The 144179-nt window shown below is 41.0% G+C and overlaps 2 protein-coding genes and 1 non-coding gene across 6 annotated transcripts; 1 reads left to right on the forward strand and 2 right to left on the reverse strand.

Annotated features, from left to right (window-relative positions):
• The first annotated feature begins 28395 nt into the window (after positions 1-28395).
• Positions 28396-73475, forward strand: TXLNG (taxilin gamma). Its single transcript, XM_043457884.1, has 10 exons — positions 28396-28544; positions 48652-48955; positions 51545-51636; positions 56001-56171; positions 57400-57594; positions 59825-59944; positions 61577-61651; positions 67720-67812; positions 69330-69425; positions 70269-73475. Exons 1-10 carry the CDS (start codon positions 28443-28445, stop codon positions 70557-70559), a joined length of 1539 nt encoding a protein of 512 aa, XP_043313819.1. The 5' UTR covers positions 28396-28442; the 3' UTR covers positions 70560-73475.
• Positions 73476-74519: 1044 nt separating this feature from the next.
• RBBP7 (RB binding protein 7, chromatin remodeling factor) lies at positions 74520-96224 on the reverse strand. 4 transcript variants are annotated; one of them, XM_043457888.1, is made up of 12 exons: positions 95904-96224; positions 94943-95087; positions 90133-90278; positions 86400-86546; positions 85245-85360; positions 81048-81208; positions 80186-80312; positions 79989-80066; positions 79086-79162; positions 77513-77570; positions 75646-75756; positions 74520-74955 (listed from the first exon to the last, which is right to left on the reverse strand). In XM_043457888.1, exons 1-12 carry the CDS (start codon positions 95917-95919, stop codon positions 74887-74889), a joined length of 1251 nt encoding a protein of 416 aa, XP_043313823.1. In that variant the 5' UTR covers positions 95920-96224; the 3' UTR covers positions 74520-74886. The 4 variants fall into 4 exon arrangements, with proteins under 4 accessions (XP_043313823.1, XP_043313822.1, XP_043313821.1 ...); XM_043457887.1 differs by having other exon boundaries at positions 86400-86573; XM_043457886.1 differs by lacking the exon at positions 95904-96224 and adding an exon at positions 95362-95763.
• Positions 96225-114534: 18310 nt separating this feature from the next.
• On the reverse strand, positions 114535-114641 carry LOC122436056. Its single transcript, XR_006267829.1, has one exon. It is a non-coding gene; the product is annotated as a U6 spliceosomal RNA (small nuclear RNA).
• Between the last annotated feature and the right edge of the window lie 29538 nt (positions 114642-144179).

Genomic DNA, 144179 nt, shown 5'->3' on the forward strand with positions numbered 1-144179 from the left:
TCATTTTCATAACCAGAATGCACTGCACGCAATGTAGTTTTCATTTATTATTTAAATTTATCATTTTTTAAAAAACATAGTATTTCGAAGAATGTGCCTTCATGCCCTTCTGGGAAAACATCTGCTGCAAACTCTTGACCCGGACTTACCCTTGACGTTCCTCAGCCTCACTGTGTTAGGCGTGAGCGTTCCCTCATCAGGGCATCCCCTGTATGTTCACAGGCTCTGTGGGGTGTTTTTACTCTTGTCCTTGCTTCTACCCGAGCTGAGTCTTTGGTCTTGTACTGAGGATTCGGTAGGTACGCCCAAGTAAGGATTAGACAAGCTTCCGATTATTTATGAAGTCCTTGTTAGGTTGAACAAGGCCACTATTGTTGTGTGGAACAGAATTTGAAAAATTGCGGGCTTTGGGCAGTTTTTCTATGCCTCCAGCAGTTAAGAGATTTATGTGTGTTTATCATGGGAAAGCGTGTTCTTGATGTTTAGTCAGTATGATTTTCATAATCCTGAGTGGGTTTTCCCTGAGATTGTTTTTGTTTTTTGATTCCGGGAAAGACTGAAGACAGGAGGAGAAAGAGAAAACATTGACTCATTATAGAGCACCCACCTTCTCGGTGGACATGCGTTTGAACAAGCCCCGGGAGAGCTGTTCAGAGACGACTGAGCAAAGGAACTGGACAATTTTTCCGACCCAGGGATGAAACCAGCTCCTCATATATTGGTAGACACCTTTTTTTTTTTTTTTAATTACCTATTAGAGTCACTCTGGTGGCTTAGATAGTGAAGACTCCGCCTACAATATGGGAGACCGAGGTGCACTCCTGCCTAAGAATCTCCTGGAGAAGGGAATGGCTACCCACTGCATTATTCTTGCCTGGAGAATTCCATGGACACAGGAGCCTGGAGGGCTACAGTCCAAGGGGTCGCAAATAGTTTGGCAAGACTGTGCACTCAGGACACTCTGTTTCATTTGACATTATAGTGAAGCTTCTCTGTGTCAAATGCAGCACTCCTATATCATTTTCTTCAGCCGTCAAGAAAATCCTTTATTCGAAAGAAATCAGACCCAGGGCGTCAAGGAGAAGACATGGAGTCAGGGGCCTGGGAACAAGGGACTGGAAGCAGGCTTCGCGAGAGCTGGGGCGGGAAAGGCGCGAATCTCGGGGGCGGGGACTCAGCCTTAATTTGCATAACCAGAATGCACTGCGCGCGATATGTTCAATTTATTGTTTGAATTTATCGTAGATTTCCTTTAAACATAGTATTTTGAGGAATGAGCCTTCGTCCGCTAATGTGAAAAGATGTGCTACAACCTCTTCGCCGGGACTTACCGTTTTTATTTTTTTCTCATCCTCAGTGTTTTAGGAGTCAACTTCCCCCTGTCAGTACCGTGCCCAGGCTGAATGAGGTATCCATGCTCCCTTTCTTGCTTCTGCTTGAGTTTAGTCTCCAGACTAAGTCAAGCAGAACCAAGAAAGTAAATTTTACTTTACCCACCAATTTTTGGAGGTCTTGTGAAGTCAAACAAGACCAATAATTTTGTGTTGAAAAGTAGAACTTGGAAAATAACTGATTTCAGTCGATTCTTTTAGACTTTTGAAGCTTTCTCTGTTTATCATTACAGGTCTGGTTGTTGGTTAGTGGGAGATGAAAGTCGGTTAATTGTGTCCGACGTTTTGCGGCCCCATGTTCTATGCAGTCTGTGGAATTTGCCAGGCCAGAATACTGGAGTGGTTAGCCTTCCCTTTTTCTGGCATCTGTCCAACCCTGAGTCCCTCTGTATTATGCAGTCCGTGGAATTTTCCTGGCCAGAATGTTAGAGTTCTAGGTTCAGTTCAGTTCAGTCGCTCAGTCGTGTCCGACTCTTTGCGACCGCGTGAATCGCAGCACGCCAGGCCTCCCTATCGATCACCAACTCACGGAGCTTACTCAAACCCATGTCCATCGAGTCGGTGGTGCCATCCAGCCATCTCATCGTCTGTCGTCCCCTTCTCCTCCTGCCCCCGATCCCTCCCAGCATCAGGGTCTTTTCTAATGAGTCAACTCTTCGCATGAGGTGGCCAAAGTATTGAAGTTTCAGCTTCAGCATCAGTCGTTCCAATGAACACCCAGGACTGATCTCCTTTAGGATGGACTGGCTGGATCTCCTTGCAGTCCAAGGGACTCTCAAGAGTCTTCTCCAGCACCACAGTTCAAAAGCATCAATTCTTCGGCGCTCAGCGTTCTTCACAGTCCAACTCTCACATCCATACATGACCACTGGCAAAACCATAGCCTTGACTAGACGGACCTTTGTTGGCAAAGTAATGTCTCTGCTTTTTAATATGCTATCTAGGTTGGTCATAACTTTCCTTCCAAGGAGTAAGCGTCTTTTAATTTCATGGCTGCAATCACCATGTGCAGTGATTTTGGAGCCCCCCCAAAATAAAGTCTGACACTGCTTCCACTGTTTCCCCATCTATTTCCCATGAAGTGATGGGACCAGATGCCATGATTGGAGTGGTTAGCCTTCCCCTTTTCTGGCATCTGCCCAACCCAGATATCGAACCCAGGTCTCCTGCATTGCCCGCGAATTGTTTATCATGTGAGCCACGGTTTTTTTTGTTGTTGTTCCTAGTCCACAGTTATTACTACTGGAGTTAGAGGTAGTCAACTTTCATAGTTGCATTATTCATATAGGTTTGTTTTCTTTGTTCATAAAGTTATGGAGGTAGTTCGTAAACCTATGTAGGTAGGTGTGTTTTTCTGTTCTCCTCCTTCCCTCCCCAGGATGTAATGTTTGTAACAATCCATAGAAGGTCTCAGGCTTCCCTGGTAGCTCAGCTGGTAAAAAAAGCCACCTTCCATGCCGGAGACCTGGGTTCGATTCCTGGGTCGCGAAGATCCCCTGGAGAAGAGAACAGCTACACACTCCAGTATTCTGGCCTGGAGAATTCCATGCACTCTACAGTTCATGGGAGTCATTTTAGACTCCCTATGAGAATTGCTGATCAAAGTGTATAGTTAACTTTTCATTTATGTTTTGCCAATTTTTGCTTTTTCTCCAAAGACAGTGTACCAGTACACACTCAATGGCACTATATCAACATTTCGCCGTTTCACATGCCCAGCAACTCGTTGTTTTCAGGCTTTTAGAATCTTTGACCGTCTGGGATGTGTGCAATCCATCATTTAAAGTATTTGCATATAATTTCACTGCATGGAGGAGCCATCACTTGTTCAAATCAAAATTCTGGTGTAGGGCGTGTAGACAGTTTCCAATTTTTCTATTTTATACTCAAAGCAGTGGTTGTCCAATTACTTCCTCAAGACAAATTCCAAGAGTGAAAACGCTGGACTAAATGTTCCACACACTGAAATTTTTGATCCATATTGCCCACCTGTCACCTGGAAAGATTTTACAATTTTACATTCTTATCTACAGTATTTGCATACCTTACTCCCAAACGCGTTTCAACAGCAGCTTTTAAAAAAATCTAAGTTTTGTATATACTTAGTATTATCTTTTTTGTTGTTTTTTAAATTTATTTTTTAATTGAAGGATGATTGCTTTCAGAATTTAATTTTAAAGGCCAAATGACACAAGGCTCTCAGAAGAGCAAAACCCAGGATTTCTTTTTCCCATCCCAGTTCCCACTTGCCAGAATCAACCATTTTAAATCCTTAGCGGTTTCATCTGTTTGCTTCTATAACTCATAATGTGCTTATACTGCTCTTTCTTTGTTTTGTTTTAAACTGTATCAGGCAGGCTAGATGCCCACTCTGATATCAATTTGTCCTCAACCTTCAGAGGTAGCTTAGAATCCCTGAGCTTTCCAAGGTTCTGAAGCATTAAAATGTCCTTGTCCCCACTTGGCTGCTGTTACCTGATCCCCTGTTTTGTCAAGAAGAACATGTCTCTTCTTTTTGTTCCTTTACTGTCATTTCATGGGGTTTTGTGGACAGAGTAGAGATAAATGGATATATTTAATCTGCCGTATTCAACCTGAAATCCGAAGATACTGTAGATTTTATTATCATTATAATTATTATTTAGTCGCACCATAGGGTTTGGGAGACCTTATTTCCCCATTCAGGGATTGAGCCTCTGCCCCTGCAGTGGAGTCCCAACGACTGGACCATCAAGAATTCCCATTACTTTTATTTATTTATTTATTTATTTTTTTATTAGTTGGAGGCTAATTACTTCACAACATTTCAGTGGGTTTTGTCTTACATTGATATGAATCAGCCATAGAGTTACACTCCCATTACTTTTAGAAAATTTTTAAAAACTTTGAAAACAATTAGAGTAGTATCTATGTTAGAAAGACCTCTCCCAAAATCGGTTAACACTTGGGACACGGATTGACGTTAAGAAACATGGAATCAGCTGAGCGCCCTCTACTGGAATACCTTGCCCAAAGCAGTCTGACTTTTCCTGGGGCCCACTTTGTTCAGGGCCCAGTGCTTCACAATGGTGGCGGTCCACCAAAGGAGTCGGGGAGTTTCTAAAAATCCTATGCCCAGGACTCCACCCTGGGCCAATTAAATTTTTCTGTGTGTGGTGATTGGACATCAGCATTTTTAAAGGTCTTACGTGGTTCTGGAGTGCAGAGTCACTGTTCTCAGCTAAGCAGCTCACTGGTTTAGCCCGTTTATAACAGCATGGCAATATTTGGACCATAATCTATCCCGTGTTCTTGTTATGCAGTTACTTTTGTGTGTTGTCTAGATTCTGAATAGTGCCTGTTTTCATGCTTTAATTTCATGAGCATGTCTTCTGTTAATCTGAGTAAGGAAGCACACAGAGGCATTAACATAGTATTGTCTTGCCACACTCATTTGGCAGAGGCATAGGATTTAGCTCAGTCCTAACAGCACATTTATACTCTGCGGGAAGTCACCATGACAAAGTGAAAAGTGATGCTCGCTTCGGCAGCACATATACTAAAATTGAAAGTGAAAAGTGTCCAGTGATGTGGCCATTCTGCTGTATCTGGATTTTTGCATTGCTGGAGTGCAGTAATGGTGGAGAATATTACAGTCTTAATGACTATGATTGTGATTATAATGTGGATACTTGAGTCGTAGTCACCAAAACCCTCCATTATTATGAATTGATCCAATGTCTATATGGGGTCGCAAGGAGTGGGACACGACTGAGCACACACGGATGCACTATATTAGCCTTCCCCCCTGCCAGTCGCCACCCCCACCCCACCCCCCACGCCCCATCCCCCTGCAAAGCGTTATTGAGAACAGGCATAATTCTTAGAGGGACTGGTTAGTCTTGTTGAATTTTAGCTTTAGCGTGGAGAAAGTATAGTCATTGCTCATCATGGTTATCAGAAAACAACAAGATGGGTCAATATATATCATCACGACTGGAGGAGGGAAAATCCTACAACAGATTTAGAGTAAAGGACTGTGTGCAGGGAATTCTCTGGTGGTCACCCTGCCTATTTAACTTATATGCAGAGTACATCATGCAAAATGCCATGCTAGATGAAGCACAAGCTGTAATCAACATTGCCGGGAGAAACATCAGTAACCTCCGAAATGCAGATGACACCACCCTTATGGCAGAAAGCGAAAAAGAGCTAAAGAGCCCCTTGATGAATGCCAAAGACAAGAGTGAAAAAGTTGGCTCAAAACTAAAAATTCAGAAAACGAAGATCATGGCATCCGGTCCCATCACTTCATGGCAAATAGATGGGGAGACAATGGAAACAGTGACAGACTTTACTTTCTTGTGTTCCAAAATCACAGAGGACGGTGACTTCAGCCATGAAATGAAAAGACACTTGCTACTTGGAAGAAAAACTATGACCAACCAAGATAGCATATTAAAAAGCAGAGATAATACTTTGCCAACAAAGGTCTGTCCAGTCAAAGCTATGGTTTTTCCAGTAGTCGTGTACGATGTGAGAGTTGGACTGTAAAGAAAGGTGAAGGCCAAAGCATTGATGCTTTTGGACTGTGGTGTAGGAGACGACTCTTGAGAGTCCCTTGGATGGCAAAGTGATCCGACCAGTCGATCCTAAAGGAAATCAGTCCTGAATATTCATTGGAAGAACTGGTGCTGATACTGAAACTCCAATACTTTGGCCACCTGATGCGAAGAACTGAATAACTGGAAAAGACCCTGATGCTGGGAAGGACTCAAGGTGGGAGGAGGAAGGAGATGACAGAAAATGAGATGGTTAGATAGCACCATTGATTCGAAGGGCATTAGTATGAGTAAGCTCCGAGAATGGATGATAGACAGGGAAACCTGAAATGAGGCAGTCCACGGGGTTACAAAATAGTCGGACGTGAGTGACAGAGTCATCTCAGCAGACGAAAACCTAACCTCATGATTTCACACGATAAACACACAGAAAGCTGTTAAGTATAGGAACCCCAGAAATAAACCCTGCCTCAAAACTTTCACTCTTCAAGGTCTGTTTTTGCATACAAAAATGCTGGCCTTGTGTATCTCACAAGACCTCCAAAAATTGTGTGTAACTGGCTTATAATCCTCCTCTAGGCCTAACTAACCGAATCTTAACTGTACAATGAAAGACTCAGTTTGAGTATGAGCAAGAATGAGCACAAGAATACTGCATGGTGCCTGTGCACATACGGATGAGGGAACGCTCACTCCTCACACAGGGAGGCTAAGGCACGACAACGGTAAATCTGGGTCAAGAGTTTGCAGAAGATCTTTGCACAAAAGTGGGGGGGTTCAGGATGGGGAACACATATAAATCCATGGCTGATTCATGTCAGTGTATGGCAAATACCACTACAATATTGTAAAATAATTAGCCTCCAACTAATAAAAATAAATGGAAAAAAAATAATAAAATTAAAAAAAAAAACAAAATAGTAAATTGACAGTATATTGTGGGCAGTGCATTCTGGTTATGTAAATAAATGCTGAGTCCTCAGCCCCAAGATTCACGCCTTTCCCTGCCCCAGCTCCTGTGAAGCCAGCTTCCCGTCCCTTGTTCCCAGGCCCCTGACTCCATGTTTTCTCCTTCTCGACACTCTGGGTCTGATTTCTTTTGAATAAGGATTTTCTTGACAGCTTAAGATGATATATGGGCGCTGTATTTGACACAGAGAAGGTTCACTATAATGTCGAATGAAATAGAGTGTCGAACTCACTCAGTCGTGCTAGGACTATGTGCAACCCCATGGACTGTAACCCTCCAGGCACCTCTGTCCATGGAATTCTCCAGGCAAGAATACTGCAGTGGGTAGCCATTCTGTTCTCCAGGAGATGCTTCCTCAGGAGCAAATCTGGGTCCGCTTTGTAAACGGACTCTTTACCGTCTAGGCCATTAGGGTGACTCTAATAGCTGTTTAAAAAAAAAAAAAGTGACTTCCAAAATAGGAGGGCCCGGTCCCATCTCTGGGTCATGAAAATTGTCCAGTTCATTTGCTCAGTTCTGGCCGACCGGCTTTCCTATCCGTCACTAACTCCGGGGGCATGCTCAAGCTCACATCCATCCAGTCGGTGATGCCATCCAATCGTTGTATTCAATATTGTTCCTTTCTCCTCCTGCCTTCTATCTTTCCGAACAGCAGAAAAACCTCAGGGCAAACCCCATGCGGGGTTATGGGAATCTTACTGACCAAAGGTACAGCAGAAAAACCTCTTGGAAAACCCCATTCAGAGTTATGGGAATCTTACTGACCAAAGGTCAAACCTGTGATCTCAAATGATCAACCACACAAAAAAAACTCTTAACTGCAGAAGTCCTAGAAAAACTGCCGGAAGTCGCCCACATTTCAAGATCTACTTTTTCACACAAGAATGTTGCCTTGTTTATCTCACAAGACCTCAAAAAATTGTGGGTAACTCACCATTTTTAACACTTGGGCCTACCTAACCAAATCTTAAGTGCAACACAAAAGACTCAGTTCCAGCAGGAGCAAGAACAAAGGTAAGAATCCCATCTATACCTGTGTACATACTGATGAGGAGAGATACACTCCTAACACAGTAAGGCTGAGGAGTATCAAGGGTCAGTCCTGGTGAAGACTTTGCAGTTCTTTTCAGGTAAGTGGATGAAGGCTCATTCTTCAAAATACTACAGTTAAAAGAAATCTATGATAAATTAAAGTATTAAATTGAAACTATATTGTGTATAGTTCATTCTGGTTATGCAAATGAACACTGAGTCCCCACCTCTGAGATTCACACCTTTCCTGCCCCAGTTCCCATAAAGCCATCTTCCAGTTCCTTGTTCTCTGGCCCCTGACTCCGTGTCTTCTCCTCCTTGAGGCTCTGAGTCTGATTTCTTTTCAATAAAGGATTCATCACCAGGCCAAATCTCAGAATGGTTTTATGGAGCAGTCCTTTTTACCACCTGCTTGGCCTTCTCAGTCCAGGTGGGAAAACCTTCAATCAGTCCTGTGAATGTATCTATCATGACTAGTAGGTATTTATACCCTTTAGAAACTGGCATCTGGGTGAAGTCTATCTTCCAGTCCTCTCCTGGGTAGGTCCCATGCTGTTAGACGGGCTGGGCCAGCTGGGGTCTTCAGGCTCCTTGGGGGTTGTTTAATTGGAAAGTGGGACAAGAGGAGACCACTTGCCTTATAGTCATTTGGAGGCCTGTTCCTCTGAAGGACCTTTCTAGTAATCTTTGGAGGGCCTTCTCCCCTAAATGAGTGGTAACATGTAAGGAGTTAACCGACTTCCACTAGAAGTTCCCAGACAGAAAAAGGAGTCCCTCCTATGGGAACCACCCCATATGGTCTTGAAAGCCCTCACTCTTAGCTTTAAGAGTCTTACCTTCAGTATATGAAGCAGTTTCTAGCAAATTAGCCTGTGGAACTAGGGTGGCAGCCCCTACTAGGTCACTGTTCTGTAATGCTGCTCTCTTAGCTGCCTGATCAGCTGCTTGGTTCCCTCATGCCACTTCTGTGCTCCGTTTTTGGTGTCCTTTACAGTGGGAGACTGAAAACTCAGTGGGCAGATGGACTGCCTCCAAGAAACTAAGGATTTGATCACCATACTTGATTGGGGACCGTCGGGTGGTCAGGTGGCCTCTTTCTTTCCAAATAGCAGCATGTGCATGTAGCACCAGAAAGGCATACTTGGAGTCAGTGTAAATGGCTGTTGTTTTTACTTTTCCCAGCTCTAAAGCTCAAGTCAGAGCTATGAGCTCAGCCAATTGGGCTGAAGCATCTGGTGGCAAAGGTTTAGCATCTGTAGTCTCAAAATTGGAGACTACTGCATATCCAGCTCTTCTTTTTCCATCTAAGATAACACTGCTTCCATCAGTGTACCAGATTTCTTCAGGATTCGTCAGAAGATCTTCTGACAATCTGTCTCGGGGTTTCATCCAATGGTCCAAAGTTTCTAGGCAAGAGTGAATGGGGAGAGAGCCCTTGGGGTAGGCAGAAGAGTAGCTGGGTTAGGAACCTCACAAGGGAATATAATCAGACCTGGGTTTTCCACCAGCACTACTTGATATCTGACGATCTTTTGATCAGACATCCATTAAGTGGCCTCTCTCATTCAGGAGTTGTTTCGCTTGGTGGCTAATAAAATTAGTTTGCACCCAAGAGAGTTTTAAATCGTCTTCTATCAGGACTGCAATAGCTGCAGGATTTCGAAGGTAGGGAGGCCAAACTTGGGTGGTTGGGTCTAGCCTCTTGGATAAGTAAGCTACTGGCTGGGACTTGGGTCCCAACCTTTGAGTTAAGACTCCCAAGGCTATTCCTTCCTTTTTGTGGACATATAGTTGGAATGCTTTTTCCAGGTCTGGCAATCTCAAGGTGGGTGCTTGAGTTAAGGCTTCTTTTCCTGTAGCCTTTGCCTCCTTTGGAGGAGTTCCCCTTGTCAATGGGATTGAATCATCCTGTCCCTTGAAGCTTTCATATAAGGGCTCGGAGATTAGACCATAGCTGGGTATCCAGATTCTACAATACCCGGTTAGCCCCAGGAAAGCTCACAATTGTTTTCAAGCCGTGGGGGAAGGCAACTGCAGGATTCCTTGTACTCATTTGGAGGACAGCCTCCTAGACCCATGTGTCATCTGAACTCCAGTGTAAGTGACCTTTGTCTTAACCATCTGTGCCTTAGCGTGGGAGGCTTTATATCTCCTCTCTGCCAAAAAGTTTAGAACCTTAATCACATGTTGTTGGATGTTTTCCTCATCTGGGGAGCAGACTAGTAGGTCATATACATATTGCAATATTTTCCCATTTGGTCCCAGGTCCAGATCTAGGAGATCCCGGCAAAGAGCCTGTCAAAACAGGTGGGGGCTATCTCTGAACCCCTGAGGTAATATTGTCCAAGTCACTTCAGCTGTAGGGGCTGAGAAGTTTCCCACAAGTTTATCACAAGGGTGGCTCCCAGCTTAGTGAGTATATCTCTTCCCAACAAGGGAGTAGGACACTCAGGGACCACCAGAAACTGGTGGGAAAATATCTGTCCACCCCAGAAACAAAGAATTGCTCAAGTAAATCTAGAGATTGAATCCCGGGGCAGGTCGAGGCATGTCAACCTCCTGGGACCCCTGGACTGGCAGATCTCCGAGCAGGCTGAGGCATGACAGCCTCCAGGGGACCAGATCCCTAGGCAGGTCGAGGCAGGTCAACCTTCTGGGATCCCCAGGTTGGAGCTGGGCATCCCCAAGGTCTCCAGTGTGACTAGTGCTGGGTAGGATTAAGGGGCTGTAATCTTTTTTTTTTTTTTTTTTAGGGGCTGTAATCTTAACTCATTGCTGGTTTGTCCATCCCGGATGGGAAGATACCATGAGGTAAAGCACTCCAAGCCTGTGCCTTGAGACTGGAAACCTGGTAAAATAGCTCCAAGCCTAATTCTCTTAAGGTGATAAAAGTCACTGATTTCTTCCTCTAGTCCTCCATAAGAACAATTTAATGTGTCTCCAATGGTAAACATTTCATTGTCATAGACCTATTCTAGGTAATAACAGAAGTTATGACAAAGGAGTGGGTTAACTGGTCCTGTTAGGGGCATTAAGAGTGCTTTAATAATAGGCTGGGTGGAGCAGGATGTTGCCTGAAGAGGGGACAGGGTCCTGGTTGTCGGAGTTAGTTAGTGGCTTAAGGACAAAATGATAAGAGGCAAGAGACCAGATGTTCATAAAAGTGGAGTGGAGATTTGATCTGGGGGTATGTTCGCAACTTTAGGAGAAGGGTGGTAAGAGTTTGGGCACAAGTGGCCTGCAGGGCTAATCTCCAAAGTGGCAAACGTTGTCCCTGGAAGCCCAATTACCCTTGAAGGGATGCCACCAACAGATGGACTTCTAGCAGGCATTTGTGTGCCTGTCACCTGCCCTAGCGGGTTCACTGTGAGGTGTTGTTATCACATATGTTGTAGGCAACATGGAAGATGAAGGCCTGAATCTCTAGAGAGATTGGATATTATACAGTATTTTCTTCCCAAGGGCCAGCTATTTTCTGGTTTGTCCCACCAGAAGACTGTAGACACAACATTGTGGACCCAGATGGTGCTCATGAAAAGAGCATAAAACAGGAGGGATGGGGGCAGGGCACAACTTTTCAAAGAATGACATAGCCCAAGGACATAACATAAACCAATTAAAATCAAAAGGGTCCAAAGTGGCAGTCAAGTTTACTCCAACTAAACCTTGATCCTCAATCTGTAAGCTATGACACACCCAGAGGCGCCATGACAGTTCCAAGGCACTAGCAAAAGATCAAGGACTGGGTGGTTTCCCAATTGTTGGAATGACCCTCCCACTCATTAGCATATGAAATTACCCAGTCCATAAAAACTAACCACACCACATTTCATGGCTGCCTCACTCGCCCTCTGTGATGGCCCACACTCTGTGCAGCGTGCTTCTCTCTGAATCTGAACAAATCCATTTCTTACCTATCACTTTGTCTCTCACTGAATTCTTTCTGCAATGAGATATCAAGAACCTGAGCTTCATTAGGTCCTGAAACCCAGGCACCTTGGGTTTTGGTTGGGTTTGAGTCCTTTCTGCAGCGTCCCAATCTTAGGTAAATGGTTTCAAGCACAATTTTGGAACTGTGGAAGTGGAAAGATGATGACCTGCTCAAAACAGTGGCATAGATGAGGAGAGGAGCTGAAGGATGGGAGGAAAAAGCAATGGGAAGAACGTGCCAAGGAACCCCCTTAATAACCTGCCAGAAAAACTGCTAAGTGCCCGACCTGTGCCCACAGTTTTCATTGGCCTGATCCTTGGCACAAAGGAGATTAAGGACAGAAGAGCCCTCACCCGCTTAGGCAACAGCTACCAGGGCACAGCAGTTAGTGGAGCCTTCAGGACACGCTGACGGGTAGCTCCTGCCAGAGTCCCTCAGTTGCGCCCACTGCCGCTTGCCTGTTCACAGGGGGCTCCAGGAAACAAGAAACGAGAGATTGTAAAGGAAATAAGATTTTGTGAGTCATATGTCCTCCTAGCCACAGGGGCGAGGACTTCCTACCTTAACCGGAGGTCTTCTGGAATCTGAGATTGAGCCGCGTGAGCTTTCTGCCGAGCTGATTTTTGCTGTACTGGTTTCCAGCACGCTAGGCTTCTTGTTCCTTCCACTGTGCTGTGTTTCCTTCGAGTTCAGCTTCCAGAGCGTGAGCTGTCTCTCGGTTGGGCTTCTGCTGTGCCTGGTCTCCACCTCACTGGAGCCTAGCTGAGAGTCTTTCAGCCGGGTTACTTCCGGGTCATGGCAACCAGTTATGTCCGGAGGCTGTGTAATTTCCTCTGTTCTGTCTTGCCGAAGCAAAGATTTGAAAAGGCGGAGCAGTGGTGGGTTGGTTTTTTTTTTTTTAATGGTGATGGGATTAATTTCCAGGTTGTCTTTGGTCAATCGTTCTGACTCAGGGTCCTTCCTAGTGGCGCACGTATTGCTCAGCCAAGATGGATGCCAGCGAGGAGGATTCTGAGAGGTGGAAGGACTTGTGACGTCTCCTTTTGACCTTTCCTGAATTCTCCCAGTTGGTGGCGGTTGGTAGTTCCCTGTTCCTTACCAGGACCTTCCGTCTAAAGTAACTCACGCAAATGGTTACTATGGTGCCTGGCCAGAGTGGGCGGTTTCAGTGTGCTTCCCCTAACAAAAAGATTTCATAATAAGCAAAGATAAAGAGTTCCCTGGTGGTCTAGTGGTTAGGATTTGCTGTTGTCACTGCCGTGGTCCAGGGTTCAATCCCTGGTCGAGGTCTGGCCAACAACAACAAAAAAGGAAAGAATAAATAAGCATAGCAGAAATACAAGACAAAGAATCCGGGAAGCCAAAATGAGTTTTTAAAAGAGTTGATCAAAGAAAAGAAGAAGGCACAAATAACAGCAGGAATGAGATATGGGATATAATCAAAGATATAAAAGTGTGGCTGGCCAGGCTGCTTCCCTCTCCAGTATCATTTCTCTCCATCCTCCCTACTAACAGTGTCTACATTAGAAGGGGCAGCAATGTGATGTTCTAGGGCAAAACGTCATTAGAAGTAGTATTAGAAGATACAGTTGAGACTGTCTTCTAGAAAACAGAGCAAAACAAGAGGTAGAAAAATGGGAGAGAAAAGACAAAAATTAGGGGCTCATTCCAGAATGTACCATATCTAGCTACAAGAAGTCCAGAAAGAGAAAACAAAATGAAAAGGAGAACATTAAGAAAGAACTAAGGAAACTTTTCCAGCACACATACACACACGCACATGCGCACGCACACAGGCCTTTCCCCATCACCATCTTCCAGATATAGTTGTTTTTGTTAATCTAATTGTGTTAATCTAATCTCATTTTTTACATTATTTCATGTGAATATTATTCACAAGCTAGCCATCAAGTGACCTATGAATACATTACTTATTTTTTTAAAAAAATATTTATTTGGCTGCATCTGGCCTTAGTTGTGGCACATGGGATCCTTTGCTGAGGTGGCTCTTGGGCTTAGTTGCTCCACGACATGCGGGATCCTAGTTCTCTGACAAGGAATCGAACCTAAGTCATCTACATTGCAAGGCCGATTCCAGGGGGACCAGGAAAGTCCCCCTACATTATTTTTCTTCTTCAACTTTTCTTTTGGTTTCTGACTTAACAATTGTCTTAGTTTTTATTTGCTTGATTTTCTATATACTTGTTACTCACTCTTTTCCAGAGCCTCTGCTAGAAATGTTAGTCTACTTTCAATATATTCCAACACCACAGGTAATTTGGTCATTTCAATTACTTCAGGAAACATCCCTCCAGAAATCTTATGCCTTTCTCTACTCCAATCTGGACCATTTATTCTCTTGAGCAGGGATCTTCCTTCCTTTACCTCTGTCGGGTTCCTGTTGTTATATAACTTAACACTGTCAATCAGCCTTGGGCAGAGCGTACTTCCGTTTGCATTCCCTTTCCTGATCCGTGGCGGTGTGTGCGTGCTAAGTTGCTTCAGTCCTGTCTGACTCCTTATGACCGTATGGACTGTAGCCCGCCAGGCTCCTCTGGCCATGGGATTCTCCAGGCGTGAATACTGCAGTGGGTTGCCAAGCCCTCCTCCAGGGGATCTTCCCAACCCAGGGATCGAACCCTCACCTCCTGTGTTTCATGCATTCTTTACCGCTGAGCCACCGGGGAAACCCGTCAATGAACATAGGGGTGCATATCTCTTTTCAAATTAGTGTTTTTGTATTCTTCAGATTAATAGCCAGAAGTGGAATAGCTGGATCGTATTGTAGTTCTGTTCTTAATTTTGGAAAGAGTCTCCATGCTGTTTTCTATAGTGGCTGCACAAATTTACGGTCCCACGATCAGTGTATGGGAGTTCCCATTTCTCCACATTCTCAACAACACTTGGTTTTTTTTTTTTTTTGCCTTTTGATAATAATCATTCTAACAAGCCTGAGATAATATCTCATTGTAGTTTTGATTTGTATTTCCTTAATAAAAATTAGTGATGCTGAGCATATTTTCATGTGTGTGTTGGCCTAGAGCGGAATCTCTGGTGGCTCAAATGGTAAAGAATCTACCTGTAATACGGGAGACCCAGGTTCGATCCCTGGGTCGGGAAGATCCCCTGGAGGAGGAAGTGGCAAACCACTCCAGTATTCTTGCCTGGAGAATCCCATGGACAGAGGAGCCTAGTGGGCCACAGTCCATGGAGTCACAGAGTCAGACTGGACTGATACTGGCCTAGAAGGGTTATTTACTTGCCTTCCCAGCGTCTGGATGGAGGAAAGGGACAAGAGACAAATGGCGCCATCTGCTGTCCTGTAAGAAGAAACCAGCCGCGCTACGTTTCCACTTGCAGACACTTTGCCACCTCAGCTCCGACGGAAGCTGGGAAATACGGTCTTATTCGTGATGTTCATGTGTCCAACTAGTACTTTGGGGTTATTCCTATTACTAAGGAAGAATTGATCTCAAAATGGGCAGGTAGAAGTCTCTACCATGATCTAAAACTGAAAATCCTAAAACAGCTTAAAAAAAAATCCCAAGCCTATTAGTCCAAACTATCATTGCAAGTAAACAGACTGTTTAGCGATGAGAATAGTGGCTTTCACATAGTGGGAGTTGAGAGATGGGGATGTGTGGAGGGGAACGTGGGATCATAGTTCCCTGACTAGGGATTGAACCTGGGTCCTGTCAGTGAACGCTCAAAGTTCTAACCACTGGACTGCCAGGGAATTCCTGGAAACCGTTGATTATTTTTAACCTTTTTTTTTTTCTTGGAAAGAAAAGTAGAACACACAAACAAATGTGTAGCTTAATAAAGTATTTTCAAGCAAACACCCTGGTAACCATAGTGCAGATCAAGAAATAGAGCTTTGCCAGCCCCCTCATCCCCATCCCCTCTGAGGATCCTGGCTGAGTCACTACCCGGTCCGTCCCCAGGATACCTCTATGGTCATCAGGTTTCTTTGTGGTTCACCCATATGTGCACGCCGAGACAGTATCGTATCGTTCAGTCTTGTCCATTTTTTTAAATGTGTCCTTTAAGTCGGTTTTATCTGCAGTTTCCCCTCCGTCTCTTTTGTTTACAATTTATCTGTAGAGGAACCCTAGCCCTTTAACTCCGCTGCTCTCTGATTGCAAACTCACAGTGCAGCTCCAGTAGTAACTACCCAGCCCCTTGGTATTCCGGCCACCTGGCAGTTGGATGCCCAGGCTTGATCCCACTCACTTTTGATCACATTGACACAAGCTTATGCGGTGGGTGTTTTGCGTCAGGAGGCATATAAATGACGGCTGGTTTCTCCCAGTGGACCTTGAGACCTGTTGATACTCAGTTCCCTGTTCACCCATTCACGAGGGATGCAAAATCACCATATTCTGTTACTAAATGGTTAAAATGGTCAATTTTGTGTTGTGTATATTTTGCTATTAAAAAAAAAGTTGAAAAAAATGCATGCTTGTCCTACCACTGGTGTATCTAGACAAAATGGAAGGCTGTCCAATACAGTGGTAATAATGGCTCTGTCTTGGTAGTAAGATGGTAGGTGATCATTCCTTACTCTGTGTTAATCCGAAAGCTTTTCACTTGCATTATCCTAGTTTTTACTGGAATAGAGTTGATTTGCAATGTTGCGTCAGTTTCAGGTGCACAGCAAAATGGGCCAGTTTCACGTACACATATACACACATCCAGGCAGCCGCTCTTTGTTAGAGTCTCTCCCATACAGGCCATTACAGACTGTTGAATAGAATTCCCTGTGCTATACAGTAGCACCTTATTAGTTATCTATCTTAGGTATAGTAGTGTGGGACTTCCTCTGTGGTCCAGTGGTTAAGACACTGCACGTCCACTGCAGGGGGTATGGGTTCAATCCCTAGTTGAGGGAAGTTCCACATGCTGTGTGGTGTGGGCAAAAAAAGATATATATATAATAGTATGTATATATCAATCCCATTCTCTCAGTTGACTCCCCCCCATCCCCTGGTAACCATACTTTCTTTTCTATATCTATGACTCGACCTCTGTTTTATAAATAAGTGCATTTGTACCCTGTTTTTTGAGTCCACATATCAGCGATATCACATGATACTTGTCTTTCTGTGTCTGACTTCCTTCACTCAGTATGACAATCTCTAGGTCCATCCATATTGCTGCAAATGGCATTATTTTCCTTTTTTTTTAATGGCTAAGTAATATTTAATTGTGTATATGTACCACATCTGCTTTATCCATTCCTCTGTTAATGGACATTTAGGTTGCTTCCATGTCCTGGCTATTGTAAATAGTGCTGCAATGAACATTGGGTGCATGTATGCTTTTGAATTATGGTTTTTTTCTGGATATATTCTGAGGACTAGGATTGCTGGGTCATATGGTAGCTGTATTTTTAGTTTTGTTTTTTTTGTTTTTAGTTTTTTAAGGAACCTCCATACTATTCTCCATAATGACTGTACCAATTTGCATTTTCACCAACAGTGTAGAAGGGTTCCCTTTTCTGAACGCCCTCTCCAGCATTTACTGTTGTAGATTTTTTGATGATGGCCATTCTCACCAGGGTGAGGTAGAACCTTACTGTAGTTTTGAATTGTATTCCTCTAATAATTAGTGTTGTGAATCATCTTTGCATGTGCATTTTGGCCATCTGTAGTATATATATTGCTTTCAGAATATGAAACATCAATAAGGCAATTTCATTACAGATCAACCAAACTAGAAAGAATAAAAAAGATAGTAGAAATGAATGCATGAATATAAACCAAAATTAGACTCAGTGAAACACTGACTGATCAAAAAATAAAAGAGCTCCATTCATGTCAATGTATGACAAAACCCACTGCAATGTTGTGAAGTAATTAGCCTCCAACTAATAAAAATAAATGAAAAAAAAATAAATAAAAGAGAAATCTTATTAATATTAGAATGATAAAGGGTTACAGTCACTGCCAGCTGCCTTTCCAACATGAATGGTACTTTAAAAATTATATATATATATATATATACACATATATAAAAATTTGTATACAGTGTGCTGAGTGAAACAAGCCTGAGAAAAGGTCACATATTGCATGATTGCATTTATATCAAATATTCAGACAGAAGGAAGATTGGTAGTTGGGAGAGCAGAGGAATGGGGAGAAATTGCTTACTGGGTAAAGGGTTTTATTTTGGAGGGATGGAAATGTTTTCAAACTAGATAGAGGTGGTGGTTGCACAATATTGTGAACGTACCCAATGCTACTGAATTGCTCACTTTAAAGTAGCTAACTTTATGTGATGTGACTTTCACATCAACAAATTAAAAAATATAGTATGTGATATTAGATATATACTTACGCTCTATACACCCTTGAGACAATAGGGTAAATTTGAAAATGAACTGGATAGCCAATGATACTAAGAAATTATTTTTAGAAATTTAGCATGGATAATGACACTGTAAATAGGTCCCTCTGTCATTCGGGCCACTGACACCACAGAAGCCCCCCTGGAGCTGAAGTTGGGCAACTGCACTGGTCGTGAAGCTTTTCTCTGGAGCTGCCATGCCCTGCCCTTCTCCTTGGCCCGCTTTTTCCTGTTAGGTCCTGCCACTGGGAAGTGCTAGAGGGCAGGCTGAAGCAGAAAAGAGACTTGTTTCTCAGTTTTGTAAGCATAAACTCAGCAGCCGTCTTTTGGTTGTAACGCCTTCAGTGGTTGCCACTGATTCCCTCTTACAGCTTTTCTCCTGAACCAACCTCACCACGGTGTCCTCAAAGACCCTGGCATCGACAGCACCCCCTCTTTAGAGATCTGGGTTCCTCCTCTAAGTTTTGTCAGCTTTTTTGTCTGTTTGTTTCTTTTTATTTTCTTTTGTTGAAGTAGAGTTGATTTACAATATTGTGTTAGATTCAGGTGTAGAGCAAAGTGATTCAGTTATGCATGTTGGTGTTTAGTCACTAAGTCGTGTCCGACTCTGCAACCCCATTGACTGCAGCACGCCAGGTTTCCCTGTCCTTCGCTATCTTCCAAGAGTTTGCTCAAACGCACATCCATTGTGTCAGTGATGCCATCCAACCATCTCATCCTCTGTCATCCCTTTCTCCTCCTGCCTTCAATCTTTCCCAGCACCAGGGTCTTTTCCAATGAGTTGTCTCTTTGCATCAGGTGGCCAAAGTATTGGAGCTTCAGCTTCAACATCAGTCCTTCCAATGAATATTCAGGACTGATTTCCTTTAGGATTGTCTGGTTGGATTTCCTTGCAGTCCAAGGGACTCTCAAGAGTCTTCTCCAACACCACAGTTCAAAAGCATCAATTCTTCAGTGCTCAGCTTTCTTTACAGTCCAACTCTCACACCATACATGACTACTGGAAAAACAATAGGTTTGACTAGATGGACCTTTGTTGGCAAAGTAATCTCTCTGCTTTTTAGAATGCTGTCTAGGTTGGTCATAGCTTTTCTTCCAAGGAGCAAGTGTCTTTTAATTTCATGGCTGCAGTCACCATCCGCAGTGATTTTGTAGCCCAAGAAAGTAAAGTCTGTCATTGTTTCCATTCTTTCCCCATCTATTTGCCATGAAGTGATGGGACCAGATGCCATGATCTTAGTTTTTTGAATGTTGAGTTTTAAAGCCAGCGTTTTCACTCTCTTTCACTTTCATTAAGAGGCTCTTTAGTTCCTCTTTACTTTCTGTCATTAGAGTGGTGTCACCTGCATATCATATCTAAGGTTGTTGATATTTCTCCCAGCAATCTTGATTCCAGCTTGTGCTTCATCCAGCCCGGCATTTTGCATGGTGTGTTCTGGATATAAGTTCAATAAGCAGGGTGACAACATACAGCCTTGTTGTATTCCTTTCCCAATTTGGAACCAGTCCATTGTTCCATGTCCAGTTCTAACTGTTGCTTCTTGACCTGCATACAGGTTTCTAAGGAGACAGGTAAGGTGGTCTGATATTCCCATCTCTTTAAGAATTTTCCACAGTTTATTATGATCCACACAGTCAAAGGCTTTAGCATAGTCAATGAAGCAGAAGTAGATGTTTTTCTGCAATTCCCTTTCTTTCTCTATGATCCAATGGATGCTGCAATTTGGTCTCTGGTTTCTCTGCCTTTTCTAATTCCAGCTTGTACATCTGGAAGTTCTCAGCTTACATACTGCTGAAGCCTAGCTTGGTTATGCGCATATATGTACATATATAAATTCTCTTTTTTTGTGATTCTGTTCCACTATAGTTTCTGACAAGATACTGAATATAGTTTCCTGTGCTATACAGCAAATCTTTGTTGTTTTTGTCATTCTTAATAACACCAACCTCTCTCTCTTTTTTTAATCCGGTTCTAGAGGCCATAGCTGTTTTTTTTAGCAATTGCTATCTTAGGGTTTTCATTTTGCCTTTTCAGCTCTCCAATACATGGGTTAGCCATTCTTTATATTAAACTTTGCTTATGAAAATAATTTTTACTTCTGCCTTTTGACAGGACATGATTGATACATCAACTACAGTTAGTTATTCATTGTATTCGCTTTATAGCTTATTGAAATCTTAGCTTAATGAAATCTTTCATTCTAATATTTTTATTTTAATAAAGGAGTCCGGTGGGCTACAGTTCATAGGGCCACAAAGAGTTGGACATGACTGAAGCAACTTAGCATGCAAAAAATATAAGGTAGCTAGGAATAAACCTGACAAAAGCTGTATATGCCATAGAAGGAAATATTAAAGCGCACCTAAATAAAAGAAATATATACTATACTAATACATTCATGGATGGGAAGACAAATATCCCTAAATATGCCAATCTTCTCCAAATTAGACCTTAGAAGGAGGCCTGGAATCTGCATCTTATCATCCTAGGAGAGTTTGAAACCGTGGTTTTGGACCAACTTTAGAAAACACTGATGAAGAAGGATAGTATTTCAAGTCATACATATTTTCTCCAGGACATTTTATATTGAGACCTTCAATAGCGCCTAACCTCACAAGTATTTTGTATTTGTCTTTACCATTGTCTTTATACATATAGTTTTCATTTCCTTGAAAGTCTGTAATTCTGGCCGAGACTTGTGGAAATAAATCAGAGCAAAATTCATGAAGCCTGTATATGCAACATGTGTATTTGAGTTTTTCAAATGCATGTACTCTCTCCCAATATTCCAGACAGGACAAGAGTTTTTATTTGAAGTATCCTGTCCCGTCCGGAGTTGGCACCCCAGCATGTGCCAATCTAATCGTACCCTCCACAGCCAGCCATCAGTATGCCTGAGCAAGCTGGCTATAATAACGTTTCTAAAATCTTACAGTGTCTGCCAGAAATGTTGAAGTGTATAGCAAATGCTGAAATTGGCCAAATTCCTATAAACACTAAAATCAGGCTGAGCACCCAAGGACAGTATTGGGTAATCGAATCAAACAATAACCTCTTTGTTCTACAGAAAGGCAGATACTGCTTTGCACTACCTGCAACCCCAATAGTGTGCAAGAAACATGAAATTCAACTCTTTCATTGAAATAATACCCTTGGCTATTTTAAAGGTTGGTAGGAGCTTTCCTTTCTCTGAAAATACTCTGAGGTAGACAAGTCAAACTAGCATGGTTACTTTAACACCTGTTGATCCTTCAAGATATGGCTCAGATGTCACTTTAAATCTTCCTTAAACTTCCCCTCCACCAGTAGAAAATAATGCTCAAGATGTTACTTTGCAATAATACCTCTGCCTTCTGAGTTATGTTAGTTTTTCTTTTAAATTTTCTTTATTGGAATATAGTTGATTTACAATGTGTTAGTTTGTGCTGTACACTGAGTCAGTTTACATACACATATACCCACTTTTTTAAAGATTCTATTCCATATAGATTACTACAGATGAATTATTTTACTGTTTGTTATCACTCTCCATTGTTGGCCTGAGAGTGCTTGCTCTAAATTGTGATATGCCTGGTGTCTAATTAAGGACTCAGAATGTAGTAGGTGGGCTTCCCAGGTGACTCAGTGGTAAAGAACCCACCTGCCAATGCAGGAGACACAAGTTCCACCCCTGAGTCGGGCAGATCCCCTGGAGAAGAAAACGGCAACCCACTCCAGTATTCCTGCCCAGGACATCCCATGGACAGAAGAAGCTGGCAGGCTACAGTGCATGGGGCCGCAAAGAGTCGGACAAGACTTAGCGACTGAGCATTTACGCAATGCAGTAGAATGTAGTGGGCGCTCGGTAAATGCTTAACTATTGAATGAAAACTTTCCGTTGCCACCATTTACCCTGGGATGATCTTGGTCCCGTGGCTGCCTGAGCTGTTCTCAGTACAGGAAACTCTCTGAGAGGTCGCAAGAAAGGATATCACCTGGGCAGTTGGAGGTTTGGCCCTCATCTCTATAGGTTCAGAGAACCGAGTGGTCAGTGCATTTTTACCATTCAGAGGCTCTTTTTCTCAAAAAGTATGTATTGAGGGCTTTCTCTGAGCCGGGCATTCTGCTGGGTGCTGGGAATATAGGCATTTCATGAGCACAGCCCCTGCCTTCACTTCATTTACCACTTGGCTGGGGGGAGTCCATTCAACAAGCCCTAAAAAGAAACAACTCAAGGGAGTTCCCTGGTGGTCTAGTGGTTAGTTATGATTCTAGGCTTTCACTGCTGGGGCCAGGTTCAATTTCTGGCAGGGGAACAGAGATCCCGCAAGCCAAAAAACAAAACAAAAACCAAGTCCCTTGTACTGCAGAGTAGGACTGGCCTGGTGTGGGAAGTACAGTGTGCTCAAGTTGCAAAACAGGAGCACCCAAAATATTCTGAGTGCTCAGGGGGCTTACAAACACACTCCCAGAAGGCACTGTCTCCAGAATATGGCTCTCAGGCCTTATTTACAAAGTCAAAATGTCCCTTTATTAATAATGAGCAATGGAAGCATCTCACTGAATGCAAACGTATGCTGTGGACAGAGAATGCTGCCTGCCATTTCAGTAAACAAAGGATGTTGAGACCATAAAGCTACCAGCCACCGCCGTCGCCCCGAGGGTGGGCCCTGAGTGGATTCAGGATGGAGAAAAATAGGATACTGTCCCCAGATAGTTAAAGTGTATATCATAGGAATGATTTCAATGGGCCCAGACTCTTGCATCTTCCCATACTAAAATCATTAACTTGAGATGTGTGTTTTTGTGATTAGCAGTAATCTTTGGATGTTCTGATGGTTGACTACGTATTTTTTTCTCAGCAAAGAACTTCCTGTATATTCTGGCTCCTCCCTGACCTCTTTTTTGCCCCACTGGGTGGCTTACAGGATCTTAGTTCCCTTAGATCCCTTAGTTCTCCAACCAGGGATTGAACCTGTGCCCCCTGCAGTGGAAGCATGGAGTCCCAACCACTGGTCCACCAGGTAACTCCCCTGCCCCCTTACCTTTCTGGAGCAGTCTCTGAGAACTAAGAGCCTGCTTCCCGGGCTCGAGTCCTTAGTGAGTTTGCCAAATAAAACATAATTTGGGGGAGTTCTCTGGCCACCTAATGGTTAGGATTCTGCATTTTCACTGACAGGGCTGGGGTTTGGTCCGTGGTTGGGGACTGAGATGCCACAGTTAGGTTTGCATTTCTTTCCTCAGTCGACTACACACGTCTCCATTCTGTCTCTCTCTGGAGTCAGAGTCGCACACAGAGACACATGCTAATGGGAAGGTTGTTTGGTGAGCAAGAAATCAAAACAATTCTCCCTGTTAAGAGGCATTAGATTTCAATGTTGGGGCTTCTCTCCTCACACGAGGGATAGCCTTGGAAATGGAGCCTTTATTTTTGTACTTCTCTTTTCTGACCAAGATTCTCTCTTTCCCATTGCTTGAATGGGCTTTGCCAACCTGGCCTCACTGACTCCCCCTTTTCTAGGTTTCCACTCTTCTGATGAGATACAGTGCTTCTTGAGATTTGTCAGTACCTTTGATCATATTATAGGGTATGACAAGGTCTGTTAATTTACTGCCAGCAAAGACAGTGTAGTAGTGGTAGCTTGTGTGTGTGTAAAACTAAGAGCTAGCAATGACCCCACTCAGGATGTCACACACCAGGGGTAGTTGGCTATGTTAATCAGGGAGTCTAGCTACTGCAAATGTTTCTGTTAGCCATAGCTCAATCAACAGCAGAGACTTTGCTAAGTAGTGAAATGAAGGTTAGAAACGGATTTTCATTGGTGAAATTAGTAACGTGTTAGCCAGTATGATGGGTGTCAGTAATGGGCTAACAGTGGTGAAATTAATAATACTCAAGACATGTGCATTGCTTAAAATTTGTGTCTCTTTAACCTTGCATTTACAGGGTATGAGAACCTAGCCATCTGAAGTCTGTTCCCTAAGGAGTAATACTACAGGCCAAACCTCTAAATAGCCCTGTGTCCAGCTATGAACTCTGAGGGTTCCAGTTCCCTGATCCTGGCTGTAAGGCCAACAGAATCGTGCAAGTTGACCTCTTAACAAGACATTACTGGGAGCATCATTGAGTTTACTACTCTTGAGAACTCCCTGCCTCAGGCTCTTGGTTGTTGTTAGCATCTGAATAGTGTTTTTCGCTCAGCCCTGTTAGACTCTTTGCAATCCCATGGACTGTAGCCCGCCAGGATCCTCTCTGTCCATGGAATTCGCCATGCAAGAATACTGGAGTGGGTTGCCATGCCCTCCTCCAGGAGATCTTCCTTACTCAGGGATTGCAGGCAGATTCTTTACTGCTGAGCCACTGGGGAAGCCCCACTGGAGTGGGTAGCCATTCCCTTCTCCAGGGGATCTTCCCCACCCAGGGATCAAACCCAGGTCTCCTGCATTGCAGGCAGATTCTTTTTTATCTGAGACAAGGGAAGCATCTGAATAAGTGAGCCCCTATTCAGGTAAATGCATAGCCTTTAGGGAGGAGGAGGGGAGAATACCCCCTACTGCTGAGGAACTGTTTTTCTTGTACCTTCACCTTTCTGGCAGGAACACTTCTTAATCGAAACAATAAGTCCTTGAGCAGAAACATAAGAATAATTAATGCAGACAGAACGTGGGATGCCTCTTAAAGACTTGGAAATAAAGAAATGATAGCTCTTTTGTTTTTTTAATTGAAATGATAGCTCTTGAAAACTGAAAACATAACCTCAAAAATGATTTCAGCAGAGGATCGTGCTTTACAGAGCTTGGGTTAAGGCTTGGCAGTAATATCTTTGAAAGCATTTAAGATAAAATTGTAAACAAAGAAGGGGTCTATAAAAAATCAGGTTAGTCTGCCCCAAGGAAGAAGAGAGTGATCTGAGACCCAGAGAGCCAGGCAGAAGCTATTCTTTCTCTCTTCCTTCTGCTAAGTTGTTCTCCTTAGAAATGGATCACTAAGCATGGCCCGCTTGCTAGAATAGAGGAATCAGGCTCCACCTTTTTTCTTTTCTTTTTTTTTGGTAGACTCCACCTTTTGAAGAGAGGAGCATTTAGGAATTTGCGGACAGATTTTAAAAACGCTATCACCTCCATTAAAGACGCTATAAGAAGCAGACCTCTGAAATTCATATTTCTCACTGGAGCCATAATAGCTATGTTTCTCTTGAGCACCCAGTTTGCTTTTATTTTTTTATATGTTGTGAATCACTCTGTAAATTGTGTTTCCCTCTTTTCTCAGCTGTCAAGAAGCTCAAAATAAAAATTTGGCTTACCTCTAGCTTGTGGACAAGGCATGTATTTCATGTAATCAACTCACCCATGACTTCATCTTATTTTTCCCAATCCTTTTATCATTTTCACTTTCTTCTCATTTCTTTCTCTCCCTTTCTATTTGCATATAAATGAATGATATGACATATATCTGTATCTCCACACACATATGTATGTCATGGCATATCATGTGTACGTTTACAAGCCTTCCAAATCCCTTTGAAATAAGAATGTATATAACTAAGACAAAGGGCTTCCCTTGTAGCTCAATCAGTAAAGAATCCGCCTGCAATTCAGGAGACCTGGGTTCAATTCCTGGGTCGGAAAGATCCTCTGGAGAAGGAAATGGTAACCCACTCCAGTATTCTTGCCTGGAGAATTCCATGGATTCTGGCATGGAGCCTGGCAGGCTACAGTCCACGGGATCGCAAAAGTCAGACACAACTTAGCGACTAAACCACCACCACCAACTAAAACAAATACAATAAGCTATTTTTCATTCCTCTTAGGACTTGAGGTCACTTGCATAGTCCTTTTTTTTTTTTTTTTTGCATAGTCCTTTTGTTTTCTTAATAAAGATAACTATTGGTTTTTTTTTTTTGTTCCATATATCAGTTCAGTTTAGTCATTCAGTTGCGTCCGATTCTTTGTGACCCCTTGGGCTGCAGAAACCAGGTTTCCCTGTCCATCACCAACTCCTGGAGCTTGTTCAAACTCATGTCCATCGAGTTGGTGATGCCATCCAGCCATCTCATCCTCTGTCGTCCCCTTCTCCTCCCACCTTCAATCTTTCCCAGCATCAGGGTTTTTTCCAATGAGTCAGTTCTCCATATCAGGTGGCCAAAGTATTGGAGTTTCAGCTTCAGCATCAGTCCTTCCAATGAATATTCAGGACTGATTTCTTTTAGGATAGACTGGTCGGATCTCCTTGCTGTCCAAGGGACTCTCAAGAGTCTTCTCCAACACCAAAAGCATCAATTTTTCAACAATCAGCTTTCTTTACAGTCCAACTCTCACATCCATACATGACTATTGGAAAAACCATAGCTTTGATTGACAAAGTAATGTCTCTGCTTTTTAGTATGCTGTCTAGGTTTGTCATAGCTTTTCTTCCAAGGAGCAAGCGTCTTTTAATTTCATGGCTGCAGTCACCATCTGCAGTAATTTTGGAGCCCAAGAAAATAAAGTCTGACACTGTTTTCATTGTTTCCCCATCTATTTACCATGAAGGGATGGGATCAGATGCCATGATCTTAGTTTTTTGAATGTTGAGTTTTAAGCCAGCTTTTTCAATATTGTATTTTCAAACAATACAGAAAATCATGAAGTAAAAATACTCCCAAGTTTCACCTCCCAGGGAAAAACATTATTAACATTTTGATTAATGTCCTTCTAAACATCTCTTTATAAACCTACAGGCAATTCTATTTAAAATGGATTTTTTAAAAGCTTACTGTGCTATGTAGATTTTCTAGGTCAATTTAAAAAATGCTTATAAAAAATAAAAATAAGAAGTGTTTATCTTTTTAGTAGCTGCATGGTGTTCTCCTGTACCATAAATTAACTGCAGTCTGTTTTAACACTCAATTCCCCATGTGAGTTAGAAGCAGCATTACCGATAGATTTATTCTGCATCTCGCTGGGACTTTTGCTTTTCAGAAAGTGATGCATAGTGGCTGAAGCCATCAGCTTTATATACTCTAGGCATTTTTATATAGAGTCTAGGTTAATTATCTGTTGTTCTAGTTTTGAAATCTCAAAGCTGGACTGAGGTGTTCTGCCTATGAAGTAAAATAATGGTACTTTCCCCAAAATTCACAGAAATAATTAAAATTAATAGAAGGAATTCCCCCAATATTGAAATTTATTCTCACGCAAGTTATTAAATCTCTGGGGCCTGCAACCACTGCTTTGTATTCTCTCATAAAAAATAGCATACGATTTACACAAATTTTCATAATGCATTATTTAAGGCAACATGTCAGGATTTCATGACAGTCTGTGACTATCAAGAAGCTTGGTCATTGGACATCTGGTTCCATCAGATATAAATAGGGAGTACTTCTGAGAAAAACTCCATCCCCGCCCCAATTTCATCAAGAAAAAAAAAAATGGACTCAGCAAACCGAGCCTGCTAAAAAATATTCAGTAACGAAACGACTGGGGGAAAAAGCGGAGTACGTTCAATGTGTATTGAGCGCCAACTAAGGGTTGATGGAGAACTGTGCTAGAAGCCAGGGAGGTTCAGCCAAGGCGAATATGACGCAGCTCCCATCGAGCAGGAGCTCGGGATCGGTAGGCGGTGCTGAAAGCTCTGGAGGAGGGGCAGAACTCGGGACAGGTGTCCGAGCCAGAAACGGCAAATTCTGAAAGCCATTACAACTCTTCTGCCTTGAAAGTCACGAAGTATTTTCTCTCATCCTCCAATCACTCGGGCTCAGTTCCGAAAAAGAGCAACCAAAACAAAAGCACAACAATGTGTCCCCGATCCCGCTCCTTCCCAAACACTGAAATATTTCTGAACTTTTCCCGTAGGATAATACAGGTACCGGTACATATCTCCTAGCAAACTACAAATCCCAGGAGGCTGCACACACAGCACAGTGGCTCCCCCATTTCGGAACGCCGCATTACGCTTCAATACTGATCCGGGTCTGCGAGCCGTGGCCGCGCTGCCTGCTGGGACTTGTAGTCCGCTCCAGAGTCCCTTTCCCCCTCCGCGCAGACTCGCGCGGCCTCTGTTCGCCCTTCGGCCCTGCAGAAGCCCAGCCCCTGCTTCAGTGTTCCCTACCCCCATCCCGTCCTGTCCCCTCGGGGGCCAACCTCCTCCGGTCACGTGGGAGCCCTGTATGCGGCGATTGGCGGAGGGGTTCAGGGGCGGGGCTCGAGGCCCTGAGAGGTTCCGTGCCCCTTGTCGGGCCGCTTGTTTGGCTGCTGCCGTCACCTCATGGCGACGCGGGTAGAGGAGGCTGCGCGGGGAAGAGGCGGCGGCGCCGAGGAGGCAATTGAGGCCGGACGGGGCGGACGGCGACGCAGCCCGCGGCAGAAGGTCAGTGTGGGGGCTGCCCGCCTTATTGCCGGGCCGGGGAAATGCTGGGGCTAGCTGTTTCGGGGTCCACCTCTTCACTCTCTCGGGTTACCTTTTAGCCATGGGGCGAACATCCGGCCCTCTCCGGTCCCGGGGGTGACGACAGTGGGAGCAGGTGGGCAGAGTGAAACCAGGATGGGTGGGGTGGGAGGGCTGATGGTTGGGGACTGGAGGCGCGCGGCGGAGGCGGGAGACAGGGCAGGGGGCGTACCCTGGTGAGAGGGGGAAGGGGTGCTTGGCGGGGGCGCGCCAGGTGTGACAGCCACGTGCGGCCGGCGTCGCGGGGCCCCGGGCACCAGGTGTTCCCTCTCCCAGCCCCCGCCCTCCGCGTGCTTCCCGTGCTCCTAGCGCTGGGCACCACCGTCGAGGGGCTGCCGGGGGTCACGGACTCGCCCTCCTCGCGCCCGGCAGGTGCGCGGGGCGCGCTGCGGGGTGCGTCCCAGCGGCGCGGGCAAGGCTGTTGCGCAGTAAGATAACGGCGCGGGATCCGGGGCTGCGCTGCGCCCCCCTTCTCCCGCGCCAGTGCGCGGGCTGGCGAGCGCGGCCGCTCGGCCCCCAGGACCCAGGCCCCGGGGCCAGTGTCCCGGTGCCAAGGGCTTGGCTGCACGTGGGGCGGGCGGTGGGAAGAAGATGCTGGAGGACCTGGGTCCCGCAGACTTGGGAGGAACATCGCGGATAGCCGGTCTTCCCAATGCAGCCCTCCTTCCCCCTATATTTCTCCCCCTTTTCTTACTTTATTTACCCCCCACCCCACCCGGTGAGCGGACAGTGGAGCGCTTCCCCTACATTGGCCTTTGGTCTCTCTTAATCTGGGAGTTGCGCTGGACGGTTCCCCCTGCCTTACTTGACTCACGTCAAGGAGTTTTCAATGTCTCCCTGGATACAGGAAAATCAAGAGCTTCAGAATGGGAGAATTCTACTTGTTCTGGAGTCAGTGGGTGGAGTTGGAAAAAGATTGCACAACGAACGGGGTACAGGGTTTTCAGGGCCCAGGAAGAGAGAAGTGCAGGGAAACGGACTGGAAAGGTGGAATCTCGTCTTGTTGTTTGCCGGTGAACAGATTGAAACGTTCAACTTGTTGGACGTCCTGCTTGATCACTCGGGCCTGTTTAATGTTACTTAATTATGCATTTGAATACTCATAAAGATAACTCCTTTAGGAAATTACGAAATAATATTTCTAATGCGACTCGTGAACTTGAAAAAGAACAAAGGTTGGTTTTCCCTCTGTGCAGAATGTCATAAGAATTAGCTTTGGGGGACCTGTTTCTAAGGTCAGGTGTTTTCACGTCTCTGCATGACAGTGTCACTACTTCTCAATTACCTTTCTTTCTCTCCCTCTCTTTGTACTCAAAAAGAAAGATCCAGTGCTTTCGGGACTGAAAAAGAAGCTGTGGACTGAAGTAACTCTAGGGATTCAACACTGTCACTTTGGACACCTCACTTACTCTCTGAGGGTGGGGAGCCAATCTCAGTGTTTGTTTTCGTAGGTCCCCCAGAGGAGGACTCCAATGAAAAGCCACTGTAATTGAGGACATGAGTTCCCTTTTATGCCCTTAGCAAAAGGATAAAAAGTCTGAATTAGGAACTGAGATTTAACCAACTAGCATTTTAAAAGACCAAGAAGTAATGACCCTTTGAGGCAGTACTCTGTTTAACAGCTGGATGAGAAGAGACCTGTGTGTCTGTATTGTCTCATTTTTGTTGACTTACATCAGGCACCTTTCTTCTTTGCTCAGGCTATTCTGGGCATCTTTTTTCCTTTTGATTTCCAATTGACTATGACATGGAATTGAAATGCATGGTTAAACATTAGTTTTTGAATTTTCATTAAAAAAAAAAGGATGAATATCTTATGTTTGCAGAAGTTACTTTTTAAGTTATTTCCTTAGGACCCTTCATTTTTTTATTTCCTCTGGGCCAGTAGCTTGAAAACATATTCCTAATTCTAACTTGACCTCTGCCCTATTTTTTCAGGAAGCAGAAATGGTGTTTTAACTGATTGGGTTGTTTTGAAAATATTGAAGGAATTAAAGAGGACAGTGAACATTTTGTCACTTTTGGGTTACATTATGGGACTTAAAGTGAGAGACAATTGGAGATGGTCTTTGTTGCTTCCTGTTTGTCTTAACCATCTTGTCATTCTTGACCTCAGGTAATTTTGCATTGTTTCATAACTATGGCTGATTGAATGGTCTCTTGAGGTATCTTTTTTCTTTAACATTACAGTACCTTTCTAAGAGTCTCTTGAATTGTCTAAAACTGTGCTGAGGTGATAGCCACTTGCTATTGTGCCTGTTGCTATTTAAGTGTTAATTAAAATTAAGTAAAATTAAAAATCGCTTTCCTCAGTATACAAACCACATTCCATGTGTTCAATAGCCAGCGTGCCTGGTGGCTACTGTATTAGGGTAGATGTAGAATATTTCCATCATTGCACATTTCACAGTTCTCTTGGACGACACTGGTCTAAAAAGATGGGATATTACTTTGTTAAATATTCCAGGCATTTTTTAGAACCCCAGGTTCATTCATAGTACTTCTTAAATCCCTATGTAGACTTTGTGGGGGGGTTTTGGTTTGTTTCTATTTTTACTAGAATTTGTTTTATAAGTTTGAGTTTTCAAAAAATTAATAGATTTTTTTTTGAGCAGTTTTAGGTTTACCAAAAATTGAATGTAAATTGTGGAGTTCACAGGGCACCCCTTTGCCCTATTATGTATATCTTGCAACTTTGTGGTACATTTGTTACAGTTGATGAGTCAATATTGATATATTCCTACTAACTAAAGTTCATAGTTTACATTAGGGTTCATTGTTGGTGCTGTACCTTCTAAGAGTTTTGACACATGTATAATGAGATATATACACCATTACAGATATCATACTGAAGAGTTTTACTACCCTAAAACCTCCATAATCATATTAGAACCAAACAAAAAGTAACTGGAAAGAAAGCTGTGGGGAGGGAGAGGCACAGGGATTTCTTTGGGATATTAGGTTAAAACTCCCTGGGTAAGCAGAATCAGTCCATGCAGTCAAGTACGTCGGTTGCATTATCAATTACACAATTATATACCAGCTCTACACCAACTTCACCAATTCTGAGCTCTGTTATTTAATAAGATCTAACAAATTTGTTCTTCCTCTCTTCCCCCAAACCACTGGCCACCACTGATCTTTCTACTGTCTCTATTCTTTTGCCATTTCTAGAATGTCTTAAGGTTGATTTTTTTTCCCTCTAGATTTTTGTTTGGAGTGTTAAAAATTATTTAACTACTGTTAAACTTATTTTTAGGTCAGATAGGAAGGATAAAGGTATATGGGATCTGTGCTCAAATTAATGAAATCTTACATTTGTGTGGTGACCTATAGTGTTTATGGCATATTTGCACATACATTAACTCTGTCAGCATCACTCATGCTGTGGAGAAGGCCGAGCAGCTGTCATTGTCCTCATTTATAGATGACAAATTGCTCAGCAAGGTCACGGAATTAGCCCAAGGGGTGAAGCTGAGTCTGGAACCCAGAACCCTTTCATCATGTTGTTTCTTTCTTTCTTTTTTTTTTTTTAGGCACTGAAGTCCAGTCATCTGTTTATTTATTATTATTATTATTCATCATGTTGTTTCTTAGTCTCTAAGTCTTGTCCGACTCTTTGCAACCCCATGAATCTACACTACAGTAATAAGTAGGTGGTAGTGGGCAAATGGGCTTCCCAGGTGGCTCAGTGGTAAAGAATCCACCTGCTGTGCAGGAGACACAAATTAGATCCCTGGGTTGGGAAGATCCTCCGGAGAAGGAAATGGCAAGCCACTCTAGTATTCTTTCCTGGAAAACCCCATAGACAGAGGAGCCTGATGGGCTACAGTCCATGGGGTCACAGAGAGTTGGACACGACTTAGCAACTAAATAACAAACAACACTGGGCAAATAGTATGGATTTGAAGTCAAGACTCCTGGCTCTTGCCACTTATTAGCTTTGTAGCTTTATAGCCTTGAGCAGGTTTTGCAATCGTTCCAAGTCTCAATTGCATCATCTGTAAAGTGGGGCTGATGCTAATCCCTAACGCAGAGGACTGTTGTGAAGCATAAGCGTTGATGTGACTTGTTCAGCACAGTGCCAGGCATGTTAAAATTTTACTTGGTCTGGAGGGGAGCATATATGAAAGATCAATTTCTCTTGCTTTCAGGGTGTTATTCTGTAAATGTGTCTTGCATGCGTTCTCAGCGTACTCGGTCACTTCAGTCCTCTTGGATTCTTTGCCCCCCATGCACGGTAACCTGTCAGGCTCCTCTGTCCATGGGATTTCCCAGGCAAGAATATTGGAGTGGGTTGCCATGCCCTCCTCCAGGGGATCTTCTCGACCCAGGGATTGAACCTGGATCTCCTGCATTGCAGGCGGATTCTTTACCCACTGGGAATCCCAAATCTATCTTTCAACCTTTGTATTCTTCCCTCTTCCCAGAATCTCTCTGTGATCGACTTAATGAGGAAAAATCAGGTCAGGGTGGGGTGAGAGTATGGGAAAGGAAGAAACCATTTGATTATCTTGTTTTTTTCCCCATTTGCAAACTTGATGATGAATTTCCACTCTCTTAGCACAGAGATTAAGTAGTAAGAATCAAAGTGATCTTCTGTTTACGACATTGTCATGTATCAGCAAGCTTTGGTAAATTTTATTTTCATGGAGAAGCAAACAAGCAAAGCAGTAAAAAAGGAGACCAAACACAGCACATGCCACCTTCATAGATCATAATATGTGTGTCACAGTCATTTATGATGTTACTGGAAGGTGTTGTCTATGTTATTTTGTGTCATTTATATTGGTCTTGACTAGAGAAGTTTTGTTTAGGAATGTACATGCCAAATCCAGATTTTGTAAAACAGGGCACATGTGATTTGCCTTTGTGTGGAATACTTCACAGAAGGAGTCACTGTAATAGTTTTCTTTTCAATAGATGTGCTGTTCACTTTTACACTTTTCAGAGTTGTGTTTCAAAGGAAAGGAACTCACTGTTTCCTGCATTGCGCTAAGCACTTGGAATGTATTTGCATTCTAATATCTCCTTACCTCTGCAGAATAGATGATATCCCTGGGTGTATAGATAAGGCATCTGAAGCTCAGTCAAAACAACAACCACCAAAAAACCTTACTCTTATTAAATAACAGAGCTCAGAATTGGTGAAGTTGGTGTAGAGCTGGTATATAATTGTATAATTGATAATGCACCCGACGTACTTGACTGCATGGACTGACTCTGCTTACCCAGGGAGTTTTAACGTAATATCCCAAAGAAATCCCTGTGCCTCTCCCTCCCCACAGCTTTCTTCCCAGTTACTTTTTGTTTGTTTCTAACATGATTATCAGTAACTTTTAGTTATTATAATAGATGTGACAGTATTTAAAGTGTGCAAAGTGGTATACAGATTTAATGTAATATTCACCACCATTGAGAATTAGCTATGTTTAGAATTTTCCCAAGCAGGGCATTTCTAGAGGAGGATAAAATAAGTCAAGTGACCCTTTAAGAGTTTGAACTTTGATTTTTTTTTTTTAGTATGTTTTTATGATTCAGTCTATTTCCTAGTTGAAATTCTCTTAAATTTTCTTACTTGAAGGAAACACATATAAAATCACCAGTGTTGTCCTGTTGACATAATTTTATTAACATTTATTGCTCAGGGTACTGATTTGCATTCTGTATTACGTTTCCAAAATGTCCCCAGGACAACCCTCATTACCCACCACTTCCTACTCTGTAGCCTGCCGTGAATAATATTGCTAAGCTACCACTTTTTCATTTTTCTTCTTTCCCTACTCAGAACAAAGTAGAATGGTTTGATGAGGAAGATGTGCCAGTAGCTTGGAAGCACGTTTCATTAAGGATGTTATAGATTGACATGTGGGGCATAGTAAAAGTGAGACTGGGGACTTCCCTGGTGGTCCAGTGGCTGAAACTCCACGCTCCCAATGCAGGGGGCCAGGGTTCAGGTTCGATCCCTGATCAGGGAGCTGAGCTCCCACATGCCGCAGGGAAGGTACTGCATGCCACAGCCAAAACCCAGTGCAGCCAAATAAATGAATAAATAGTTTTTAAAAAGAACGTAGGCATTTTGTATAATTTGCAAGTGCACCTTTATTCAGATATTGTTATAAACAGTTCTGTTGCATGGTAGCAATATATATTCACTGTATCTAATCTTCTCACAACTCTAGAAGGTAGGTCCTGTACATCTCTAGTTTATAGATCAGGAAACAGAGGTTGATCTTCCAGGGCCACACAGCAGGTAGTAAGTGGTATACTCAAAGGCCAGGCTCTTTGGGCTCCGAAGCCATTAGCCATATTCCATGTGTCCTGTGGGCTTTCTAAACACATTTCTTGAGGATAGTAAATAAAAATGTGCTCTTCATTGAATGTGAATAAAACTTGGTCGTAGGCAAAATGAGTAATCAGTTCAGTCACTCAATCGTGTCCGAGTCTTTGCGACCCCATGAACCGCAGCACGCCAGGCCTCCCTGTCCATCACCAACTCCCGGAGTTTACCCAAACTCATGTCCATTGAGTCGGTGATGCCATCCAACCATCTCATCCTCTGTCGTCCCCTTCTCTTTCCGCCCTCAATGTTTCGCAACATCAGGGTATTTTCCAATGAGTCAGCTCTTCACATCAGGTGGCCAAAGTATTGGAGTTTCAGCTTCAACATCAGTCCTTCCAATGAACACCCAGGACTGATTTCCTTTAGGATGGACTGGTTGGATCTCCTTGTAGTCCAAGGGACTCTCAGGAGTCTTCTTCAACACCACAGTTCAAAAGCATCAATTCTTCGGCGCTCAGCTTTCTTTATAGTCCAACTCTCACATCCACACGTGACTACTGGAAAAACCATAGCCTTGACTAGACGGACCTTTGCTGGCAAAGTAATGTCTCTGGTTTTTAATATGCTGTCTAGGTTGGTCATAACTTTCCTTCCAAGGAGCAAGTGTCTTTTAATTTCATGGCTGCACTCACCATCTGCAGTGATTTTGGAGCCCCCCAAAATAAAGTCAGCCACTGTTTCCACTGTTTCCCCATCTATTTGCCATGAAGTAATGGGACCGGATGCCATGATCTTAGTTTTCTGAATGTTGAGCTTTAAGCCAACTTTTTCACTCTCCCCTTTCACTTTCATTAAGAGGCTCTTTAGTTCTTCACTTTTTGCCATTAGGGTGGTGTCATCTGCATGTCTGAGGTTATTGATATTTCTCCCGGCAATGTAGATTCCAGCTTGTGCTTCTTCCAGCCCAGCGTTTCTCATGATGTAAAAATGAGTAATATATTTTGCTAAATGAAAACAAATTATGAAGGGTGGGGTTGGGTCCTTGAGGGTATAGGGAAGCTATAGCAATCCAGGAACTGGGGGAGTTGTGAGCCTTACAGCTTTTGTTTCATCCTCTTATGCCCTAAGTTGACCTTAAGATGTTTGATTTAGGAGATGTGTTGCAGTGTGTCTCCCTGTAAAGGCACCTCCAAGTTTAATTTGGATGAATTGAAAAGGAGAGGGTTTAGAGAGAGACCCTGCCAAAGTCTACACAAAGTAGTGTTAACAAAGAGCTGAAGGGGTCGGGTTAAGTGGGATAAGACAAGGAGAAGGCCAAAGGAAAAAAGAGAAAGTTTGATGTTTCAAAGGTGCATCATGATTGGTCCACATGGAGCTGGTGATGTCATAAAGTCAGGACAGGGATGCTGCATTGAGGTAACTCATAAAAAGAGAGGACCACTCTACCTCTCAGGAGTCTGTGGCTTGAAGATGCTAAATGTGTGGCCCAGCCCCTGTCCCTTTGCAAAATAGATTAGGCCCAAGCACATTTCAGCAGCTTTATGCATTAAAATGTCATTTCCTGATCTTTCTGTTGCCTAGATAGGTGTTTAGGCTGACATAGGTATCTCTCAGATTGTTGTTAATCCCTGAATTACACTTCTGGAGCTAGAAGTGATTTTGCAAGTCATAGAGTCCAGCACCCTTCCTTTTAATAAAAGAAATGGCTATAGAAGTTAAATGTGAAATCAAATGACATCGTTCTTGGATTAAAAGGCAGATGACCTGCACTGTTTAAGATAGATGTTAGCACCGACCACTATAGATAGTAACACTGACTTCTTGGCTTTTTTACCAGTAGGAGAAATCAGTTGCCCTTGCCCTAACTTCAGCACTGGTTTGCCCCTCTCTTCTCATTTGTCTCATTAATGCCCCTGTTCTTTACATGCTGTGACAATCATTCTGGAGCCTTTTGCTGCTAAAGTTACAAGTTGGGACAACTCCTTGAAATTTCCCTGATGGTCCAGTGGTTAGGACTTGGCACCCTCACTTCCAGGGCCCCAGGTTCAATTCCTGGTCCAGGAGCTAAGATATCACCCTTTAGGATAATTTTGAGGATTCAGTGAAGAAGTATATCAAGTACTATTGGAGAGGCTTCGAATGAACCAGAGCAACAAAGAAAGGCCAAGGGCAAATGGCTTATACCAAGTCTCCGTCACCCCCCGCCCCCCGCCCCGCCCCGCTCCCTCATGTGGATTATAGTGATTGGTACTGTAGTGCCATAAGCAAAGGGAAAGAGGCTGATTTGTTAGGTGTGGTCCTCCCACCTGCTCCCAGGGCATGTCCCCTGGAGATGGATCTGCTCGGTTCAGGAGCTGTCCCCGACTCTGCTTTCACTGAGCTGGCCTCTCGTCTCTGTCCCTGCTCCCCCACGGCCAGGGTGGCAGTTCTCAAGCTTTTTGGTTTCAGGGCCTTATTGCATACTCAAAAATTATTGAGAACCCCAAGAAGCTTTTGTTTATGTGGGTTATATATCATGATGATTCCCATTTTTACAGATTAAAACAATCTTAAATTATTATTCATTTAAAAAGTCACCTGGCCTTGTACCAGTTATCTATTGCTGTATAACGTATTGTCCCCAAACTTAGCACCTGACACAACATTTACGATCTCAGGAGTCTGAAAGTGACTTCGCTGGGTCCTCTGCTTCAAGGGCCTCATGGGCTGCAGTCATCCGAAGGCTTGAGTGGGCAGGATCCACTTCCAAGCTCACACTCATTGGTTGTGGGCAGGATCCAGTGCTTTGCAGGTTGTTGGACCAGGGCCTCAGTTCCTCATGAGCTGTTGGTTGGAGGCCTCCCTTGGTTCCTTGCCATTGGGGCCTTTCCATAGTATCTCACAGCATGGCTGTTGACTTCATCGAATGAAGCAAGATAGAGCACCAGCACAAAATAGAAGGAAGCTGCAGTCTTTTGTCACATAATCAAAGAAGTGACAGCCTCACTTTTGCCTGATTCTCTGCATTAGAAGCCAGGCACTAGGTCCAGCTCACACTCAAGGGGAGGGAGGAGAATTCTACAAGGTCATGAATAGTAGGAGGAAGAAACTGCATATCGCACATTAACATTATAAATAATGTTGTTTTAAAAGTTAAAAGTTGCTTGTTTTCCAGAATAAAAATTGGGAAGAATGGCATTGTTTTACATTTTTGCAGATTTCTTTAATGATTGGCTTAGTAGGAGATAGCTAAATTCTCAGATCTGCTTCTGCATTTCATCTGTGGAAACATGCCATTTTAGTTGAAGTGTGTGAAGACAATCTAGCCTCACACACATATGTAGTTGGAACAAGGAGGAGTATTTTAATAGCCTTTTTAGATAATTGTGGGAATTCTTTGATACTATGCCAAAACTCAGCAAGTAGTAGTTCTTGAAGGTTAGTTGCCTGTGTGGGTTCTGAAATCTTATGTAACTTTTTGTACTGTTTTAAAACTATGGGTCTATGTTGCACTTTGAATGGATGTTTTTTCTCATGCATCATTTTGTGGTATCATCCATTAGTCATTTAGAAAATACTGCTTTACTGAATTGTGTTGATATTCCAAATGTTATCACACTTTTTACAATATCAAAATCACAAAATTCATCAGAAAAGTCTTTAAGTGTTGGGAAGCTTATGGTGGCAGGTAGTTTTCAAAAATTCTGAATTTTGCTTGAAAACTCAAATTTTATCTTTGGCAACAAATACTGTCAGTTGTTTGCCTTTAAGTGACAGACTCTGTTCATATATTATTGGAGAAAGTATACCTGCCAAATACCCAAGTCTGAATAAAGAGCGGTGAACTATCTTTAAAAGAAATTATTGTTAGGTAAAAGAGTAGTCCCCCCACCCCCCCAATGATGTACATGATGTAGGACAAAACCCGTGACTCCTGGTATAGTTTGGTCCTGCTGCCTTGATTGATTCCAAGGAGCCAGCAGTGTTCTTCATCATTGTTTTTGTACCATCAGTACAGATGTCAACACCAAAAAAGACAAATGCCATTTTAGCATTATTATGAAAATAGTTTTTTAGCTTGCAGACTACCTGGAGGGGTCCACAGACTGTACTTGAGAACCACCATCCTCCAGTTTTATCAGCAGTGGCGTCTGCTTTTTGGTCTTTATTCTGTCAGAAGAGAATAGGCTTATTTTTCATGCCTTTCCCTAAGACTTGTTGTGAGGAGTGTGGCATCCCAGTTACTGCTTTGTCTTGCTAATGGAGCAATTCAGTAATCCAAGCAACTGGAATATGTTTATATTAATTCTTGATGACCAGAATAAAGTTAGGTTTTATTTGCTAAAGTTTTGAATATTTGAAATCATGATTTACCATAATTCTTTGTTCATGTGTGTGAGGTATAATATACATAACATAAACTTGGTCATTTTTAGGCGTACAGTTCATTGGCATTAAGACATTAACAGTGTTGTGCAAGCTACACCACCATCCATCTCTAGAACTTTTTCATCTTCCCAAACTGAACCTCTGTACTCCATTCCCTCCTGGAAGCCACCATTCTGTTTCCTTTCTTTAGGAATTTGACTACTCCAGGTATTACATGTAAGTGAAATCATACTACGTTCTTTTGTTCAGCTTTTTTCATTTAACATAATGTCTTATTCAGGGTTCATCCATGTTGCAGCATGTGTCAGAATGATCTTTTTAATGTTAAATAATATCCTAATGTCAGATACAAGTGCGCCTTGAAGATAGTGCAGGTTCTAGTCCAAACCACTGCGATGAAGCAAATAACACAATGAGGTGAGTCAGACGAATTTTTTGGTTTCCCAGTGCATATAGTTGTTTACTGTGATTCTTTGTGCTCTGTAGTCTGTTAAGTGTGCAGTAGCATTATGTCTAAAACAAATGTACATACTTTACGTTCTTGTGAAAAAAATGCTAATCATCTGACAACGCAGAATTGCCACAAACCTTTAGTTTGTAAAAAGTGCAGTATCTGCAAAGCATAATAAAATCAGGTGTGCCTTTACCGTATTTCATTTATTAGCTCATCCATCGATGGGCATTTGGGTGTTCTTTATGTTTCTTAACTTTAGATGTGATTCTTTAGGACATTTCTTGTAGAAACACTACCTCCATTCCAGGCTCTGTACATGTAGGTCTCAAATCATGGCTTCTTCTCTCACTTCTTACTTTGCTCCCTAGTTTATCTGTATAATGAAGTAATACTGTCACTATCTTAGAATTGTAAGGCTAAACTAAATAGTGTATTTTAAATGTCCAGCACTTAGCAATTAGTAAATGTTAGGTTTTTTTTCCTTCCTTCCTCCCTCTACTCAGAACTTAGCCTTACATACACTGTTAACCCTCTTTTGTGTATTCCAGGTATCTCAAACTGATTCTCCTTGGGAAGAGTTAACTATCCATGATGAACCTTTTTTTTTAAAGTGACTGGGTAGATGGTCTAGCTGTACTTTCAAATTGAGGCCAAGTTTAAATGAGTTATTTCAGTTTTCGAATTGTTTGAAGAAGGAGATAAATCAGAATGGCTGCAAAAATTAATGCTTAGTAGATCCTTTTTTTCCCCCCTATAATCCAATTTCTTACTATAATGTAGTGTAAAGATTTCGGGGGACAAACCCAGAGGTCTGTCAAGCAGGGTGAAGGGAGAAGATGATATGAAATGACTCAAGACAAACTCCTGCAGTCTTCAGACTCTGAGCCTGGGGTGTGGTGGAATAGTGAAAAAATATAGTATTGCTTTTTATAATGCTTCTTATAATACTGGTCATGGTGAGCATTTTAAATGTCTAGCACATAGTTTGGGAGATAACTTTATAGAAAAGTTTTCTCCATTTACTGGCTTCTGTGTGAATATGTTTTTATACTCACATGTCCATCCAGGACCAAATGCTTTTTTTCCCTTAATTACACCTTGGAGATTGGTCCTTATTGCCATGGCACTGCCTTACTCTCTTGAATAACTGCCTCCTTTTACCTTGTATGGATGACCATTATTTATTTACCCAGTTCTGGATCAGTAGACTATCTGGTTCCTGTGCATAGCAGCAAGTGGTGGTGTGTTGAGTAGCCTTTGCCCTTGAGTGAGAATATCTGTGGAATAAACTTCAGTGGACTCACTGGTGAAAGTGAATGTGCATTCAGACATTCAGAAATAACTGCTGAATACCTCTGCAAAACCAATATGCTACCAAGGTAGACTTCCCAGGACTGTACTGGGGCAACCTGTTTGCCCACATGAAGTTTTGTTTGTTTTAAATCATCCTTTTGAATCTGGTCAGTATTCCTTTGATTTCTATTTTCATTTGTATTTCTTTTAATTATGAATGAGGTTGAACTTTTTTTTTTTCTTTTGGCCTTGCCACACAGCATGTGGGATCTTAGTTCCCTGACCAGGGATCAAACTCACGCCCCCTACAGTGGAAACGCAGAGTCTTAACCACTGGACCACCAGGGAAATCCAGGTTGAACATGTTTTCGTATGTTGGCCATTTTTAGTTTTTTAACTGTAATCTGATTGTTCATAAATCCTTGAAAATTGGATCTCTGACTCATTTGAAGCCCTATTAATGTTGTCTTCTGGCTAGTCTGAAGTTTCCAATTAATATTTAGTAAATTGATTTTCCTCTTCTTTAAAAAACAAATTTGTGAGTTTTCTGAGAAAGCTCTAGGTTGTCACAGAACACCGGGTTTGAGCTCCCTGGTCATACGGCAAATCCCCACCAGCTATCTGTTTTACACATGGTGATGTGTGTGTTTCAGTGCTCTTCTTTCTTTTCGTCCCACCCTCTCCTTCCCCCACTGTGTCCAGAAGTCTGTTCTCTATGTCTGCATCTCTATTCCTGCCCTGCAGATAGGTTCATCAGTACCATCTTTCTAGATTCTATATATATGCATTAATATATGATATTTGTTTCTCTCTTTCTGACTTACTTCATTCTGTGTAGTTGGCCCTAGGTTCTCGCACCTCATTAGAATGGACTCAAATGCATTTCTTTTTATGGCTGAGTAATGTTCAACTTCTTTATTCATCTGCCGATGGACATCTAGGCTGCTTCCATGTCCTAGCTATTGTAAATAGTGCTGCAGTGAACGTTGGGGTACACGTGTCTCTTTCAGTTATGGTTTCCTCAAGGTCCCCAAGAGTGGGATTGTTGGGTCATATGGTAGTTTTAATTTCTAGTTTTTTAAGGAATCTCCGTAGTGGCTGTATCAATTTACATTCCCATCAACCATACAAGAGGGTTCCCTTTTCTCCATACCCTCTCCAGCATTTATTTTTCGTAGACTTTTGGATGATGACCATTCTGAGTGGTGTGTGATGATACCTCGTTGTGGTTTTGATTTGTATTTCTCTGATAATTAACCATGTTGAGCATCTTTTTGTGTGCCTTTTAGCTATTTGTATGTCTGGAGAAATGTCTATTTAGATCTCCTGCCACTTTTCTAATTTCAAACGTGCATGAACCTACCAACTCCATCTGTTTAAAGAAATAGTTAAAAAAAAAAAACACATATGAAGATGTAAGTTTTAGAATAGATTTGTTTGTAAAAATTTGTATTTGGAAAAAGCCTCTCAAAATACAGGAAATTTAGGAAAGACGTTTGTATTTTCAAAACCAAAGAAGACATGTCTCGGCCACGCTGAGAGTGAGAAAGTGCCTGGTGTCTGCGGCTTCTTTCCTCGCCTTGTGGCCAGGCAGGCGTGTGCTGTCTTCACGTTCCTTCTTTATAGTGGATGACTCCTAGAGGAAATTATTAGAAACATGGGGTTGAAGATATTTTTAGAGATAATTTAATTTAATCCTAAGACACAAAAAAGTTTTAGGAAAACCTCTCGGTGTCTTAAATACAATCACTTAAAAGTATTTAAAGATATCTCTACCCCCAAATTAGTGTTGTCTTGCCTCCCTAAATCCCAGAGTTAGTTACTGCTAAAACTCCAGCTCTTTCCCAGTGTTTTCCTAAATTCATGCTGATATATCTAGCATGCTAGATTTTTTTTTTTTTAAGACGCTTAATGTCTTAGATTTCTTTTGTGACTGCATGTTTGACTTTGAACTTTTATTCTCCAGGGCTTATGTGTGAAGGGAGGGGAGCAGTGTGATGGTGAGAACATAGGCTCTTGAGTTTGACAGACCCGGTTTTGAGTTTTCCCATCCCCTTTTACTGACCTGAAGATGATCTTGGGCAAGTAACTTCACCTCACTGAGTCTCATTTTTCTTGTCCGGGAATAGTGAGACCCACCTCTCAGTGGAGTGGAGAAGGTTAAATGGGAGTAATGGGGCTTGTAATTTCCGAAGGTTCCCATTACCTACTTGAGAAGTTTCTCAAGACTCTGGGGACCAGAGGCGAGCTCAGGATTTCTGCCAGGGGTGAGGAAATGCATCTGTGCCTGCAGCCTTTTCCCCCTGCGCCTCCTGTGGCCACCCAACCCTCCATGGGCAGGACCGGCCAGGACCGAGTGTCTGCGCTCAGCACTTGCCTGGCGCTGGCCGAAGGCATTCAAGCTGGTTTAAGCAGATGGTAGTTGAAATAATTAGGAAGCGAACGTGGGTGTTGGCTTTTTTGTTTTTCCTTCAGACAGGTCTTAGTAAAAGAACAGCCATCATTAAAAACATTGAAACAAAATAAGCCAAAGAAATAGGGTTCTTTAGCTTCAACAATATTTGAAGGAGCAGAGTGAAAGTTGTTTTTAAGTTTTTATTTATTTACTTGGGTTTGCCATGTCTGTTAGTTGCATAATGCAGGATCTTTAGTTGCTACAGGCAAACTCTTAGTTGTGGCATGTGGGATCTAGTCCCCTGACCAGGGCTTGAACCTGGGGTCCCCTGCGTTGGGAGCGTGGAGTCTTAGGCATTGGACCACGAGGGAAGTCCTAAGTGAAAGTTTTAAACTTTTATTATTATTATTATTGGGCCATGCCATGTGGCCCAGGACATCTTAGTTCCCCGACCAGGGATTGAACCCAGGCACTCAGCAGTGAAAATTGCAGGGAATTTCCCAAACCTTCTGTTTCTAGATGTATTTCCTCTCAGTGCTTTCTACATGTGTATGTATATGTACATAATACATGGTGCATGCTGTTTCGTGATTTCTTTCTATATGTAAACTTTGGGGCCATCTCTCCCCATTATTAAATAGACTGCTGTGTATTTACTAGGTCAGGCAGGGCATGGATGTTTGTACAGTAGACAGGCTCGTCAGAAAGATAAAAAAAAAAAAAGAAAGCAGTATGTTGCTGTGGTTAAGAGCATGGACTCAGAAGTCAGATGGCCAGGGTTCAGATCTTTGCCCTGCAATTTACTGTGACCTTTGGCAAGATACTTAACATTACCATGCCACAGTTTGCGCATATGTAAAACAGAGATAATAATGGTAACTGGCTCAACATAGTTGTGAGGATTAAGTTAGGGAGTACAGGAAATGCATACGTAGTGCCTGGCTATAGTATTTGCTGAATAAGTGTTACCTGTTGCTGTTATTGTTTATATGAGATTGTACCCAAGCAAAGATGTCCAGAACGGTTGTCAGAAAGGGCAGAGTAGGCTGTATGATACAGAATTCTTTGCTTAAGGAGATGAAGACTGAGTAATCATTTACAATTTAAATGAACTTGTTGGCCCTAAGAATTTGCTTCATATCAAATGGTCCAGTGCAGAACCTCAAGTAGGAAAAGTTGGGGCCTGCTGTATCAAGAGTGCTTGTAGACTGTTAATAATCAAGATAATCAAGCTGGGACTGGACTTATTCATAAACCAAAGATTTTATAGAGCCAGAGTAAGTCTTTCATTAGCAAATGTTAAGAATAAATCAAAATTAATTGTACAGGAGAGAATGGAAATGTAATACTGTCTTGCTTCTAATGACAAAATAATAATAGGGGTATTTTCTCAAACTAGTGTGGTAGCATTTAGACACTCACTTCCCATGGTTTGTTTTCAGCAGCCATTTGACCCCTGTGTTTTCCACTTAGTTGGTACTTGAGCACCTTTTATGCATAAGCAGCCGTTACCTAGGAGCATGTACATACCAAATAAGTGATAACATAATATGTGTGACAGGACTTTAGAGGTGAAAGGAGTATCTGGAAAGACAAAAAGGTAGTGTTAACTAAAAATAGAGAATGATGAAATAATATTAGAAGGATAACATGAGATGTAATGACTGTGCACTATACAGATTAATTTAATATCCTTATTTATGCTCAGTGCCACCAGCTGTTAATTTGAGTTAGTTGAACATTTTGGCCTTTCTAAACTGTCTTTTTTTTTTTTTCTGTCTGTGGTAGTCGTAATTGACCTATATGCTTTTAATCTGAAAGCCAGAGTAACTTTTAGTTAAATTTCCTATGACATTTTGAAATAGGTTAATGAATATACTGTGAGTTTTCTCCAAAACTGGGAGAATGAAGGACAGCAATAAGAGAAAATATTTGCAAATCATACATATGATAAGGGACTTGTATCTAGGTGTGTATAAAGAACTCTTATAACTCAATTACAAAATAACAAATAACCCAAATTAAAAAATGGGCAAAGGAGCTGGATAAATGTTTTTCCAGAGGAGGTATACAAATGGTCAATAAGCACATGAAAAAGTTATCAACATCACTAGTCATTAGGTGAGATACCATCACACCAGATACCATCGCTGTAATCAAAATGACAGACAATAACAAGTATTGATGAAGATGTGGAGAAATTGGAACCCTCACCCTAAACAGAAATATTTTCCTCTGGGGAGAGAGATTAGACATGCATTGCTTTTCTGATTCTTGCTTAATATGTAAATTGCAGCTTTCAAAATAAACCTTATTGAGGTAAAACATACATTCAGAAAAGTATACACATTGTAAAAGCTTAGCCTTAATGAATTTTCACAAAGTGAACATCTGTGTTACTCCACCTAGCTGTTACTGAGCACCTCAGAAGCCGCTACACTCAATGGTAAACATTCCCTTGATTTCTAGCACCATTGATTGGCTTTCCTGTTTTGGAACTTTGTATGTAAATGGTTTCCCGTAGTATGTTTTCTATGAGACTCATCCCTGTTGCTGCATCTAGCAGTACTTGGTTCTCTTTGGTGGATGGTATGAACACACTACAATGCATCCATTCTTCTGTTGATAGAAATTTGGGTTGATTTCATTTGGGGGCAATTACAGATAGTACAGCTTTTAAGATTCTTGGCCTTTGGCTGCACATCTGTACATACTAGGGTAAAATCCTTGGGGTAGAATTAACTGAGTTGGAAGGTAGCCATATTGCGAAAGAGGTTTTAAAAGTGGCTGCACCAGTTTATTCTTGCAAAAGCAGAGTTCTTGATTTGTCAACGTTCAACTATAGAAGATAAGAATTTAGTTCCTATAACCTTTCAATTCCCTGCTACTTTGATACTTTAAATTATCTTCTTTAAAAATTATCTTCATTTCTTCAATTGAATACTATTGAATAATTTGAAATAGTAAATCTCTGTTCTCTTAACTTTGTAATGTAGCTTTTGTCCACTTGTGATAAGAGAAAGGTATTAGCCACCTCCCCATCAGTTAATGTTCTTCAAAAAAGGAAGAGGCCGTCTTTTATGCAGAGAGGAAATGTACAGAATTTAAATTTGTACCCCATCACATGACCAAGTAGTGTTAAAAAGGGGAAAACCACCACCTCCCCCGTGAGTAAATGGGTTGACAGGATGATAGAAGAGAAAGTAAGTTTAAAGTACTGGTGGAGAATAAAATACTAGAATGAAGACTGCTCTCCCATGCCTGCTGTCTGTTAGAGCAGGGGTAGCTGTTTAACACCTAATTCTCACGATTTCTGTGACTTTTAAGAGAGCAAGGTATTCGCTTTCTCATTTAGTAGTCCAGTGTGGGTGTTGTTGGTAAGAAGGGTGGCTTTATGTGTGTGAGCTTAGGGGCCCGGGCTGCTTTCATCCTATGGCTCAGCCGTCTCTCAGGGTCTTGGAGACCTCTGTCCAGTCAGAGTGGGAAGGAGATGGGGGAGAAAGAATGTGTGCTTCTCAGAAGAAAAGTTTTGTTGCAGAAGGGAAAGTCATTCCTCTGGCTCACGTTTTATTGATGGGAACGCATGAGAGTCCCAGTCATGTGAAAGGAGCTGTGAAATGTCGGCCATTCTGAGCGCTCGGCCAGCAGTCCTGGCTCTGCAGGATTTTGGAGGAGCCTGGGTTTCTGCTGGACAGTCAGTGAGCCATCTCTGCTGTGCTGTGTCCTAGAGGCTAAGACCTGAGAAATTAACATTCATTAACTTGGGATAATTTCATGTCTTTTAAGGTACTAATTATTTTAAGTGCTGAATTTTTATAAGGAAGTAAGTTTATTTTGTGTGTATGAAATAAGTTTAGATGTACAATTAAATGGCATTTCTTGTTTCCTTTGATACCACTCAGTTACATGGTTTAGCTTTAATTTTCTTTATTTCACTTTTATTGGCATGTAGTTGATTTACAATATTATGTTAGTTTCAGGTGTATGGCAAAGTGAATCAGTTATACATATATATATATATCTCCACTCTTTATCTTTGATTCTTTTTCATATAAGTCATTACAGAGTATTGAATAGAGTTCTCTGTGCTATACAATGGGCCCTTTTTATCTGTTTTATATATAGTAGCATGTATATGTCAATCCCAAACTCACAGTTTATCTTTCTCTCCCTTTCCCTCCTGGTAACCGTAAGTTTTCAACATCTGTGACTCTGCTTCTGTTTTGTGAATAAGTTCATTTGTACCCATTTTTTAGATTCCACATATAAGCGATGTCATATGATATTTGTCTTTCTCTGTCTGACTGACTTCATTCAGTATGACACTCTCTGGGTCCATTCATGTTGCTGCAGTTGGCATTATTTCATTCTTTTTTTTATGGCTAATATTCCATTGTATATATACTGTGTATATACATACAACATCTTCTCTACCCATTCCTCTCTTGATGGACATTTAGGTGGCGTCCATGTCTTGGCTATTTAAATAGTGCTGCAGTGAACATTGTGGTGCATGTATCTTTTCAGATTATGGTTTTCTCTGGATATGGTCCCAGCAGTGGGGTTGTTAGATCATATGGTAGCTCTGTTTTTAGTTTTTTAAGGAACCTCCATGTTGTTCTCCATAGTGGCTGTACCAGTTTGCATTCCCACCAACAGTGTAGGAGGATTCCCTCTTCTCTACACCCTCTCTAGCATGTGTGGGCTTCCCTGGTGGTTCAGCTGGTAAAGAAACTGCCTGCAATGCGGGAGACCTGGGTTTGATCCCTGGGTTGGGAAGATCCCCTGGAGAAGGGAAAGGCTACCCACTCTAGTATTCTGGCCTGGAGAATTTCATGAACTGTATAGTCCATAGGGTCGCAAAGAGTCAGACATGACTGAGCGACTTTCACTTTCACACTTTCACTTTCTCCAGCATGTTGCAGATTTTTTGATGATGGCCATTCTGACTGATGTGAAGTGGTACTTCATTGTAGTTTTGATTTGCATTACTCTAATCATTAGTGTTGTTGAGCATCTTTTCATGTGCTTTTTGGCCGTCTTAACTTACATTTTCTTACTCTTTATAGTTAGGTCACCTCTCAGTGAAGCTTAGAAACTGCCATATTTACATCAATTTTACAAATGACTGAGAAAGGAAAAAGCTGTCAACCTATGGTATGTGATTGATTGTAAACATTGATTACATTTAATTTACTCCCCCCCTCCCATCTTTTCTTCTCTCCCTTCCCTCTAGTTTGTGATTGGCACAATGGAAGAAGCTGGAATGTGCGGGCTCGGGGTGAAAGCTGATATGTTGCATAACTCTCAATCCAATGATATTCTTCAGCATCAAGACTCACACTGCGGTGGTACAAGTAACAAGCATTCCCTGGAAGAGGATGCCCGCAGTGACTTTGTAACAAAGGGCAGGAGCTTGGTGAGCCCAGCGTACTGCACACGAGCGTCACGGGAGGAAATTCCCGGGCGAGAGGCTCGAACAGATCCTCCTGATGGTCAGCAGGACTCAGAGTGCAGCAGGAACAAAGACAAAACCTTAGGTAATGACCTGATGACCTCTGCTTGGGGCTTGCACGCTTCACACTTTGCTGCTTTGACTTGTGTTTTTAGCAGCACAGGTACTGATGAATGGACATGGCCAGTGTCGAGTGTGATGTTGCTCAGCTAACACTTCGGTCATTCTCAGCGAGGCAGGCGGCCTGTTGCTGCAGTGACATGCGGGGGGCCAGGGTAGCAGAGGAGGAAGTTACTTCTCTCTGGATAGTCAGGAATGGGCTTTCGTGGAAAAAATCTGGGGACAACTTGACAGAAGTAGTATTTTTGGGTGGGGGGTGAGGGGTCATGCTGCCTTGCTTGTAGGATGTTAGTTCCCCCACCAGGGGTTGAACTTATGCCCTTAGCAGTGAAAGTAGAGAGTCATAACCACTGGACCACCAGAGAGTTCCCAGACAGAAGTAGTACTTTACTTGCCTTGTTTGCGTCTTTAATGTAGTCTGACCAAAATTTACTGTGAAAACTACAGATCTATTTGATCATTTTATTTCAAACCTAGTCACAAAACTTTTGAGATGACGGAACGTTAGGTGTAGTTCAGGAAGTGGGTTAAGACTGGGTTTTCAAGAATATGTTTTCTTTTTCTCGCTGTCTTTGAGATTTAGGACTAAGATTGTGGTATGGTAAATCTCATTAGGAAATCTGATTTTCCCTTTTATTTTAAGGTTACTGGTTGTTCCTAAGTTTTTCATACTTGTTCTACCTGACATTAACAGTGTTTTATTTGTTTGGTTTTCTATATGTTGAGTTGGAATGATCTTCCTTATTAAATCCATTGTTTGTTAACTTGGAGAATTTAAAAATTTGTAGAAATATGAAAAATAATCTTAATTCCTTGCAAACAAGACAAATTTCTTCAAAATCAGCAGCCCCAGTTAAATGTGTAAAAGCAGAAGGAGTCTTAGAGAGTTACATATCATGTTACCATATGACACAGCAATTCTACCTCTAGTTATATTTCCAAGAGGGTTGAAAACATGTGCACACAAAATCGCATCTTGGAGTGCTTGAGATGGCATCATTCATGATAGGCAAAAAGTCCAAACAACACGGTTATCCATCAACTGATGAGTGGATAAACAAAATGTGGTCTGTCTATACAATGGGATATTACTCAGCCATAGAAAGGAATGTATCCTGATATACAAGTGGGTGAACTTTGAAGATAGTAAGTGAAAGAAAACAGACACAAATGGCCAAAAATTACACAGTTTCACTTAATATGAAGTATCTAGAATTGGCAAATCCCCAGAAACAGAAAGTAGACTAGTAGCTAACAGGGGCCTGGAGGAGGGAGCCTGGGGAGTGCCTGCTCATTGGTATGAGGTTTCTTTTTGTGGTGATGAAAATGTCCTGAAATTAGACAGTGGTGATAGTTGTACAACTTTGTAATAATCCTCAATTGTTCACTTTATTTATTTATTTATTTTTAATTGTTCACTTTAAAAGGGTGAATTTTATCATCTATGAATTGTATCTCAGAAAAAAACAGTGAATTTTCATAAAAATTGCAGGTTACTTTATTGTTTCTATGACTATTGTTTCAATAGTCATATTTAGTCATTTCTTTAAAAATTCTTATTGATCTTGGGCCAAGTGAGAGAGAATTTGTTACTAAAATTTTCTGTGGATAGAAAAGCATTCTGTTTTGAAGTTAGCCTGCTTGTTTTCATCATAGCAGTCTGTACACTGTATATACCAAAGTCATGTTCAATATACATAATATATTTTTTCACCACACTACACGGTTAGTTCCCCAACCAGGGATTGAACCCATACCCGCTACAGTAGAAGCATGGAGTCTTAACCACTGGACCACCAGGCAAGTCCCCCACATATGTCTTTTTAATGAAATACCCTTCATGAAGAGTGAACATTAAAAAAAATAAAAATGGCACCTACTACCCAGCTGAAGAAATAAAATGTATCACTTATTTTAAAACACCATTTGTCCCTTCCTATCTCAGCCACCTGCTTCTCCCTGCCACAGTCCTTAAAATAATACTGTTCAGCTCTTTTTCCCAAGGGAAGTGCCATCTTGACATCCTTTTTTTTTTTTAATACTAAATTTGGTTAACACACGGAAGATGCTTACTAAGTCATCAGAAGTTATTTAAATTGCTCAAAGGAAAAGATCTGTGTCACCAGTGATTATGAGCGTCTTAGATAGGCAGAGAGTACCAGCCAAAATTCCCTTTGAACTTCCTTCTGTATTCTTACTTTGTCAGGAGGAAGCTTTTAAAAATATTTCGCCCTTTGTAACTTGCCCTTTGTCTTAACTTGGATATCAGTAGTTAAGCAAGGGAATTTTTTAACCTTCAGCGAGTTCTTTGCACAAATAGCTCACGTTGTTACTGAGTGGAGAAATTTGGGGTGGAGATGGGGAGGAAGGGGTGCCTGCTGATCCAGATTTTAAAAATAGCTTTCTTAATTTAGCTAGTAAATCTCTTATTTCTAGCTATGGGTATAAATTATTTTACTCTGGATGTCAGAACATAGGAAGTGGTACTTAGAATTTACAGGTTAGATTTGATCGCATTCTTTTGGGACTTCTTTCTTATTTTTTTAATCACCAGGAAAAGAAGTCTTATTATTGATGCAAGCCCTAAACACTCTCTCAACTCCAGAAGAGAAGCTGGCAGCTCTCTGTAAGAAATATGCCGATCTTGTGAGTATTGAATCAAAGGGGTGAGGCCCATATAAAGTATAGCAAAATATGTATGTGCTTGATAAGCTTTTAAAAATGATTTTGACATAACTTTAAATGTAAAGTTGTATTTTACTCCATAATTGAAGAGGAGAATCTGATTTCTTGTGGCTTTTTTTTTTTTTTTTTTGCTTATGTGACTTCATTTTATAAGATAACACATTTATAGAGCCTTATAATGCTAAAGATACAGCATAGATTTTTTTTTTTTTGAAACTCAATCTTAGAGTATTTCTAAGTCTGCCTTTCCATTCCTGTGTTGTGATATTTTAAATGCCAGTCGTTGGAGGGTAGTGGTTCCTGTATTTAACTTTTTGCAAGGGAATTCTAGAGATAAAGGTTCTTAACCATTGGGATTGAAATCATTGTGAGTTAGGTGAGAGTCTACTAAAACAATACTGTGTCTTGGAAAATATTTATTTAGCATCCACTATGTGTCAGGCATTCCTTTTTCCATCTTTCAAAGAAATTAACCTCATTTGTTCTGCCCCTATATTATTTTAAGTCACATTGATTAAGTCACATTGATTCCCTTTGTAAAATTATGAAAGCAGTCTCAATATGGAAACACTGCTGTCCTTTTTAAGTTGAAGAATAGGAAAGCCATAAAACCCTTTGAAGTAAGGGCTGTGGGAAACTTTTAGAATGAGTGGTTCTAATATGCTAAATTAATACCTTTTGTGAAATACTTAGGTGAATCATCATGGACAATTTTTATACATTTTCATCTGGCACCACTTCGTGCCAGTGACCAGCTTTGAAAATGAATTATTGCTCAAAGAATTACAGTTGTATTTATTTACAAATGAGTCTGTGTATGCCTCCACTTAGCTGGCATTCAGCAGTCTGGCACCTTCTGTTCAGAGCAGCGGGAAACCCCACGCATCAAGGAAAATAGCCCAGAACATTCACAGGTGTGAAGATTGCAGAAAACACAAGGAGGTCAGATTGCTGGCTTCAGGAACATTGGTTGTGGAAGACAAGTCCCTGTTGGTTTTATCCACATGAAGAGAATCGTGTGAGAAGTGGAAGAAAAAGAAGACAAAAAAGGGAAAAGAGTGAAAGAAAAAAGCAGCGTAGCAGATTAGCTACTTGACCCAGTGTTGGGACAGCAGCAGACAGTCACACGTGGATTAGCAGAAGAAGGGGCAGATGGTGGTCTCGGCAGTCCTTCTGAGACTCACACAGATGTTGGGACTTTCGTTGTTCAAAAGCACATTGTGATTCTCTGGAGCCTGAGAGTCTGCATTTTAACAAGCTCCCATGTGAGGTTGATGACGGTACTTTCAGCTTCTTGGATAGCACTGCTTATGTAGCAAGGGTCTAAGGTGTTTTCTTCATGGCATTTGTTTTGTGTGTGTGGTGGGGTGGCATGGTTAATTTTTTTAAAGCACCAGTAATGGCTACATTCATTTTGGGATGTGACACGTACATACATTTGGGATGTTGCTCAGTGAGCAACCTCTCTTTGATTTAGGTTTGTGCTGAACATATGAAGGATGAAATGTGTGCTGTTTTCAAAAAATGTTATCAAGCTTTGTTTCTTGATACAAAACTCATTTTTTTAAAGAAGGTAGAGCATATAGATTATGCAGCAGTGAGACCACCAAGGGAGTAGCCTTTTTCCCAAGGATTAGTCCAAAAACTTCCGTTTTGTTGTCACAGTCCTCTGTTGTTTTTGTCACAGCTTCATCTGACAGCACTGGCACTTCTGGCTGCCGCATTCACCAGATAACATGGGTTTATGAAATTGCCACATTTCACTTGCTAAGTGTGGGTCCTGTAACATGGTCCTTAAGTACATAATGGTGCTGTTCTTTCCCGTTCCTTAGTTTGTGTAGATTATTATAGCATAACAATAAATCATATCTTCTTTTCATCAGAAGTGTCTTGGATATTCTTGACACTTTACTTTCTATAAAATTTTAGATTCTTAGGAGCTTATTAGTTCCATGGAAAAAAACACCCCTTGGGGATGAAGAGCATCTTATATAAACTATAGTTGCATTTAAGGAGAATTATACCATCCTTCAGAAATTAATGGAGCTTAAAAACTGGATATCCTTACGTGGAAAAAAAAATGAAGTTAGATCCTTAAACACCATATGCAGTGATGAATTCCAGATGGATTAAGGACCTAAAATTTTAGATATTGTTTAGGTTTATTTAAATACGTTAACAGATGAATATTTTACCAAACTTGGATTAAGAGGAAGATTTCTTATGACACAAAAAGCACTACCAGAGACAACATCTCAGAAATTGGCTCTATTGAAATTAAGACTTTCTCTTCATCAGAAGATACTTTAAAAGAGAGGGAGAAGACACATCACAAACTGAGGAGAACATATTTTCAACAAATAATAACCAACAGAAGATTCTGTGTCAGGAATAGCTAGGGAACATCTACAAATGAATATGATAAAGACAATCAACCCAATGGAAAACTGGGCCAGACACGTGTAAGAGGTATTTCATAGAAGTGGAAAAACATCAAGATGTGAAGGTATCTTAACATAAAGGTACTTAAATATATGAGGGATATTCGATCTTATGAATATTCGGAGAAATGCAAATGAAGGCCACAGCGAGATGCTGCTTTATGTTCATTATAAGTGGCAGAAATGAAGGATGGTGATTGATGTTTTAGAGAAGAAGTACATCTATTTGATCTCTTAGAAGTTGCTGGTGGGAGAGTAAATGTGCCAGCCGCTCTGGAAAGCTGTGCCATTGTCATGTGCAACAGAACATTTAGAAATCATTTCCCCAAAACCCTAGTTAGGTTCGCACCCAGAAGAAATTCTCACGTGGTGTGTATTACACCAGGAAGCACATGTGTGAGAACGTGCGAATTGTAATAGAACCTGGAGACCACCCAAATGCCTACTGACAAGACTGGGTCAACAAAGCGTGTTGTGTGCTGTATTTTTTTTTTTTAATATATTTATTTATATATGGCTCCATCGGGTCTTAGTTGCAGCATGTGGGATCTTTTGTTGCAGTACACGGGGCTTCTCTAGTAGTGACAAGCAGGCTTAGTTGCCCCGAGGCACAAGGGATGTTAGTTCCCAGCCAGGGATCAAACCAGCATCCCCTGCATTGCAAGGCAGATTTTTAACCCCTGGACCACCAGGGAAGTCCCAGTATATTTTTTTTTAAGTGAGATATTATACAACCTGTGGGCCAAAGCCTGCAAGGTTTGTTTTTGTACTGCCCACAAGCTAAGAATGGCTTAAGTGTTGTTTAAAAGACAACGACAGCAAAACAGGCAAAGCCTAAAATATTTCCTTTCTGGCCACTTACAGAGGCTGTTTGCTGGTCCCTGCTCTGTAGCTACATGCAAAGAATCGGGATGAGTCCTGGCAGTGTAATCTGTAGCTGTGCTGTCTGAAATAGTAGCTACTAGCCACATGTGGCCGTTTAAGCTTGAATTCATTTAAAGAAAATTTTAAAATGGGGTTTCTTGGTTGCAGTAGCGAATAAAGTCAAAACAACTAAAATCAAAACGAGTTCTTTTAGAACACCACACGGATGACATAAAATACCAAGAATAGCCAAGGAAGGGACCCTACGTTGAATGGGGGAGGGCAAGGGGAGTTCCAGTTCTCAGTGGAGTTATTGATAGTGTGCGCAGATCCTGCCGCCCTCCCTCCTGAGTAAGATTACGAGAGTATTTTACAAAAAATTATTTTCTGGCAGGAATTTCCATGAAGGTGTTTTTAATAGCTGTAAGCTTCTTGCCTGCAAGGATGCATGGTGTTTTGAAAGGCCACAAGGTGTCGCTCTTGCTCTTGAAGTAGTGACTCAGCATCCTTTCCTTCTTCAGTGATAGGTCAGTAAGGCTGCCATCTTATCTGTTACTGTTGGTTTAACCTTGAAACAGACACATTTGCTGCAAACCTACAAGTGGGAGGGGAGTGATTCCCCTCCCACTTGCAAGGAACACTGATTGCTGCTTATTAAGTTCTAATTTGGAGGATCAGTTTAATAAAGTAGCTTGAGTGTGTTTTTCAAGAGAGTAAAACTTCATGGTGTTGATTCCTCAAAAGTTGTCCAAAACATCATTTTTTGTTTTGTTTTTAATAAGTAAGTGAAGGGCTGAAGATTGTTTTTCTCCTACACTAAATCATTTGCTCACTTTCTTATCATAATGAGAAAAGAGAAGGTTGGCAGGGTAGCATAGCATGAAACAATTTAAATAAAATATTACACTACAATACTGTGGGTTTTGGGAAATGTATTCCATGGTTCTTACTGTAGTTCTTCCAGTCATCACTCAAAGGTTTTCACTGTATTCCTAAATGTAAAGTGCTTGTTAATTTTAGCTGGAGGAGAGCAGGAATGTTCAGAAGCAAATGAAGATTCTGCAGAAGAAGCAAGCCCAGATTGTGAAAGAGAAAGTTCATTTGCAGAGTGAACACAGCAAGGCTATCTTGGCAAGAAGCAAGCTCGAGTCTCTTTGCAGGGAACTTCAGCGTCACAATAAGACGTTAAAGGTGAGTTGGTTCCTTTCTCTGTTTTTCAGGAGAGACCGACTTAGCTGAATTTATTGTCACCGTGTATCTATTTGAACTTAATCCTTGTGTCTCCTTGGAGATAGCCGCCGTTCTATTTTGCTTGGCCTGATGCTTCTTACCATACCTCGTACTTGCTCATGGGGAATATAGATGAGGTTAATGTTTAGACCACAGCTTTCCTCCTAAGAGCCATGGCTTAGAAAGCTCAAATTTGCAGTTTCTGGCTGAGCACTGAAGTCATTTTTAGCATGTGTGAAATGTGGACCGAAATGAGTAGGAGCAGACTTGAGGGAAGGGAAAGGCCCCATCGAGCTCCTCAAGGGCTGTTCATTGGCTGCATTGCCAGCTGCCCTTGCCCATTCCAGCTCCCCATTGACAAGTACTTGTAGAAGAACATTTATTCCTCGGCTGATTAAAAGATGAGGCAGCGGGTACCCAAAAGGTAGTTGGTACCAACAAAGGAAGAAGAGAAAGGGGCAGGGATACAGGTGGGCCTGTCCTCGTGTGACTGAGTGGGATTGCTCATCAGACTCCCCCACCACGCCAGATACCCAAGGCCCTAGAACATAGGAACCCTCAGGAAATGGACCTTTACCTGATGGAGCTATTCGTTTTTCTTTGTTTTTGAATCCTTGGATTTCAGTGTTCATGAAACTAGATGGTATTTTCCCCATAGCAGCAAGTTCACACTTTGATTGGACTGATGACGCTGTAGACACATAGAAGTCTCTCAGCACTTGTATCTGAGCAAGAGTTGGGACTAAGCTTTTAAGATACACGTTCCTTTTGCCCCTTGCTGTCTAGGGAGTAGAAGGGATAACCCTGAAAATAAGGTGCAAGAAGGGATTTCCCTCTTCAGGCTGATTTCAGATGCTGCCCCGTGAGACCAGTGAGAGCAGATATTTGGGAAGCCCGTTTGGAGGGAGCTGGCTGCCTGGGGAAGCTCCTTCTTTGTCTCTCAGCACGGTGGGCTTTAGATGGCCACAGAGCACTTTAGAGTAGGGCAGCCTGTGTCTCTGATTATCTGTTTAGGAGAAGCTGGTTGCTTTCAAATGAGAGCCTTCTGGTCGTAAATAAAGGGAAGGAATTCCAGTTCAGAAGCACCACTTCAGGGCAGCAAGCAGTGAACCCCCATGGCAGCAGTGTCTTTTGTGAGCATCTTCTCTTTAGGTCTGTACCATTAACAGAAATTTTTTGGGGTAATAAGGAAGAAAATATGCAGCAGGCCCGAGAGGAGGAAGAAAGACGGAAAGAAGCCACTGCACACTTCCAAATTACTTTGAATGAAATCCAGGCACAGCTGGAGCAACATGACATACACAACGCCAAGCTCCGCCAGGAGAACATCGAGCTGGGCGAGAAGCTGAAGAAGCTCATTGAGCAGTACGCGCTGCGGGAGGAGGTAGGGGCGATCAGGTGTTTAGGCGACATTAGTGGGGACTGTCCCCTGTCACGACGAACCAAAGCCATTCACTGAAACACTCATTCTGGGCTGTTTTAGAACCTTTGTGTACATGTAGTGGAATCCTTTCCTCGCAGGATTCTTAGGGATGGCCCAGAAGTCACTGGATTTAGGTCTGTGAAGCAATTTCTTGGAGACAGTGTTAAGCACAACTTGTCTTCCATGTGATTCTGGAAGATTATGACTTGGGCATAGATTTTTCCCCCCTTATCCACACTAAAAATGAGTAAATACCTTGCCCCCAAATATGCTGTATTTTAGACATCTGTAATAATCTATATGGTCTACACTACCATTGCATCCTGGAGAAGGAAATGGCAACCCACTCCAGTTTTCTTGCCTGGAGAATCCCCATGGACAGCGGAGCTGGCGGGCCACAGTCCACGGGGCCACAAAGAGTCGACCATGACTGAGTGACTAAGCACCATTGAATTATACCTGCGTTTCAATTTTTTTTAAGTGGGGGTTTTCTACCATTTGCGGGAGGAAAAAAAGAACCTGTTTCTAAACCTTTTTACACCTAGTTGAAGTAAAAAATTTGCTGGAAGAATCTCTGGCTGCTTATCTTGGTTGCTGGCCTCCAAACTAAGACTTGTACAAGCTAGTTGGGAAGTCTGGGTATAGTGTCTAGATTAAATGCAAATAGATGATCATGTGCTTTTTAAAATTCCTCCCTTTTAGAGGTCAAATGGGTAGGAATAAAGGGTTAGGTTTTTTAAATGAAAGATTCCCTGCCTTTTAAGTTAGTAAAACATTGTTCTCTTATGTGTGTTGTATCACTTACACAGATAGATTAAAAGACCTGATTTTAAAAACAGAGAGATTGTGGCATCTCTTTGGGTTATTTTATCCAATTTTCAAGGCAAACTTTAGATTCTATTAATTTAGAGTTTACATATGGCCCTTCAAAAACTGTTAGTTTTTTAAAAGGTTTTCTATCACTTTCGATGCTTTTTGTTTACCTTTTTTATTCTTATCATTATGGAAAATTACAAAGAAAAGTAGAGACTGTATCACCTGGTGTTAGCAGATGAAACTATTGTTTCAGCTATATTCCCATCACGTCCTCCTGGGTTATTATGAAGCAAATCCAAGGTATCAGTCCATTCATGTATATTTGAGGGTGGACCTCATCAAGATGAAGGATTCGTTTTTAGGTGTGACTACCATATTGTATTCACACCTAAAAAATTAACAGTACTTATTTAATATTAAAATCTAGTCATCATTTAAATCTTTCTGGTTGTCTCTGTCCTTTTTTTAAAAAAGAAAAGCTATTTGAATCAAGATCCAAATAAAACCCATCTGTTTTACAATTGATGTGTCTCAAGTCTCTAACATAAAGATTTCCTTTTCTTTTTTTTAAGTTCTTAAAGTGTTTATTTAAGAAACATTTTTTTGTCCTAGAGAATAAACTTTCTATTAAGTTATAAAGCTCTCACTTTTCTTAAAATCATTCTTTTAGTTTTGTTGTTGACAATGATATAGAAAATCTGCAAGCTATGTATATTTAAATCACATTACTGTGAGCCTTATTCAAGTATTATTGAATGTTCTTTCCTTGGTCAGGGAGGGATGTTCTAATGATTTTATCATACATAAATAACCACTAAATACTTTCACTTGGAAATAATAATGACCTTTTGCCAAATGTATCTGGTAAGTGGCAGGTACCAAGCCCCTTACACAGTACCACCATGGCACTGGCGTTTACAACTTCGCATTGTGGGGATGGCTCCCCCCAGAGATTCAGTGAGGGGAGGATTTGATTGGTGCCGTTCCTCCTGTAACAGCATGCTGCCTCCAGCTGAGAAACTGGGAAATTTTAATGGGGAGGGGAAACCTATCCAGGAGTTACGTGTATGATGGATGAGTTTAACAGTTTGATCTCCTTAGCCATCTTTTTCTTGATACAGTTTGAGCTTCATTTTCACCTTAGGGCTGAAATAGGAGGCCCAAGGCAGCTACAGAGGCGCCCATGGGCCATCTCCAGACGGAGGCATGTTGAGTAAGGCTCCTGCCAGCACAGCTCTCAGACAGGCACCCACTGGTGTTAGCCTTGGCAGGAAAAGCAGCCTCATGAGTGAGGTCTTGTAACTTGTGTCATGTGTCCTCGTCATTCTGTCCCTCTTCTCATTAAGTGACGAAAGAAATTGTCCTTTCCTCATAGCACATTGATAAAGTATTCAAACATAAGGAACTGCAGCAACAGCTTGTGGACGCCAAACTGCAGCAGACGACACAGCTGATAAAAGAAGCTGATGAGAAACATCAGAGAGAGAGAGAGTTTGTAAGTGCTGTTTCTTAAAAAAAGAAATGATGGCCAAAATTGTGACCAAAGCTATTCTGCATTTCAAGTAGCACTAGGTTATGCTAATTTTTTTGTTCTAGATTATAAAGGGCATGTGTATTAGAAGGCATTAGCCTTTTCTTTCTATTCAGCTTTACATACAGAAGATACACTGGAGGAATTAGGCCAACTTAGTGCAAAGACCTGCATTCATTGCACTTTTCTGTGCTTGGAATATTTATTTCACTTTTTAGATAATGGCTACCAACGTTAAGGATTATACCAGTGTTTAGCACATTATATTTGAGAATTCAGTTTAATAGCAAGCTTTACAAACATGGGTGTCCTATTGATACATACTGTTAGATTTTGTTTCCAAACAGGTAACTTATACTTTTCTGATAAAAATTTAACAGAATTCTCTGCACCCTAATCACTCAGCATTATTCACAGAATATGTACTCAGATTATGTTGTCTGTCAATAATTGTGAATACAGTGGAATCTCATTGGGTATATATACTTAATACATGCACATTCAACTTTACCTGCTTAACCAAAAAATAAAGAGGAAGTCAGAAGAAGTGGTTACAGTAATGAAAAGTGTCCCATGCAGCTTTCACTCAAGTCCTTTAGGCCCCAAAGTGAGCCAAATATGAAGACTCGGATCCCAGTGGGGCCTCATGATGAGAACATGTCATGCTGAGTGCAAGTCCAAGGTTAAGAGAGATGTATTTTTTGCACAGCGTCTCCTTTCACATGAACTGACAGTGCCATCCTATGCATAATTGAAGAGACAGTTGTCATTTCCCCAGTTGGAGTAGAAATGTCATACATGGACACACGATACATGTATTTCTGGTTGGTTTTAAAGACTTTTCAAGACTAATGGACTAAGTGTGACATTTTACTTCAGGAACTGAATTTCACAGCTGCCTACTGCTATGTAATTTCACTATATAAACTCAAGTATATAAATTAAAGCTTCCATTCTATTAGTCTCCCCCACTTAAAAAAAAAGTGATCGGATACCAGTTTTCTGATTTTATTGTTTTTGCTCCCTGCCCTCTCACCCTGCCTCATCTTGCCTCTCGTAGAGCAGAAGGGCTTTCTAATTTTTCTTTTTTCCCGTACTGTATGGCATGTGAGATCTTAGTTCCCTGACCAGGGATCAAACCTGTGTCCCTCATGGTGGAAGCATAGTGTCTTAACCACTGCACTGCCAGGGAAGTCCCAGGGAGACTTTCTGAATGACTCAGATAATATCAAGATTCCCACCCATATTTTCTGCTAATATTAGATTTCTAATTGTTTTCATCTGAAAAAATACAATTTAACCCTGAGTTTTATAAACTTGTTATTAGGCCTCACTGTTACTTTCTCTAAGGAATAAAAGTGTATTCCTACATTTGTAAGTGTTAACAGTGGAACAAATCAAAGATACAGGTAATTAGCAATTGATGGTGACAGCTGATTTCATTCATAGACGTAGTAATATCAACTTTTTCATGATCTAACATCTCATGGTTCTTGCTAAAATAATGAAGGATTAAGCCCAACTATCTGGATATTGGACCTTGTAGTCATCTTTTAATTACTATTAGTATTTTGCCAGAATGTTTCTGTTTTCTAGTTATTAAAAGAAGCAACGGAATCAAGACACAAATATGAACAAATGAAGCAACAAGAAATACAACTAAAACAGCAGGTAACTTGACAGCAGGGGTGGTAGAATTTGTAAGGAAAAAAAAAATCTATGATTCGTTTGATACATACCTTGAATCTCGTCTCAGATGCTTTTGCTTGTTCCCAGCAGATCTGAGAGTGGATCACATGTCCCTCTTGGAGTTTTCCTCTTCATTTAGGGTGACCCCCTCAACCTGACCTGCCTAGGACCTTCCTGGTCTAAAGTCCTGAGTCCCAGGAACCAGGCAGAAGGGACAGTTGGTCCCACTGTCTGCAGGGTCCTAACTATAGTTACCATGCTGTGTGAGATCTCCGGTACTTACCCATCTTCTAATCGAAAGTTTGTACCCTAAGACCAATACCTCCCCCTTTCTCCTCACCCTCTACCTCTGGCGACCACCACTCTATTCTGTTTCCTTGTGTTTCACTTTTTAAGATTCTACATGTAAGTGAGATCATACAGTATCTAGTATTTGTCTTTCTGTGTCTCACTTATTTCACTTAGCATAATGCCCTCAAAGTCCATCTGTGTGGTCACAAATTGTAAGATTTTCTTCTTTCTTATGGCTGCATAATATTCCATTTTGTATATATACCACATATTTAAAAAAAATTTTTTTTTTGACTGTGCCATATGGCATGCAGGATCTTAGTTCCTCAACCAAGGTTCCAATCCATGCCTCCTGCAGTGGAAGCAGAGAGTCTCAACTACTGGACTACCAGGGAAATCCCTACAACCACATCCTCTTTATACATTTATCTGTTGATGGACACTTAGGTTTCTTCCATACCTTGGCAATTGTGAATAATGCAGATTAGGAACACGAGAGTGCAGATATCTGAGACCCTATTTTCATTTCTTTTGGATACATACCTAGAAGGAGAATTTCTGAATCGAGTTATAGTTCTGTTTTTAAATTTTTTGAGGAGCCTTTTTACTGTTTTCTGTAGTGGCTGAACCAATTTAATCCACCAACGGTGCACAAGAGTTTTTTTTTTCTCTACATTCTCACCTGCACTTGTTATCTCTTGTCTTTTTTGTTTTAGTCAATCTGACAGGTGGTTTTGATTTGTATTTCCCTGATGACTTGTGATAATTGAACATTTTTTCATGTACTTGTTGGCCATTTTTATGTCTTTGGAAAAATGTCTATTCAAGTCCTCTGCTGGTTTTTTAATTAGATTTTTAAAAATTTTAATTAATTTTTTCTATTGAATTATATGAGTGTCTTATATATTTTGGATATTAATCCTTTATCAGATATATATGGTTTGCAGACATTTTCACCCATTCTGTATGTTGCCTTTTCACTTTGTTGATTGGTGGGGTTTTTTTTTGTATAGAAGCTTTTTAGTTCAGCGTAGTCCCATGTGTTGATTTTTGCTTTTGTTGCTCTTGCTTTTGGTGTCTTATCCAAAAATTCATTGCCAAAACCACTGTCAAGGAGCTTTTTACCTATGTTTTCTTCTAGGAGTTTATAGTTTCAGATCTCCTATTTAAGTTCTTAACCTATTTCAAGTTAGTTTTTGTGAATGGTATGAGGTAACAGCCTGGTTTCATTCTTCTGCATGTGGTTATCCAGTTTTCCCAATACCTTTTATTGAAGATACTTTCCTTTTCCCATTGAGTATTCTTGGTTCCCTTGTCAAATATTATTAACCATATTTGCGAGGGTTTATTTTGGGGCTCTCAATTTTTTTCTTTTTTGTGGTTCCATACAAATTCTAGGATTATTTTTTCTATTTCTTTGGAAAATGCCATTGGAATCTTGATAGGGCTTTGACTAGTATAGACATTTTTAACGATATTGACTCTTCTGATCCATGAACACAGAGTATCTTTCCACTTATTTTTGTCTTGAATTTATTTCTTTTTTCTTTTTCAGATGTTTTGTCAGTGTATAGAAACACAACTGATTTCTGTATATTGATTTTGTGTCCTGAAACCTTACTGAATGTACTCTACCAGTTTTCTGGTGGGGTCTTCAGGATTTTTTGTATATGAGATCATGTCATCAGCAAACGGTTTTGCTTCTTCCTTTCTGATTTGTATGTTGTTTATTTTTTGACTAATTGCTCAGGCTAGGAATTTCACTATTGTGTTGAACAGAAGTGGTGATAGTGGGCATCTTTGTCTTGTTCCTGATTTTAGAGGGAAAGCTTTCAACCTTTCACTGACTCTTGAGTATGATGTTAGCTGTGGGTATGTCATATATGGCCTTTATTATATTATGTTCCTTCTTTGTACCTAGTTTGTTGAAGTTTTTTTATTTTCTTTGTCCGTACCACACAGCTTGTGGAATCTTAGTTCTCTGACCAGGGATTGCATCAGTACCCTCATCAGTGAAAGCACAGAGTCCTAACCACTGGACTGCCAGGGAATTTCCCTTTGAGCTTTTTTTGTTGTTCAGCATTTTTATCATGAATGGTGTTGAGTTTTACCAAATGCATTTCCTATATCTGTTGAGGTGATCATATGATTTTTGCCTTTCATTCTGTTCTGTTAATGTGGTATATTTATTGATTTGCCTATTTGAACCATCCTTGTAGTTTTCTTATCTGGCCTGTACTGTCTTTTGGTACCAGGGCAATGCTGACCTTGTAGAATGAGTCTGGGAGTATTCCCTTCTCTTTACATTTTGAGAAGAGTTACCAATTCTTATCAAACTCTTCTCAAAAAGTAAAGAGAAGGGAATACTTCCAAACTCATTCTACAAGGTCAGCATTGCCCTGGTCTTTGGAAGGACAAATTGGAATCACGATTGCTGGGAGAAATATTAATAACCTCAGATAGGCAGATGACACCACCCTTATGGCAGAAAGTGAAGAAAAACTAAAGAGCCTCTTGATGAAAGTGAAAGAGGAGAGTGAAAAAGTTGGCTTAAAGCTCAACATTCAGAAAACTAAGATCATGGCATCTGGTCCCATCACTTCACGGCAGATAGATGGGGAGACAGTGGAAACAGTGTCAGACTTTATTTTTTTGGACTCCAAAATCACTGCAGATGGTGATTGCAGCCATGAAATTAAAAGGTGCTTACTGCTTGGAAGGAAAGTTATGACCAACCTAGACAGCATATTAAAAAGCAGAGACATTACTTTGCCTACAAAGGTCCGTCTAGTCAAGGCTATGGTTTTTCCAGTGGTCATGTATGGATGTGAGAGTTGGACTATAAAGAAAGCTGAGTGCTGAAGAATTGATGCTTTTGGACTGTGGTGTTGGAGAAGACTCTTGAGAGTCCCTTGGACTGCAAGGAGATCCAACCAGTCCATTCTAAAGGAAACCAGTCTCAAATATTCATTGGAAGGACTGATGTTGAAGCTGAAACTCCAATATTTTGGCCACCTCATGCAAAAAGCTGACTCATTGGATAAGACCCTGATGCTGGGAAAGATTGAGGGCAGGAGGAGAAGGGGACGACAGAGGATGAGATGGTTGGATGGCATCATCGACTTGATGGACATGGGTTTGGGTAGACTCCAGGAGTTGATGATTTACAGGGAGGCCTGGCGTGCTGTGGTTCATGGGGTCGCAAAGAGTCGGACACAACTGAGTGACTGAACTGAACCCATGAAGCTGTCTGGGCTTTTAGGCTTTTCTTTGTTGCCTCCCCACTTTTTAACCCAGACCCCTTCAGTTTGTTCTAAGGTGCCTTGTGTGGAGGAAGGGTAACAGATGCTTCCTCCCTACTCAAAAAAGAGGTGCAGGAAGGAATTCCCATGTCTTTACAGACAGGTGAAATTAGGCATTTGTAGCAACAATTCATCTTTTCTCAGAAAAGTTTAGCTAGGTGATGAAAAATGTATTACTCATTTTGAAGGTTTATCATGTAATGAGTTTCTTTAATGTATGAACTCTAGATTCATTCCAAAACGCAGACTGGCCTGAATCTTTATGAACATATCTTTTTTTAAAAATTGTTTATTTATTTATGGCTGCACTGGGTCTGCATTGCTGCACGTAGGCTTTCTCTAGTTGCGGCGATCAGGGGCTACTCTTCGTTGCGGATTCTCTTGTTGTGGAGTACAGCCTCTAGGTGCCTGGGCTCAGTTGCCCCTTGGCATGTTCCTGGAGCAGGGATCGATCCCATGACCCTTGCGTTAACAGGAGGATTCTTGTCCACTGGACTACTAGGGAAGCCCTGAACACATCTTTTGAGTGCTCTTGGTCTTCGGGCGTTTTACAGTGTGGTGACACTCATTTCCCACAAAGCTAGCCTAACTTAAAGTGACAGTGGGAGAAGTCTTTTGAACTTTCCACCATAAATTATTGTGCTAGAATGCTTCTAGGAAATTTGAACCCTTTATTAGCCTCATCAAGTCAGTTGTCCATGTAAACGGAGAAGAGAATCGATGTGGAAAAGATATAAAAAGTTTATATATGGCTTCAGAAGATGGACTTTAATGCAAGGCCCCAGAGGGCCCTTCTGCCGAGTTCACAGCTGCTCAAGCCCTGTTGTACTCTCAGGAGTGCTGCTTCTCTTGTCTGTGATGGGTATTGTCCTGAGTAGTGTTACCCGATCATTACTGTGTTCCTTTGCTGCCACCTCTTCCTTTCCTGCTCCCTAAATGTGCAGTTCTTCCCAAGAGTCCATCTTGTCCTCTGTTCTTGTTTGCCATGTCCGTTTCCAGGCTTTGTTGATGAACTTTTCATCGTATTGGTGTGTTTTGACCACTGTTTTGTAATCTAGGCCCCTAGGTCCAAGATGGTAGTTGTCACATACTGATTACCCAGAGGGGCTCAGCATTGAACTCTGCTGGGATAGTCCACCCGGATGTTCCATATTTGATTAAAAGCAGACCATTCTAAGAATCTCCCTAAAGTGCCAGGACTGCTGTGTCCATCCGCCTGAGCTTCATCAGTGTTCCCGACCCCAGGCCAGCAGCCCAGAGACTCTGTCACCGTGCGCCCATCTATGAGCTGCTCTGTGCGGAAATCCTCTGTGCTCTTCTCTTGGCCCTGAAATTTCTATTCATCCTGGCCCTTGGCCTCACCCTTCCATGGGCCGCTATGGCTGTCTTATCATTACCTCCTCTGGCCTGGTGCCACTGGTAGCATCGCTTTTGGTCTGCAATTCCTCAGCCAGCAGAGCTGGCCTCTGTCTTGCTACCAGCCTCTCCGCTCTGTCCTGGATCATCGCCCCCTCCCCTCCCTGGTCGCGGCTTCTCTCTGATGCTATGAACACAGCACTGCTGAAGGTGGAAAGGCGTCGCTGATACTGTTTCTTGGCCTCTGGTGGTCTTTTATTCTCTTCTGCTTTCTTTGTATGTATTGTGTGATCTTGAGCTAAACACTTTATTCCTCTGGGCCTGTTTACTCATCCTAAACTAATGCAATTACATTAGGTGGACTCTTAGGGCTCCTTCCTTGTCTGAAATGAAAAAATTCAGCCTGCCCTTGAGACATAGCTCTGGCCTCAGCCACAGGCAGCAATTTTTTTCTGACTCTTCCTGTGCCTCCTCCAACCCCGGCTTCGGTGAATTCCTGTCCTGGGGGAGGAAAAGGCGACTCATGTTCCACATTTTGCTTGCCTTGTCAGTTGGTGTTATTTTCCCACCTAGAATAAAAATTCCTTCAAGGTGGGAGTTAAAAGAAATATTGATGTTTCTACCTCTTTTTTCTTTTTTTCTCTTAACTATACTCCCACTGAATTCTTTCTCCCCCAACCAAACCAGTTCTTTGGCTTCTGTTTCATTTTCTTGCCTACGTTAAAAAAAGAGATATCTCTGATATCAAGCTAAGAACTATGCAGGTGGTATTCTAAAAGAATGATCTTTTTCCTAGGATCAGGTTTTCAAATATAAGGAAAGGAGGTATTTCATAAAGGATTTGTTGTATGAAATTTAAAAGCTATTCCACATCCTTCAGTTTTTATTATAATTGGTGGAATGGAGCTAATATTTGTATATTTTAAACAGTTTAAAGATGGTGAGATCAACATAACCTCTTAAGTTTCAGTGCATTTCGGTAGGTTCTTAGAACTGCAGCCATTGATGTCTGGGATTGAGGATTGTTACGTTCTTTTTGAAAGTCTGAGATATTAAATCATTTACCTAGAAGTCTAAATTTTTCATACTTGTTTTCTGTAGCTTTCTCTTTATATGGATAAGTTTGAAGAATTCCAGACTACCATGGCAAAAAGCAATGAACTGTTTACAACCTTCCGGCAGGAAATGGAAAAGGTATTTACCTATTTTAAGTGGAGTATTTGCCTAAAAAGGAATTTATGTAATAAGCTGTTTTAAGCATGTTCGTGGCTTGGATGTATTCCTGTTTTTATTGTGCTCTCCATCTCTTCTGATCCTCCAGTGGTGGCATATTTTGTCACTTTGCCCTCAGTAGTACCACATGGAGCTAGTGCTCTCTAGGCTAGTGAAGTTAACTCCTCTGTTAAATACAATTTGTTGTTAGCAATAAAGTGGTATATTTTTTGCTTGTTATGTCTGTTTTCTTGGCTTCAGGTGATACCCCCCAACCCTCCCCCAATCCTTTTCACCAAGCATGGTGTCCTTGAAGATTAAATTATTTAATGACAAGCCAAGCCCAGAACGCTAACTACGTATTTTGGTTGGTTGATAATTATTGGTATTGCTACCTTTTTAGCTTTCTTTTTTTCTTTTATACTCACACTGAATTCTTTCTCCCTCCACCAGAGTGATTTTTGGGGCTCTGGTTCTTTTTCCTGCCTACAATAAGAGCTGTATCCTGGATATTAAACTAAGCCAGTGTCTACACCTGTACCCATGCGTCCATCCTTACACCGGGTGCTTTTAGGGAGGGAAGCATAGGGGGAGATGGTGGTGGCAGGACCATGGCCCTGAGCTGAAGGTCCACATTGTGTGACTGGAGGCGAGTTGTGTACCCTTTCTGTGCCTTCCTCCTTAGAAATAACAAAAATGCTTGCCCTTCATAAAGTGGAGTATTTCAGGCAGTGCTTGGTGGGGGCAAGGGCTCTGGTGACCCCCTTCAGGCATCAGGGGAACCCAGAGGCTGTGGCCAGAGGCATGGGAGTGGTGGTCGGGGGTGGGCAGGCGGTTGTTGTTGTGCCAGCTTGTTGGCGCCAGAGTGAAATCTCGTCCTGAATTTCTGAAAACTGGGCTCTGGCAGTGTTGGTTAAGAACATTCCTCTGATTTTTGGATCCATTTTATTTTTTAGCAAAACCTGAAGTGGTGAGTTGTAGTCGTATTAGGGAAGCTGAGGGTTAGTGACTTTCCCCTGGTCCCCGGTCCCCTCTGCTGCTTCTGGTTCCCAGACGACTGCAGCCTCCAAGGTTGGGGCAGAGGCGAGCTCTCCATCTTGGGGAGGAGGGGGAACCTCATTCCTTCTGAGAATCACATGAAGTTGTTAATGCACAGAAAATTCAGGAACAGATGTTTTTGGTATAACTTGGGAAGGAGGATGGCTGTCCTTGGCCCAAGCGAGCGCTCAGAGTGTGCTGGCGGGCAGCTTCCACCAGGTGTCGCTGCCTCTGAAAAATGAGCTGAGATGTGTTTTTCTCACTGTATGAACCCCGCTTTGGCCACCGCCACCCTGGGAGTTGGAGAGAGGAGCTCTACCCACCCCCGGCACTGCACCCAGCGGTACTCTGGGGTGGGCAGGGGCATGACGGGGCCAGGGAGGACCGGTCAGGGTTGGAGTTGGCTGTAGAGATAAGAAACGGAACTTTGAATTTAAATTTGCAATTGTGTCAATTCACAGATGACAAAGAAAATTAAAAAACTGGAAAAAGAAACAATCATATGGCGGACCAAGTGGGAAAACAATAACAAAGCACTTCTGCAAATGGCCGAAGAGGTGAGGTGGTTTCCCGTGACTAGGGTGTGGTCTTAGCTCAGGTTGGGGAAGCACGCCACCTTGTGGTTGAGCACGGTTGAGGACTGGCCAGAGCTGGGGCAGAGGGCTGGTGCGGAGTGGAGTCTGTCCTGTCAGGGGTTAGGCTGTAGGTAGGACCCTGAGTGAGGTGTTGGCTTTCCTACCACCCAGCCTGCTGGGATCCCCAGCTTGTAAGACCTGAGTTGTTGGGCTCCAGCAAGTTTGATTGACTTGGGGTGGGGGTGGGGGTCAGGGAATCGGCCTTTTCGCCAGGCGCCCACTTGGCTGGATCAGGTTTCCCAGTGGGAGCACAGGCCACCAACTTGGGTGCCTGTCTCTAAAGTCCTTACAAAAAAGCGGCATAGTACTTTTTGCTAGTCTTACAAAGCTGAGGTTTGCAAACACTAAATAACACACCCTGAATCTTGTTCTCATCTGAGGACTGGTAAAAGGAGAGAAATATATGTGGAAGTGAGTTCTTCTATTTTTAAGCAAGCCCTTATTTTTTCTGCTAGTCTTTGGTGGTGAGTATCTTGAATTTCCTTATTAATTTATCAATACAAAATGCTATTAAAGGTACACTTTTTTTTTATTACTTTGCTTCTTTTTAAGAAACATGACAGAGGGATTTTCCTTTTGTCACATCATAAGCACATTAACTGGTGTCCATAGTTAAGTGTGCAGAATGCAGCTAGCTGGACGTTAGGAAGTGTTTGAAGAAATTGAACATGTTCAGGTGGCTCCAAAGACTTAATTTGTTGTAACCAATAATGTAATTCATGCTCAGTTAGGTTACATAAACCCTGCCTTTTCTCCTCTTTATAGAAAACTGTCCGAGATAAAGAGTACAAGGCCTTTCAAATAAAACTGGAACGGCTGGAGAAGCTGTGCCGGGCTCTGCAGACAGAGAGGAACGAGCTCAATGAGAAGGTGGAGGTGCTGAAGGAGCAGGTGTCCGGGAGGGCGGCAGGCGGGGGCCCAGCGCCACCCGGGGCCCAGCCCTGCGCCACCTCGGCTTCTCCCGAGGAGTCCGGTGCCACCTGGCAAAGTGCTGCCCGGGTTATCCCTGAGGCCGGGTCCCTGGGAGCCGGGCCCGGCATCGAGTCAGTTGACTGAGACCAAGTATGATCACTGTACTGAGAGCTCTATTTTGTGTATAACTTCCTCTGTTAGTAGTAACTTGGTTTTGTGGTGAAAATTTTCTTACTTTTTCTACCATATCTGTATTTTCTTAGAACTACTGGACTTAAGTGGTACAGGAGGCTGCTTGGCAGGTTTGAATAGTTTTACTCTACATTTTCCTCAGCTGTGTTGCACATCTGCCTCGTTCCCCTTCATCAGAATGCATGTGCTCATTGCCGTTTTCCCTCTCCCTTGCTCCTTGCACAGAATTTTGTCTGAATTAAAATTTCATTCACCAGGGCTGACCATTACAAGGGAACTTTGTTCTGATAATGGTTCCTTCTTTTTTTCTTCTTTTTTTGGCTGTGCTTTGTGGCCTGTGGGATCTTAGTTCCCCAACCAGGGATTGAACTCGTACCCTCAGCAATGAAGGCACTGCGTCCTAACCACTGGACCGCCAGTGAACTCCCTGATAATGGTTCCTTGATGTGAAAACAGTATTCATATAAATATCCACACACACACCCGCCCCCCGCCCCCCGCCCCCCTCCGTGAATATAACTCAAAAAAGAAGGAAAATCAAGATGATTCAGTTCAGTTGCTCAGTCGTGTCTGACTCTTTGCAACACTGCACGCAAAGCCTCCCTGTCCATCTAAATGCCAATAAAACTGAAGGCTTGGGTCAGAAACAAGCACAGCATATTTGATTCAAATTAGCTTTTTGATATATCACTTGACAAATTGAGATGTCCGAAAGCCTAGAATTTCTGTTTTGGCAGAATATGTACATAGAGGTATAATTTAAACAAAGTAGTATATATAGGCAAATTATTGGAGAAACAGGCTTAATGTTTATGTGACTAAAAAATAGTCCCATCACTGTTTTCAGGTTAGAAGCACCTGGTTGGACCACCTGAAAGCCTACAGTGTGGGGAGCCTGGTGGTTTGCTTTTCAGTTGGGATTTTGGGTGCACATCCTCACTTCCCATGGAGAGCTGCCACTGACAGTCCTTTGTCAGTCTAATACAATGAGGGTAAAATCATTGTGTAGCTTTCCTTAAGCAGAAGTCCCTCCACTACTTTCTGGCTACTTGAAAGTTGGGTGTCCAACCAGCACAGTTCTCCAGGGTTCTTAAAAGGGAATTTTAATTATGCTCATGCTAGCTGAGACTGGTTTTATTTCATGTCTAAAACAGAAAGACTGGAACCAGCGTTTTTAACTTAAAGAAAATGTGGCAGAGAGCTAACTAGCCAGGATCTATTTATTTATTACTTACGCTTTTGGTCTGTTTCTCACCCTTTTCTTAGTTTTTATTCTTTTTTATGGAAAAACAAAACAAAACAGTATTATCAAGGTGTCTACACTTGGAATGGGGGACTTCGGAAATGCAGCACATCACTTTTGGATTTGTTCTTTAATAACTTTCCTCTGTTCTTCACAATGTCAAATGTGGTCAAGTTTATACACATCATTAACCAGGCTGCACTGACAAGTTTGACTTTGTCCCTGGTATAATTTGCATTGAAATACTTTATGAAATAAAAAGGTTCTACTAGAACTGATGTTATTAGCACATTCCACTGAGCAAAACTATCAAACTGACACTTCTTGAATTGCTTACTGGACTGAACAAACTCTTCTGTCCAGTTAGAAGGGTTTTCTCTTTGTTAAAGTTTTATTTGTCCTGTCACATTCGTGGTCTAAACTGGGTTGAAAGAATTAAAAATTGTCAGCAACAGCGCCTGGAGTGGAGGATTACGTCTAAGCTTCCACCATTGGTCATGTTAATCAAAGGGCCAGACAGTGGAGGAAAAGAAACCCACTAAGTTATCTTATTACTGTCAAAATGAGTCGGAAGCAAAAACAAACATCTTTCTCCAACAGCCTTTTATAAATATCACCTTTGGCTACTAAATGAAATAGTGGACTCATTTCCCTGAGAGGAAATGGAGGTATATATCAGAAATATACTCTACTGTAAAATTAGTACTAATGATCCCATTTCACAAGCGCTCTGCTGGATGTACAGCTCTTACTGTCTTAAGCCATTTGTGTAGCCCGCCACGTTTCTTTGTGGTGCTTGTCCTGTGTGGAAGATCATAAAGCTCGGACCTGTTGCATATTTTCAAGGGCTTTATAAAGCGACGTGATTAACAGTACTTGGCCTGCTGCTTTTGGCTTGCTATGTATTTTTAGCTAGATGCTCTCATGGTGTTTAAAGGACATGGATTCTGTCTGGGGTGCATTTGGTATCCTTTCAGAATCTTTCCTCTCATTACCCTGTGAATAAATACAAATGGGACCCTCTGAAAAGGAGACGCTCCTAAGGCAATCACCTCGCCAGCCCAGCATTGTGGCTTTGTAGCACGCTCCATTTCTACCACATTCTAGAACACAGATGCTACTAAGGCTGGCCCAGGGAAGATTAAATGTCAAATTTGCTTCAACTGCATTTGTTGCACCATCATGGAATCTTGATGTATATTATTTATAGTGGCAGGAGACTCCAAGGAATAGAGAAAACTTGGGTCTTGGATAATGGACCATTTCATCCTCAGACTTGTAGGAGTACATTTCTTGGTCTTGAGACCAGTATTTTTTAGTTATGTATGCAACTGCCTTTATTACACCTGGTTATCAATTCAATTCTCAGGTGTTGCAGAAAAATCTACCTCTTTCAGACTGTAGATGGAAATAACTGTGAAAAAAATGATGCAGATATCTTCTAGTTTGTGCTAAACACACTGCTTTATTTTTACAGCCCACGTCTTTCATGAGGATACGAATTGTTTAAGAGGCAGTCTTGTTTTGCTTTTCAAAGACATTTTGTAGAGATTTTTCACTAATGTGAATCTGATTTTATCTACTCAATTCTGTATAGATTAAGTAAATATGTATGATAAATTTAACAGCTTCTGTGTATTTTGTTGCCTGTGTAACCTTAATGTCTGTCAAATCCAAAGACAGTTGAAGATACTGTCCTTGTGCCTTAAAAGGTAGTTTCATTATTGTATGACTTAAGAAAAAAGGGCTGGTGCCCCAGGCACTCTGGCTGGGGAAAAGTTTTATGTAGCCAGACATGTTAGGACTTTTTTTTTTAACCTCTAAAAACAGAGGACTAGGAAAATTCTGCACTGTAGCTGTTGTCAGAGCTTTAAAAATCCAGGACTATGGATTTCTTGAATTTGGCCAAGTCTCAGCACATTCCAAGGTGTTACTTATCTGACTAGCAGAGTGTGCATGTACACAGAGGCACATATGAAAGACCTTAGTTGATGGTGAGCAAAAGTATTTAAGCACACACACCCAAAAATGAAAATAAAAAGTATTTAAGCACAGTCATAAGTTGGCAAGCTTTTTCCGTAAGTCAAACGTTTAGGATTAGTGTGCTGCTTTTTTCCCGAACAACCTTTAAAAATCAATGTAGAGAATTCCCTGGCAGTTCAGTGGTTAAGGCTCAGCACTTTCACTGCCTGGGGCCCAAATTTAATCCCTGGTTGAGGAACTAGGATCCTGCATGCCTTGTGGTACGGCAAAAAAACTTTTTAAATTTTAATAGAAGAAAAATCAATGTAAAGACCATTCCTAGCTGGCAGGCCTTACAGAAGAGGTTGAGGGCCAAGCTGCAGGCTGGTTTGTTCGCTCTGTTGACCTGCCACACAAGCAAACAAGCTTGTATTTTTGTTTAAAGCTGCCCAAGTTAAGGCCCAAATGGCTTATGGGTCAAATGACATGTAAGTTAGGTAGTTCTAGGTTCACCGATCAACCACCAAATACAGACACCTAACTTCTCCCCATGTTTGTATTAGGATACTACGGTGTACCCTGGAAAGAAAATTCAGTAAATTCCTGGTGTGTAGTGTATACCCAAAAGCCGCCTCATAAAAAAGGGACATCCATCCATACACACACTCCCCACCCCCAAACCCAGGGTCTAAAATAATAAAACAAAGTTTATTTTAAAACTTTATTTCTGCAAAGCCAATCAAGAAGTGTTGGAGGGAAAAAGTGTAAAAGTTATTCTTGCATATTTGGGAACAGCAAGCACTTAGAGAAAACAAGGACTTATAGTTGAATCAAAGGCAGTACCCTGCTTACTTGTATTTTAAAACAACGCTGATCTTTCTTAAGCAACATCCCTAAAAGCTACAATATGATACAGTACGCAATAGCTCACTTGAAAGTGCTAGGATCAGAAGGTAAAGAACGCCATATGCCACCCCACTTCAACTCCCTACTATACAATGCTGTTTTTGCGCTTGATAAATCAAGCATTCGTGTAGCATTACATTCAACAGAAACATTTCTCGTACTTTGGGTTTAAGATCCTTGCCCCTCCAGTTCGGATGTTGTGACATCTGACTCTTCATCATTGTAAATATTTTCAGCCTGGAGATAATAACCAAATAAAATCAGGTGAAACTCCCTAAAAATTTTACAAGACTATCTAAAAACAGCATTTAATAGTTCTATCCAGATTTTAGGTGTCACCAGCCAGTGTGATTTAGTGTTGGAAATTAAATGTGGAAACACTTTACAGTAAACTTCATAGTTTACTTTGTGTTTTACTCTCAGACTTTAATAAATTTAACGAGGAAAAGGCAGGCCAGTGTTCTCAAAAATTATTTGCCAGGGTATAATTTCACACATATATCTAGCTGACCATGCACTACTTATTTCAGTTGTCCAAAAAAGGCATTTTCCAAAAGCATTTCAGGCATTTAGATGGAGCGATAGATAGCCCTGAAGCTTATGTAAGGGCTGGTAAACCATGTCTCAGAAATGTCAAGTGCGCATCACAGAACTCAGGATCTCAGTAAACACTGGACATGGAGCAATGATGCCAAGAGCCCAGTTGATGAAGAGTCATAATCATGAAAATTGGAGCAGGTGCTATGTCTACATCAATATGTCCATACTGAACTAAAGACTTGTTAAAATGGAGAAAGGTCTTTTAAGACTTTCCTTCTATAAATATTTGATGTAGTATGCACTGAAATACTTGAAATATTTCTATTATATCATTAGTAAAAATCTCTTCAAGATAGTCGCTGAGGAGAAAAAAAAACTTTAGCTCACCATTTGCCAGATCTGCATGATGTTATCCTCAGACACTGAGCAAATGACCCAAGGCTCATTCGGGTTCCAGCTAAAATCTGATATCTTGGCAGTGTGTCCTCCATGAATAAACTGTTAATAAGAACAAAAAAGTCTTGGTTTCCTATCTTATGTTAGAAGCTAGGTTTTAGAGCATCCATCTAGAAACGGGTTGCTGAACTGCACTCTGGAGGGAGGGTGGCACAAGCTTAGTAATCTAGCCCTCCATCACTCTTTCCTTTGCCCATTTCCAGGTGATAGGATGCTACAACGAATGCTTGGATAACCTTCACCAAGATTCCCCAAATACTGTTTTGTTAACATACCACTGGCTGAGCCACCAGAAAGTTGCAGATAGCACACCTTGCCCCTAAATACTTCATTCAGCCTACATCACCTGAAATGACATTTTCCTTCACGACCACAGTGCTGTTTCCATACCTAATACAATCAACACTCAAATTCTGCCTCATTAGCACATATATTGTTAGGTAAAAATATTCAAGGTAAAACATTTCCAGGATGTTATATACTCTTTTCTGAAACTGGAACACGTGGAGACTTCTGGTTCTTCTGTGGCCCCCTGAAGGATCCGCTTCTCCCCCTTAGTAAGGGAAAGGCATACCTCTCAGCCATCCTTCAATCTCTCCAAGACACACTGCCCCAAGGCTGGGGGAAAAAAATTTCCAGGACTCCAGAAAGTCCCCGTTAGGGCTAAACCAAGGTATTTGCTAAAAAATGCAGAAGGGAGCAATCTTACTTCCTGCACAGGGCCTTATGTATCTTAGAATTAAGATTCAGAAGAAACAATTCTTGGGACTTCCTGGCAGTCCAGTGGTTAAGCCTCCCAGCTTTCACTGCAGGGGCACAGGTTTGATCCCTGGTTGGGGAACTAAGATCCCACATGCTGCACAGCAAGGCCAAAAAATAAAAATTTTTTAAAAATTAAAAAAATTCTTATAAGGACAATATGAATGTCCCTTGATTTCGGACTCTCAAGAAACAAAAAGAAAAAAAAAAACCAGAAAGCAAAATCCTAGTGAATTTTCTCAAGGACCACAAAATTGTTAGAGATGTTAAATAGTTATACACTGTCCTCTCCCTGTGATATACATATATAAAAAAAGCAAGAAACTTTGAAAACATTATATACTAAGTGCAAGAATCAGTCACAAGAGACCACATACTGTATGATTCCTCTCATATGAAATGTCTAAAACAGGCAAATCTAGAGAGACAGAAAGTAGGTTAGTGGTAGCCAGGGGCTCACAAAAGAAGACTGAGAGGTGATGGTTAAAGGTACAGTTTCTTTCGGAGGGGACAAAAATGTTCTAAAATTGACTTGTGATGGTTGTACAACTCTGAATATACTAAAAATCACTGAAGTGTTTAGATAGTGAACTGTATGTTCTGTAAATTTTATCTAAATCAAACAGTTACCAGGGACTTCACTGGAAGTCAAGTGGTTAAGACTCTGTGCTCCCAATGCAGGGGGCACGGGTTGCATCCCTGGTCGGGGAACTAAGATCCCACATGCTGCACTGCAATGTCAAAAACCCCCCCAAAATGAGAATAAACCAGTATTACCAAAGTTTAAAAAACTATTATTACCAAAGTAAAAATAGTTGGTAACAACACTTTAACTAAAAAAGACTTAAAATTTATGAAGCTCTGCATCACAAGACTTTTCAGACTAAATCACAATAACCTCCAAGACCTCCAATTTGAAATCATCCTCAAGAGATAGAATCTGAACGTCCTAACTCCTTTTTCAAATACATGAAACAACGACAAATAGTCCAGTCTGCGTATGACACTTCATCTTGCATAAGAAAAAGTCAATATATACCAGGAGTTCTGGAGGCCCATCTTCTGCATCTTCTGCTGATTGTTCTTCTCCAATTTTGCTATTGAGAAAAAACACAATGCCTTCAGTATTCAAATTCTTCTAGCAACAAAGTTTGCAAAGCCAGCATCAGCCCAGAAATCCCATCCTAAAACACTCTTAAAAGCAACATATTTCTATACTGTTATCAGTTAGAGTTTTTGTATTAATTATTTGGTGGGAGGGTAGGGTGTTTACTTTCTGGAAATGGTAATAACAGCTGTTCATAAGTGAAGCTGCAGAATACAAGTTATTGTTAATAAAACATTAATTTAGAATTCATTCAATATCTTAACTGAGGCGTTTCCTGACTTAGGATTAAAAGGTGAAAAGTATATAAAATATTTACAGAAGAACTGATCCCCAATCCCTACACTTCACTCTTAAGGCCTTTTTCATCCTAGGAGTGAAATACAACTACACACCAGTACTGAAGATCTGCTAAAGATAGGACAACAAAACAACTTTAAATATGGAATATATAAGCCATGAACAGGTTAAGTTTTCATTTTTTCTTATCTTAACTTCAATTAAAAAACAAACACAACCCCCCAAAACTTCAATTTGTAGAATTTGCTAGCAGTTCCGACAGTGAAATCACTCAGAAGTTACACACTATTATCATCCCCAATACCTATTCCACACGTGGGCTTGCTAGTTTGTTTTCAAGTAAAAAAGAATATTCTCAGATGTCTGTTTTAAAGACTCTACATTTTCAAGCATCTATCATGACTAGGGTTTCTTCTGTAAGAACACAGAACATTAGCAGTTTAGCAGTTTTACTGTTCCATACACTGAAAAGTGGGTATACTGTCTTTGTAATTAAGGCAGCCTTGACTAAAAACTTAGTCCACTTCAAAGCAATTCAGGTAGGAAAGAAGTTATTTTGGGGCATGTTATGATTTAGATTCCAGATAAGAACATAAGAACACCTCCACGGAGAGATACATAATAGAGCAACATTATTAACGGCTCTAAAAGCTCAAAAAAAAAAAAAAAAAAGCAAAGAGTCGAAATCTCCTAGAATAACAAACCTAAAATGGAGAAACGTTTCCCTAATGGAACCCACAAAGAACATAAGCTGATGGCATGGGCTGTGCTTATCCTGTTCTCATCCTCAGCAGTTACACAACCCACAGGAAGAGCTCATACCTGTGGGAAAAAAACAACTGAAAAAGATTAGTCCTGCAGATGTATGTGACATCTAAGGAGACACAAACAGCTGATGTCTTTACCCCTTTCTAGAGCAAGAGTTTTTTCAATACCATTGTTTGGATGTTAAAACACATGCACCCCTAACCCTGACTTCAGTCCTAATTACAAAGAAAATAAAAACTCACATTGGCATCAATTTTTTTCACATTCCATTTGCTGATTCACTTCTATTTTATGGAACAGACTCTTTAGGAAGGTACTTAAGATTAATTTTAGACTTATTAAACTGGGGTTAGCAAATTGCTCTTTTAGTCTATGAATTATTACATAATCTGCTATATTAGCATATTTATGCAAAATCTGTCACCAGATCCTGAGTTACCTTAAATCCCACACATTAAGGCGGCGATCAGTACCACTTGAAGCCAGAATGGTTTCGTTATGTGGAGACCAGTGGACCTAGCAACACATATTTGAAAATATAAAGAATCATCCATTACTGGGTTTGTGGCTATTGTTCTAATCCTAGATATTTTCCCATTTCATGTTCTGTACCCTTTGCTTGGCCTACAAGCCTTCACTCTCTTTGTGCTGTCCCTTCAGGTGCTCTTAAATGGCGCATCTCTTCAGCCTGCCCCTGGGAGGGTCATACTCCTCTCAAGGGTAACTCTGCTAGGGCTCCCAATAAACTTAGCCCCCAAACCATCCCAGAAGCTTTTAACATTTTCAATGAAGTGTACCTTACCCTATGCACATCTCTATTTTAAACCATATACAAGATATTTCATTAAAAAAATTAATTTACTTATTTTTGGCTGTACTGCTCAGCTTCTGAGATCTCAGTTACATGACCAGGGATTGAACCCAGGCCACAGCAATGACAGTGCTGAGTCCTAACCACTAGACTACCAGGAAACTACCTTCACTTTTTAAACTGATCCTATTTTGCAAAGATTGTTCCTTTTACTTCTGAACTAACAATATCTAGAAAACTCCAAGTTATTTCTCACTAGTTTACTTACACAGTAGGCAAGGAGCTTTAAAAAAAACAACAACAAAAAACAGGGAATGCCCTGGTGGTCCAATGGTTAGTACTCTAGGCTTTCACTGCCAGGGATGAATCCCTGGTTGGTGAACTAAGATCCCCCAAACCACATGGTGTAGCCAAAAACAAAACAAAACCCCCAATGTCCCAAGTCCACTATGTAAAAGACAAAAATTTACAAACTTCCCTCTAGTAAAGAGTTACTAAAATCTGACAGAGACCCCAGAAACTATCACATACCTGGAAAATTTCATCTTTATGAGATTCAAAGGTATGGAGTTTCAATTTTAAATTACGCAGATCCCATAAAGCTACAGTCTGAAGAAAAATAAAATGAAAAGGAATTTGTTTCTGCACTTTAAGCAAGAATTTTAAAATATTGTAGTTAACAAAGACAACTAGGTTCGTAAACACCAAATATGCAAAAACTGAGAAACCTTATCCGCAGAGCCAGTTGCGAGAATGAACTCGCTGTAGGGATTGAAGGACAGGCAATTGACCTCGGCAGTATGCGCATCAACCAGGTGGCTCGGCTTGGAGGTGGTATTGGACCTGGTGTCCCATCTAAAACACAAAGGTACAAGGCACAGAGCACAAGAGCAGGCCACTCAACCCTGCCCTGCCTCTCTCTCCCACACTTGTGCCCACATCAGTGCCACTCCATGCCACTATTCTCTAGCTAACTTGCCCCTTCAGGGACAATAACCATGCAGAGTTGGCAACTTGGACTTCCAACCACTAGGTGATATGCTCTAAACCTGCGCAGAACAAACTAGGGCTATCTCTGCTTTCTTGTTCATTATGTTCCTGTCTGGATTACCAACTATTTCAAGCATGCACAAAACACTACACAGAGATTACTGTTTGATATCTATAACCTAGCCTAGTCAAATTCAGTATTTTGCTCTGTTTGCCTCAGATGCTAGTCTATGAGATAAAAAGCATTCCAGGTGGTTGAATGCAGCCCTGTAGCCATGCCTTGACGCACACTCTCCTCCCTCAACTTTAATGCAAGTCACCCTGATCCCCGATTTTGATACATACCACTGCCCCAAGCATGTTTCTTCATGTGCACATACCTTTTTTTCCTAAATAAAAAGTTGTGTTCAATCATACAGCACAGTAACTTTTATGTAAAAAGGCCATACCTATTTATAGCTTATTATGTCAATTATACCTCACTAAAGCTGTTTCTTTTTCTTTTTTTGAAGGCCAAGACACAATTTTAAAGCCACCACAATCACTGATGGTCATTCAGGACACCCATATAACAAAACCCCACTCAATTTTCCACCTTACATCATAAGTTTCTGATCATCAGCAACAGATCCAAACAAGGACTCATGCAGCAGGTGCCAGGCCACATCCTCTACAACAGCCGAGTGGCCGGTAAAAATTGCTTTAGCATCCACAATTTTGCCTTCCTTTGGTCCTGCATTAATATCCCACAGACAGACAGTCTGAAGAAGGAACAAAACAGGAGTTAGTTATGAGAGACTGAATTTAAATGCTAACACCTTATTTAAAACTCTTTTATTAAAAACAAAGCTACTTACTATATGAAAGTTATTAAAAAAAAAGTGAAGATTCATAAACAGAAAAGTGTACTGGTGTAGCTTCCGCAATCTGAGATGCAGAGGGGAAGGAAAATACAGTGTAATGGGGACGGGAGGATAGCATGGTGGGAGGCAAGAAATATTCTGGTTAGAGTTTCTACCTACATACATTCAATCAAGTATCTAAAATTCACCTAGAAAAAAAAATTAAAGAAATAAAATAAAATTCACCTAGATCACACAACACAGAGAGCCTGGTGTTCAATATCCACCAAACTGAAATGCGTATCTTAAAACTTCATGCTGGGCTGGGAAACTGGGAATTAAAACTAAAACATGCCTCTTAAAAAGTGAAAGCTTTTGGACAACTCTCACTTCACAGCAGAAACTACTACATACATCAGCAAGTGCCACAGGTGAACGACCTAGAAACCCCTACAAGGTTACTGGAAGAGACCACAGGGCCTGCCCAGACCTCAAAGATTACAGACCTGCAGGCTTTGAAAGTTTGAGTCTTTTCTTAACGTCTTGTCATAAAAATAGTTGAGAAAAGTCTGAAATTTCTATGAAAAAATTTGCAAACTGTAGGGCAGTGATTGTCACCTCAATGGAGTAAGAGATAATTCCATTAAGGTATTATCAAATTAATTCCACTGACACTAGTATCAACTTCCTCTCTTCATCAATCATTTTATTATCTGAAAGGGTTTCTGTTACATAATACACGTGGCCCTTAGTCTCTGTTGATACTTACACACTTGGATGCAGGTTACATGCATGGAAAAGGTGGAATGTGTCAAACTATTGACATTACCTGCTCTGCACCTCAGAAAGATCCTAGGAAAATTACCAAGATGCCTTGCATATGTGGAGCCCTTAGGAAACGTCAGCTATTAATTATGACCAGCAACTCCCAGTCTGATGTCTTCAAAAAGTACTAGTAATTAAGTTCTTGACTATAACCTGTCCTCCCTGTGTGGGAGACTATCCTATGTCCACTCTGAGGGAAACAGAAGAAGGCTCTTTCCGAGAATCTGTTCTGATGATGGGGGAGAGGGGCATGGGGAATGTTATATCCACTTCCCAGGGATGGCAAGAGTGACATCCTCATTGGCCTCATTTGGGTCAACAACCTGGCCTCTCTTCTTTTTCAGGCCATTTTCATTAAATCAGCCAGCACCATCTTTGCAGCCACCAAAGAAAATATAGGGTTGGCCAAAAAGTTCATTCAGGTTTTTTCATTATATGGTGTGGAAAAACCTGAACAAACTTTTTGCCCAACCCAGTATTAATGGAAGTTCTTCAAAAAAGTAAAAATAGAACTACTGCATGATACAGTAATCCCACTTTGACATTTATACAAAGAAAACAAAAACACGAATTTGAAAAGATATATGCACCCCCATGTTCACGGTGGCATTCTTTATAGTAGCCATGACATGGAAACAACCCAAGTGTCCATCAATGCATGAATGGATAAAGATGTGCTATGTTTGCACAATGGAATACTACTCAGCCATAAAAAAGAGAAAATCTTGTCATCTATGACAGCATGGACTTTGAGGGCATCATGCTAAGTGAAATAAGTTAGGGAAAGACAAATACCATATGATTTCGCTTATACATGGAAACTTAAAAACAACATGAACAAAACACAAGCTCACAGATACAAAGAACAGACTGGTGGTTGCCAGGGGTGGAAGGTGGAAGAAACAGGTAAAAAGGGTATACATTTATTTTTAAAAAATAAATTAGATGTTTTTTAAAGATCACTCAGAAAATCCACCTGAAGATTATCTTTAAAAATAAAAACTAAAAGTTGTGAAAATTTTAAATTTACAAAAAAAAAAAAAAAAAAAAAAAAGGAAAAAAACCCCCTGGCACCCAGAGTTGGTTTTTGTTGCCTATAACTAAAGAATTTTGACTGGGCCAATTACCTACTTCAGTATTTCAAAAAGCTTAACAGAAATTGCCATTAACAGACATATAAAGAAGCTCTGCAATGTGACAGGCCCTGTTTTAGGCATGAGGATATACTAATAAGAAGGCAAAGGAACCTACTTTCACGTGGCTGACATAAAATGTTAACTAGGGTCAATTTACATGAGCTTTCAAAAGCTCCATAAGTCTACTCTTGGCTTGTGCTTGGAATCATACCAAACACTTTATGCTTGTAGTATGGGAACCATGAAAGAAAATATGGGGCTGTTAGTGGCAAGAATGCTACAAACATTGTTTTATAATAAATTAACATGTGGGGAGGGAGGTGGGAGGGGGGATCAGGATGGGGAACACATGTAAATCCATGGCTGATTCATGTCAATGTATGGAAAAACCACTACAATATTGTAAAGTAATTAGCCTCCAACTAATAAAAATTTTTAAAAAAATTAACATGATCACTTTGCATTTGTGTGGTACTTCTTCATTGTTAAAACACTTTAAAGGATGCCAAGGTAACTCCATAGGGAAAGATAAGCTGGAAAAGCTGGATATCCACACACAGAAAATGAAGTTGGACCCCTACCTCACACCATATCAACATGGACCTAAATATAAGAGCTAAAACTGTAGAATTCTTAGAAAAAACATAGGTGTAAACCTTTGTGATGCTGAATTATGTAATGGCTTCTTAGATATGATATCAAAAGCCAAAATGATGAAAAATACATAAACTGAACTTTTGTTTCAGAGGAAATCATGAAAAAAGTGAAAAGACAACCTAAAGAATGGAGAAATTTTTTAAAAATCACATATCTGATAAAAGGGCTCATATCTAGAATATATTCTTAAAAAACTCTTAAAATTCAACAATAAAAAAATACAAAAATGGACAAAGGATTCCAATACAAGTTTTTCCAAAGATGATACAGAAATGGCCACAAGCACATGGAAAAGATGCTCAACATCATTAGTACATGTTAGTCAAAATCACAATGAAATACCACTTCAAACCCACTAGAATGGTTATAATAATGACAGACCATAACAACTGTTCGTGAGGACATGGAAAACTGGAACACTGGTACATTGATGGTAGGGATATGTAGTAGTACAGCTGCTTTGGAAAACAGTTTAGTAGTTCTTTTAACAGCTAAACTTAAAGTTACCATATAACTCAGTAATTTCACTCCTAGATGACTACCCAAGAGAAATGAAAACATTTATCTACACAAAAACCTGTATAAAAATGTTCACAGTAACAATACTCAAAGTAGCCCCAACTGGAAACAACTCAAATGTCTACCAATTGATAAATGAATTGTGGTCTATCTATATAACAGAGTACTGTTCAGCCATAAAAAGAGATGAAGTACTGACATATGCTCACATGGATGAACCTTGAAAACATCATGCTAAGTAAAAGCAGTCAGACAGAAAAAGTTGCATACTACATAATTCCATTTATATGAAATATCAAGAAATAAACAAATCTACAGAGATAGAAAGTAAACCAGTGGTTTCCTGGAGAAGGAAGGAGTGAGGAATAGACTGCTTAATGAATATGGAGTTACTTTTTGTGACATTTAATGAAAATGGTTTTGAATTAGTGGTGATGGTTTCACAACTTTGTGAATAAAGTAAAACTCATAGAATTGTACACTTAAAAAACTGTAAAAAAAAAAAAACTAAACTAAAATGTATTAATCAGGCCTTACAAATGCTTTAAAGTCTCCATTACAGAGGTCCACTTTTAAATGGAACACCTTTTGCCCACTTTCCCTCCATTCTATGGCTGCTTCAAAAGAGATTTGTGGAATTCTATGACTCCAAAAGGGCAGTGTGATAACCAATGTTCTAAAACCTGTGGGAATGTTATCACAACTATCAGTATTATCTTAGAAAACCTTTCATCTATTAGTCTCCTTCAGTGCAGAGCTGTTATTGACAGTCTTTAACTCTTAGTACATGAGTAGATTAGGAAGAACAGGTTTCTCACATGGTCATCAGATGCACTTAGGAGATGTCCACTCAAATTGGAATTCCAAGAAAGACCATAGCCTTCCTTTTGGTGGCCTCTAAGCCTAAGGTCAGGATTACACTCTCCACTTGGGTCTAAAGAAAAAAGAAAGAAAGAGAAAGAAATAACATTGATTACTAAGCAATTATCTGTTTATCAGAACTGGTAAGAGCAAATTCTCACTCCTGAGTAAGTCTTAACATTTATTATAATGCTTACAAAAGCATTGCACACAAACAAGGACTTGGTCTGACCCACAGCCACCCTGAAAAGCTGTTCTCTGTGCTACATTTCAAATACTCCATGTAAACAAATAAAATGACTGGTTCCTTTGCAAAACCTAGTACCAAGTTGTAACACAAAACACTGAAAACTATACCAGCCCACAAATTTACATGGTGACAATCCAAGTCAATTTTTAAAACATTTTTTTGAAGAAAGCAGGTGGTCTGGATGTTCAGTCCTTGCATGTCTCCAGAGTAGCCTGCAACCATGACTGACCTAGTCACCCCTGGGAATGTGACCCTCACAAAATTCTTCATGTCACCATCTGATGTAGCCCTGTACGCCCAGAGCAGTGCGGCATGCTGTGGCAGCTTGTTGAAACTTGCAAGATTGTTGAGCAAGATTCATGAAGCATCTGACTTCACTGCTGGGGTCTGGAGTTTCCCTTACCATGGCTGGTCAGAGAGCAGGATATACCTATATGACCAGACTGCCATAAAACCCCAAGACCCTGAGACTCAAATGGGCTTCCCTGGACAGAGACATTTCTACCCCTGTGGTGTGTGGCCCCAGTGGAAAAGGACTCACAAGTCTACGCCTAACCTCTCTGGACTCTGCCTGATGTATATCTTTCTCCTCTTGTTTTTGCTCTGTATCCTTTGCAATAACAAACCTTAGCCAGTTTTTTTCTCCTTTTTTGCTCTATATCCTTTGCTATAGTAAATCTTACCCAGGAATATAACCTGCTGTGAGGTCCTGCATTAAATCACTTAATTTGAGCATGGTTTTTGGATCCCTGAAACCATTTCTAAACCTTTAAAAGTTGGAGTATACTAGTCTGTGTGACATCAAAGCAATTATTTCGAATCAAGAAGGATCAAGCAGTGGTCTGAATTTATTAACGCATACCTGGTTTAGCAGGGTGCTTCGTATAGTCAAAAACCAGCACATCAGAAGATGGTGTTTTTGTAGCAATGATGTGAGGATTCTGCGGCATGTAACGAGCACGGTTTACTTCTCCTTCATGGTTAATTTTAATTTCACATTCTATTTTTCCTGTTACAGAACCAAAGCCACCAAATTCTAATGTGAGAAGAAAGAAATAAACACATATACTTACGATTAAAATTCATAAGTCATTTAGTTTAATCAATCTGAGATTTTAATCTGACAGAATATAACACAAAGTGGTAAGAGAGCAAGAGACCAAGCGAGCACAGAAAAATATAGGTTCATTTGCCACTTAGAATTAATTTATTCTCAAAGTCCATCTGAATTGGAAAATACTGATACCTATTCTTGCAAGTTAATTCAGTTCCATTTTGGACTTAAAACAACTAAAAATCGGCTCCTTTCAGTTGTGAAGATGATGTAATTATTCACGAAAATTCAAATAACCATGCAATTAACACACCTAAGCCTTTTAGTTCAAACACAACTCATTTTGAAGTGCTGAAATTAGAATCGTATTTTAGGTTTCTTTAAGATAGGTTCACCTTCAGGAGCATGAACAGTCCTTGAGTCTAAAGTCAAGAACACCCTCGTTTCAGAAACCCATGCTGACTAACCTCCACCCAACACCAAGACACAGACACAGTTACACACAAGTCAGTTCCACCAGAATCCTTGAACACATCGGTTCAACTGCTGGTGGAGTGCCAAAGCTAAAATGAGTGGGCTAACCTTTCTATCTGGTGTGGGAATACGACTGTATGTTAAATAGTTATTAAAAAGACCTCGGAAAAGTGACAAAGCCACACAAAAAAGTATGACAACTTCGGAGAAGCAGTAAGATGATAGCCGAAAGAATACAAGTAGAGAACATCTAAGCAGATAATAGCAAACAAGAATATTTTCTTTCCTGTGCTCATAGATAAAAACTTGAATTAGTTACTGACACATTGAAAGCTTGGAGGCTTCACATTATAACTGTTATTTCTTCCTGACCTGTATCACTTCTTCTTTGCACATTCCTTTTTCGCTCACCCTGTATCTCAGGTCAAGTAACACTAACTCAAATGTCTAATGGAGCCAGGGAGGTAACAAGTAAAATAGACTAGCTGGGGCCTGGTGAAAACACACTGGAATCCATAAGCCTCTTCTCAGTTTCAGCCACATCTTGCTATGTGGGAATGCGTAATCAACACTGGCTCCTGAGGCTTACTATTAGAATTTAGCCATTCTTGGGAATTCTCTGGCAGTCCAGTGGTTAGCAGCTGGTGCTTTCACTGGGGGGGCCCAGGTTGGATCCGTGGTTGGGGAACTAAGGTCCCACAAGCCACTCAGGCAAATAAAAAAAAATTTAGCCATTCTTCTTCTCTATGACAAACACTATTGCTTATTATTTCTGGGGCTGAAAATCATATCCCATTTCACACAACTCCTCTCACACAACCATATGCAATCACCCATTTCCCTCTGTGCACTTTCCCTTCCCATCACATCAATGAAAGAAAATGCCTCGGTCTTTCTAAGAACACCCCTTCTGATCCATCACCTGCCACCTCTTGAGACCCTGCTCCAAAGCTGTCGGCTTTTTCTTTATTTTCAACCTCCCACCACCGTGGACCCATAGGACACTCTCTCTCTCACTCTTCTGCTACAAAGATTCTTAAGCTTCCCAATTCCTTTAGTGAAAACAAACTCAACAGGTTTCCTTTAATAAAAACTGGGCTTTCAGGTAAGATTTACTGTGTACACAGAGCTTTCTTAAAACTCAAAAGGAAAAGTCTGAAAAATCACTATCTTAATGATAATAGTATCCATTAAAAATACTGTGACTAAAAAAAACAAAACCATTAACTAAAAGTTTAAAAAGCTTGACATCAACTAAGTATTGCAGTCACGTGTTAGAATATAATTCACTGGACAAGTGACTAATAACTAAGTATTTCCATATTATGATGCAGAGACTAATTCTCAAGCTGAAAGCCCATTAACTACTTACTTTAGGCTTCCCTTGTGGCTCAGTCGGTAAGAATCCGCCTGCAATGCGGGAGACCTGGGTCCAATCCCTGGATTGGGAAGATCCCCTGGAGAAGGGAAAGGCTACCTACTCCAGTACTCTGGCCTGGAGAATTCCATGGACTATATAGTCCATGGCGTTGAAGGGTCAGACACAACTGAGCGACTTTCACTCACTTAGGACTAAAAGCCATTAAAAATTTTCTGATTACAATATTTACAGAAATAATGCATAAGGTTGTGGGGTAATGGACTATGAATTGTGGAAGTGGTAAACTGAGTAAATCATTTTGGAAAACTTTTATATTATTTTAGGTTGAGAATGAATACACTACGCAACTCAGCAATTCCATTCCACTAGATAAATTCTCCCACAAGTACGAGAAGACACGGCAAGGATATTCACTAAAGCACTGCTCCAAGAACAAAACATCCACAGAGATACAACCCAACTGCCCCTTGACAGAAGAATAAATGGGGGTTTAAGTATAATGGAATACTACACAGCAGTAAAAAGAATAAGCTAGACATTTACATGGTACACACACACACACAGAACTGAATGAAAAAAGCAAACTGTACAACATTATGTGAATAATAAAAATAAAAAGTTGAAAACAGCACACTAATTTCAGGACAGTGATGAATTCTGGAAAGGAAAGCAGAGAGGAATGGAGCAGGGTTGGCAAGATTTTAGCTATAAAGCAGTATTATATTTTTTAAAAAGTACTGGACAATGTTAAGATCTATTCAACCATGTGGGGTTGTGGGGAAGCACTAATCCAGCAGGTCTGGTTGCTGAGTCCTCGCCACTCTGATGGAAACTGGGACCATGACTGACCCCTGATCAACTCCTGGGAACATGGACCTCAGAATGTTCTCTATGTCACTGATGGGTTGATTTTGTGGTATATACCCAAGCAATGGATCATGCTGTACCAGTTTGTCAGGGTGGCATTGTACAAATATCAAGACTGATGATACACACCTGACTTCATTACTGGGGTCTCAAGATTCAGTTGCCATGGCTGGCTGCCAGTATAATTTGCCTACACAACTAACCCTCAAGAAAGACAGAGACCCTGACCCTCGAATGGGTTTCCCTGAGCAGAGATAGCCCACATGTCTCCCTGTTATTTGTTGCCAGAAACAAAGTACATCCTATGTGGCCCTGGATGAGACTTGTGCTGGACCTCCCTAGACTCCCTGATGTATATCTTTTTCCTGCTGCTTTTGTCTTGCATTTTTCATTGTAACAAACTTTAGCCTTGGGTATAATTTGCAGAGTCTTTTGAGTCCTCCTAGCAAAATCATCAAACTTGGGTGGTTGTGGGAATACCAAACAGGGGAATTATGTTTGGTTTGGGCAAAGGGAGTCAACAACTTTCATTAAAAAGCTATTAACCATTTGGTGTAAATGCCTGACTTTTTTTTCCTATGCATACACCAACACATATTCTTACTATTACCAAAACTGTTACTATAATCACACACACTTATCAGTTAATCAATTTATCTTGGACACCTTTCCATACCAGTGCATACAGATTTATCTCATGGTGTGAACATAAAATTTCAGAGTTGACGTTAAACTACCCAAAACATATTGGTATAAAGTTAATATATAATCAGAGGGTTACTCCTCAGACACCAATGCTAGAATATATGGATTACTTACCACCCTTTTCACTGTCACAGTGGGAAGCATCAAACTGCGCATCATCATTCGGAATATGGACTCGAGCAACCACGAGATGATTCTGCTCATCAGATGTGTGAGTCCCCAGCACTAGCCAATGAAGGGCATAATCCTTTCCTTCCGGTCTGTTTAGGAAAGAAAATAAGTCATACTAATCCTATAAGGGGCTTCCCTGGTGGCTCACATGGTAAAGAATCTGCCTGCAAAGCAGGAGACCCAGATTTGATCCCTGGGTCAAGAAGACCCCCTGGAGAGGGAATGGCTACCCTCTCCAGTATTCTTGCCTGGAGAATTCCATGGACAAGAGGAGCCTGGCTACAGTCCAAGACGTCACAGAGTCACAAAGAGTCGGACATGACTGAGCGACTAAAACTTTGACTTCTTCCCCCCACAATCCTATAAGAAATCAGTTGCTAACAAATTGTCCATCACCGACTCCTGTATTCATAAATCATGACTTCTCAACTTAAAAAAAATATCTTCAATACACTAGGTGTTTCCGGTTTCCCAGTAAGAGGTAAAAAGGCAGAATGGACAAAATAAAGTGCTGAGTCAAGAAAAAAAGGGTTTAAACCCTGGCTCAAAGTAAAATTAATTATATGTGATTCCTTAAATCACAACTTCCCTGTGGGTCTCAATTTCTTCACCTAAAAAACAGGTTATGAGTAAAAATGACATGATGTGAAAACTCCTTATTTATATTTATGGTGCTTAAAGTTTATAAAACAGGCATTCCCATTTTTACAGGGGAAGGCAGGGGAGAGGGTCATCTTTGTTACCCTATTCTATGGTAATTCCTTGTGGCTAAAGAAACCACTGATGCCTCTTGGCACTTAATCCAAGTGATGATTTTGCATCTGTATCTATTAACAATGCATTCCTATTTGTATTATTCAGAATAACTTTCACCTGTGTTCCATGGTTCCACATCAGTAAGGCAGGCTGAGAAGTAAGGCTCTGAGCCCCAACATTAAAAAAGAAAAACAAAAAACAAAAAACACCTAGACTAGTTGTTTCTAAATTCCAGCTGTACAAAGGATTCATTGGTTTAGAATAAAGGTTTGTGAATTACTTCCAGGCATGTAATTTAGTAATAACTAAAAAATACAAGATTAAATTTTACCAAGATTGGGCTTAGGGTATGAAAGAGCAGTAAATACACAAAAACTCCAAGAACAGAATAAGGCAGTCATGGCTAAGCAATAGGAATTCATTTGAAAAAGGACATGTGGACTTCTCTAGTGGTCTAATGGCTAAGACTGCACACTCTCAATGCAGGAGGCCCAAATTCCACCCCTGTTCAAGGAATCAGATCCCACATGCCACAACTAAAGATCCCACATACTGTCAAATAAATAATAAATAAACAAAATATTTTAAAAAATAAAAAAAGTGAATCTTCTATTTAAAAAATTAAGACATGGGTCTGAGTCGATGTGTGTTCAGTGGCCAAGAATACAATGTGGTTAACAAAAAATGTAATTACTTTCATCTTACATGAACTTATATAGGGTAGGAAGAGGCAATACACATGGGCATTCATCTACTAATTTGTAACTGGAAAAACCACACTTAGAAAATTAGGCTCTAGGCAATGCATTTTAGAAGGATTTAGGCAAAAATGAAACCCTTACAGGGAATAGTGGCTTGAAGTGAAAGGGAACTTAAACATATCTCAAGAGAACCATTTGAAAAGAAATAGGAATACTTGAGAGAAAGGAGGCACCACAAAACAATATTAGGGCTGACATAAAGAAAAGTGACTTGTTTTTTATGGCGTTAAGCAGAAAATTCTAAGACCTACAGGTAAAGTTATGGTCAAACACATCAGTTCATCCTATGACCTTTTTAAGGAGTAGAATTACAACATGGACTAGAGGGTCTGAAAAGCTCCTTTTGACTCCAAAATTCAGTTATTCCAGTTTCCTCTGACTCTATCATCGTATAAGGATTTTTCTTTTTACTACAAATTCTCTCATCCCCATCATCGAAAAACAAGCCTACTTTTCTGAGCCCATCAATATCTCACTATTTTCTTCGAATACTGGATGTACCTAAGGCTGCAGAAGCACTCATTATAAAAGACCATGTCCATTTTCAGTGCCAGAATTCTTTGACCACTTAAGACTCCACTGCTGAGAAATTCACCTGACAATCACAGATCATCACCACAAGGTTATTTTCGGTAGTAATGCCTGAAACAGCCAAAGACTGAAAACAAATATCCATCAATAAGGAACTGGTGACATAAGTTACGGTATATCCATAAAGGAATTCTACCGAGCCCTTAAAACAAAAGGGCATATATCTAAGCATGCTTATAGGGAAAAAGTCTCCAATATAAACTCCTAATTTAAAAAATCAAGTGAACAGAGACTTCCCTGGTGGTCCAGTGGTTAGGACTCCAAGCTTCCACTGCAAGGGTCACAGGTTCGATCTCCGGTTGGGGAACTAAGACCCAAAGTCAAGTCAACAACTTCCTAACAGAAAAAAAGGACGGAGCATGTACTTCTTCATGCTGGCAGAATGGATAAGAAATCTCAAATGACTGCTTCTGCTCTGGGTTAGGCAACCAGGAGAACAGAGGATGTGGAAGGGGAATTTAGTCTTCACTCTATGCAGCTTTGTATCATCTGAATTTGAATGCATACATAGATTTTTAGGTACAGTGTAAGTCTCAATATGTTTAAGAAATTGTTCAATGAGACATATGAAGTAATGATCTACCGGTTTTGAAAAATAGTTTCTTAGAGATACCTAAATAAAAATTCAAAGAGCCAAATCAATTATTTGGATGGTCACCTAACTGAATTTAAGGGCAACAGCTCAGAAAGTTCAAGTAATCATTTGGAAGCATGTTGTAGGTATGCAGAAGACCAGCCAGATGAGGTTGAGTAGGGCCTATCTCTCAAAGAGCCAGACTACAAGAGTATCCAACATTTCTACTGTCCTACATAGTGACAAAACACAATCACAGTCCCTTCATAGTCCCAACAGAAACCTGCAAAGCACCACTCAGCCATCTTCAACTCTTCAAAACCCAAGAATGCAGGCTGGCTGGCATTTTCTTGCATTCCCAGAGCCACTGCCCATCCCACAACCAGATCCCACTTCTTTGTATGTAAAGAACCCCATGAAATATATATTTTTCTGCTAAGTTCCTAAGTGTTAATATAAAACTAGTATCTGAGCTAAGAACACACAGATCTATTATCTTTAAAATCTTTTACACAAAAATCATAATAGGTAATGTGAAATCTTTAAAAAAATTTCAGTAAGCAGCTTTCATTGAAATACAAATGGAAACAGAGCTATTCCACCCTAATAACTTATTTCTGAATAGGAAAGGGTGGGAGAATTACCATCAGTCACCACTTACTGTGTACTCATTCTGTGCCAGCATTTTAACATGTGTGATCTTATTTATCTCCTCAGATGTAGGCCGTGAGAACCATCAGCATCTCCATTTACAGACCAGACTATTTCAGGATAGAGACTGACCAATTTACCCTAATTCACAAAGCTAAGAAGCAAGGGGCAGGATTCAAATTCAGATCTCTAACCTTAAAGCCTGGGCTCTTTTCTACTGTCAAAGATAAAAAAGATTCAAGAAAATGTAAATTAAGTTGTTTAAGTTTTAAATCTGCTTAACAGGAAGACACAATGCTCATGCTGCACTACATCAGAACCTCAATACCCTTAAGCATTTGATGGTCAAAGCTGTAAATGTCAACGCTTAGAAGTCTCCATTATTTAGTTCTTGGCTCCTCTTCCCACGTCTGTATATTTACATTAAGATTTTTGAAAAGTCCATTGGAAGTCCCTAACCGTATAGAAGTCAATGTTCGCATATGGAAAATCTGGCCATTATATGAGTTTTATATGAAAGTAACTTACTCTTATTTTTAAAAGTTGTTGCAAAACTTCTTTAGAGTTTAATAAATCCTCATTAAATGACATACACACGACAATCAAATTTAATACATTTTTAAAGTACATGGCCAGGTTCTTATTAGGAAAAGTGCAAGTGTATGAGAACCATAACCTAGTGCAGAGATTGTCTCAACTCTGGGGCCACCTGGTTTGCGTTCCAAAGCCCACTCCACCACTTATCAGCTGTGTGATCTGGGGCATGTTACTTAACATCTCAGCCCATTTCCACATCGATTAAAAAGAAAAGGATAATAAAAAGTAATTATTGTACTGTTGTATTAAACCAAATAGGACATAAAACTCTTCAGATGTGCTCAACAAATGTCAGCAATTATTACCAGAGAAACTTTACAAAGAGGTGAAGACCAACAACAACCTCAAAATGTATCCCATACTACACCACCTTTTCGTTGGTGGTGTAGTATGTGTACTGTGAAATTGTTTTCTCCTTTGCCAATTAAAACGAATTCGTCTTGTGGGCTGGTTATAAGGAGGTATTCATTTTGCAAAAATTCATCAAGCCATGCACTTTTCCCATGAAGTTTTAAAGAAATCCATTAGTCTGGGACCCAAAGAGAACCCAGTGTCTATATTTAAGTTGAAAAAATGTCAAATATATCTGGTGCATCCTACAAATATCCTTAATCTCATAAAAGATTCTCTGTCCCCTTTTAATTCCACATTTATACGTCAGAAACCACTCTATAAATCAATTTTGAAAATAAAAATCACCTGCCACATCACCCAAATGCTTAATCGATTACTTGCTTATGTTCTATGTATAAAACGCAAAAAACTAGGAGATTCAGGTTAACAGCAAAATTTATGCAAAATAAGAGTTGACAAAAACCCTTACTTAGTCACTTCAGGAAGCCACTGAACGGTAAGACTCGGCCACTGAAGAGCATGGGTCATAACCAGGTCATACAGAAACGGTGTATTCTTCTTCCAGATTTTATATTCTTCATTGATGACACGCTCCTCCACAGTATCTTCAAACACTGAAATTTGGACAAAGCCCACACGATTAAGTGTCTGAAAAGGATTGAAATCTGTACTGGAGGTCACCTCGAGACGGCCACACCTAATCTCCTCTTTCTCTTAACCACTAATTTGGACACGAACAACTCACTGGTCTTCCAGAACGCGAGGAGAATATTAACACCAGGAAGCTTATTTTTTTGCAGTTTGAAATCAAAACCGCCTGCGTATACAATATTGGGTAATTAATTACATAGACATCGCAATTGTTTTGCCGGTTACAGCTGTTCGCACCTGTTCCAAGATGACGACCCGTATGTAAAGGGGCTCCCCGACCCACCCGGCGAGACGAATCCACGTGTAGCAGAAACCCCTCGGCCCGCTCCCTCCATCCCCCACCAGAAGAGGCCTCAGCTCCCACGAAACCCGAGCCGGCAGCCATAAGTCGGCAGGTTCCAGAATCCCCCGGACAAGGGCCGCGACCCCGAGGCGGTCGACGCGCGCGCGTGGAAGGTAGGTGCCGTGCCCGCTTTCCGGCGACGGAGGCCGCCTCCGCCCGGGTGCAGAGCAAGCGCCGCCGCCAGAGGGGGGTGATGGGGGGGGGTAGCGGGAAGGGGGCCCAACCGCGGCCCCGCGCCTAGCTCCGGAAGTGCTCGGAGCCCTTCGCGCCGCGGCCCCGTCCCGCGTAGGCCCCTCGAGGCGCGCGCCCAGCCTCGCGCCCGGCCCCGCCCCCTGCTCCTCACGCCAATTCGCGCCTTTCGCCGGCGCGTGCCGCGGCCTCGCACGCTCACCGCCCCCCACCGCCCCGGCGTGCGCCGCCCCGCGGGGCCTCTTACTCTCTTTACTCGCCATCTTGCGTCGGGTCGTTCGCCCCTCGCCGCCGCCTCGGACTCCCCCTGCTAGCCAAGAGCAGCCCAACCACAAGCGCTCCTGCCTTTCCCAGGCGCGTCACACACTTCTAGCTCTCGAAGCCTGAGCTCCGTCTTACAGCCTGGGAGCTCCCCAGACGCTGCGTCCTTCTCTGCTGCCTCCTCCCCGCTTGCGGGTACCGAGGTCTGAGGCGCTCTTCTCTCTCTCTCCAAACTTGGAACGAGACTTTTCAACCCGCGCCTCCCAGCCCGCCCAGGCAGCTGAGCGCAGGCGCATCCGCCCTGGGAAAAGTGAGAGGCGGTGGCTAGGGCGGGCCTGGGAGCCAACGGCTTCGTCTTTTTGACCAATGACTGGCAGCAGGCAGGTTTCACGCGGCGTTCGGAGGCGGGCTTCTGGGGGTGGGCGGGGCGTTCCGCGGCAGGAAGTTGGCGAGGCGCAGGCGCGAGGGCTCGCCTGGCGCTCCCAGGGCAGGCCGCGGGGGCGGATGGGGGCGCGCGGGGGTGGGGCGAAGGGAGGTGCGGCGTGCAAGCTGCGTGGGGGCTGCGAGCCCCGGGGCGGCGAGCCCGGGGGCCGCGGGACGTGGCTGTTTGCTGCGGCTTTGGCGGTGGGGGTGGGGGGCTGGGAGGCTGCTGCCGCTTAGCCAAGCAAAATCTCAGCGCTAGAGAGGAAAATGGTTTCTAGTCTCCAGAGACTACTGTGCCCTCAAAGTCTCCCTGACAGTCACGGACATGCATAAATCTGTGCACTCTGAAAGTTCTCCCTCCAGCCGACTGGCCTTTTCTGGGGCCTGGTCGAGCCGAGGTGGGATTGTCGGAGGCCAAGGGGGCCTTTAGTAGAGGCCGCGGGCGTTTTCTGACTGTTCAAGCCGCTGGGCCTGCCTTGTAGGCTAAAGCTGCGGCCTGTTCAAGCACAGGCCGCCAGGGCCCTGAGGCAGATTTGAGTTACGTTTTTGTTTGTTAACAAATTCGAGTCTTTAAAATGATATTTGAGGCCTGTCGTACTGCAGAGGATTTTATTCCTGCACTGCCATTCTTGTCTCCGTCCTAGCCCTGGGCCTTGCTGAGTCATATTTGTCACCTGCGGGGGTCCCAGGGTGACCCCACCCTAGGCTGGCGAAGCTTTAAAGAGCTGGGTAGAGCTGACCTGGGACCGGCTTGCCTGAGCCTTGCTCTGCCCTGGAACTTGGTAGCCCCTGAGGGGTACGCAGGGGTGAGGAGAAAGCAGGCTGCAAGGCCAAAAGGGAATGAAAATGAGGGCCAGGAGCAAAGGGGACGTGCTGGGGGGAGGTGGCCGAGGAGCCTAGCGCAAAGGCAACCTCAGTGTACATCCAGACTCTGAGGGAAGGCCCTCCCTGCAAAAGCACCCCTGCCCCAGAACACTTGCTGCTGTGCTATTTTCCAAGTGCCTTCTTGCAAGCGACGATGGTGATTCTCAAAAATCGGGCAGTTGCTGCTCTGATGCCCACTTTTCTGATCGGGAAACAAACCCAGGCATTCCTCTAGTCCATGGCAGAACCACTCGTATTACCTTATATAGAAATTTACTGTCTGGTGTCTCTGGTTTCCGATATGATACAATTCATTATTATAACGCTCTCCCTTTCAAGTCAGGCCCAGGAATGTTAGTGACTGAAGCTGGGGAAGGGAGGAGCGGCTGGAGAGGGAAGAGGGTTGGAAGGGTGTTTAAACACAGCCCTCTTGTTCTAAAACACTGGTTGGTAAATGTTTTTTTTTTTTTTCCTAAAAGGGGCCAGATAGTAAATATTTCAGTCTTTGGGGGCAAGTACTCGTCAGTATTACAGCGAGAAAGCAGCCCTAGACAAGATGGGTGAACCTGGCTGTATTCCAATAAAACTTAATAGGCACTGAAATGTGAACTTCATATAACTTTCACGAGTCACGAAATGTTCTTTTGATTATTTTCAACTGCTTGAAAATGGAAAAAATTTTTTGAGCTCCTGGGCCCTACAAAAACTGGTGGCAGGTTAGATTTAGATGGAGGACTGTGGTTGCCCACCTTGTTCAAGAATAATTGAAGGCTTGGCAGCTGTTTTCCAGTCTCCCATTAATATATTTTACTTATTTTCTGATGGGTAGGCATGATTTCTAAAACCTATTAAATGTTTAAAGGGTTGAAAGAAATCTTTCCAGATGATATGATTTCAAAATCTTTATGCTGTCTGCCTCACTAAGTGTCTGAGTAGGAAATACAGAACAGATATTTTGGGAGTTCATGAAAATATTCGGGTGCTATCATACACTTAATCCAAAAGTATCTGGTACAGCATCCTGTGTTAGTTCTGGATTTTGTTGTTGTTAAATTGAATCTGCCAGTTTTATTTCTCCAAAAATTTTTGGTCTTTTTTCTGGCTAGGTACTTTTTTGCCTCAAAAATGTGATATCAGTTTTTCTCTCTTGAATTGCAAACTGTTAAGTTATGGTTTTTTGCCTTTCACCCCACCTACTTAGCTCTGGTCCTGATCTTTTCTCTTACTTTCTCTGTGGTTGTCTTTTTGTCTCTCTTGCACTTAGCTAAGTCTACTAATCAAATAGGGAAGATCCTCTGGAGGAGAAAATGGCAAATGGCAACCCATTCTCCTATTCCTGCCTGGAGAGTCCCGTAGACAGAGGAACCTAGCCGGCTACAGTCCATAGGGTCACAAAGATTCGGACACAACTGACGCTAACGCACTCACAAGGTGTGGACTATCTTAACCGAGAGATGCCCTGTTTAGGTACCTGTTTCTAACACTGCTTACCTCAAAGTTGCTATAGTGTTAACCACCAATTTCTCCACGCCGACTCTGTTTTACAGATTAGTACACTTGTATACAGACCAAAACAAGTTATACCACACGGTGCTAGCCTTTAATATGTGCAGTGCACTCTGGTATTTTATTTCATTTTTTAAAATACTCAAATGACTCCCTACATTGCTTTTGTGATTGTGATGAGTCACAACTTGTGGTTTGAGACTGGTCACTAGGATATTTTTTGAAACCTGTAGCCAGTTCCTGACTACCCTTTATGAATTTTTAAAAATTTTATTGAAGTATGGTTGATTTACAATGTTGTGTTAATTTCTGTTGTGCAGCAAGGTGATTCAGTTATACATATATATATATTCTTTTTCATATTTTTTTCCATTATAGTTTATTGTGAGATATCGAATATAGTTCCCGGTGCTCTATACCCTAGGATCTCGTTGTTTATCCATCCTATATATAATCGTTTGCATCTGCTAATCCCAAACTCCCAATCCTTCCTTCCCCTCCCTCTTCCCACATGGCAACCACAAGTCTGTTCTTTATCTGACCGCCCCTTATAAAACAGCAACACACCCTCATCTGCCTCCACAGGTAATCACTTTCTGCCCCCTTTCTTTTTTTTCAGAGCACTTATTACCACTCAACAAATGTTTGTTCATAGGCTTCTTCTACACTAGAATGCAAATCAATGGCAGGATCTTTGTTTTGGTGTACCCCCAGCAACTGAACCAGAGCTTACCAGACAAGGAAGCTCAGGTAAACAGTGCCAAGGTCACATAGTGAATGTTGGAGTTGGAATTTGTATTTACTTGGTCTTCTATTAAGGCAGCAAAAATGGTTGTATGTGATAAAATGAACTGTTAACCAAAAGGAATGAGAGAGGGAAATAATATCCGGACATAGCTGTGGATGAATCTGTTCATTAGCAACTCTTTCTTACTAGTTTTTGGCAAAAAATCGTAGCCATTCAAAAAGATGTTGCAGTTCTCACTGTGTGCCAAGCAGTGTTACAGGAACTGGAGGTACCTGGAATGAACAACACACAGCTCGCCTGCTCTTTTATACATCCCTGTATTGTTTGTTTTTCTTATTAAGAAAGGAAAACTCATTACAGAAAAATCTGAAAATTAACACAAGTAAAAGAAGTACATAAAGAATACCAATTTTTGTTTCTGGTCAAATTGTTTTTATCCAAATCATTAGGAGTGGAAGAAAATACACGAAAACATTAATAGTCATTGTCTCTTGGTTGCTGATATTATGGATGGTGGTGGTTTTGTTCTCTATATGTTGCTCTATTTAAAAGTTTTCTTCAATGGACAGACATTAGTCTTATAAACAGAATAAATCCCACACATTTTATAAAGAAATATCAAAAGCAATGGTAGATGAGTGATGGAGACAAATGGACAGATTTGCTTTAGGGTGATACAATTCTAAGTAATCTATCTTAAAATATTTAATGCAATTGTGTGAGAGGGAGTTGGAGGAAAATTATTATAAAATTGAAAGCACACTCGACTTGTTTGAACTTGTACTTTGTTTTCATTTACCATTGTGATATTAGGTAGAGTGAAGTAATTCTTTTATACTTATAAATTAGTTAATATTTAACCCTTGTGGAGTATCCCTCTAGATTTCTGAAAGGCCAATTTACCCTGCTGTGCTAGCCTTTAAGGTTAAGCCAGTTGAGCTCTGCATTGGTGACAGTGAGTCAAGGAAATGACCTAGACCAGAATCCCTGGGGCTTAGACTTAGAATCACCGGGGCGAAGTAAATAAATACTTCTCAAATGAAAAATATTGAATAGGAAATTCCTCCTGACCTTTACCCAATCCATAGCAGAGATGAGAAGTCTTCTCACATAGAACCTCCTTTTAGAAAACTTTCTCTGAGCTTTCTACCGATAGTATGTTCTTTTATTCAAAGTTTTAGTATATAATACATTTTAGTTTATAGCTGAAGACCTCCTCTGAAGTTCAATGGACTCGGTAATTGCTGGCCATTGTCCATTCTTCCTCCTCCAAAGTGAGCTCCACTTCCTTCTCCAGACTTCTTACAGTTTGGTAGGACTGTCCATCAGGATACCCTACTCTCCAGCAGCCAAAGCAGAGGTACTTAACCCCCAGGGGCCAATCAACCACACCCTTTCTGAAATGTGGATTCCCTAGACTACTGCTGGTGAAGCACCCCAAAGTGCTGGCCACTGGTTCCTGCTTCTGAGATGTCTAGAATAGCTCTTTTATTCTGTCATCTCCTCAGGCCCTACCATATATTCCCTTTTTGCTTAAGTTAGCCTGAGCCCATCTGTTGCTTACAAGCAAAGAATGTCTGATGTTCACCTAACCCCTTCCCCCTCCAAGGCCTGAAGTTAACTACGTATTCTACTGAATAAGGATTATGACTCTTGCAGTTGGAAAGGAAAGAGATAAGGTACTGAAAACTTTGCAAATGTGTATTTGCAGTTCTGTGAAAGCTACAGGAAAACAGAAAGGCATACAAAGTGTTTCCAACAGAGCAGATTCAATACAGAGAACTGGATACACAGCTGGAAGAAAAGATAAGAAGGCAACTTGGATTTTTGTCACTGCTTCTTGTACCCCTAGGGCTGATATTAGTAAATGCAAGAAGCAGCTCCCACGCCTAGGGCTCAGAGAATGAAAGGAAAGAAGTGGGATTACAAGGACCTCAGAGCTTGGAAGAGAGGCCCTGCACAGGCTGGTGTGTGGACCTTTGGTGGGTGCACTCCCGCAGCCCCTGCTCAGACCCCTAAGAAGGTGTGATTGGTGGGCACTGGTACCTCTGTGGTGCTGTGGTATGGTGATGCTGGGAAGGCTGAAAGAAGCCGGAGGCTGGAGCCCTGCATGAGGTTGGGGGAGAGTGGTGGCTGTTGATGGAAGCTGGCAACCATAGGTCCATTGTCCCTCCTTCCAGTCCTCCATCAGAACCTCCACTGACAGAACCTGATGGGAAGGGAACTGGCTTGGGAGTTTGGAAGAGCAGTTTGCAGAGCCCCAGCCCTGGTATCACAGCAGAGTTAAAAGGATCAGCTTAGAGCTCAGGCAGGTAAATAACCACAACAAAAGCATACTTTGCCCTTAAAAGGATCAGTGGTGGTTTTTGAAAATAGAATAGCCTGGTATTTGGCAATTTTCAGTGTATCTGTGGCTGAATGTAAATTACGTCATTATTGTACTTTATGCCCAAAGACCCAAGGGCACAAATTTCAAACCTGTAACATGTTCTCTGACCCTTAGTGATGGCATATAAATGTATCACTTGGAAAATTTGTCTCCTAATACATATTTATGAGGTGCAGAAGTTACAGCAAGATTGCTTCATTTAATTCTTGCAAAGAGGAAACCAGCACTAATGTAAAGCTTTCATAGTCTTCAAGAGGTCTATAATTGTAAGGTCGTTTACAAATTTCTATTGAGACTTGCTTTTCAAAGTATGTTAGAAGAAAAGTCAGAGAAATTCATAATACCACTTAGAAAATGCTTCATAATCTCACTTAAGGGAAATTACACATGCTTAAAATGTATAAAGCAATTAACCCAACAGATTTTACTTGGAAAGTTTGGAAAATTACCAATAGTCTAAGATTAATGAATAAGAGAAATTATTATACTGCTAGCAAAACAAAATGTTAGATGAAAAATGCATCTGTGAATGTTCATAGCAGCTTTATTTGTAAGAGCCAAGAACTGAAATCAGCCCAGATGTCCTTCTGCTGGTGAATAGTTAAACAAGCCGTTCTACAATCCATACCACAGAATCCTACTCAGCGATAAAAAGAAAGGGACAATTGATACACACAACTTGAGTGAATCTATAGGGAATTATGTTGAGCAAAACAAGCCAATTCCAAAAGGTTACTTGCCTTATCATTCCACTCATACAGCATTTTTGAAATGACAAAACCTTAGAAATCCAGGAGAGATTAGTAGCGGCCAGACTTTAGGGATTAGGGGTAAGGTTTAAGGAATGTGAGTGTGATTATAGAACAGCAACATGAGGGAGGAATCCTTGTGCTTGTGGCATTGGAATTGTTCGGTATCTTGATAGTGGTGATGGATACATGAATCTACACAGGGATAAAATTGTGTAGCACTTAATACACAAGGACACACAAACACAAAAATGAGTACAGGTAAAACTGGGGTTACGAAGAAAGTTAGTGGAGGTGATGGAATTCCAGCTGAGCTATTTCATCATCCTAAAAGATGATGCTGTTAAAGTGTTGCACTCATTATGCCAGCAAATCTGGAAAACTCAGCAGTGGCCACAGGAATGGAAAAGGTCAGTTTTTATTCCAATCCCAAAGAAAGGCTATGCCAAAGAGTGTTCAAACTACCGCACAGTTGCACTCATTTCACACACTAGCAAAGTAATGCTCAAAATCCTTCAAGCTAGGCTTCAACAGTATGTGAACCGAGAACTTCAAGATGTACAAGGTGGATTTAGAAAAGGTAGAGGAACCAGAGACCAAATTGTCAACATCTGTTGGGTCATAGAGAAAGGAGGAGAACTTCAGGAAAACATCTGCTTCACTGACTATGCTAAAACCTTTGATTGTTGGATCACAACAAACTGGAAAATTCTTCAAGAGATGGGAGTACCAGACCACCTTACCTGTCTCCTGAGAAACCTGTATGCAGGTCAAGAAGCAGCAGTTAGAACTGTACATGGAACAACGGACTGGTTCAAAGTTGGGAAAGGAGTGCATCAAGGTTGTAAATTGTCATTGTGCTTATTTAACTTATATGCAGAATACATCACGCGAAATGCCAGGCTGGATAAAGAATTGATGCTTTTGAACTGTGGTGCTGGAGAAGACTCTTGAGAGTCCCTTGGACAACAAGGAGATCCAACTAGTTAATCCTAAAGAAAATCAACCTTGAATATTCATTGGTAGGACTCATGCTGAAGCTCCAATACTTTGGCCACTTGATGAGAAGAGCTGACTCATTGGAAAAGATCCTGATGCTGGGAAAGATTGAAGGCAAAAGGAGAAGGGGGCGGCAGAGGATGAGATGGTTAGATAGCATCACCAACTCAATGGACATGAATTTGAGCAAACTCTGGGAGGTAGTCCAGGACAAAGGAGCCTGGCGTGCTGCAGTGCATGGGACCACAAAGAGTCAGAGACGACTTAGTGACTGAACAACAACTATAATTTTGCAAGCTGTTAACCTTTGGAGGAAACTGGGCACAGTGGATGAAGGCTGTATCTATAATATTTCTTACACTGCGTGTGAATCCACAATTACCTCAACATTTTTAGTTACAAATGAAAGTTAAAAATGGTGTGCAGGCCCCGTTACCAGGCCGTGGTTACCATGAGATCACTAAGGGTCACTCAGCCCCGTCCCCCAAGTGAGCACCTGTCACTGAGCAAGCAGTGGTGTTTCTGCTCAGCCATTGGTCAGCACCGCACTGGCCCCTCCCCTAAGTGAGCAGCTGTCACGAATGACCGTTGGTGGGCCAACGGTCCGGGGAGTCGTGGTCTGCAGGTGGAGACTGAGGCAAGAGGCAGATCCCAGCCCTCTGAGGGGGCAGTTAGCTCACCTGTCCTCCAGCTGGTGGGAGAGCTGGGGGGACCGGCGGCCCAGGGGACAGGCTGGGGGCTGTGTCTGGAGGGCTCCAGAGCCCTGGCCAAGGCCGCCCACTGGCCAGGCCCAGGCCTTGAGGTGGCAGTGACCTTCTCCCCCACTCCCGTCTCTGCGACCTAATGGCAGCGGCCATCTGCATGGGTCACAGACTGTGGGTCCTGACTGGCCCCCGATTTCAGGTACCTGAGGAGCCTGGGGACCGGCTGGGCCCTGGGCGCCTAGCTCCCTCAGCGAGGATGGCTAGGCGAGATCTGGGGACCCGGCTCTGAGGGCGCCACCAGCTGAGATCTGTCTCCTCAGCCAGGCCTGGCACTGGTTGGGAGGACCCAGCCTGGGTGCTGGGTGAACGCTTTGGGGCAGGGTGACCAGCCGGTGCAGGGACCCCCTCCTCTCAACCAGGACCTGGAGCTCTGAGGGTGAATGTTGAGCCTTGGGACCTTGCCCTTTCTTGTCAGAACAGAGAATAATACTTGTTTGGTGGAGGTTTGCAGGAACTTTGTCACCTGACCTCAAGAACAGGTCTTAAAAAAAAAAAAAAGAACAGGTCTTGACACCAAGACGTTTGCCCCTCCCTCCCCATCCTAGAAAAGGGCTCTGCTGAAAGCTTTTGGGGAGTTTTTTTGAATTTATTTATTTCTTTATTTTTGGCTGTGCTGGGTCTTCGTTGCTGTGCAGACTTTTCTCTAGTTGGCATGAGCAGGGGCTACTCTCTAGTTGAGGTGTTTGGGCTTGTCATTGCGGTGCTTCTCTTGTTGTGGCTTGAGGGCTCTAGATGTAGGGGCTCAGTAGTTGTGGCACATGGGCTTGGTTGCTCCGCGGCATGTGGAATCTTCCCAGACCAGGGGTATATCAAACCCATGACCTCTGCATTTAAGGTGAATTTTTTACCACTGGGCCACCAGGGAAGTCCAAGTTTTGGGGTTTTTAAGGCATGAGCCGCCCATATCCTTGCATGGCTGTGCAATAACCCTTTTTCTGTTTAATACTCCAAAAAAAAAATGGTATGCAGAAACAATAAAGAAAAACTTAGGGATACTTTCAGGCTTGTTCACCTTACTAGTTGAAGTAAAGATAATAATTCCTGCCATGTGTGGGGTTTTTCAAATTTTAAGTTACAGACAATTTCAAGCATACACAAAAGAGAATAGTGGAATGAACGTCCTGTAGACACCACCTACCTTCAATAATGATCTGCTGATGGTCAAATGTGTTTCATCTAACCCCCCACCCAGTCCTGACGTCCCTCATTTATTTTGATGCACATATCACATCTCATATGATTTCACCTGTAAATATTTATTTATTTATTTATTTATTTTTTCAGTGGGTTTTGTCATATATTGACATGAATCAGCAATAGATTTACACGTATTCCCCATCCCGATCCCCCCTCCCACCTCCCTCTCCACCCGATTCCTCTGGGTCTTCCCAGTGCACCAGGCCCGAGCACTTGTCTCATGCATCCCACCTGGGCTGGTGACCTGTTTCACCATAGATAATATACATGCTGTTCTTTCGCAACATCCCACCCTCACCTTCTCCCACAGAGTTCAAAAGTCTGTTCCTGTACTTCTGTGTCTCTTTTTCTGTTTTGCATATAGGGTTATTGTTACCATCTTTCTAATTCCATATATATGTGTTAGTATGCTGTAATGGTTCTTTATCTTTCTGGCTTACTTCACTCTGTATATATGGGCTCCAGTTCATCATCTCATAGAACTGAATTTGATTCTTTTAATTTTTAAGTAATATCCATATTATGTGTATAAGCTTCTTACCTTCATCCTGCTGATGGCGCATCATAGGTTACTTTTCCTTGTCCTGGCTATTATAAACAGTGCTGCGATGAACATTGGGGTGCACGTGTCTCTTTCAGATCTGGTTCCTCATGTGTATGCCCCAGAAGTGGGATTGCTGGGTCATATGGCAGTTCTATTTCCAGTTTTTTAAGAATCTCCACAACTGTCTCCATAGCGGCTGTACTAGTTTGCATTCCCACCAACAGTGTAAGAGGGTTCCCTTTTCTCCACACCCTCTCCAGCATTTATTGCTTGTAGACTTTTGGATAGCAGCCATCCTGACTGGTGGTAATGGTACCTCATTGTGGTTTTTTGCATTTCTCTGATAATGAGTGATGTTGAGCATCTTTTCATGTGTTTGTTAGCCATCTGTATGTCTTCTTTGGGAAATGTCTTTTAGTTCTTTGGCCCATTTTTTGATTGGGTCATTTATTTTTCTGAATTGAGCTGCAGGAGTTGCTTGTATATTTTTGAGATTAATCCTTTGTCTGTTTCTTTATTTGCTATTATTTTCTCCCATTCTGAAGGCTGTCTTTTCACCTTGCTTATAGTTTCCTTTGTTGTGCAAAAGCTTTTAAGTTTCATTAGGTCCCATTTGTTTAGTTTTGCTTTTATTTCCAATGTTCTGGGAGGTGGGTCATAGAGGATCTTGCTGTGGTTTATGTCGGAGAGTGTTTTGCCTATGTTCTCCTCTAGGAGTTTTATAGTTTCTGTTCTTACATTTAGATCTTTAATCCATTTTGAGTTTATTTTTGTGTATGGTGTTAGAAAGTGTTCTAGTTTCATTCTTTTACAAGTGGTTGACCAGTTTTCCCAGCACCACTTGTTAAAGAGGTTGTCTTTTTTCCATTGTATATCCTTGCCTCCTTTGTCGAAGATAAGGTGTCCATAGGTTCGTGGATTTATCTCTGGGCTTTCTATTCTGTTCCATTGATCTATATTTCTGTCTTTGTGCCGGTACCATACTGTCTTGATGACTGTGGCTTTGTAGTATAGTCTGAAGTCAGGCAGGTTGATTCCTCCAGTTCCATTCTTCTTTCTCAAGATTACTTTGGCCATTCGAGGTTTTTTGTATTTCCATACAAATTGGATTTCACCTGTAAATATTTCTATATGCATCTCTAAAATACAGTGGCTCCTTACTATTTTTTTACATTGAGGTTAGCATTGGTTTAGAACGTATGTTTCAGGTGTAGAGCGTTATATTTCCACTTCTCTACACCCTACAGTGTGCTCACCACAGAAAATTTAGTTTCTATCGATCACCATAGAGTTGACCCCCTTCACTCATTTTGCCCTTCCTCCCTTTCCCTCTGGTAACCACTGCACTGTTCTTTGTGTGTTTGTTTTGTTTTGGTTTGTCCATTTATTTGTGTGTGTGTGTTTTAATCCACATATGTGTGAAATCATGTGGTATTTTTCTTTCTCAGTCTGACTAATTTCACTCAGCATTATACCTTCAGGGTCCATCCATGTTGTTGCAGATGGCAAGATTTCATCTTTTTGTGACTGATTAGTATTCCTGTGTGTGTGTGTGTGTATGTGTGTGCATCATATCTTCTTTATCCATTCATCCACTGATGGGCACGTAGCTATTGTAAATAATACTGAGATGAGCATAGGGGTGCATGTATCTTTTTGAATTAGTGTTTTTGTATTATTTACATAAATAGTCAGAAGTGGAATAGCCGGGGGAGTTCCCTAATGGCCTAGTGGCCAGGATTCCAGGATTTCACTGCTAGACCCTGGTTCAATCCCTGGTTGGGAAACTGAGATCCTGCAAGCCGAGTGGTGTGGCAAAAAAACCTGGAGTATCTGGATCATACAGTAGTTCTGTTCTTAATTTTGGGAGTAATCACACTGTTTTCCATAGTGGCTGCACCAATTTACATTCTCATCAGCAGTGTATGAAGATTCTAAGGGCTTCTTTTTCAAAAAATTCAAAATAACTGCAATACATTCTTACATGCAAAGAAATTTGTAAAATTCTTTGATATCAGTGTCTAGATAGTATTTACATTTCCTGGCTTGTCTCATAATGAGATATGTGCTTAAGCTTTATTAAGATACAGTGTATGTACCATCAACTGCACCCACTTAAAGTATACAATTCATCATTTTGACAGATGTAAACACCCATGAAAGCCCTGCCACAATAAAAAACCAGAACATTTTATTTGTCCCCAAAAGTTTCCCTGTGTTCCTTCCTCTATCTCTGGCCACAGAAAAAGCACTGATATGCTTTCTGTCACTATAGATGAGTTGACAGAGAATGTGGTTTTGAAAAGAGAACCGACAAACCTAAATGGTACACAATTTTATAAAAATTAGAAAGAAATCTAGAGAATGAAGAAAAATATGTGTATTTTCTTGTTTGATATGTTTTGATGGTGAGTCCCTGAGACAGCAAGCAAGTTAAATTTAGAATACTGTAATAATAGTAACCCCTGTAATAATAACATTTATTGAGCAGTTAGTAGGTGCCAGTTATTTTACATATATTATCTAATTTGTCTCATGATAACCCTATGATTATTATCAATCTATTATTATCAAACCCATTATGTAGTTTAGAAGACTGAGGCTCAGAGAAGTAACTTGCCCCTGATCTCACAGCTTGTAATTGAAGGAGCTTAGATTATATTAATAAACACTAGATCCTTGACTCCATTGCTGTTCCCTTAAATGCAGATGTAGTTGGTTTACAGCAGAAAAACCTGACACAAAAAGAGCACCTGGATGTGTTATTGAAAATGTCTACCCTTTCTTTGACAGAGAAGCAAGGGCAATTCAATGGACAAAGGATAGTCTATTCAACAAATGCTGTGAGAACAGGATAGTCACGTGCAAAAGATCGAATTGAGATGCAGATCATACACTTTTGCGAATATTAACTCAAAGTGGATAATAGACCTAAATGCAAAACTAAAATCCCTAGATTTTTAAAATAGGCAAAGGACCCGAATAGACATTTTCCCAGAAAACAAATGGTCAACAGATAGATGAAAAGGAGCTCAACATCTGTAATCATTGGGGAAATGCAAATCAAAACTGTTCTGAGATATCACTTCACACCTGTCAGAATGGCTATCATCAAAAAGATGAGATAACAAATGCTGGTGAGGATGTGGAGAAAGGAAATCCTTGTCTACTGGTGGTGGGACAGCCACTATGGAAAACAGTATGGAGATACCTAAAAAAGTAAAAAGAGAACTTCCAAGTGATTCAGTATTCCCACTTCTGGGTTTATATTCCAAAAGAAACCAAATCTTTTTTTTTTTTTTTTTTTTGGCTGTACTCCACAGCTTGTGGGATCCTAGTTCCTCGACCAGGGATTGAACCCTGGCCCTCAGCAGTGAAAGCACATAGTGCCTACCACTGGACCACTAGGGAAGTCCCTAGATCATTAAGTTGAGATATTTGCACCCCCATGTTCACTGCAGCACTATTCACAGTAGCCATCGTATAGAAACAACCTAAGATTTAGTCAATGACTGAAGGGTTAAAGAAGATGTGGTATGTATGTACGATGGAATATTATTCAGCCTTTAAAAAGAAGGAAATCCTGGGAATTCCCTAGTGGTCCAGAGGTTAGGACTCCACACTTCCACTTCAGGGGGCACGGGAACCAAGGTCCCTGATTTGGAACAAAGATCATCCTTCAGGGTGGCCAAAAAGAGAGAAGGAAATCCTGTCATTTATAACATCATAAATGAATGTGGAGGGTATCATTTCTAAGTGGAATAAGCCAGAGAGAGAAAGACAAATGCACACTTATATGGGTAATCAAAAAGGAAAAAAAAAAAAAGTCACGCTCATAGAAACAGAGAAGCAAAGTAATTGCCGGTGGATGGATGGTGGGAGAGAGAGGGAGAACCTGGTAAAAGGGTGCAAATTTTCAGTTTTAAGATGAATAAGGTCTGACTGAGGATCTAATGTATAGTGTAGTAACTATATAGTCGATACTGCTGTATTATATAATTTAAATTTGCTAAGAGAGTAGAACATAAATGTTCTCACACGTGCAAAAATGTAAATAAATGAATGTAGATAATGGATGTGTTAACTCGGTGGGGAAAATCCTTTTACAATATATACATATATCAAGTCATCACATTGTACACTTTATCTTACAATTTTATTTGGCAATTATACCTGTTAAACGGGCTTCCCTGGTGGCTCAGACGGTTAAGAATCCACCTGAAATGTGGGAAACCTGGGTTCAATCCCTGGGTTGGGAAGATCCCCTGGAGGAGGGCATGACAACCCACTTCAGTATTCTTTCCTGGAGAATCCCCATGGACAAGAGGAGCCTGGCGGGCTACAGTCCATGGGGTCGCAAAGAGTTGGACACGACTGAATGACTAAACACAGCATACCTGTTAAACAATAGAAAAATAACCCCCTAGAAGATAACATAGAAAATCTAGGTGACTTTGGATTTGGTGATGACTTCTGGGGCTTCCCTCATAGCTCAGTTGGTTAAAAAAAAAAAAAAAAAGAATCCGCCTGCAATGCAGGAGACTCCGTTTTGATTCCTGGGGCGGGAAGATCCCCTGGAGAAGGGAAAGGCTACCCACTCCAGTATTCTGGCCTGGAGAATTCCATGGACTATAAAGTCCATGAGGTTGCAAAGAGTCAGACATGACTTAGCGACTTTCACTTTCACTTTCTTAGATATAGCACTGAAAAGCAGGGTAAGTTGGACTTCATTAAAATTTAAAACTTCTGGATTCCCTGGCAGTGGTTAAGAATCCAAGCTTCCAATGCAGGTTTGATCCCTGGTTGGTTAATTAGTATGCCACATGCCTCGAGGCACAGCCAAAAAATTTTTTAAAATAATAAATAATATTTTTAAAAATTAAAAACTTCTGCTTTGAGTTAGGATTCCTGCCATGTCCTTCCTGCTGTCTGCCATACACTGTGGGGTGTCACTCCAGGACCTTATACTGAGACGTTCAACACCCTCAGAGGCACAATCATGTACAGAACTATCTCAGGGCAAAAAGGGACACATCCCATGACTACTCACATCCTTGTGCTCTGTAAAACAAACAAGCAAACAAAAAAAAAACTTCTGTTAAGAAAATTAAAAGACAAGCCACAGACTAGAAGAAAATATTTTCAAAAGGTATATTTAATAGAAGACTGGTATCCAAAATATATAAAGAACTCTTAAAATGCAACAATAAGAAAATGACCCAATTTAAAAGTGGGCAAATGTTCTGAACAGACATCTCACCAAAAAGATATACCAATGACAAATAAGCACATGAAAACATGCTCAATCTCATATGTCATTAAAGAATTGCAAGTTAAAACAACAATGAGATACTACTACACACTTATTAGAATGGTTAAAATCTATGGAGACAATAAAAAGTGTGCCAAGGGTTCAAGAGGAAGGAGAAAGGGATGAATAGATTTTTAGGGCAGTGAAACTATTTTGTATGATTCCATAATGGTGGATACTTGTTATTATGTGTTTGTCAAAGCCATAAAATGTATAACCCAAAGAGTGAACCCTGATGTAAACTATGAGCTTTAATGACAGTAATATACCTATATTGGCTCATAAATTTTAACGAACGTACCACACGATGTACTATTAACATGTGTAAAATTAAATTAATAAAGATTAACATGTCTGAATGAACATGGGAAACGGGATTGGTGGGATGAGGATCTATCTATATGGGAACTCTGTACTTTCCAGTCAATTGTTCTCTCAACCTAAAGCTGCTCAAAAAGTCTATTAATTAAAGAAAATCTTATCTTCTCCAAGCCTCTGTTTCCTCATCTTGGAAATGAGGAGGTGGACTAGATGTCAGAATGAAATTCTGTCCTTAGAGATGAATGTTTACCCCTTACATTTCACCAGACGTTTACTTTGTGATTTGTATCTACCCCTGCCACATGGCTTTCAATGATTGCATTGATAGATCAGCTGAGCTGACATCACTGGGCTGTGGGTGTTCTGGCAAAGAACAGACTCAAACAGAAGATTCAAAAGTTTTTTTCATCAAGTCTTCTTGGTGATCTTTTAAAGAAAACTTTAGGAAAAACTGTTTCCATGTCTCTCAAATGTTTCCTGTCCGTGTTATTTTGAAAGCCATTTTGTGCATTCACTAGTTTTGACTTCAGTTCAGTTCAGTTTAGTCGCTCAGTCGTGTCTGACTCTTTGCGACCCCATGAACCGCAGTACGCCAGCCCTCCCTGTCCATCACCAACTCCCGGAGTTTACCCAAACTCATGTCCATTGAGTCGGTGATGCCATCTAACCATCTTATCCTCTGTCGTCCCCTTTTCCTCCTGCCTTCAATCTTTCTGAACATCAGGGTCTTTTCAAATGAGTCAGCTCTTCACATCAGGTGGCCAAAATATTGGAGTTTCAGCTTCAGCTTCAGTTCTTCCAATGAATATTCAGGATGGAATTCCTAATTTAGGATGGACTGGTTGGATCTCCTTGCAGTCCAAGGGACTCTCAAGAGTCTTCTTCAACACCACAGTTCAAAAGCATCAATTCTTCGGCACTCAGCTTTCTTTATAGTCCAACTCTCACATCCATACATGACTACTGGAAAAGCCATAGCTTTGACTAGACAGACCCCTGTCCTCAAAGTAATATCTCTGCTTTTTAGAGTACTGTCTAGGTTGGTCATAGCTTTCCTTCCAAGGAGTAAGCGTCTTTTAATTTCATGGCTGCACTCACCATCTGCAGTGATTTTGGAGCCCCCCCAAATAAAGTCAGCCCCTGTTTCCACTGTTTCCCCATCTATTTGCCATAATTTGACTTCAGTGACCTTGAAAATATGATAGATCATTTCAAGTTGCAGTAAATGTTCTAACTTTTGGGAGAAACTTAGTTGTATTATATTGATAATTTCAGTGCAGTCCTTCATTAACCAGGTGTTGTAGCTAAATATCACAATGTTGTTGTTTAGTTGCTAAGTCATGTCCGACTCTGTGTGACCTCATGGACTGTAGTCCACCAGGCTCCTCTGTCCTTGGAATTTCCAACACAAGAATACTGGATGGGTTGCTATTTCCTTCTCTAGGGGTTCTTCCCTACCCAGGAATAGAACCCACGTCGCCTGAGTTGCAGGCAGATTTTTACCACTGAGCCACTAGGGAAGCCCAAATATCACAATGTGTGTGTGTGTGTGTGTGTGTGTGTGTGTGTGTGTGTGTGTGTGTGCGTGCGCGCCGCCACAATAGTTTAGTCTTAAATGAACATGAAGATTTATGTAATAATGTAAAGTCAGTTGGTCATATAACATCATTGTGTTTTCCTGGTATGAAATAAAGACATTCATGAACACCAGGGCCATATAAATGACCGCTCTAACTTCTTCTCACCCAAAAGAGGTATGACATTTATATGAGCCACCATGTCCCCTGTTCCCTGCGGGTAGTTATAAATGTTTGATAATAATGTTTAATGAATCAAATGAGTGAAGAAAGGTACAAAAAAACTAAATGGAAAAACCTCAGCAACCATCTTAAAATTTTTTTATTATATATTTTTAAAATTTTTATTGAAATATAGTTGATTTACAATGTATTAGTTTCAAGTGTACAGCAGAGTGATTCAGGTATACATATATATTCTTTTTCGGATTCTTTTCCATTATGTTATTACAAGATACTGAGTATAGTTCCCTGTGCTATACAGTAGATCCTTGTTGGTTATCTATCATCAGCAAGCATCTTAATGTATATCACAGTACTGTTTAAACTGTAAACATATAAAAGCATTGTGGATGATTCTTACTGAATCATTTAATTCCTAAGAAGTCAGAGGAATCTGAATTGATGGAGCTCTGACTTTATATTTACATGAATCATTATCCAGTATGGAATTCAGTGTTCCTTTTCTGGGGAGTAATTGTTAACATTAAGTATTCTTGCTTACATTATATTTATTGTTTTTTTTGGTCAAGAAAAAATAGGCTTGCATCCCCCACCACTTCACTCCCATTATAAAGAGGAATGTTTTGTATATATTTATATATATGTAATATATAAAGGGATGAAATAATATATAAAGAAATGTTTTATATGTATATATGTATGTGTGTGTGTGTATATATATATATATTGCTTAAAGCAGTGGCTTTAAATTTTTTCTTGGCTGCAATCCACAGCAACATCTACATTTTACATTATCTATCATCTTTCAATCTATCATCTATCTTTCTATGATACTGAAACAAAATTCTTACAAAGTAGTACCTCTCCTCACTGTGTGTAATGCACTCTGATCTGATCTGATCTATTTTGTTCTCTTTCATTTTTAAAAAATGTTAATCATGATCCTTTAAGTTGATTTCATGTATGGGCCAAGACCTGTATTTTATTTTATTTATTTATTTATTTTTCATTTATTTTTATTAGTTGGAGGCTAATTACTTTAAAAAATATGGAACACTTCACGAATTTGCATGTCATCCTTGCACAGGGGCCATGCTAATCTTCTCTGTATCATTCCAATTTTAGTATATGTGCTGCCGAAGCGAGCACCAAGACCTGCATTTTAAAAACTGTGTATGGTGTTAGAAAGTGTTCTAGTTTCATTCTTTTACAAGTGGTTGACCAGTGTTCCCAGCACCACTTGTTAAAGAGGTTGTCTTTTTTCCATTGTATATCCTTGCCTCCTTTGTCAAAGATAAGGTGTCCATAGGTTCGTGGATTTATCTCTGGGCATTCTATTCTGTTCCATTGATCTATATTTCTGTCTTTGTGCCAGTACCATACTGTCTTGATGACTGTGGCTTTGTAGTAGAGTCTGAAGTCAGGCAGGTTGATTCCTCCAGTTCCATTCTTCTTTCTCAAGATTACTTTGGCTATTCGAGGTTTTTTGTATTTCCATACAAATTGTGAAATTCTTTGGTCTAGTTCTGTGAAAAATACCGTTGGTAGCTTGATAGGGATTGCATTGAATCTATAGATTGCTTTGGGTAGAATAGCCATTTTGACAATATTGATTCTTCCAATCCATGAACACAGTATGTTTCTCCATCTGTTTGTGTCCTCTTTGATTTCTTTCATCAGTGTTTTTATAGTTTTCTATGTATAGGTCTTTTGTTTCTTTAGGTAGATGTACTCCTAAGTATTTTATTCTTTGGTACAATGGTGAGATTGGTATTTTTCCTTAATTTCCTTCTGTGTTTTCATTGTTAGCTGTTAGGAATGCATAGGGATTCTGTGTGATGTTAATTTATATCGCTGCACAATTACTATATTCCATGTGATTAGCTCTAGTAATTTGGTAGAGTCTTTAAAGGTCTATGTAGAGGATCAATGGTCATTCTGCAAACAGTGAGATTTCACTTCTTCTTTTCCTATCTGGATTCCTTTTACTATTTTTTTTGCTCTGAATTGCTGTGGCCAAAACTTTCCAACACTAGTTGAATAGTAGTGTGGAGAGTGCAATCCTTGTCTTGTTCCTGATTTCAGGGGAAATGCTTTCAATTTTTCACCATTGAGGGTGATGCTTGCTGTGGTTTGTCATATATAGCTTTTATTATGTTGAGGTATGTTCCTTCTATTCCTGCTTTTTGGAGAGTTTTAATCATAAATGAGTGTTGAATTTTGTCAAAGGCTTTCTCTGCATCTATTGAGATAATCATATGGTTTTTAATCTTTCAATTTGTTAATGTGGTGTATTACATTGATTGATTTGCGGATATTAAAGAATCCTTGCATTCCTGGGATAAAGCCCACTTGGTCGTGGTGTATGATTTTTTTAATATGTGTTGGATTCTGTTTGCTAGAATTTTGTTAAGGATTTTTGCATCTATGTTCATCAGTGATATTGGCCTGTAGTTTTCTTTTTTTGTGGCATCTTTGTCTGGTTTTGGAATTAGGGTGATGGTGGCCTCATAGAATGATTTTGGAAGTTTACCTTCTTCTACAATTTTCTGGAAGAGTTTGAGTAAGATAGGTGTTAGCTCTTCTCTAAATTTTTGGTAGAATTCAGCTGTGAAGCCATCTGGTCCTGGGCTTTTGTTTCCTGGAAGATTTCTGATTACAGTTTTGATTTCCTTGCCTGTGATGGGTCTGCTAAAATCCTTCCTAATTTTCCTGGTTCAGTTTTGGAAAAGTTACACGCCATGATCTAGGAATGGCTGCTATCCAAAAGTCTACAAGCAATAATGCTGGAGAGGGTGTGGAGAAAAGGGAACCCTCTTACACTGTTGGTGGGAATGCAAACTAGTACAGCCACTATGGAGAACAGTGTGGAGATTCCTTAAAAAACTGGAAATAGAACTGCCATATGACCCAGCAATCCCACTTCTGGCATACACACTGAGGAAACCAGATCTGAAAGAGACACGTGCACCCCAATGTTCATCGCAGCACTGTTTATAATAGCCAGGACATGGAAGCAACCTAGATGCCCATCAGCAGATGATGGATAAGGAAGCTGTGGTACATATACACCATGGAATATTACTCAGCCGTTAAAAAAGAATTCATTTGAATCAGTTCTAATGAGATGGATGAAACTGGAGCCCATTATACAGAGTGAAGTAAGCCAGAAAGATAAAGAACATTACAGCATACTAACACATATATATGGAATTTAGAAAGAGTAATTGATACCCTATTGCAAAACAGAAAAGAGAGACACAGAAATCAGGAACAGACTTGTTGAACTCTGGTGGGAAGAAGGGAGGGTGGGATGTTTCAAAAGAACAGGCGTATACCGATCTATTGGTGAACACAACAACACGACAGCCCTAGGTGGGATGCATGAGACTATATTGCTGGCCTGTGCACCTGGAAGGACCAGAGCGACATCGGGTGTATGAGGGAGGTGGAGGGGATAGGATGGGGGAATACGTGGTAAATCTAAGCTGATTCAATCAATGTATGACAAAACCCAACTGAAATGGTTGTGAAGTATATTAGCCTCCAACAAATAAAAAAAAACAAAGAAAGAAAGAAAAAAAATATAAAAAAAGAATAAAAAAAAAATAAATGGAAAAAAAAAAAAAAACAAAACTGTGGTTTGGAGAGCTCCAGATGAAATTTGTAGTGAATAGACCAGAGTATCCCATGTGATGATAAAAATGCCTTAAAAGAAGGCTTTTGTCACTTCACTTCTGAGTACATATAAAAATTTTAAATTGACGTACCACAGACTGTATTTCTGGAGAGTGAGATTGAGCAAGGCTTTTAATTTACTTTTTCAAATAGTTTGAAAGACTAGTTTTTAAAATTTCTTTTTTAATTGAAGGATAATTGCTTTACAGAATTTTGCTGTTTTCTGTCAAACCTCGCTATGAATCAGCCATAGGTATACACATGTCCCCTCCCTCTTGAACCTCCCTCCCATCTCCCTCCCCATCCCAGCCCTCTAGGTTGATACAGAGCCCCTGTTTGAGTTTCCTGAGACACATAGTGGATTCCCATTGGCTGTCTGTTTTACATATGGTAATGTAAGTTTCCATGTTGCTCTCTCCATACATCTCACCCTCTCCTCCCCTCTCCCCGTGTCCATAAGTCTGTTCTCTATGTCTGTTTCTCCACTGCTGCCCTGCAAATAAATTCATTGGTACCATCTTTATAGATTCCATATATATGCGTCAGTATACAATATTTATCTTTCTCTTTCTGACTTACTTCACTCTGTATAATAGGTTCTAGGTTCATCCACCTCATTAGCACTGACATAAATATGTTCCTTTTTATGACTGAGTAGTATTCCATTGTGCATATGTACCACAACTTCTTTATTCATTCATCTGTCAATGGACATCTAGGTTGTTTCCATGTTCTTGCTATTGTAAGTAGTTCTACAGTGAACATTAGGGTACATATGTCTTTTTCAATTTTGGTTTCCTCAGGGTATATGCCTAGGAGTGGGATTGCTGGGTCATATGGTGGTTTTATTCCTAGTGTTTTTTTTTTTTAAAGAAATCTCCATACCATCTTCCATAGTGCCTGTATCAATTTACATTCCCACCAACAGTGCAAGGGCGTTCCCTTTTCTCCACACCCTGTCCAGCATTTATTGTTTGTAGACTTTTTGCCGATGGCCATTCTGACTGCTATGAGGTGATATTTCATTGTAGTTTTGATTTGCATTTCTCTAATAATGAGTGATGTTAAGCATCTTTTCATGTTTTTGTTAGCTATCTGTATGTCTTCTTTGGAGAAATGTCTGTTTAGGTCTTTTCCCCACTTTTTGATTGGGATGTTTGTTTTTCTTGTATTGACTTGTATGAGCTGCTTGTATATTTTGAAAATTAATCCTTTTTCAGTTGTTTCATTTGCTATTATTTTTTCCCATTCTGAAGGTTGCCTTTGAAAGACTAATTTTAACATGTATAACTTTTATAGTAAAAAAGAAATCTAGTGTGATGTTAGCTACTTATCCTAAGGAGCCAATGTTATGTCATACTTCTAAAAGTTATGTTTTATAAAACATAGTGGAGGGACTTCTCTGGTGGTCCAGTGGTTTAGACTCCACACTCCCAATGCAGGGGGCATGGGTTCAATCCCTGGTCGAGGAACTAAGATCTCCCATGCAGCATGTGTGTGCATGCTGAGTTGCTTTGTTGTGTCCGACTCTTTGCAGCCCCATGGACTGTAGCGCCCCAGGCTTCTTTGTCCATGGGATTTTCCAATCAAGAATACTGGAGTGAGTTGCCATGCCCTCCACCAGCGGATCTTCCACAACCAGGGACTGAGCCCACGTCTCTTACCTCTCCTGCATTGGCAGGTGGGTTCTTTACACACGCAGCACAGCATAACAATAAATAAATAATATATATAACATGTATGTGTATGCTCGGTCATGTCTAACTCTTTACAGCCCCATGGCCTGTAGCCTGCCAGACTCCTCTGTCCATGGAATTCTACAGGCAAGAATGCTGGAGTGGATTGCCATTTCCTACTCCAAGGAATCTTCCCGACTCAGGGATTGAACCCAAGTCTTTTATGTCTCCTGCATTGGCAGGCAGATTCTTTACCACCAGCACCACCTGGGAAGCCCAAAGTAACATAAAATAAAAGTACTACTTAAAAGAAAAAAATAGCAGAAAATTAGGCACAACAGGAATGTGCAATTACAGGGTCTTAGTTCCATAACTTGTAGATCATCTATGCAGTGTACTACACAGCCATTAACAATGATGATTTAAGTTCTAGCTCAGTGGTTCTCAATCAGGGGTGATTTTGCCTCTCGGGGACATTTGGCAATGCCAGAGACATTTTAGGTTGTCACATTGTGGGAGGGGAGTGCTCTTTATGTCTAGCAGGTAGAGGCCAGGGATGCTGCTAAACATCCCATGGTGCACAGTACAGCCTCCACAGCAAAGAATGATCCCCAAATAGCAATAGTGCTAAGGGTAAGAAACCCTAGTTTTAGCTAAATGTCTATATCTTCATGGAAGCTTTACCTCCTTCCTCATATCTGTAAATAACCTTTTTCTTTTTGGTAGCATTTAATCTAGCTCTTTCTCATACTTGGAATACAGTTATTTATTACTGTTGTTGTTTAGTCACTAAGTTGTGTCCAACTCTTTTGTGACCCCATGGACTGTAGCCCGCCAGGCTCCTCTGTCCATGGGACTTCCCAGGCAAGAATAGTGGAGTGGGTACTGCCATTTCCTTCTCCAGGGGATCTTCCTGACCCAGGATCGAACCCACGTCTCCTGCGTTGGCAGGTAGATTCTTTACCACTGAGCTACCAGGGAGGCCCAGTTATTTTTGTTCATGTCTTATTTCCCTTCCAAGGTAGAAAGCTCCTTTTTCAGATATGATATGTGCCTAATTCATCTTGGTATAACCATCAACCAGACCACCTTGTGTCTTGTATTTGTTTAATAAGTGTTTATTGAGTTATTACATAAGAGTAAAAAATCATGGCACTGGAAGTATTGAAATGGAAAGATGTCCACAGTATACTTAATTGGGGTAAAAAAGCAGGTTACAAAACAGAGTGAGTGATCTATAGACTCAGTGCAATCCTTATCACAATCCTAGCTAACTTTTCAGAAATTGATAAGCTGGCCCTCAAGTGCATATGGAAGATCAGGGGGCTTAGAAAAGCCAAATAGTTTTGAACAAACTTGAAGGACTCATACTGTAGAACTCTCAGAAGAAAAGATAAGAGTTAATCTTTGAGAGGGCTTTCCTGGTGGCTCAGTGGTAAAGAATCCACCTGCCATTGCAGGAGACATGGGTTTGATCTCTGAATTGGAAAGATCCCCTGGAGAAAGGCATGACAACCCACTCCAATATTCTTGCCTCAGAAATCACATGGGCAGGGGAGCCTGGTGGACTACAGTCCATCGGGTTGCAAAAGATTCAGACAGGACTTAGTGACTAAACAACAACAATCATGAGACCATGAGTTAGGCAATGATTTCTGAGATATAACACCAAAAAAAAAATGACTCCCCCCCAAGAAAAGATACACTGGATTTCATCAAAATTTAAAATTTCTATGCTGCTAATCAAATTGCCAACATCCACTGGATCATTGAAAAAGCAAGAGAGTTCCAGAAAAACATCTATTTCTGCTTTATTGACTATGCCAAAGCCTTTGACTGTGTGGATCACAATAAACTGTGGAAAATTCTGAAGGAGATGGGATGCCAAACCACTTGACCTGCCTCTTGAGAAATCTGTATACAGGTCAGGAAGCAACAGTTAGAACTGGACATAGAGCAACAGACTGGACCCAAATAGGAAAAGGAGTACCTCAAGGCTATATATTGTCACCCTGTTTGTTTAACTTATATGCAGAGTACATCATGAGAAATGCTGGGCTGGATGAAGCACAAGCTGGAATCAAGATTGCTGGGAGAAATATCAATAACCTCAGATACGCAAACACCACCCTTATGGCAGAAATTGAAGAAGAACTGAAGAGCCTCTTAATGAAAGTGAAAGAGGAGAGTGAAAAAGTTGGCTTAAAGCTCAACATTCGGAAAACTAAGATCATAGCGTCCGGTCCCAGCACTTCATGGCAAATAGATGGGAAACAGTGGAAACAGTGGCTGACTTTATTTATTGGGGCTCCAAAATCACTGCAGATGGTGATCACAGCCGTGAAATTAAAAGACACTTACTCCTTGGAAGGAAAGTTAAGACCAACCTAGACAGCATATTAAAAAGCAGAGACATTGTCAGCAAAGGTCCATCTAGTCAAGGCTATGGTTTTTCCAGTAGTCATGTATGGATGTGAGAATTGGGCTATAAAGAAAGCTGAGTGCCGAAGAATTGATGCTTTTGAACTGTGGTGTTGGAGAAGACTCTTGAGAGTCCCTTGGACTGCAAGGAGATCCAACCAGTCCATCCTAAAGGAGATCAGTCCTGGGTGTTCATTGGAAGGACTGATGTTGAAGCTGAAACTCCAATACTTTGGCCACCTCATGTGAAGAGTTGACTCATTGGAAAAGACCCTGATGCTGGGAGGGATTGGGGGCAGGAGGTGAAGGGGACAACAGAGGATGAGATGGTTAGATGGCATGTCCGACTCGATGGACATGGGTTTGGGTAGACTCCGGGTGTTGGTGATGGACAGGGAGGCCTGGCGTGCTGTGGTTCATGGGGTCCCAGAGTCAGACATGACTGAGCAACTGAACCAAACTAAACTGATGGTGCTAATGATACATCAATAAAGTAAAAAGACAACCCACAGAATGGGAGAAAATTTTTGGAACCCATGTATCTGGTAAGAGAATGTATCCAAAATGCATAAAGAACTCTTACAACTCAATAATAAAAGATAGCCCAATTTTAAAATGGGCAAAGAGTCTGCATAGATATTTTTTCCAATGAAGATGTACAAATAGCTAGGATAGAGGAGGGGAGAGAAAGAGAATTTTTCTTCTACCCTTCTAAGTTCTCAGCTTGGGCCCCTATAACAAAAGATGGGTTAACAAAAAAAAAACTTACAAATTTATTTAATACAAGTTTTATGTGACACAGGAGCTTTCATAGGGAAGTGGAGACCTGAAGAAGTGGTTAAACATGAATGTGTTTATGCTACGTTTGATGAAGAGCAGAGAGTTGTGGGAAAATGTAATAAGATAAAAAGGATATAAGCTAGGAATAATAAACTGGGGTAGTGCATGTCCTAAACTCTGTCACAATAAGCACTGGTAGATATGTACCCAAGAGAAATGTAAACACAGATGTACACAAAAAGTTGTACATGAATGTTCATCGCAGCATTATTCATAGCAGTCAAAAAGTAGAAACAACCTGAATGTCCATCAACTGATGAATGGCTATATAAAATGTGATATATCTATTAAAATGGAATATTATTTGGCAGTAAAAAGAAATGAAGTACAGATATATCCAACACCATGGATAGACATTGAAAATATAGTAAGTGAAAGAAACCAGGCTTAAAATGCCATATGTTGTATGAGTCTGTTTAAATGAAATGTATGAATAGAGACGCAAAGTAGGTTAGTGATTGCCTAGGGCTGGGAGGTTTGTGGGGAAATGAGGAGTGACTGCTAATGAATTCAGGTTTCTTTTAGGGAGAATGAAAATGTTTTAAAATTAGATTGTGGCAATAGTTGCACAAACCTATAAATACACTAAAACCTAGTCATTTGTATGCTTCAGATGGGCGAATTGTACAGTGTGTGAATTATATCTTAATAAAGGTATATATATTTAAAATAAAAGCAACACTATATGTATTTGCTCCCTTGAATATAGTTTACTAAGATAAATGTGGAATGTTAGTGGGTCAGCTTGTACCTGCTTTTCAAAAGCATTCATTGTGAAAGCCCTGATTGATGAGTTTCAGCTGCACTAGGAGGGATGTGATTTGGCACTTAATCTCAGAGACAAGGCACCCAGCATACTGTACACATAGGTGTTAAACTGAAAAGGTGGCTGCCCGGAGTTGTACTCAGCACTGGGTTCAATCCAATGGTTGCAACTGAGCATGCTCCATGTGGTGGAGGGTCCCAGAAACTATGCCTGATCCTCTGGAGGCAGCTGCTTTTTGGCCATGTACATTGCTTATTTCATGTCGTTTAAAGCTGTGTGAACTAGTGTGGGAAGGAGCATTACCACAATATATAGTGTAGTGCAGTCTTCTAGTTAGCTGTATTAGCTAGTGATTCTCTTTGGGTGACAAAATTCTGGGTAATCTTTATTTTCTTTATACTTATGTGTATTTTGTGATTTTTTAATCTGCAAGATTTCCTTTATTTTTTAATGAAATAACCTGAAAAACAGAAGTCTTTGCATTCGTGCACTAAATCCTATTTGGTCATGGTGAATGATTCTGTTAACGTACTATTGAATTGTTTGCTACTGTTCTACTTATAGTTTTTCAGCTAGTACTTTGGTCTTCTGTTTGGGTTTTTCTTCCTCAAAACTATAAACACCTCATTTTATTGACAGAGAAGGCAATGGCACCCCACCCCAGTACTCTTGCCTGGAAAACCATGGACGGAGGAGCCTGGTGGGCTGCAGTCCATGGGGTCGCTAAGAGTCGGACACGACTGAGTGACTTCACTTTCACTTTTCACTTTCATGCATTGGAGAAGGAAATGGCAACCCACTCCAGTGTTCTTGCCTGGAGACTCCCAGGGACGGGGGAGCCTGGTGGGCTGCCATCTATGGGGTTGCACAGAGTCGGACACGACTGAAGCGACTTAGCAGCAGAAGCAGCAGCATTTTATTGAACTTCACTTTATTGTGCTTCACAGGTGTTGCCTTTTTTTTTTTTAACAAATGGAAGGTTTTGGGCAACCTTGCCTTGAGTAAATCTATTGACATCACTTTTCCAACAACATTTGCTCACTTTGTGTGTCACATTTTGGTAATTCTGACAATATTTTAAACCTTCTTATTATTATTATATTTGTTATGGTGATCTGTGATTAGAGGTTTTTGATGTTACTATTGCAAAAAGTTTATGAGTCAGTGAAGGCTTAGATGATGGTTAGCATTTTTTTATCAATAACTTTTTTTCTTTGATTGCACCATGCAGCTTGGGGGACCTTAATTCCCTGACCAGGGATTGAACCTGATCTCTGGCAATGGAAGCACCGAGTCCTAACCACTGGACTGCCAGTTCAGTTCAGTTCAGTCACTCAGTCATGTCCGACTCTTTTCGACCCCATGAACCACAGCACACCAGGCCTCCCTGTCCATCACCAACTCCCGGAGTCCACCCAAACCCATGTCCATTGAGTCGGAGATGCCATCTAACCATCTCATCCTCTGTTGTCCCCTTCTCCTCCTGCCTTCAATCTTTCCCGGCATTAGGGTCTTTTCAAATGAGTTAGCTTTCGCATCAGGTGGCCAAAGTATTGGAGTTTCAGGTTCAGCATCAGTCCTTCCAATGAATATTCAGGACTGATTTCCTTTAGGATGGACTGGTTGGATCTCCGACCTTTCAGGGAATTCCCAATAATGAATTTTTAAATTAAGGTATGTACTTTTTAAAAAAGACCTCATGCCATTGCACACTTAATAGACTACAGTATAGTGTAAACATAACTTTTATATGCACTAGGAAACCAAAAAGTTGCATGAGTCTCTTCACTGTGATATTCCCTTTATTGTGGTTTGCAACTGAATCCGCAATATCTCCGAGATATGCCTGTAAACTTTTCAAGATTTGATTTCAAGGGTTATACTGTCTTCATAAAATGAATTAGAGAGTTTGCATGCTTTTGAAACTTGTTGGTTGAGTAGTACAGGGATAATCTGTTACAGATTGCTGATGTAGTATAAAGGGATCTAACTCACAAACAGCCAGATGGAAGAGATGCAGAGGGCAAAGTATGGGAGGGACACAGAGCTTCCTTGCCCTCTCCAGGTGCCACTGTCTCAGCACCTCCACCCAGAAGCTCTCTGACTTCTTGTTTTTGTTGGGACTTACATATTAATTGTTGTCTTAAGAAAAAAAATAAACCTTTACAAAGACTTTAGCTTTTTCATTTTTTTCCATACCAGGAGTGTCCGTGGTAAGGCTGGACTCCGGGCGGAAGATTCAGTGGTTGCCCGGGTGCCCCATTCTGTGTGCAGTCAGCGGGGAGGGAGCTTGGTTTAGGGCTGCTGAATTATGGCACCGACTGCAGCAGGAGAAGCGTCAGCCTTCCAGTCCTGCTCTCTGTTTTTACTGCACAGGCACATTGAACAGCCTGCCATCGCAAGTGGAGAGCTGGAGAATAAATTCTGGGGATCAGACACCAAGGAAGCTGAGTTTAGGTGTCAGCTGTGTTAGGGGAGTGTTAGGAAGTGCCCCGTGCCTGGCACGCAGAAACAGGAATCCCCTTCATCCGGTGGAAAGCTGGGTCTCAGTTTAGCCTCCCCACCCCCGAGACCACACTGGAGGAGCCATGGGTTCCAGCTTCTTTGTTGCCAGCTACCACTGAGAGAGTTCCTGGGATCATTCACCGAATAATCCTGGCTGACTCTCCTCAGTTTTAAGCAGTTATATAGTACTATCCTTTGTTTAAACAGGGAGTGTCTATCTCACAAGCTGAGGCTCAGACCTTCTCAAATGTAGTAGATTTTCCTTAGTCTCTAGTGAATTCAAAATGTATATACTGTTTTATGTAACATTTCTTGCTAGTGCTCAGACTACTAAAGACTTCTTTAAATTTTTTAAAAAATTATAGTTGATTTACAATATTGTGTTGTGCTCAGATTGACTCTTTTCAGCCCCATGGACTGTAGTCAGCCAGGCCTCTTTGCCCATGGAGTTTTCCAGGCAAGAATGTCAGAATGGGGTGTTATATTCTCCTCCAAAGGATCTTCCTGAGCCAACGATTGAACCCTGTGTCTCCTGCATTGGCAGGTGAATTCTTTACCACTGGTACCACCTGGGAAGCCCCAGTATTGTGTTAGAGATTACTAAAGATTTCTAAACTATCCCTTTTATAAATATGCAGCTTCACCTCAGTTAAAGCAGACTAGTTTCCAACTCTAGCCACAGGAGGGCGCACAAATACATTAATCAAGTTAAGGTTGGTAAAACGTTTTGGGAAGAGCCTTACTTGGGTTGAGGAAAAAAAGAAAAAGCTCTCAAAGCAAAAAAACATGAGCAATATAGTACTCCTGTTGTGAGTGTAGACCATCACTGTCCCATAGAATTTTCTGCTGTGATGTTAGTGTCCCATGGCTGTGGTGTCCAGTGGATCAGCCACTAGCCACCTGTGAATATTGAACACTTCAAATGTGGCTACTGTGACTGAGGAAATGAATTTTTAACTTTACTTTATTTAGTTTAATTAAATTTAAATTATTATTTAATTATTAATTAATTATTTAATCATTGATTATTTATTTAATTATTAATTTAGTTAAATTTAAATAACCACATGTGGCTAGTGGCTTCCATGTTGGACCATGCAAGTCTAGAAGACTAGACTCTATAGGAATATTGGTTTTTCTGAGTGGCTTTATTATGTTGGCATTTAAACAACTTTGAATCTAACAATAATAAACTTAAGAGGGAAAGGACACTAGCAGTGATGTTCCCACCATTGGCCAGCTACTGTGCCTGGCATTTTCTGATTTCTCTGAGGGTGATTCATACATTTTTGCACATCATGTTCCTGGAGTTGGAAGACTAACCCTTAGTATTGTCTCTGATGTATGAACTTATCACTGCGAGCTTTGATCTAGGCAGGAGGTAACTGGATTTCATTTCCAATTTTGTCACTAACTAAGTCTGGTGGGCTGTCGTCTGTGGAGTTAAACAGAGTTGGACACGACTGAAGTGACTTAGCAGCAGCAGCAGCAAGCCTATGACCGTAAATAGATGATTTGCCCTTCCAGAGCTAGTATGTCTTCATTTCTGTTATTATTTATTAAGTTGAAGTATAGTTGATTTACAATATTGTGTTAATTTCTGCTGTACAGCAAAATGACTCATATATATATGTATATACTCATATTCTCTTTTATATTCTTTTCCATTATGAGTTTATCTTAGGATATTGAATATAGTTCCCTGTGCTATACAGTAGGGCCTTATTTAAATTTCCTCATTTCTTAAAACAATGCTTTTAGCCTAGGAAATCTCCAATGGCTATTTCATATTTCATGGATTTTGAGACTCACACTTATTCACATTTTAACATAATTGACTGACAGTGGCACTTTACAGTTGGCAGCATTTTTCCTTAGTTATACATATAAAATGTCTTAAATTCATGATACTTTAGATTAGATGAAATATAGTCTGTGTAATTTTAGACTATCAGTGAAAATATTTATCTTTATATTTATTTTAATATACACTTTGAAATCCCCCCGGAAGCAAAAGCAATGACCTTCTATGGGATTCTAAATCCAATTTAAAGTATTAAATAGCATTTGTCATAATCAGTGCTTGGCTGAGACATAACTGAGGCATGGCATGTAACACACAAACTCAAAAATCTCCAATTTAGTGAACCCCAACCCTTCTCCCATAGAACTGAAGATCAGCAGGGTTAATCTTAAGCAAGGTTTAAGGTAGATGGGTAGGTACAGTTTTGTTTGTCTTGAGAGAGTTTTCCATCCTTTTCCTTTATTACTCTTCATCTAATCTGTATCTCAGCTACACCTGAAAGTAGATTAATTATGGTCATATTTTCTCATGAGGATTTATGACCAAGAAATCACTTGGTACCAGCAGTATAAGTTTAAAATCGGGTTCCCTGGGGGCGGGGATAGAGGAAGGCCTGCTTTGTAGCATTTGCTAATTTGTGTAGTTATAAATACTACCACAGTGGATGATTTTAAACTGCCATTATGATTTCAACCACTCTGCGAAATTTCTGATAATTTAAGTTAGCTCTCACAAGCCAATGTGACCCTGCTGCAAGCACACCACCACTTGGTACAGGTCTGATTATTGGTACAGGTCCTCTACCACAATCCTGTGATGGTTCCTGACTGCTTTCAGGAGAAAAGCCAATTTCATCAGCTTCATATTTAGAAGCAGAGGATGGTCCAGGTCTCATGGATCCTGAAGCCTGTGCAGTTTGGAGTCCCTCTTTAAGAACAACAGAGCAAACTTTTGTTTTTACTGAAGTATAGTTGATTTACAATGCCATGTTACTTTCAGGTGTGCAGCAAAGTGATTCAGTTATACATATATATATATATACACACACACACACACATATATATACATTCTTTTTTTAAATATTCTTTTCCATTATGGTTTATCATAGGATACTGAATATAGTTCTTTGTACTATATTGTAGGACCCTGTTGTTTATCCATTCCATATATAATAGCTTACATGTGCTAACCCTAACCTCTCACTCTATCCATCCCCCAACCCCCTCCCCCTTGGCAACCACAAATCTGTTCTCTATATCTGTGAGTCTGTTTCTGTTTCATAGGTAAGTTCATTTGTGTCATATTTTAGATTCCATGTATAAATGATATCTTATGGTATTTGTCTTTGTCTTTCTGACTTAGTATGATAATCTCTAGTTGCATCTGTGTTGCTACAAATGGCATTATTTCATTCTTTTTTTATGGCTGAGTAGTATTCCACTGTATATATGTACCATATCTTTATCTGTTTATGTCAATGGATATTTAGGTTGTTTCCATATCTTGGCTACTGTGAATAGTTCTGCTGTGAATATAGGTGTGCATATATTAGGTTGATGAAAAGGTAATTGAGGTTTTGGACCATGAAGTTTAAATCATTATAACTAGGCTCAAACACATCTTTATGAATCAAAATAGGAACCATTGCAATCAACACATTTTTGCAAATGAGAAATAAGTTTGTTTATTCCTGTAGTGTAAAAATCGGTGCCTTGGAATTTAAGAAACTCTTGGAAAGCCATTTTCTGCCTCCTACTGATTGTGGAAGCATTTTCCCTGCAAAAAAATTGTTGAGATGCTTGAAGAAGTGGTAGTCGTTTGGTGAAAGGTCAGGTGAATAGGGTGGATGAGGCAAAACTTTGTACCCCAATTCGTTCAATTTTTGAAGTGTTGGTTGTGCCACGTGTGGTTTGGTGGTGTTGTGGAGAAGAATTGGGCCCATTCTGTTGACCAGTGCTAGCTGCAGGCATTGCAGTTTTCAGTGCATCTCTTCGATTTGCTGAGTATACTTTTCAGATGTAATGGTTTCTCCTGGATTCAGAAGGCTGTAGTTGATCAGATGGGCAGCAGACCACCAAACAGTGACCATGATCTTTTTTGGTTCAAGTTTGGCCTTGGAAAGTGCTTTGGAGCTTCTTGGTCCAACCACTGAGCTGGTCATTGCCAGTTGTTGTATATAGTCCACTTTTCGTCGCATGTCACAATCCGATCGAGAAATGGTTCATTGTTGTTGTAAAGAATAAGAGAAGATGACACTTCAGTGATTTTTTTTTTATTTGTGTCAGCTCATGAGGCACCCAATTATGGAGCTTTTTCACCTTTCCAATTTGCTTCAAATGCCGAATGGCTGACTTTGAGTTCTTTGGCAACTTCTTGTGTATTAATACTTATAAGAGGATCAGATTTGATAGTCCTCTCAATTGGTCGTTGTCAACTTCCAATGGCCAGCCATGGTGCTCCTCATCTTCAAGGCTCTTGTTTCCTTTGCAAAGCTTCTTGAACCACTGCTGCATTGTATGTTCATTAGCAGTTCCTGGGCCAAATGCTTTGTTGATGTTGCAAGTTGTCTCTGCTGCTTTACCACCCATTTTGAACTTGGCTAAGAAAATTGCTCGAATTTGCATTTTGTCTAACATCATTTCCCTAGTTAAAATAAATATAAAATAAACAGCAAGTAAAAGTCATTGGGCTTACCTGGTGGCTCAGTGGTAAAGAATCCGCCTGCCAATGCAGGAAACACAGGTTCGATCCCTGGGTCGGGAAGATCCCTAGGAGAAGGAAATGGCAACCCACTCCAGTATTCTTGCCTGGAAAAATCCTATGGACTGAGAAGCCTGGCAGGCTACAGTCCATGGGGTTGCAAAGAGTTGGACATGACTGAGCAACCAAAACAACAACAATAAGTCATTAGCAAAAACACAGAGTGAGAAATGTGCATTAAAATGATGTAGAACTAACCATATTTATTTGAGAATGTATTCCAATATCAAACAGCAAAGTTTAACAATGGAAAACCACAATTAGTTTGAAGTGAAGTGAAGTGAAGTTGCTCAGTCATGTCCGACTCTTTGTGATTCCATAGACTGTAGCCTACCAGGCTCCTTGGCTCATGGGATTTTCCAGGCAAGAGTACTGGAGTGGGTTGCCATTTCCTTCTCCAGGGAATCTTCCTGACCCAGGGATTGAACCCGGGTCTCCTGCATTGTAGGCAGACGCTTTTACCATCTGAGCTACCAGGGAAGCCCCGCAATTAGTTTGCACCAACCTAATATCTTTTTGTGTTATAGTTTTGTCTGGATATATGCCCAGGAATGGTATTGCTGGATTATATGGTAATTCTATTTTTAGTTTTCTGAGGAACCTCCACAATGTTTTCTACAGTGGCTGTACCAACCTACATTCCTACCAATGGTGGAGAAAGGTTCCCTTTTCTCCATATCCTCTCCAGTATTTGTTATTTGTAGAATTTTTTAAAAAGTTATTTATTTTTAATTGAAGGATACACAACCTAGAAGGGTGGGAAAGGGTGAAAAGTGGGAGTGAGGTTCAAAAAGGTGGGGACATATGATATCCCGGGTAAGAATACTGGAGTGGGTTGCTATTTCCTTCTCCAGGGGATCTTCCCAACCCAGGGATCAAACTCAGGTCTCCTGCATTGCAGGCAGATTCTTTACTGTCTGAGCCACCAGGGAAGCATTGACATATGTACATCTATGGCTAATTCATGTTGCTGTTATTTGTAGAGTTTTTAATGATGACCATTCAGAACAGTGTGAACTCATTGTAGTTTTGATTTGCATTTCTCTAATAATTTTTGATGTTGACATCTTTTCATGTGTCTATTGGCCATTTGTATTTATTTAGAGAAATATCTATTTAGGTCTTCTGCACATTTTTCATTGAGTTGTTTGTTTGTTTTGTTGTTGAGTTATATGAACTATTTGTATATTTTGAAAATTAAGCCCTTGTCTGTCATATCATTTGCAAATATTTTCTCCCACTCTGTAGGTTGTATTTTCATTTTTAAATGGTTTCTTTTGCTGTGCAAAAGCTTGTAAGTTTGATTAGGTTCCATTTGTTTATTTTTGTTTTTATTTCTATTGCCTTCAGGAGGCTGACCTAAGAAAACATTGGTATGATTTATATTAGAGAATGCTTTACCTATGATCTATTCTAGGAGTTCTATGGTGTCTATGTTTAAGTCTTTAACTTAACCATTTGCATTTCTTTTTGTGTATAGTGAGAGGGTGTGTCCTAATTTCTTCAATTTATTGGTTAGCCAAAAAGTTCATTTGGGTTTTTCCTTAAAACTTGGACAAACTTTTTTGGCTAACCCAATACATGCAACTGTAATACAAGCTTAATAATACAACATTGGGTACAAAAGTGAACGATTCTTTGGAATGAGAAAAGAAATTATAACAAAGTAAGGTTGTTAAAAAGCTCACAAATGCCGAAATATCACAAAATCTGGGGAAAAATTGCATAATATGATTGAAAGAACTTCCCACAGATTTGATTCTGGCTTTATACATTTTAAACTTCATTTCTTGTCCACAGCCCACATACTTCTGATGCCAGGTGCCCTAAGACATGAACATGTTGCCATATGCCTTCTGGCAGCAGACCATCGGTGTGTTCCTGGAAGTCATTCATATTTAGGGTGTCTATCAATGACCCAACCATTCAAGGAAGTGATTGTAAACCATTGTGAGTATAATTCTCTGAATCCCAGTGAAATATGTGCCCAACTCAATTTTGCTTTAGCTGGACCCCACTGGAGTTCCTTTCACCACTCCAGTGTCACTGAGCCCCATGGGAAGTGTAATAGTCAGGGGTCATCAAAGAAGCAGAACTGCCATGAGTGACATAGGGTGAGGGACTCATAATAGGGTCTGGTTACCATGTGGACTGCTGTCCCTGTGTCTGCTGTTGAGCCCAAAGTTGCTGTAGGTCAGTGGGACTGGCTATGTGGAAGAAGGTTTAGTGGGCAGAGTGTTACCTAGTGCCATCTAAGTGGAGATCCGATCAGTGACTTGAGTGCAAGCTGTCACAGTGCCTGGCACCCTGAACTAACCTTTGGAGTTTCAAAAATCTGATTTCTGGTTCACATCTGCCTCCCACACAATGTCTCTATGCCTAACATGGAAGCATGTGGGGAAGAGAATGTGGTTCCAGCTTAGCTAAGCTGATGCAGGACAAAGCCACTACAGAAAGTGTGAGAGTGGGGGTGCCAGAGTGGAGGGAGATGCTACTTTAAACTAACTGAAGTTTAAGCATTTTACTTTTACAAATTTCAGCATATGGCTGTGTAAATATGTTAGGACCTTTACTTAAGCTTTATTAGCTTCACAATAAACCTATCCTATTAGAGGGAAGAGCATCAGTTCCAACTTACCTCTCAACGTTATCTGTAGACCTTTCCCTTTCTCTCTGTTTCTCTGTTCCTATCTCTGACACACACACAGACACACTCACACACATTTGGTGAGCTCTTATGTACCAGGCATGTTCTAGACACTGGGGATCCAGAAGTGAGAAAAACTCACAAAAATGCCTATCCTGCCTAAACTCTCTATTCTAGTAGGGGTGAAATAGATAAAACAAAGAAACATGTTTGTAAGTACGTGGTCCTAAGTGTTCTGAAGAAATGTGAAGCAGAGGAGGGAGGTAGGGAGTAGGGGTGAGTGGGTAGTAACTTTGGTGGTTCTCAGAGAAGGCCCCACTGACCAGGTTGAGCAGAAATCTGCAGGAGGCATATGGAGATCTGGAACATAATGTCCTGTGCCAGGAAACTAGCACAAAGTCCCTGAGGCCAGATGACTTTGTTCTAGCAGAGCTGCTGAGCTGTGGTGGGAGGTGGGAGATGAGGTCAGAGAGATGAGTGGGGGCAGCTCCTATCCAGCCTGGTGAGCAATTAACCTTTCACTCCCAGAGCAGAGGATCCACATGATGGCCCTTGGAATTTTGAAGGCACAACAGGTATTTGTGTTAGGATGGACTCGAGGGTCCAGCCCAGGGACAGGCACAGTAAACCTGATCCTTACACTCTACTCCTAGCACCAGTGATTTTTCTCAACATCCTGTTTCCCACTTGCTTTACTTTTGTTGTTTTAACCCTATCCACCTGAATTCCTTTTCTCATTAAGACTAAATTTGATGGCAGAATTTTATTTCAGTTTTATTTTTCAAATTTGATATCATAACATTAAGTTTGCAGAGTTGCCTCCTGAACCCCCCAAGAGATGGCAGAGGAATTGCTTATGTAATAAGGTATTTTTAAAAAGGGACAGTCAGGAAATTACCTGTCAATCTAGTGCTTAGGACTCCCTGCTTTCACTGCAGAAAAGGGATAATAGATCCTTCTATCAGGGGCTAGGCCTGCACTTGCACTCCCTCTTGAGAGTGAGTTTCTCAACATTTTGTGCCCTAAGTGCCTTGCTCACTCATCTTAATACCTGCCCTGCAGGTCTCTCAAAATGACATTGCAAGGGGAAAATTAGTAATTTGGCAGTGGACGAAACTGGCAGACACCAACCAAGTGATCAAAGTTAACCTCACCAGTGATGAAATAAGCTGACTTCATGATCCTCTTCCTGTGGTACCTTGAGAGTGACACAGGAGCTCTTATTTGGTATCCTCCTCTAAAACCTTGGAACTCAGGGAGTTTTCTGATGGTCTGGTGGTTAGGATTCTGGGCTTTCACTGCATGACCTGAATTCAACCCCTGGTCCAGGAATTGAGATCCCACAAGCCAAGCACCATGGCCAACAAACAAGCAAACAAACAAAAGCACAAGACTCAATCTAATCCTGAGAAAACTGGACACAAACCCAGACTAAGGGACCTTCCATAATACAAGTGGCCTGTACTCTTCACAACTGTCAATGGCAAGAAAAGCAAAGAAGGCCATGGAACTATTTCAGATGAAAGGAGATGGGAGAGACATGAAACTAAAGGTCATGCATAATACTCTTGAATTGGGTCCTGGATCAGAAAAGAGTGCTAGAAAGGACATTATTGTCCCTTTGTTTATGGAACATACACAGGACTGGGGAAACAGACTCTCGGAGGGCACAAACAAAACCCTGTGCACACCAGGACCCAGGAGAAAGGAGCAGTGACCCGACAAGAGACTGACCCAGACTTGCCTGTGAGTGTCCAAGAGTCTCCGGTGGAGGCGTGGGTTGGCGGTGTATTGCTGCAGGGTTGGGGCACTGAGTGCAGCAGTGCATGCATGCAAAGGACCTTTTTGAAGGAGGTCACCACTATCTTCATTACCTCCACCATAGTTTGGTCTCAGGTCAGACAAAAAGGAGGGCACACAGCCCCTCCCATCAACAGAAAATTGGATTAAAGAGTTACTGAGCAAGGCCCCTCTATTTCTCTGCATTGATCACTCAGGAAGGCTTTCTTATCTCTCCTTGCTATTCTTTGGAACTCTGCATTCAAATGGGTATATCTTTCTTTTTCTCTTTTGCTTTTCACGTCTTTTCTTTTTTCAGCTATTTGTAAGCCCTCCTCAGACAACCATTTTGCCTTTTTGCGTTTCTTTTTCGTGGGGATGGTCTTGATCACTGCCTCCTGTAAAATGTCCGGAAACTCCATCCATACTTTTTCAGGCACTCTATCAGATCTAATCCCTTGAATCTATTTGTCACTTCCACTGTATAATCATAAGGGATTTGATTTAGGTCATTCCTGAATGGTCTAGTGGTATTCCCTACTTTCTTCAATTTAAGTCCAAATTTGGCAATAAGGAGTTCATGATCTGAGCCACAGTCAGCTCCTGGTCTTGCTTTTGCTGACTGTATAGAGCTTCTGCATCTGCAGTTGGAAAGAATATAATCAATATGATTTTGGTATTGACTGTCTGGTGATGTCCACGTGTAGAGGGGTCTCTTGTGTTGTTGGAAGAGGGTGTTTGCTATGACCAGCACGTTCTCTTGGCAAAACTCTGTTAGCCTTTGACCTGCTTCATTTTGTACTCCGAGGCCAAATTTGCCTGGTACTCCAGGTATCTCTTGACTTCCTACTTTTTCATTCCAGTCCCCTATGATGAAAAGGACACCTGTTTTGGGTATTAGTTCTAGAAGGTCTTGTAGGTCTTCATAGAACCATTCAACTTCAGCTTCTTCAGCATTACTGGTTGGGGCATAGATTCGGATTACTGTGATACTGAATGGTTTGCCTTGAAAATGGATAGAGATCATTCTGTCATTTTTGAGATTGCACCCAAATATTGCATTTCGGACTCTTTTGTTGACTATGATGGCTACTCCCATTTCTTCTAAGGGATCTTGCCCACAGTAGTAGATATAATGGTCATCTGAGTTAAATTCACCCATTCCAGTCCATTTTAAATCACTGATTCCTAAAATGTCAATGTTCACTCTTGCTATCTCCTGTTTGACCACTTCCAATTTGCCTGAATTCATGGACCTAACATTCCAGGTTCCTAAGCAATATTGCTCTTCACAGCATTGGACTTTACTTCCATTATCAGTCACATCCACAACTGGGTATTGTTTTTGCTTTGGCTCCGTCTCTTCATTCTTTCTGGAGTTATTTCTCAACTGATCTCCAGTAGCATATTGGGCACCTACCGACCTGGGGAGTTCGTCTTTCAGTGTCCTGTCTTTTTGCCTTTTCACACAGTTCATGGGGTTCTCAAGGCAAGAATACTGAAGTGGTTTGCCATTCTCTTCTCCAGTGGACCACATTTTGTCAGAACTCTCCACCATGACCCGTCCATCTTGGGTGGCCCTACATGGTATGGCTCATAGTTCCATTGAGTTAGAGAAGGCTGTGGTCCATGGGATCAAATGGGTTAATTTTCTGTGATTGTGGTTTTCATTCTATCTGCCCTCTGATGGAGACAGATAAGATAAGATAGCAAGAGATAAGAAAGCCTTCCTCAGTGATCAATGTAAAGAAATAGAGGAAAACAATAGAATCAGAAAGACTAGAGATCTCTTCAAGAAAATTAGAGATACCAAGGGAACATTTCATGCAAAGATGGGCACAATAAAGGACAGAAATGGTATGGACCTAACAGAAGCAGAAGCTATTAAGAAGAGATGGCAAGAATACACAGAAGAACTATACAAAAAAGATCTTCATGACCCAGATAACCATGATGGTGTGATCACTCACCTAGAGACAGACATCCTGGAATGTGAAGTCAAGTGGGCCTTAGGAAGCATCACTACGAACACAGCTAGTGGAGGTGATGGAATTCCAGTTGAGCTATTTCAAATCCTAAAAGATAATGCTGTGAAAGTGCTGCACTCAATATGTCAGCAAATTTGGAAAACTCAGCAGTGGCCACAGGACTGGAAAAGGTCAGTTTTCATTCCAATCCCAAAGAAAGGCAATGCCAAATAATGTTCAAACTACCACACAATTGCACTCACTCTCACACTAGCAAAGTAATGCTCAAAATTCTCCAAGCCAGGCTTCAACAGTACCTGAACCATGAACTTCCGGATGTTCAAGCTGGATTTAGAAAAGGCAGAGGAACCAGAGATCAAATTGCCAACATCCATTGTATCATCTAAAAAGCAAGAGAGTTCCAGAAAAACATCTACTTCTGCTTTATTGACTATGCCAAAGCCTTTGACTGTGTGGATCACAACAAACTGTGGAAAATTCTTCAGGAGATGGGACTACCAGACCACCTGACCTGCATCCTGAGAAATTTGTGTGCAGGTCAAGAAGCAACAGTTAGAACTTGACATGGAACAACAGACTGGTTCCAAATCGGGAAAGGAGTACGTCAAGGCTGTATATTGTCGCTCTGCTTATTTAACTTGAATGCGGAGTACATCATGCAAAATGCCAGGCTGGATGAAGCACAAGCTGGAATCAAGATTGCTGAGAGAAATATCAAGAACCTCAGATATGCAGATGACACTGTCCTTATGGCAGAAAGCGAAGAAGAACTAAAGAGCCTCTTGATGAAAGTGAAAGAGGAGAGTGAAAAATTTGGCTTAAAGCTCCACATTCAGAAAACTAAGATCATGGCATCCAGTCCTATCACTTCATGGCAAACAGATGGGGAAACAAAGGAAACAATGAGAGCCTTCATTTTTGGGGGCTCCTAAATCACTGAAGATGGTGATTGCAGACATGAAATTAAAAGACACTTGCTCCTTGGAAGTAAAGTTATTACCAACCTAGACAGCCTATTAAAAAGTAGAGACATTACTTTGCCAACAACGGTCCATCTAGTCAAAGCTATGGTTTTTGCAGTAGTCATGTAGGGATATGAGAGTTGGACCATAAGGGAAGCTGAGCATTGAAGTATTGATGCTTTTGGACTGTGGTGTTGGCGAAGACTCTTGAGAGTCCCTTGGGCAGCAAGGAGTTCCAACCAGTCCATCCTAAAGGAGATCAGTCCTGAATATTCATTGGAAGGACTGATGCTGAAGCTGAAACTCCAATACTTTGGCCACCTGATGCGAAGAACTGACTCATTGGAGAAGACCCTGATGCTGGGAAAGACTGAAGGCAGGAGGAGAAGGAGATGACAGAGAATGAGATGGTTGGATGGCATCACCAACTCAATGGACATGAGTTTGAGCTAGCTCCAGGAGATGGTGATAGAAAGGGAAGCCTGGTGTGCTGCAGTCCGTGGGGTGGAAATAGTTAGACACAACTGAGCTACTGAACTGAAGGACATTATTGAGACAGTGGGGAAAATTTGGTTATAACCTCTAGATTCCCTGATTCTTGTGATTTATCTGTGGTTTGTAAGAGAATGTTTTTATTCTAAGGGGAAATGCACTCTAAATATTTAGGGGATTAAGGAACATGATAATGTTATGTTTACTCTTGTAAGCATAAAAACTATCCATCTATATCTCTCTACATACCTATCTATTATTTATCTATCCATTGTATGATAAACCAAGGTGGTAGAATGTTAACAATTGATGAAATTGCATGAAGGGCATATATGAGGTTTCTTTATACTGTTTTTGCAACTTTAGGATAAGTTTGAAAGTGTTTCACAATAAAAAATTTTTAAAGGCAATTGAAGACATAAAAAATAATGAAATATTACCATTTGCAGCACCATGAATGGAACTAAATATTATCAAACTAAGGGAATTAAGTCTGGCAGAGAAAGACAGACATTACTTGATACCTCTTATATGTGGAATCTAAAAAACAGTGATACAAAGGAACTTATTTACACAACAGAAGAAGACTCAGACATAGAAAACAAACTTATGGTTACCAAAGGGGAGAGGGAGGGATAAAGTAGGAGTTTGGGATTCACAGATATACATTACTCTATATAGAATAAATAACAAGGACCTACTGTATAGCACAGGAAACCATATTTAATATCCTATAATAACCTGTAATGGAAAATTATCTGAAAAAATATAACTGAATTACTTTGCTGTACATTTGAAAGTAACACAATATTGTAAGTCAACTATACTTCAGTTTTAGAAAAAGGCAGCTACAATTCTAGACTTCTAGGATTAAGTCTAGAATGGAAATTGGGGTCATTCTTTACAGTAGGCATCTCCTTTGCTTCCAGAATAAACATGAGGGTTATCAAATACTCATCTTTCTGCAACAACAGAGAGGAGGATGAATCATTAACTTGTTCATGACTTTGAACTTGCAGTTTTGATTTGCATCTTAAGTTCACTAGTTCTCTTAGAGTGGGCAATTAATAAGGTAGACTTAGTTATGAGTTCAAATGGCTAACCCCTTTATCTTTAATTGCTTGAATGTACACAAATGTACAAGGAAAATGACTTGACGTAAGAACAGCATGTTGTAAAAAAGTGAAATGCTTCCATATACAGACATATATTTAATGGATTTTATAGTACTGCATAGAATTTGGCATAGAGTTCTGAATACAGTAGTCATTTGGCAATTTTCAGCCTTCACTGCATGTTGGAATTCTCTGGGGAATTTTTAAAAACTGCTGATACTTGAGTCTCTCCTCCCAAATTTGGACATGATTGGTCTGTGGTGCAGCCTGAGATCTTTAAAAGTACCTCCAGATGACTCTAATGTGTGGCCAAGAAGAACTGATTTAGAGTCCTTTTTGCTTTTAGATAATCATAGTAACATATTAAGAGAAGCCACAGAGCAATACCCTAGGAAGGCAAGAGGATCAGTAGAAATCATCTCTCCCATAGAATTTTCCTTTCATACCACTTAATATTTTTACCTCGAGTTATATTTGTACTTTCTTCTTGTTAGACTGTAGACTCCTGGAATTCATGGGAAAATTACTATGTCACGTTAAGATATCTTAACTGTCAAGTTAAGATAACAGGACCACTACGTTGAGCTCTCAGAAGGCCAGAGACTGGCTTTTAGCTCTTTCCCTACTGCTCACTAGCAATGTCAGTGCTCACACTTGTGCTGAAGAAATGCTGAAATATTTGGAATCTAGTACTTTCTTATCCAATAAAACTATGTGCATAGAAATAAGGCCAGAAGGAAACAAATCAAAATGTCAACAGAGGTTCATACAGTTATGAATGACTTTGACACATGCATAAATGCATGTACAGGCAAATGACGTTTTTCTTCTGTATTTTACATGAATATATATCAATTTGAAAAAATTAATAATAGAAGCAAAACATATCAAATATTCATCAATCAATAAGCTCATTACAATTACTTGAAAAAAAACTGACAAAACTTCATTGGTCATCTTTGGTAAATGTTAGAAAATCAAATGATATTTTTTAAGGCTTGTAAATAAAGGGAAAGAACCAATCGTTTATCCATCTTTCTTCAGTGACCTGTACCTCAGAAGACTGCATTTTGTCTCTCCATTCATCAGTTGGTGGACATTTGTTCAGTTCAGTTTAGTTGCTCAGTTGTATCCGACTATTTGCCACCCCATGGACTACAGCACACCCCACTTCCTGGTCCATCACCAACTCCTGTAACTTGTTCAAACTCATGTACATCAAGGCAGTGATGCTATACAACCATCTCATCCTCTGTCATCCTCCCCTTCTCCTCCTGCCTTCAGTCTTTCCCAGCATCAGGGTCTTCTCCAATGAGTCAGTTCTTCGCATCAGGTGGCCAAAGTATTGGAGTTTCAGCTTCAGCATCAGTCCTTCCAATGAATATTCAGGACTGATCTCCTTTAGGATGGACTGGTTGGAACTCCTTGCTGTCCAAGGGACTCTCAAGAGTCTTTGCCAACACCACAGCCCAAAAGCATCAATTCTTCAATGCTCAGCTTCCTTTATGGTCCAACTCTCATATCCCTACATGACCACTGCAAAAACCATAGCTTTAACTATACCAACCTTTGTCAGCAAAGTAATGTCTCTGCTTTTTAGAGTGCTGTCTAGGTTGGTCATAACTTTACTTCCAAGGAGCAAGTGTCTTAATTTCATGGCTGCAGCCACCATCTGCAGTGATTTTGGAGCCCAAGGAAATAAAGTCTCTCACTCTTTCCCTTGTTTCCATATCTATTTGCCAGAAGTGATGAGACCAGATGCCATGATCTTAGTTTTTTGAATGTTGAGTTTTAAGCCAGCTTTTTCACTCTCTCACTTTCATCAAGAGGCTCTTTAGTTCCTCTTCAGTTTCTGCCATTAGGGCAGTGTCATCTGCATATCTGAGGTTGTTGATATTTCTCCCAGCAATCTTGATTCCAGCTTGTGCTTCATCCAGCCTGGCATTTTGCATGATGTACTCTGCATTCAAGTTAAATAAGCAGGTTAACAATATACAGCCTTGACGTATTCCTTTCCCAATTTGGAACCAGTCCCATTGTTCCATGTCAAGTTCTAACTGTTGTTTCTTGACATGCATGCAGGTTTCTCAGGAGGCAAGTAAGGTGGTCTGGTATTCCCATCGCTCTAATTATTTTCCACGGTTTGTTGTGATCCACACAGTCAAAGGCTTTAGCGTAGTCAATGAAGCAGAAGTAGATGTTTTTCTGAAATTCCCTTGCTTTTTCTATGATCCAGTGGATGTTGGCAATTTGATCTCTGATTCCTCTGCCTTTTCTAAACCCAGCTTGTACATCTGGAAAGTTCTCAGTTCACATACTGTTGAATCCTAGCTTGAAGAATTTTGAGCATTACTTTGCTAGCATGTGAAATGAATGCAGCTGTGCAGTAGTTTGAACATTCTTTGGCATTGCCCTTCTTTGGAACTGGAATTAAAACTGAGCTTTTCCATTCCTGCCGAGTTTTCCAAATTCGCTGGCATATTGAGTGCAGCACATTAACAGCATCATCCCTCAGGATTTGAAATAGTTCAGCTGGAATTCCATCACCTCCACTAGCTTTGTTCGTAGTAGTGCTTCCTAACGCCCACTTGACTTCACACTCTAGGATGTCTGGCTCTAGGTGAGTGATCATATCACTGTGTTTATTTGGATCATTAAGACCTTTTTTTTGTACAGTTGTTCTGTGTATTGTTGCCACCTCTTCTTAATCTGTTTTACTTTTGTTAGGTTCACATTGTTTCTGTCCTTTATTGTGCCCATCTTTGCATGAAATATTTCCTTGGTATCTCTAATCTTCTTGAAGTGATCTCTAGTCCTTCCCATTCTGTTGTTTTCCTCTATTTTTTATTTTTTTATTTTTTGCATTGTTCACTTAAGAAGGCTTTCTTATATCTCCTTGCTATTCCCTGGTGGCTCAGATGGTGAAGAATCTGCCTGCAATGTGGGAGACCCAGGTTCGATCCTTGGGTTGGGAAGATCCCTTGGAGAAGGAAATGGCAACCCACTCCAGTACTCTTGCCTGGAGAATCCCATGGAGAGAGGAACCTAACGGGCTACAGTCCGTAGGGTCATGAAGAGGCAGACACTGCTAAGTGACTAACACTTGCTGCATTTAGATGGGTATATCTTTCCTTTCCTCCTTTGCCTTTAGCTTCTCTTCTTTTCTCAGCTATTTGAAAGTCCTCCTCAGACAACCATTTTGCCTTCTTGCACTTCTTTTTCTTGGGGATGGTTTTGGTCACTGTCTCCTGTACAGTGTAACAAACCTCTCTCCATAGTTCTTCAGGCACTCTGTCTATCAAATTTGATCTCTTTACTATATTTGTCACTTCCACTGTTTAATTGTAAGGGAATTAGGTCATACCTGAACGGCCTAGTGGTTTTCCATACGTTCTTCAGTTTCAGTCTGAATTCCCTAATGATGTTGAGCATCTTTTCATGTGCCTATTGGCCATTCATTTATCTCCTTTGTTGAGGTCTATTCAGATCTTCTGCCCATTTTTAAATTGGGTTATTTGTCTTCTTATTATTGAACTGTGTTATTTATGTGTTCCAGATACAAATTCCTTATCTGATATCTGATTTGCAAATGTCTTCTTCCAGTCTTGTGGCCTGTGTCTGACTGAGTCTTGCATGTATAGGTTGTGCTCCATGAGAATATAGTATTAAATGAATGGTTTAGTTATTAGACCTGCTTCTCTTAGCCGATCCATTCTGTGGCTGCAGGCTATGCCTCTAACCATTTTGTTTCTAAGTTTACTAAAATATTATTTAGAATTTAACATCTGTATTCATAAGTGACATTGGTAATATTTATCTTTCAGTTCTGTATCAACCGGGGACAGTTAGCAGACAAAAAGTCACACTAGTTATTGAAACACAAGACAGATATTTCATGATTTCAATCATATGTGGGATGTGGAATGTGGATGTGGGATGTGGAATAATCAAAAACATAGAAGCACAGAGTAAAATGGTGGTTACCAGGGGCAAGGGGAGGGGAAAATGGGAGGTGTACAAAGGGTACAAACTTCAGTTATGCAAAATAAATAAGTTCTGGAGGGAAAAGAAAAGTTCACCTGGAAGAGGGCTGTCTCTGTGTGTGAAATCCAAATTGAGTTGTATGATATCGGTTGAAGAGATCGCTAGTCTTTCTTCTCGGCAAAGGACAGTTTTTACACAAAAAATATTCTTGAAAAAGTGTAATTATCTCTTCAGCTTTAAGCGAGCCTAGGAAAGTCACTGTTAAAAGGACATCCTGTAACTCTGTATTCACTGCAAAAGTAAAAGGCTGTAATAGATTATGAGTTTTTAAAAGAATGTCATATAAAGAATTGTTAACTATGATAAAAAGAGAACTCTGAGGTGTCTTGGCTGAACAAAACAAAGAGGTTAAAATTATTTAAACTTAGAAACTGAGAGGAGGGAACTGGGACTCAGACCTCAGCAAAGAGGGGCGTCGCCAACCAAGGCTGCTATTTCGGGGGTTGAGATGCAGTGATGATGAAACTGGTTCTTCTGCATATGTTGGAAAAACTGCCAGCTGGGTTCAGATGCTGCAGTGGAAAGGAGCTGCTGCTACCAAGGTGTAGAAAACAAATAGGGAGAGGGAGTTTCTTCCTCCTTGTTCATTTACAGTTTCGCTAGCTCCCCCTACTGGTAGAGAAATGGTTTGCAGAGTTGCAGTTTCTGGCATCATCAGCCAGAATTACGTATAGGTCAGGTTTGAAGCTGGGGAAAAATACTCTCTGACATAAGGTCATAGAATAATAAGGTAATCTTATCCTATCTTTATCATAAGTTATTACAATTTATACCATAATAACTCCTACCCTTATTAGCTGTATAGTTTGGATGAGTTAAGATTCCATTCGTTTACCCATCTATAAGAGAGCAATAATCGTGTACCTACATCATAGTGTCATTAGTTGCAAGTTTTAGATAAATAACATCTCTAAGAAACACAGCCATTCTGGATCCTTTAATTTTTGCAAAGTCTTATACAAATTTCCCTTTGTTATTAATTTGCTGTGTCAGTTTAAGACACATTTGTTTTCATCAAGACCCTTTTGGGTTTACCTTATCCAGAGTCAAGAAGACTAAGCCCATCTCCAACTTAACATGTCCAGAACTGAACTTTTAATCCTTTTGCACAACTTTACCTCATACCTGGTTCAGTTATCCTTATCTCATTTAAAGCCAATACCAACTTTCCTGGCTGTCCAGTGGTTAAGACTTCACCTTCCAGTGTAGA

The sequence above is a fragment of the Cervus canadensis genome, chromosome X (genome assembly GCF_019320065.1).
Source record: "Cervus canadensis isolate Bull #8, Minnesota chromosome X, ASM1932006v1, whole genome shotgun sequence".
NCBI classification, from domain to species: domain Eukaryota; kingdom Metazoa; phylum Chordata; class Mammalia; order Artiodactyla; family Cervidae; genus Cervus; species Cervus canadensis.

Bases quoted from the DNA above. Each gene is read 5' to 3' on its own strand.
- TXLNG (XM_043457884.1), top strand. From the start codon at position 28,443: ATGGCGACGCGGGTAGAGGAGGCTGCGCGGGGAAGAGGCGGCGGCGCC. The intron at 51,637-56,000 runs GTGAGTATTGAA...TGTTAATTTTAG, and splicing joins GTAAGAAATATGCCGATCTT to CTGGAGGAGAGCAGGAATGT. The intron at 69,426-70,268 runs GTGAGGTGGTTT...TCCTCTTTATAG, and splicing joins TTCTGCAAATGGCCGAAGAG to AAAACTGTCCGAGATAAAGA.
- RBBP7 (XM_043457885.1), bottom strand. From the start codon at position 95,509: ATGGCTGCCGGCTCGGGTTTCGTGGGAGCTGAGGCCTCTTCTGGTGGG. The intron at 86,574-90,132 runs GTAAGTAATCCA...TTCTCACATTAG, and splicing joins CTGTGACAGTGAAAAGGGTG to AATTTGGTGGCTTTGGTTCT. The intron at 79,163-79,988 runs GTATGTGATAGT...ATGTGTTGCTAG, and splicing joins ATAAAGATGAAATTTTCCAG to GTCCACTGGTCTCCACATAA.